This window comes from Peromyscus eremicus, chromosome 3, assembly GCF_949786415.1.
Source record: "Peromyscus eremicus chromosome 3, PerEre_H2_v1, whole genome shotgun sequence".
NCBI lineage: Eukaryota > Metazoa > Chordata > Mammalia > Rodentia > Cricetidae > Peromyscus > Peromyscus eremicus.
Window position 1 is genome coordinate 112,107,852 of NC_081418.1, and position 122,918 is coordinate 112,230,769.

At 46.8% G+C, this 122,918-nt stretch overlaps 1 protein-coding gene and 1 pseudogene across 1 annotated transcript; one reads left to right on the top strand and one right to left on the bottom strand.

The window, feature by feature from the left end:
• Positions 1-61,536: 61,536 nt before the first annotated feature.
• On the bottom strand, positions 61,537-114,771 carry Rybp (RING1 and YY1 binding protein). Its single transcript, XM_059258283.1, has 5 exons — positions 114,656-114,771; positions 113,889-114,014; positions 65,981-66,157; positions 65,777-65,875; positions 61,537-65,425 (listed from the first exon to the last, which is right to left on the bottom strand). Exons 1-5 carry the CDS (start codon positions 114,685-114,687, stop codon positions 65,173-65,175), a joined length of 687 nt encoding a protein of 228 aa, XP_059114266.1. The 5' UTR covers positions 114,688-114,771; the 3' UTR covers positions 61,537-65,172.
• LOC131905567 (splicing factor 45-like) lies at positions 77,528-78,350 on the top strand (annotated as a pseudogene).
• Positions 114,772-122,918: the final 8,147 nt, after the last annotated feature.

A 122,918-nucleotide genomic window follows, 5' to 3' on the forward strand; every position in this document is an offset into this window, starting at 1 on the left:
CCACCCAGCTCCCAAATAAGTCACTCACAGAGGCTTATTCTTAATTATAATTGTCCAGCCTTAGCTTGGCCTGTTTCTAGCCAGCTTTCCTTAGCTTAAATTATCCCGTCTACCTTTTGCCTCTGGGCTTTTCCCGTTCTCTTACTTGTGTAAATCTTACTCTTACTCTGTGGCTTGCTGTGTAGCTGGGTGGCTGGTCCCCTGGAGTCCTCCTCCTTCTCTGGCTACTTCTTTGCTCCCCAGATTCCTCCTTCTATTTATTCTCCCTGCCTCCCAGTCCCACCTGTCCTCTCTCCTGCCTTCCTGATGGCCATTCAGCTCTTTATTAGCCCATCAAGTGTTTTAGACAGGCACAGTCGCCCAGCTTCACAGAGTTAAACAGATGGAGTTCTGACTTCCACCACAGCACTGAGGTAGTCCCTTGCTCTCGGCCCCCATCCTCCACCCAAGGGTCCTTAGTCTGAACCCAAGGAGTCTTTGTGTAGACTCTGGGGCATAGTTCAGCAGGGAAAATATTGTCCTGTCATTTCCACTAACTTCTAATCCAAACCCAGCATGTTCGTAAGAACAAGCAGCACACCACAGGGGGCTTGGTAGCACCCTTGACCAGTCCGCCATGGAATTCACACATGTCCTTCTATGGGGACCAGGTGTGACAGACACACCTATCTTGTCTGCTCTTCACGCCTGCCAACACCTACAACTGTGAGACTCACGGCTAGATTTTAATATCCAAGGCCTTAGCAAAGTGCATGGAACTTCTTTTTAATATCTTAACAATTGTAGTTCAAAACTCTTCTGTTGTTGTTCGTTTTGTTTTGCTTTGTGTTTGAGCCAGGGTTTTATGTAGCCTGAGCTGGACTTGAACTTGCTCTACAGCCAAGGATGATTTTGAAATTTTGATCTTCCTGCCTCCATCTCCTGGGCACTATGCTTACAAACCTGCACGGTCACATCCAGTTACTGGGGCTCGAACCCAGGGCTTCTGCACACCACATGGGCAGTCTACTAACTGAGCTACACCCCCAACCCAAAATTCTTTCTTTTCATGACATAAAATAAAAACGATTTTCTCGGAAGAGTCTGGGGGCTTTCCCATGTGAACAGGGGTCTGGGACACATAGAAGATTTAGAGTGTTTTGCGTATTCCCTTCTCATTTGGGTATGATTGGGGCTACAGCCGGCCACTGTTCTGCATTGCACCATCACCCCTGTGATGAAGGCTGTTGATACATGGCTAACTGTTCCCTGGCTCTAAAGCTGAAGCTCTATCAGCTGAATACTGTCAGCAGTACTTCCTCCTCTCAGGTAGCCCAGCATCAGGACCACGAGTGGGGTCTACAGAGGGGAACCTTCACCATCGATGGACTGCAGTCCCACACCCAGAAGCATCAAAAGTGGGACCTTTTACAGCCACTGACTCAGAAGGCAGTATGTATAAGGCACTCTTCCATCTCCACCTTGGCCACTTGGAGGAATTATCTGGGGAGCTTTGAAAAATCCCAGATCCCTGACCTCTCCTGAGACAGGTTGACAGACTGGATTTGAACTAATGCCTGGACATCAAGGTGTTCAAAGCCCCTGTGGGTCCTGGAATGTACAGCCAGAATGTACAGCCTCTGCTGTACAGACAAGCCCCAGGCTAGCCCCAGGCCAGCCCTCGGGGCACTGAGGTTCAGGTGTGTCTTGGGTGGCAGAATCTTCCCTGGGTCAGTTTCCATTTTGACTAGCACCCACAGGCCAGGCACTCCGTAGGTGGACTCTCTTGACCCTCCTTAACAGTTTTGTGACATTACCAAGTGACCAATGAGACCTGTGCTGGGGCCCTGTGTGTCTGATGTAAACAACCTGTGCTCTCCGAAGCACCTCACGGTTGGTGCTGCCAACTCAGCTGCGGAGTCCCCAGGGTTTACACGCCTCTTCAACCCCCATTCTGATTCAGGCTTGGTAAACAGGGCGTAAGTGGATTCATCATCTCCCCCGAGCCACACTTAAGGTCTGATGCTATTCACCTTGGGTCTGCAAACATCGAAGGGACCTTCACGGCTGGCATCTGTCGAGTATCATACTCATGGCCAAGCCATCTTCTTCCAGCCCATTTCCCATTTTGATAATGTTTGCTCTATGTGACCTCTAATCTTTCTGCTCAGCCATAGACTTGGGAAGCTGAAGACCCTCCCAATTCTGGAAGGGCCCTGACAGGCCCAAGGTGCCTCATCTCATCCCTCTGCCATGTGCTGTCGCACAGGGTGGTTAGCCTTGATTGTCAACGTGAAGGGATTTAGAATCACCATGGAAACAAGCTGCAGGCATGGCGTAAGGGGGTTTCTGAAGTGGGTTAGCTGAGGTAGGAGGGCCCACCCTGACTACAGGAGAGACCAGAGCAGAGTTTCGAAAACCCAATGGTGTGAGGGATGTGTGAGGAAGAAGAAAGGCAGAGCAGAGAGAAACCAGGCCCTCGGAGACATCTCTGGCGTGGCTGTTTCAACCCTTGCCTGACACTCCCATCAGGGTACCAATGCACCATGGCCATTCAGTCTGATTGTTTAATGCCCCCATTAAACTAGGTCCTATGCCTTTTAGCATCAGTAGTTATAATATACTCTCTGGCTGTGTGACCTCATAGAAGCTGTTTGACCTCTCGGAGCCTCAGTTTTCTTTATCTATAAAATGAAACTATACCAGGATTTGTGCGAGTAGCAAAAGAAACCACAAATGTCAAAAAGCTTGGCACCTACATAGTCAAAAAAAAAAAAAAAAAAAAGGTTGCTCTTCTTATCAAAACCACTTAGTCCCATTCCAACAGGTCCTCCTTCTAAAACCTGTACATGCACACATGTCCACAGTTTGTTTCCAGCTTCGGAGGGAAACGGGGAGGGGGGCATGCAACCTAAGGTTTGCAGAGAAGAGGAGCCTCAAGGGCTATGAGTAACACTGAGAAGGAAGAAAAACAGAAGGCTGAACTCTGAGTAACAAGCAGAGATGAGAAAGCGTGTCTTGGCAAGGAATGCAAGGAAGCCCAGAGCCATAATTGACTCGGTCACAACACACTCAGACCCTGGCTCCAGCCAGCAGGGCGCATGGAAGCCACGTTCTGCCTCTCTGGACAGGCAATGTTCTGACTGCCTCAGCCTTCCTAATTGTGTTGTGTTCACAAATATATTTGTTTGGAACAGGCAAATGTATTGCAGGCAGGAAACAGATCGACTCCAAGAATTTATTTTGCTTTTTGGCGCTGATGCACGGAGCTTAGCATTCATTATGCGCCCGTGTAAAACAGTATCAGAGAGCGCTGGCCTGAGTTAGCTTTTTAATTATATTTATTTTTTCAGCTGCACGTCAGATCATGAACGGACTTGCTGGTATTCAATAGACCTCTTTGGGTGAAACCTACCTCCGCTGAAATCCCACTGTCAGGATTAAATGTTCTGGGACAGCCAACAAACCGGTGATGGGGCTGTGAGCCATTATCCCTAATGGATGAGAGATGGGGTTAAGTCGGTCAAATCCCTGCTCTGAGGCCAGAAAAGTCCACAGAAACCAAATGGATTCACTAGCATGAAACCAAAATCAGATTTAAGTGGAGAGATGGAGAGACGATTGGAAGGCATGTAGGACAAGATCACCGGGAGTCAACATGACCCACTTTGACATAAACATCTCACTGCGCTAGTGCCTGGCAGCCGTATTAGAGTGTGGGCCCTCTCTTTCGTTATATAGGCATAGCCACATGGTGCTAGAGGGGCCAATCAGAGTCCCTCTAGGTCATGTTATGGTTTGCATGTAAAATGTCTTCCATAGGCTCGTGTGTTTGAACACTTGGTCTCTAGTGGATGGTCCTGTTTGGGGAGGTTGTGGAACCTTTGAGATTGTGGTCTGGCTAGCTGAAATGGGCCTCTGCTGGTGGGTCTTAAAGTTGTCAGCCCAGGTCTAATTTGCCAAGAGCACTACCATGGCCCAAACTTCAGCTCCTTGGCTGTCATCCCTTCCCCTCCATCATGGACTTTGCCTCCTTTGGCTAGTCTGTTGCAGCAATAAGAAAGGCAATTGACACAGGCCGCTAGAGACTGAGGCAAACAGACCTGTAACATGGCAGGACCTGTGCCTAGAGACCAGAGAGTGTAGGCAACCGTGTTGGAAGCCATGTGAACAGAGAGAAAACAAAAACCCAAGGGACAGGATGGGGACTCAGCTCACTGGATAAGAGAGCCTGCCTAGCATGCTCAAAGCCCCGAGTTCCGTCCTCATGACTACATTAGTCAGGCATGGTGGCACATGCCTTAATCCCAGAGCTCCGGAGGTAGAGGCAGGAGAATCGGAAGATCAAGGTCACCCTTGGCTACATTTTGAGTTTGTGGATAGGACACCCTGTCACAAACAAACAACTTTTTAAAAATAAAACAAAAAAATGCAGCCCAAAGAAGAACACAGCTTTCATAGGCATATCTGAACATAGATTACAGGAAAGATCCTTCCAGAATGTTCTCAGCTTCCTGTATCCCTCATTATAGTCACCAAGGCACTCTGCCCCCTTAGGCTGAATCCCCCCTTCCTGTTCTACTGGCTCACATTGTTCTCTCACTTACATCCATACAAGGGAGAACTATGCAACCCAGAGAGCAGTGTTGTGGGAGACTATTTATCCACACAGAAAAATGCACACAAGAGCACTGTTTAGTCAAGGCCAGAGACCAGAGGGGCACTGGACTGTAGGGCAGATGCTGTGGTAAAGAGAAGGAACACCTGCTCAGGGGCTCCAGGCAACTGGAGGAGAGGGTCCCTGGCTTGAGGCTGCTGTGAGAGGCCTCCTGAGGGAGACCTCTAAAAGTCAGCTCTGTCCTCCGTTCAACAGGTATTTTCCCAATCCTACCTGCAGGAGGGTATCAACGCATTAGGGAGCAAGGTCACCACCCCTCCCTGTCAAGTTCTGTGGTCTGATTGCAAATGATTAGGTCAGCTCTTGCTCTGGTAGAGAGGGTCACGTGACCAGAGTGGACCAGGTCTCACAGTTGAGGTCAAGTGTGTGCACATCAAGTTCAACACCATTGCCACTTGGAGCTGCAGATCTGAAAGCCTGTGAGAGGTACTCAGCCCTGCTCTGGGTTTTCTAGGAGGGGACCCCAAATCTGTGTTTTAACAAGCCTTCCAAGTAATGCCAATGCAACCTCAAGTTCAAGAACCTTAGAAAAATATAATGTCTCAAGACACTCCACTTCCAGATTAGCAAGAACATCCAGGTTTCCCTGTTCTAACCATTGCACTTTCAAAGAACATCCAGACACACATGTAGACAAACCAATGATCCTAACAATGATCAGTTATATATCATACCACATTAATTTAATCTTCAATAACTCCTTGAGATAGGTGTGACTTGTCAAGTAAATCCTAAGCATCCTGCCACATCTCTGGGTCCAGACACACCTCCACATCTAAATGTTGTGGCTCCTGCATACTCATAAGCAAAGATAAAGAACAGGTGTTGGGGAGTGTCCAGCCCACCCCCCAGGAGCAACAGAACTCCAGAGGCGAACAGGAATGTCATTTAGACACAGTTGTGCTGAGCCCACCCCCAGCGGTTCTCCTGTGCCAGGCCTTCCTTCTACCATCCATCTCCCGCACTGTCAAAGGAGCGCGTGGTCCCTGCTGACAATCACCATGGAGCTGCTGAAAACTCAGCCCTTCCCGACTGAGTTGGTAAAAACTGCCGCCAGAACCCCACACAGGCCACTCCCTGGCCTAGCTGCACCTAGTACCCCCTTGGTCCTCGCTATCACAGAGTGGGACAGACACCTATGGCTAAAGCCTATACCTATGGAGCGGGACAGAATGTGGCTTTGATTGTCTTCTTGTTCTGTGCCTGGCTCTTTCCACTGTTCATGGGACACCTGCTTTTGTCCTGTGATGAGCATCTTGGTGTGGAGTGGCACCAGCAGGGCTCCTTCCTGGGGGCCTTTCTTGGCCCCGCTTCTACCTCATTGTTGTCACTGGACCCTACACCTCACAATGCAGCAAGTCAGGTCAGAGCTCCCAATCCCTGCCTCTCGGCACGGCCTTGGAGACCCAGCTGGGGTCTCAGCAGAAAAAGCCTAATGCTTCCCTGGCCCTGAGCCCTCCTGATCTGCCGTCATGACTAACCTTCTAATTCTGGGAGATTGAGAACTCACTGAGCCGGCTGGCTTCCTCCAGAGTGCAGCCTATTCATCTCCTGAAGTGACCAGTCCACTGGGAAGTGGGCCAGGAGGGACCTTTGAAGTCCTCAGCAACAAAAGGAAGAGAGAGAAGGGAAAGCACACTTGGAGCCTCTGGGGACCGGGAGGAAGAGAACCAAGGTTGGACTAAAGGACTTGAAGCACACGCGTGCGCGGCTCTCGCCTCTCTGGAGACCACAGCAGACATTGCCAATCAGTCACAGTCCTTGATCCTCACCAAGACCCAGCCTCGGTGCAAGCCCAAGCAAGCTTCCCACCAATTCCGACTGTGGCTGGAGGTGAATGTCCTTGGTCCTCCCTCAGTGGCTTAGAGAAGGTAATGATAGCCAGGGCCTCCTGGGTACAGTGGCTGAGAGAGTCCCTGGCTAGGAGGTGTGCACTGATTCCCCCTGAGTGACACTGGGAAACTCTCAGCAGGGTGTGCCCTTTCCTCCTGCCATAGCACAGAGCAGGGGGTTAGAAGTCATCCCCTCAGCACACTCTTGAGTCATAGGTCCCTTGCTTTAAATCAAAACTTACACAAAGGCCAAGCAAAACAAATCACAGCGGGACTACTGTGCTTGAAGAAAGAGGTGACAACCGCCTGTCACTGCACCCAGGCCGTGCTCTGAGAGGAGTCTCAGCACTTCACCGTCAGGAAAATGACATCCCAGAGGAGACTTGAAATCCACACCACAGACAAGTGCAAGAGACAAGGACTCTATCTCAGCATTGAATGACCCTTATGCCCTCAGATGATGTCTCTCCCTAAGCCACTGCCACTCGCCCCTCAATTCACAGGCAGTGAGTGCTCCAGGAGCTCCCATTTCTGGACCTGCAGCTTCAGCCTTTAAACTACCTTTAAACTACTTAGTGGGGTTCCACTAAGACCTCCGGATCTGCATCTAACCCAAACTCCTCATTTTTTTTTCTCCCAGTTCCCACCACCCTGTGCAGTGGCCACCACCACCTTGTGCAGTGGCTCCCATCACCCTGTGCAGTGGCTCCCACCACCCTGTGCAGTGGCCACCACCACCCTGTGCAGTGGCTCACACCACCCTATGCAGTGGATCATACCACCCTGTGCAGTGGCTCACACAACCCTATGCAGTGGCTCACACCACCCTGTGCAGTGGATCACACCACCCTGTGCAGTGGCTCACACCACCCTGTGCAGTGGTTCACACCACCCTGTGCAGTGGCCACCACCACCCTGTGCAGTGGTTCACACCACTTTGTGCAGTGGCTCACACCACCCTGTGCAGTGGTTCACACCACTTTGTGCAGTGGATCACACCACCCTGTGCAGTGGCTCACACCGTGGGGCTGAGGCTCTTCTTTTTCCCAGTCACTAGCCTCAATGGCCTTACTCTTGGCTTCCATCCGTTTCTCCATCTCCCTCGCCAGTCCCTCCTTGCAAGCCACAACCAGTTTGCCCTTGTCTTTGAACTGCGTATCATTTGCCTCACAGGCTTCACTTCCCCTTACTCCATTACTGAAGAGGAAGGCAACATGATCTTTCTAAAATAGAAACTGAAGCTCTTAACTCCGTGGCTTCTAACTGCTCAAAGGCTTCCCGAGGATCCTCCAGTAACACCCAGCCTCTTCGCATGGCTTCTCAGACCCTCATGATCTGACCTTTGTCTTCCCTCTCAGTTCTTTCGGATTCCCCAGACAGACTCGCACAAGAAAGAGCCAGTGTGTGGCCACAGTGTAGGCGAGTGTGCAGGGCTCGCAATTCCTCTGTCTCTGTGCCTCTGTACGGACAGCTGCCTCTCCCTGGACCATTTCCCCTGCCTTCTTCATCCAGATAGCATCTGCCAGTGGCTCCGGGCTCCATTAGCTCTCCCTTCCCTCCTGTGCCTTCCTAGCACCAACGGTCTCCCGGGCAAGACCCTCCTCGAGGCTCTCAGTACCTGCCCTTCCCTTCCTACTCTACCACAAAGAGCCTTTGCTTCAGTGAACAAGGTTTCCTTCCCTGCTCAGGAGCCTTGGGGGACCTACTAGATGCTCAGAAAACAGCTGAGGAAGAAGGGAGGGAGGGAGGCAGGGAGGGAGGCAGGAAGGGAGGGAGGGAGGGAGGGAGGGAGGGAGGGAGGGAGGGAGGGAGAAAAGGACAGAAGGACAAGGAAGGAAAGAAGGAAAGAAGGAAGGGAAGGAGGGAGGGAGGGAGGGAGGGAAGAAAGAAGGAAGGAAGGGAGGAAGGAGGGAGGAAGGGAGGGAGAGAGGGAAGAAGGGAGGAAGGGGAGGGGAAGGGAAGGGAAGAGGAAAGGGAAGGGGAGGGGAGGGAGGAAGGAGGACAGGCTGGAGGACCACCCTTGTTCATTCTTGACCCCATGCATCATTACTGCAGCAGGAAGTTGGTCTCCTGGTATGTGACTTGCCTATCGCTCTGACAAAATACCTAACAGAGTAACTTAAGGGAGGGAAGGCTTATTCTGACAAGGGTTTGAGCGTGTACAGTCCATGATGGAGGGACGGCATGGCACAGTTCATGGAAGCCTGAGCTGGGACTCCTCACAGCTCAGCAAACCAGGGTTCAGGGAGAGCTTGGGTCTGAAACAGCATGTAACATGCCTGGCTGGCCCTCTGACAAACTTCCACAACCAGGCTTCCTTCCCACAGGTTCCGCAACCTCCCAAACAGTGCTACCAGCTGAGGAGGACACATCCAAGCCCGTGGAGAACATGGCACTTGCAAACCGTAGCACCCGATCCACCCTTGAGGTCTGACTTTTCTCTATAGAACAGAGGAGGAACCAAGAAAAGAGACTCTCAGAGCAAGCCCTGCTGTAACGGAGTCAGAGCGAAAGCTGGATGAGGCTAGAACTGCATACTTCATCCACGGACCTGAGTCCCTGTGCATCCCAGAGGCGCAGACATCTGTCAGACATACTGTTTGTCTACAAACTGGGTCTCTAGTTGTTCCATATGTGGAGCACACCTAATTCCCCAAATTCAGTATTAATTACTGCTAGAGTTCATGCCTCCTCTCTGATCTTACACTACAGGTTTATTCATAGGTCCATCCAAACAGACCACAGTGGAAATGTAGCTTCAATAGACAGAGTGCTTGCCTAGCATGCGCAAAGCTCTGGGTTCAATCCCCAGCACCACATCAAGGGAGCATGGTGCCACACACCTATAATCCCAGCCCTGAAGTGGTGGAGGCTCAAAAGTCAAAAGTTCAAGGTTATATCCTTGGCTATAGAACAAGTTTGAGGCCAGTGTGGACTACATAAAATTGGCTCAAAAACTAACCAACCAACAGAAAAAGGACTGTAATATCTACTGGGGACTGGAGCATCTTCCAGCATGCCCAGAACTTGTCAAGGTTTAGCATCTTGCACACCCTTAACAAATACCAAGTGGGTGGATGGGTGGTAAGGAAGAAGAGAAGGAGATAGAGTGGGGGCCGGAGAGGGGTTCAGAGGGAAGGACAAGACATGGCCTCAACCGGAAAAGCACGCAGACAGAGGCAGAATCATGGCTCTAAGCTGAAGCTGGCTGCCCTGCTGGCCGCGGTCCCTGGCCCAGGTCCTGGGCCTCAGCTCAGTCACTGCTCCCAGCCCATGTGACACACTGGCCTGGCAAGCTTGGCTGTACCAGCAGCTGTGACCAGACTTGCCCACACTGCAGGGCAGATCTGAGCTGGGCCATGTGGCCCATTGTACCCTACTGCGGGCCTCCCTCCACCTCCAAAGCTGGAGCGGAGATAGTCCTGGACAAAGCTCCAGGAGACACTGGAGGGCAGGCCCTTCTCTACCACATCAACCCTGCCCCGTTTGCTCCACTTCCTCTTCCCAGCCCCCAGCCCCACAACTTCCAGTCCTGGCAGGAAGAAGGGGTGATGCAAGACTATGTATGACATCAGGCAGCCTGGGTTCAAATCCATCTGCTGCCAGGCTGAAGGACCTCAGGTATGATATTTAGGTTCTCTGTGAAGTCAGATTTCCCATGGGAGATGCCTGCCCCACCCATGAAGATATCTATCTAGTTATGAAAAGGTGTTGGCTGGTGTCAGGACTCCCAGTGATACCTGCCACATAGTCAGGGCTCCACAAGCATTAGTGTTTCCAACCCCTGAAATGGAGGTGCATAAAGAACACAGTGGGTCTGCACGGTGCACTCCCAAAACCTAGATCAACCCGCAGACAGCTGGAAGAACTTACTGCCTTTGCATGAAAGCGTTTCACAGCTGGGAAAGAAAAGGATCAGAGAGACCAAAAAACTTACCCAGGTCACACAACAAATTAGTGGCTGAGTTCCCACCTCGTCTAGTACTACACCTCCCACTTTTCTGGGGAGGCCAGCCGAGGACTAGCCGGAGGAACTCCAGGCCAAGGCCAGTGCTGCTTTGTCACCCACGGTACTGACTAGCTCCATGGGACCTCCCAAACCTTGATAAGTGGTGAGTGTAAATGATGAGCTGGGACACTCAGAATATTTCATCATAATTAATTTAAAATTAACCTGAAACACGGATGCCTGATGCCACTATGGAAAACTGTTCTGTCACTCTGGGATGACTTGGATGTTTCTAAAATTTTTTTTTTTTAAACTGTTCCAGCTTTATGAGAGCTAAACACGGATCCAATATTTCCAGGGGAAAAAAATGAGTATGCAAGCTGAGATTTGCTGTCAAATTAAACACATCAAATTTGGAAGTCAGTATGCAATGACGAACGTAAGGTTTATCTCGCTGAAAACTGCTGAGGAGAGGCTGCTCCATAGGGGCAGGTGCTGTGCGAGCACAAAGACACCTGAGTTCAAATCCCCAGCATCCACAGAAAAAGCTGGGTATAGCTGGGCATTCCCTTAACCCCAGAATTTGGGCAACTGAGATGGGCAGATCCCAGGAGCTCACTGGCCGTTGGAAAACTTCAGGTTCAGTGAGAGACCCTGTCTCAAAGAAAACAAAAAGCCGGGAATGATAAAGATACTTGATATCCTCCTCTGACCTCCATATGGTACACATACTCATGACACACACACACACACCTATGCATATTAATAATATATTGAAAAGATCATATTGAGATATACGGGGTTAAATAAAGGGTTATTAAAAGCTCACTCATTTGGGGGTTATGGGGGTGAGTTTGTGGCGTATGCTTGTCTTTTCGAATGCAGGCATGCATGTAAGGGTGAGTGCCTGTGCAGAGGCCAGTCTGAGGTCCTGTCTCCCTTAGTCACTCTGCCTTATTTTTCTGAGGGAGGGTCTCTCGCTGAACCTGGAGCTCATGCGTGGGGTTAGCCTGGCTGGCCTGTGAGCTTCAGGGATTCCCTTGTCTCTGGCTCCCCAGAGATGAGATAAGAGACTTGTGCCTGGTTGGTCCTTTGGGAGACAGGGATCTGAACTCAGGCCCTTGTGCCTGCAGGGCAAGCACTTTATGAACTCACCCATCACCCCAGCCCATTCTGATTTTTCCACTAGAAATTGTAATGATCCTGGTGCCCACTGCATTCTTCTTCAGACAAGTCTGGGGTCAGAGGGAGAAGGGGGCAGGAGGGTGGTGACTCCCTGGGCTTTGTCCCCAACTGCTGCAGGACATGAGGGCAAGGATTCTGTCTCCTTGGGAGGCAGTGGCCTGGCTCTGCCCTCTGACACTTCCGGAGCCAGGCAGGGAGGCAGCCCAGGATTAGCGCTAATTCTCTCCCCAGAGGCCTCAGAGAAGGTTAAGTGCCTGTGGAGCCTCCACAGCGCCCAATTAAGCCTGAGAAGAGGAGGAGGACAGAGGAGAAGGATACAGAAACAAGCTGGGGATTCTGGGGGACAGGAAGGAAGCAGGCTAGGCCCCTTATCTGAGGCCCCCTTGAGAGGCAGTTTCCTTGCTGGCCCAATGGGGTCGTCAGCCCCTCCCTGAGCCCACTGAGAGGCTGTGGTTGCTCTGGACCTCATCCTGTCCAGCTCTGTGCTCTGGCTCCTCACTTGCCAGCTCTGGGAAGACACAGGGCAACGCTGCCTGGTATTCAGCTGCCCGTGCTGAGGCTCGTGACCACCCAGGAAGGAGGAATAGTCTAACCATCCCACCACACAGACGGGAAGACAGAGGCAAAGAAAATACGGCTGGGCATGAAGGAGCTCACCAGCAGCTCCTAAGACAGTGCTGGCAGAGGAGGGGATGTTTTGATTCCAAACTAATACCTTCCTTCTGGCGGACGGACTACAGAAACTATGGGCTCCGAGGAATTGCAGCTTCCTCCGGAACCTCACGCTGGAAGAAGGAAAAGTCTGGGCCTGGTGCCAGCCACAGGGGGTGCCTGTTTCCCAGGAAAAGATTTCTGAGCTTGTGAGACCACCTTACAGAGGATACCAGAACCCAGACAAGGATGGATTGATGTGTGTTGGCGGGGAGGGGACCACCATCTCAACCAGGACTGCCTAGCTGTGTATACCTCTCACGCTCTACTTGAACCTCATGTCAGGACCCTGAAGACGGAACTGGGAAGTCACTGGACCTCTTTCTTTGTTCCTCTTCCCAGTGTGACCACAGTGGACACATCTACTCTCTCTACTTTCACTCTGGCTTATGTGTTTAATTGGCCTAGGAGAAAGGTGCCCAAGCCTAGCTAACGAGGGCTCCAGAGCTCAGGCTCAGACCCTAATCACTCCAGTCACATTTCCAGCCCAAGGATGTACTCACAGGAGCCATGGAGCTCTTGCTTCATGTCATGATGCCCTGTGAGGCTGTTGCTTGATCCCCACACATCTCTGGATGAGAATGAGGACAAAGCTGAGAAGCTACCTGTGTGGCGACTCTGGAAGAAGAACTCTGGGAGCAGTTAGAGGATCTTTGTCGTCACAGGTTCTCTGTTTCATTCATTCAATTTCTCATTGAGTATCTTCTGTACACAGTCACTGAAGGTCCAACTGAGAATGAGTGAGACCCAGGAGAGCCCTGTTCTCATGCAATATCCATTCACAAACCAGAGGGAAAACATGCATGCTCACACAAGTGCATAATAATCTCAATAATGACAAGGTCAATGAAGACACCTGAGGGGCTGGTGCCTGTAACCCAGCAGACGCAAGAGGACTTCGGCCAGTCCCGGGATGGTCTGAGCTATATAGTAAATTCCAGATTAGCCTAGGCTACTGCGTGAGGCCTAGCCCCTCCCCCTCCAAAAAAAAAAAAAAAGGCAGAACTAAAGCTGAGAAGAGTTGGGGTGCCCAGCAAGAGATGGTTAGGGAATAATACGGATGGGGGTGTGAAGCGGACCGTGGAGTGGTAAGCAGACAAGAAGCACTCTGCAAAGGCTTCTGTGAGAGAAGCATGCTCAGTGTTGTCAAGGAACCCCACAAAAAGGGCCCCCACAGGAAGCACTAACAGTACCAACACCATTATTCATAAGAATCCCCAAGTAGAATCAAAGCAAAAGACACTCACCCACGAATGGATAAACAAACCGGTATAGCCATACAACAAAACATTATCTGGCCATGAAAGAGGAATGGAGTGCTGGTTTATGACATAATATGGATAAATCTTGAAATATCAAGAAGCAGTCACACACAGAAGACCACAGTTTCAGATGTACTGATGCCCCAAACAGCAAGTCTATAGAAAAAGGAAGTAGCTCATCACTTGACTAGAGCGGGGGTGGGGGGGGTGGGGGTGGGGGGGGTGGGGGGGGGTGACTGCAAATGGGGACCAGGTCTCTTGAAGGATGATGAAGATCTCAGATGGGATGGTAATGATCATTGCACAACTCCACCCAGATGCCAAAGCTAGTCCACTGTAGGCTTCACACAGGAGGACTTAAGATAAATGAATTAGATCTCAATAAGGCTGGAAGAAACAGGAAAGAGAGCGGGGCTGTAGCAGAGCGGGCAAGGAGAAAAGGCACGTGGGAATCAGAGTGCTTTCATTTGAAGAGCTCCGGGTTTCTGTCTACAGGAGCCACCCATGGAGGCTCTGGGGCTGGGATTTGGGGCTCCTGCTAACATGTTTTAAAGCTCGCTCATGTGCAGGGCAGCGTAGTGGGTCAGAGTGTGGGTTCTGGCGCCCAGATCCGAATCCCTGCTAAGCTGGTGCTTCCAGCCAGGAGATGAAGACAAGTCTTATCTTCTTTGGGTCTCAGCTTATCAGCAAGCATCACCTCACAGGGAGGCTTGCCTGGAAATAGTCAGGGTTGAGCCAAGCAGGAAGGCGAAGGCCATACAAGTTGAGGATCTGTAAATAAGAAAGGGCTGGCTACATGGGAGCTCAGCCAGATAGATCCGGTTCTCAGCCTGGTGGAGCTCTCCCCCACCGCCCCGTCCTGGCTCAGCCCAGCCAGCCGCTGCTCCTCAGGCCTCCTAAATGGGGCATAAATCAGAAGCCAGGGGAGCGGGTGGGAAGTGTGCTCCCCCACCCCAATCAGAAGCAGATGCTGACCTGTGGGTCTCCGTGGGCCTGTGTACCTGGGCTGCTCACGTCATAGATGTGGAGGCCAGAATTTCCACAAGTTTTTAAATCAAAGATTGCCAAAGAAAGGACCTCCTAAAGTCTGCCAGATGTTTGGATGCTTTCAAGCCAGAGGTGGGAGGTGTCCAGCAGTAGGAGAGGAGTGGGAATCTCCATCACACTGAATTATCCCAAAGGACCAGGCAGGCAGTTGGGCTGTTATAGACCAAGAGGGTATGATGAATATAACAGCTGCTTAGGTTCCGCAGTCACATGTACCAAACTCCAAGTTCATGGACTCTGCCTTTCTTAGTCCAAGACCTAAAGTATATGCGAAGTCAACTCCCCCAAACCTTAGTCTTCTCACTACGAAATGGCTGAGACATTGCTTACCTCCGATATCCTCAGAGGACTGAAGTCCCTTTCCATGAGGCTCCCATACAATAGATCCACAAAGAGATAACTGACCAACCAGGGCTAGCAAGCCCTTGGACGTCCACAAGCCTTTACTGTTCCAGGGTTCTAGCGATCAGGAAATAAGTATATGACTTCCTTAAAGGACAGTCCTCCTTGCTTCCTAAGGCTCTGAGAAAGCCCAGAACATTCCTTAGCAACTGTCCATCTATGGGTCCTGGGTGGTTTAGTTTTAGGCATGGTAGACTCAGGATTCATATAGTTACTGGAATAGTTAGTCAGAGCCTGGGGCCTGGCAGCCCCAAAAAGCTAGGTTAAGCCTTTGTTCTCAATATGCCAATTAAGGGTTTGTGAGATGGCTCAGCAGGTAAAGGGGCTTGCCACCAAGCCTGATGATCTGAGTTCGATCCCTGGAAACCACATAGTGGAGGGAGAGAACTAACTCTGAAAAGTCATCCTCTGACCTCCAAATACATGCTGCAGCATGCATAATCATACACAAATACACCGGTGAATAATAAATAATTTGAAAAAAAAATCTCTCCGACATTGCCAAATGTCGGGGATGAAGCCAAGTCCTCCCTCTGTTGAGAACCACAGCAACAATGGAATCAAATCCATGTACATATTCTAGCAAACATGCTCGAGATGCTGCCTCAAGTTTATCTAATAAACTGAGTGGGTCCATTCATGCCAGAGCGTATCTATGTGGTCTCCACTAGCTGAGGTCTCTTTATGGTTGAGGCTCCCGTGCCTCCTCAGAGTCCATTGTAGCCCAAGCCATGTGGACACTCGGGGGAATTCTTAAAGCCACACACTGTACTCCACTATTCCTTTTCTATTATTTTGAGACATGATCTCACTGCACAGACCTGGCTGCCCTGGAACTCCCTATGTAGACCAGGCTGGCCTCTAACTCACAGAGATCCACCTGCCTCTTGATCAAGTTTTGTTTTGTTTTGTTTTGTTTTTTTGGTTTTTTTGAGACAGGGTTTCTCTGTGTAGCTTTGGTGCCTGGGTCTGTCTCTGGACAGCAGTATGTTCTTGGGCATAATGTCGAACCTCCCTGATGGGGTCTGCTCCATGTCCCTGCATCTTAGACAACCATGAGGGACCTTGAGTCTCATCCAGTTTTCTGAATTCATCTTCTACCCCAACCCCCAAGTAAGAGCTACAGGGGACAATTCATACCCTGCCCAGGCCTGCCCAGGCCACCCCAGGAGCTCACACAGCTGTGGCTTCAATGTTCTCAGGCCCATCCCCAGGAAGCCCTTAGTGATGGGCCTGACAACATGGCTCTGGGCTTCCAGACCCTTTGAAATCCTCAGTGTTTATTTGTGTTTGTCCCATCTGTTTCCTGGAGCAAGGAGCTCCCAAAATGACAAGGCCTGTGGATTGCAGGGTTGGGGGCAGAACAAGGCAGAGGCAGCCGGGAGACTCCACCCTATGGGCAGCTGGCTGGGAGAAAACTCTGGAGGGTTGTTTGGGGGGCTGAAGAAGCAGAGGGGAAGGAAGGAGGAGGCTTCTGACGTCTGCACGCATGGTGGGATGATGCATGGGTCGCCCAAGAGAGATGCCACAGATGAATTTGGAACTGGGTCTCCAGCTTCACAGGAACCCGAAGCCCCGTCTCTCCAAGCATGCTCTGGGAGCTGAGATAGAAGTGCTCCTGAGAGCTCGTGATCAGCAACGGCACCTCATGGAGCACCATGGCAGGTTCCAGCCAGGCCGGAGGCTCTGTCTTCTCCATCACTGCCACCCCAGGCAGGTGTCCAGGGAACTACCCAGTCTCTGCATTGTGCATGTCCTCAGCATCCTCAGACACTGCAAAGCGTATTTATAGGGGGCACTGCTGAAGGTTGCCCTTTGATGAGTGTGCTAACCACCCCCAAAAGCGGTCCCCATTAGCCGGCCACGGGGAGGACAAGCCATCCAGGTCCTAGGTCTTTCTTACTGGTGTGCAATGACCTCAGGAGTACTGTGGAGACTTCGGGTGTGGAGGAACTCCTTGGCTGGTGACCCCTGGCACCCTGGAGGAGGAGGAACTGGACGCTGAGCACTTATCAGGACATCCCTCAATCCGTCTCCATCCACAGAGTTCCTTCCCCTACCCGCACCCGCACCCTAAGCCCACCTCCTCAGCTTTCCTTGCCTATAATTTAAGCTGTCTATCCTACTAAGGATATCACCACCACTCCAAGCCCCAGGCCAGGCTTCTAAGCCTCCCAAACCAAGAACTGCCTGACACACCTTGCTCTCAGAGTCTCTGCTGAGTCATTCCCCTCCCCAGGCGCCAGCAGCCAAGCAGAAGGCACTGGGGACAGAAGGCAGGAGCCCAGTGTTTAAAAAAAAAAAAAAAAGAAAAAAAAGAAAAGACATCAGGAACACAAACACATCTGATCACACTTCAAAAGTCCCGTCCCGTCCCACCCCAGCCCCACCCCCAAAGTTATGTCAGCACTTGTGAGGATGACAGTATCACAGAAAATTGAAATACACCTGTGGGAACGCGTCATCACATGAAAATCATCTCTCCGGCAACAAGACGCTCGTGGAGAGATAGCCACAGGCAAAACAGTCTCAGCCTTGTGTGCCTCCCCCTCACCAGAGAGGGTAACCTCTTATCCACCCAAGGGTACCCAGTTATCTCCACGTCCAACACTACAGTTTCAATCTGGATAGAAAGAGATGCATCTGTGACTGTTCTTAATGCGGTGACAACATGTCTGTCTGCAGAGCAACTTGAAGAAAGAAGGGTTCGTCCTGGTCCCCCAGCTGAACTGCACAGTCCATCACGGTGGGGAAGGCATGGCTCCGGGGGCCTGTGGCAGCTCCCACATCCACAATCGCATCCACAGTCATGTAGCGGAGCGAGGCAAATGCTGCTACTTTGTCCTTTTTCTTCAGGCTGGGACCCCAGGCCACGGGTGGTGCCCCCCAGATTCTGGTCCCGCTCAGTTAAACCTCACAGACACGCCCAGGGGTGTGTCTCCTAGGTGACTACATTCCGTCAGGCTGACAATCAGGATTAAGCATCACATGCCCCCTGTCTTGAGTCCTGCCATAGTTTGGATATGAAACGTCCCCAGAGGCCCACGTCGTCGTGAAGGCTTGATCACCGTCTGGGTACCACGGGGAGGTGCTGGGGGAAGAAGCCTGAAGGGGATATTAGGAACTCAGATCCTCCCTTTTGTGCTCTCTTTCACTTCCTGGCTACCACAGGATGAGCAGTTTCCTTAGGTTAAGTGGTGGGCAAGACCAAAGCCCAGCATTAACTGGGGTGGTAACAGCTTGTTGGTGGTGGTGGTGGTATATGTGTGTGTACATACGTATATTCATGGCATTGTATACATGTGGAGGTCAGAGGGCAGTCTTAGGGGCTGGTTCTTATCTTCCAACCTGCTTGAGACAGTTTCTTTGTTGTCTGCCACTGTGTGCTTGAGGTTAGCTGGTCTACCACTTCCAGGGACTCCAGGTACCATCTCACCACAGGGACACTGGAATTATAGGTGTGTGCTACCACGCTAGCTTTATGTGTCTCCTGGGGATTTGAACTCAAGGCCACATGCTTGTGTAGCAAGAACCTTATCCACTGAGCCATCTCTGTAGCCCAGTATCAAGTGAGTCCTCCCATCCTTAAGGTTGTCCTTCTCCCCTCTGAGGGGAAACCTCTGCAGCTTTTCAAAACCTCTTTGTTGTCTAGGACACAGAGTGGCGGTCACCTTCGATGGAGTCAGGGCAGAAATGGCAGGAGCCCTGCACCTCATCAAGGCTTCCTCATGAGAAACTCAACAACTGGGCTTTGAGTCTGAGCTGCTTCGAATGGCAGCATTACGGAGCCAGCTTACCAATTCAGCCTAAGAATATTCCAGAAATAATCTTCCAAAGGTAGGAAGGCTCCCAGCCAGATTTTCCCCTTTATGGTGTGGTCCCCAGCCTCACTGGAGAGAGCAGTGGCAGCCAGCAATCCCCAGCAGCAGAAGGAAGGCTGGGAACTAGTCCTTGCCCCTGGGCCCAGCTAGGGAGACACTTCCAGTCTGTAGCTTTCAGAGTGATGGTACCTCCTTCGGCGACACTGGCCACCGTGCCCAGTTTCAGGGCCTGTTGGCCTCATTTCAGCCAGCCCTTCAGTGAGTCTTCCTCTCCAGCTAGCTCTCTCCTGAAGCCATGAGTTTTGGGCTTGGCAACTGAGCACATGAGAACTCCTGGCTGGGCTGAGGCCAGTAACTCTGAGTGAGCTGGGTGAGTTATGCTTGCACTCAGCTGTGCTGTGGTCTCCTCTTGCAGCCGGGCCTGCAGGCTGGCTCAGACTTTGCAACAACTTTTCCTTGTGAGAGAACTGCTCCGTTCAGTCGCAGACCTCAGCTCCTGTAAGAAGGGGTTGCCCTTGACCCTTCACAGGACGTCTCAAATGTGAGTGTGCCTTCCACTCTTGGCCAAGACATGCCCGGCAGCACATGAGTGGCCACAGAGCAGGCTGTCTGTCCTTGCTTTCAGCATTAATGGGAACTCCACAGGGATTTCTGTGCTATCTGCAGCCCCCGGGCTCTCAGTGAGGAAGCTTCAAAGAAATCAGAAGGCCCTGTCCTGTCTTGAGGGCAGCAGGGCCTTCAGTACAGCGTGTAGAGTCGGGGCCTGGGATCCAACTCCTTCCATCAACCTCCAGCAAGCCCCTGGGCCTTGCCCAAGGAAGGCCCATCATCTGGGGTACCTACAAGAGAAACGACTCACCTCAAAGCAAAAGAAGAAGTTTTATTCTAGAGCCAAGAACCAGTAGGCACAGCCCCAAAATGCAGGTCCAGGTTTTCCCCAAATGCCACATTCCAATGATGCAGCAGTTAATGAAGTTTTTATAAAAATAGAGAAAAAAAAGCCAGAAACCAAGACACCTTTCCAACACATTGGTGGATACGTCAGGAAGCCAGGTTATAGCAGAGCAGGGGACGCTGCTGTCAACTCAGATGTCAGCTGAGCCCTTTGCTTGGTGGAAACCAGAGGGCTGTTCAAACATTCCAAAGGATTTACCTTATGGTCATATTGATGTTAGGTCACCTACAGAGGAGGGTGATAAATAGCTATTGGGGGACCAAAGACGCCCCAAGATAATTTGGCTCAGGACTTGTAACATTCCAATGTCTCCACATCACTGAGGTTCTGGTCTGTCAATCACCCTTTGCAGTCCTTTCCAGGAACTCTCCCTTAGAGAGGGGATGGATGGGGGGGGCATGGAGCCTTGCAGGTGACATTTCCCAAAGATGCTCAGAGAAGACCTCCCACACACGGCATGTGGCCTCCCTGCCTGCCGTCAAAGGCAGACTGTTCGGTACCTGAGCCTGGCATACCCCTGACACCACCTTGATGAGGTCAATGCAAGGATCAGCTTCCCTCTGGTTCCGTCTTGAGATGCTTGCTCTCAGCTGTGAGGAAGCATAAGCCGTAGCAAGGGGCCGCACGCAGGCAAGCATGAGGGCGTACACTGTGCTCCCAGTGTTTGGGAGGCTGAGGAAGGAGAAGAACAGGGATTTCTGTCCTATCTGCAGCCCCCGGGCTCTCAGTGAGGAAGCTTCAAAGAAATCAGAAGGCCCTGTCCTGTCTTGAGGGCAGCAGGCCTTCAGTACAGCGTGTAGAGTCGGGGCCTGGGATCCAACTCCTTCCATCAACCTCCAGTCATGTGCTGCCGGGCATGTCTTGGCCAGGGCACACTGGCCTGGGCTACATCAGGAGACTCTGTCTAGAAGCAAGTGGGCAGGAAACAGGGGAAGGTGTTTGAGGGCCTTTGAGATGGTCCAGCAGGTAAAAATCACTTATCGTGCATGCCTGATGACCTGAGTTCCAGCCTCAGAACCCAAGGTGGAAGAAAGAACCAACTCCCCAAAGCTGCCTTTTGCACTCACACAAACACATACCATATGTACACAGTTACTGTGGATTGTGCTCCTTGTTCATAAAAAAGCTGTCAGACTGGTAGCTGGGCTGGAAGTTAAGCAAGAAAGCCAAACTGAGAATTCTGGGAAGGAGAGAGGTGGAGTCAGGAGTCGTCAGACAGATGCAGAGGAAGCAAGATGAGAATGCCATACTGAGAAAAGGTACCAAGCCATGAGGCTAAACATAGATAAGAATCATGGGTTAATTTAAGTGTAAGAGCTAGTTAGTAATAAGCCTGAGCTATGGGCCAAGCATTTATAATCAATATACACATCTGTGTGGTTATTCTAGAACTGGTGGATGGGAGAGAACTGTCCGATTACACACAGTAATAACAATAAAGTTAAATTAAAAAAAAAAAAAGATGGTTGGGAAGTCATACTGCAGGCGCTGTGGCTGCTAGCTCCCACCAGGTTTCAGCCATCACCAGATAACTGTAGATGTCAGGCTGCTACCAGAGGGCAGCATCTGCCTCAGGATGGAGGAGAACCTTCCCTGACCTGGCCAGCCCACAACACAGGATAGATGATGTGTTATTGGCGCTCAGCACTCTGGAGTTCAAGGCCAGCTTGGGCCATACAGCAAGACCCTACCCTAAAAGAGATGAGAAGGAAAATGGAAGGGGGTGAAGGGAAGGATAGGAGGAGAGGGGAGAGATGAGAAGAAGGGAAGGGGAGGGAAAGGAAGGGACCTCCACACCCCAAAGCTTCTGCAGTTCCTCCCACAACAGATAACAGCCAGTCAGGTTTCACCGTGGGCTCGTGGCCTTTGAAGCAGGGCATGCTGGGGTCCCCAGACCCAGCAGACTTTCCATCTCACAAATGGACACTAGCTGGAGGAAGCCAAGGGCCCTGCATATCTGGATGGCAGTGGGCACCCACCCAGGCCTGCACTTGGTGACCTGTGAGCTGCCATCTCTCTCTTCCTCGGGCTCAGGAGTCCCAGCAAAACTGTCACCACAGTGCAGTGCTTGACTTGGCTCCTGCTGTGTTGTTCTAGAAAAGCAATGCCTTGCCAACGTTTAAATTCTGGAAGACTTGCAATAAAAACCTGTAGGTATATAAAAGCATATAGTCCCTCCCCGATTACTGAAACAAACACGCTAAGGTTTTTCTCTCGAAAACCAGACAAGCTGGCCCCAAGGAGCTTACAACAGCTTGTGGCAAAGATGACCTTAGATGGAGTGGGAGACCCTGGCCAGCACATTCCAACCCCCACCACTCCCTACTGCCTTAAGCCTACCAAGCTCCCACATGAACCACCCGGGCCTCTGCTTTTAGAAAGGCTGCAGCCCATCTGCCACCCAGAGCAGCCTCTCCCAGGCTGCGCAACCTTGGACTGCTTCCTTCCTTCTTGCTGCCTCTGTTTCTAAACCACTCTGCCTTGGAGCCCTGTGGCGTGAACGTCCAGCACCTGACATAGGTGGGCACATTCTAAGTCATTGCAATCATCATCGTTAGGTTGTCTGTTTATTTGTTTTTTTCTATTTGAGGCTGTGGGGCTCACTCCCTGCCTATCATCTCAGGGGTCCCCATTCAGCTCTCACAAGCAATCTCCCCACAACCCCCGTTCTACAAATCCATCCCCTGGCACAGGAGAGCCACAGGGCCAGAGACGGGAAGTGGCCTTGAGCCACAGCCTTGCCTTTGAACGTAAATATTAGTGTTGGCCCAGCTCCGAGCACTGCGTGCAGGAGAGCCAAGGCTGGAGCCTCCAGAGGCCGGCTGCCAGGAGCCACAGGGCAGAGGGAGCCCCCTGGCCTGGCCCTCCTCTTCCCCTGGCTGCTCACAGGAGGATGCAGAGAGGAGAACACCACTGGTACTAGCCACTCCACCCCCACCCCAAGCATCCACTGAGGCCCCAGGCAGGGGCTTGTCATCACCGTAGAATGAGAGCTGAGACTGAGGCCCAAGCTCAGGCTACTGGCCTTGACAGTGAGCTTCCCAGAGGGAGGTCAGTAGAGGCAAGGCCTGGGCCAGAAGGAGGGAGGGAGGGAGAGAGGGAGGCAGCTTGCTGTTGCTGCCTCGGCTGAAGGACCCGCTGCAGCTATAATTATCTGCTCTGTCAGGCAGAAGCAGAGAACCAAAAGGCAAAGGCTTTGCAAGGAGCCACAGAGGGTCAGCTATCCCCACACTGTGGTTCCTTGGAGCTGCATGTGGACAGCGAGGGTTATCGTCAGATCTGGAACTCTAAGAGACTCGGGGAAAGAGAGTCAATTAAGGACTTTTTGTTTTGAGACAGGGTCTTGCTGTGTAGCCCAGGCTGGCCCCAAACACACAGTCCTTCTGCCTCAGCTTCTGAGGTGCTGGGATTACAGCCCTTTGATTCTTTTATCAACAGCTTGCCTCCAATATACTTCCTGAGGACTTTACAGGCCTCTCCACCTCTGCAATCCCCTAAGAGAGGCAGAGGTTACAAGGACAGAGCTGGGATTGGACAAGCCTGGGTCTACATTGAGCTATGCTATTTCCTAGCTGGGTGATATAGGGCAAGTTCCTTAACCTCTCCATCTTTAGCTTCCTCAGCTTCAAAATGGTGATAGAGCACATACCTACTGCTCCCTCCCCAGTGCGGCAGGACCAGGGCCTTCCGGTCCTGAGGAGAATGCTGTCACACCCATTGGGTAGAGTTTTACAAGCAACATCTCTCACAACCTACAAATGATCAGCCACACATTCCTGCTGATCAGTCCATGGCCAACCCCCGCAATACAAGCCATATGTGCAGTAGAGTACTAATGCAGGAGACGAAAAACAATTAAAGAATAGGCGAACCTTTACTGACATAGGTTCCCTTCCTATCAGAGGCTGAAGCGGACCAGCTCCTCAAAGGACCGTCAGGGGGGTTGGAGTCATTAACTGTGGCCAAGCATGATGGCCCACACAGCTCCAACCCCTACACGAGTCATCCCTGGCTCAACTCCAGCATCAGCATCCACCGGAAATGTCTGTGGACATGGTGAGTTCCTTCTTGGGGGAGAATCCTTCTCAGCTCAGTCCACTGCCAAACCCAGCAAGCTCTCGGACCCAGCAGCATCATGAGCTCCGAGCGAACGGTGACAGATGAGCTGAGAGGCGAGCCAGGACCCCCAGCAAGCAGATCTCTTTCCCAGCCCCACATTCCAGCTGGGCTTCTCCCCCAACAGAAGACACATTTCTCAGGCCTGGTACTGGAGTCAGTTTCATTCCCCCAAAACATCATGGGTGAGGCTGAGGAAAGAGGCAGGCGGCACACCCCTCCACTCAGCCTAGAGCATGTCCTCACCCCATCAATGCAGGAAGCAAAGCGGGAAGGCTGGCCGAGGTAGTGCTGAGTGGAGACCAGCCACCTTCCACGTGAAAGGAAATCCTTCCCTTCACCGGCTTCCGCCTGATGAGGTCTCATCTAGGGCCCAGGTACAGGTAGCATCCTGAGAATAGAAAGGCTTCTGAGGGACTGGCAGAGACAGAGAGAAGTCAATGGCTGGTGGCCAGAGAGAGGCCAGGGGGTGTCCTGTCCCACGTGGCTAAGGGGCTGTTTTGACCCCAGAGCTGTAGAGCCGAGAAGGGCTGGGGGGTGGGGGTGCCCCATTGACACAGGCTTCCCCTCCAGGCCACCATCCACACCCTGTATTAGTCCAGGTTCTGCTACTATCACAAGATACCTGGAGCTGGGAACTGTGGAAGAAAAGAGTTTGTTCACCTGGAGACTGAAAGGGCAGGCCGTGCTCTGGCGAGGCCTCTCCACTGGTTGCGTCAATTCTACCACAGTGAGGTGAGTCCCATCATGGAGCACACACAAGACGGAAGATGAAGGAGGGAAGCCAGGGCACAGGGAGGGAGGGCTGTCCTGGTAGGTATCAAACCTCACAAAGGCTGAGTAATCATTCTGGAAGCTCTGTATCTGACCTGCTCAGGGCTGAACCAAAAAAAACCTAATTACCTTTCACCAGGATCTTCCCCTTAAAAGAAAGATGTTCCAGGAAAGGCACAAAGCTACACAGAGAAACCCTGTCTCGAAAAAAACAAAAAAAAAACAAAAAAAAAAAAAGATTTATTTTATGTGTATGAGTGGTTGCCTACACGTATGTGCACCATATGCCTTTGGAGGCTCTGTCGATTAAGGGGGCCACACCACCTTGGGATGTACTCAAATCACATCAAGTCATGGCGTGTTCCCCACTAAAGCTGCTGAGGACTGGACCTCTGCACGGCTGGTCAGTGTCCCCTGAAAGGAGGACATTCCCCTCTCAAGAGCAGGGCTCTAAGAAAGGTCACTGTTCATAGCTTCTTGGTCCGGGGGCTTGAGCCAACTCCTGGAAGAAGGCAGGGTCAGAGCACACGGGACTGCATGCCCTGATGGCTTCCAGAGCTTACTAGGGTGTGTTCCCATGCCAGCCGTGCTCACCCTATAGTCCTTAGAGCCTCTGCTGAGAAAACTGCCGTGTTTCTTTCCTTGCTTGCTGGCAGTGTGACCAGGAATGGGCTGCTCCAGGCTGGACATGTCCAGACTCCAGACTGTGCCTCACGTTTCCTGGACTGGTAGCTACGAAGGGAATGTGATTCTCCTGGGATTGCAGAAGGACAGGGGGACACGTGGAGACTTTCAAGATCTCTTCCATCCTGTGCTCAGACTTGACCACCAATGGCCGTGTCCTCATACTCTCAGGCAAAGCAGGTTACGTGGCTAAGCCCTACGTCCGTGGGATTGGGGCTATACTCTTGCTATGAAATTTGCAGGAGAGGAGGAAGGAAGAATGGGTCACAGTCTGGTCCACACTCTGCGGCAATTTTGTTGCCCACGTGCAAAGAGGTCTATGTAAGAATATTTGAAGCATGTTTGTATATTGAAATCCCACAGGGAAAGAGCTAATCCCCATGCCCTGGGAAGGATGGGTAACCCATGCCATACAATGGAATAGTACACAGCAGTTTAAAAGGCATGAGTCCTCCATTAAGTGAGACAGCAAGACTCCCAACATGCTAAATGCTGGAAGGCACAGCAAGGCAGCTGCTAGCCCCAGGCAGCTATTTAAACTAAAGGGGATTGCAGGCCTATCTTCAGCAGCAGCGGCTGCATAACACACACACACACACACACACACACACACACACACACACACACACACACACCAGTGGCTCACTCTCTGTATTCTGGGCCACACAGGTGGAGACAAGGCTGTCCATGTGGGAAATCCCACCAGAAGGTGCTCCTTGTGCTCCCACTGTGCGGCCTAGGCCCTGGGGCTGAGGCTGTCAACCTGTCCCCTCCTGCTCCGGATGGCTGGCATTCCAGTTTAGAGCCTCAGTGGTTCATACCTTCCCAGATTCCTAGATATCACATTTCCAAGCCCCTCCCAGGGAACTGGGAGATTAGGAATTAGGGTCCAGTGAGCAGTTGCAGCCTCTGCTTTCTGGGGCAACCCTTCTCTGCCTCCCTCCATCGTCCCTTCTAAGCAAATGGGCATCTCGGTCTGGTAGGGTGCAATTACAATACACCAGGGCCTTGGCAGCATCTACATAACAGGAACTGGCTGGTGACAGCTCTAGTGGGGAGCCCAGCACCCAGGACCCTAAAGATCTGGAGTTTGGTGACAGCCGAAGTCCTGGTTCATAGAAAGTATCCCTCTGTGGTGCCTTCCCATGACAGGAGGGACGCGGAGGAGCCAGGCTTTTGTTTGTTTATTTTTGTTTGTTTTTAGCTGGGGGTGCAGCATCAACTGAACCAGGTGTGGTTCCTTTACTCCTGGGGTGGAGGCAGAAGGATCAGAACCCCAAGGTAATCTTTGGCTATAAAGAAAGATTGAGACTAGCCTGGGCTACATGAGATCCTATCTCGGATAAACAGACAGACACTAATCCATCCCAAAGCCTCCACCCAATCACACCCCAAACTCCACTTCCTAAACCAGCACTTTGGAGGTTAAGACTTCAATCCACAGCAGGTGGGACTTCTGGTACAGGCAAGATGGCCCCTAGCCTAGAGCAGCCTGACTGCTGCCCCTACTGTGACTGACAACTCTGCTAGAACCCGGAGGGACTCCTGAGAGCTGGTTCCTACTCTCAAAGTCACACCTTCCCCTGATACTCAGTCCTCTCCTCCCTCCCTCCCGGGAACTCCCTAGCAAGGCTCCTCCCCATAGCTCTCCACCTCCTCCCTCCCCTCTCTTCCTCCCACAGCCAATGTCCAAGGCTGAATTCAGAGCCTACACAAGGGTAGAGGAGACTGCCTCAGAAGGCCAGGATCTTCAACATAACCCAGCTCCCAGGCTGCCCTCGTCCATTCAGGAGCTCTGAGAGGCCACTTCTGCTCTTGCTGGTGACCCAGGTGCCTTGTTTGGTGGCAGGCCTCCTGTTCCCTATGTGAGCAGCCTGATGTGGGGAGGGGAAGACTGCCTTTCCCTCTCTCTGTTCTACTCCTTCAGGGCTCCGCCACTCTGGACCATGCCTGACCCCTGCAGCATCCCCTTCCATCTGGAGTCTGGTCCTGCTACACGCTCCCCAAATCACCTCCAGCCCCCTCTCCAGCATCCTTTTCCCCACCATATCCAGGCCACAGGCCAGGTTGCCTGCAAGCATCTTCATACCTCTCTTCACTGGGCACACAGCTCATACCTGCACAGCCTGCCCCACAGGGAGCCTGGCCACAGCATCCCAACAGCACATCCGTCATTCCAAAAGTTAGTTACGGAACACATTCCATGCATAGAGCGCTATCCCAGGGCAGCGAATCAACTGTGAACATCTCCATCCTTTTGCGTTCACATTCTGCTTGAGAAAGGCAGACTAGAACCAAGTGAGAGCTGAGTATGGTAGCACAGCTGGTCGTTCTAGCATTCAGGAGGCTGAGCCAGGTGGATCAAGAGCTCAAGGCTAGCCTGGACAGCATATCAAGACCTAGTCTCAAAAAAAAAAAAAAAAAAAAAATCACAAGGGGGCCAGCTAGATGGCTCAGGTAGGTGAAGGCCAAGCTGTCAAGGCTGATAACGTAAGTTTGATTCCTGGGACCTATATGGTAAAAGGGGAGAACTGATTGCCCCAGACTGCCCAAAGCTGTCCTCTGAGAAGCCTACAACCCAGTAAACACAAGACACAAATAATAGATAGCAGCCTTAGTGGGGTTTTTGTTGGTTGGTTGGTTGATCTTGTTGTGTTTTTTGGTTTTTTTGGGGTTTTGTTTTGTTTTGTTTTTTGAGACAGGGTTTCTCTGTGTAGCTTTGCAGCCTTTCCTGGAACTCACTCTGGGCCCAGGCTGGCCTAGAACTCACAGAGATCCGCCTGCCTCTGCCTCCCAAGTGCTGGATTAAAGGCTTGCGCCACCACTGCCCGGCTTGTTCAGTCTTGTTTTTGACGGACAAGGAGACTGTAGCATTGGACTGCACAGTATGTGCTATGAAGGAAAATGTAAAAGGGAGTCCATAGCACAGGGGGATGCAGGGAGCAGGTGCCATTTTAAATGGCTAGTGAGGACAGGACTCGATGAGAAGGTGCATATGAACTGGAGCCAGAAAAAAAGGCAAGGAGGTGAAATACAAGAGCCAGGTGTGCTGACTCATACCTGTAACCTCAGCATCCTGGGAGGCTGAGGCAAGATGATTAGCACAAGCTCTAGGCTGTCCGGTCTCAGAAGGAATGGGACAGAGAGCATGCAGATAACAGAAAACAAACAAACAAACAACAACAAAAACCAGAAGGAACAGCTGATGAAAAGCCCTAAGGTGGGACATGTCTGGTGTATTCCAGGAAGAGCCAGGAGTTTGGAGGCTGTAGCAGAGCAAATGGGACCATATTGCGGCTAGGGAACAAGGTGCCTGTACCAGAAGCAGGACACTGAGGGCCTTGCTGGCCATCTCGAAAAGGGGCTGTTTCTATGCTTAGTGAAACAGGCTGTCACTGGAAGATCAGAGGTTGGGGTAGAAATGGCCCCAGATCCGTTTAGTTGGGAAATCTTGGGGCCATTGTATTTAAAGGAGACAGGAGGGGCCAGACTGGGGCAGGGAAACCTCTTGAAACAGTGCTGCTTCCCCCACAGTGTGAGGAAGGACAGAGAAGGCAGAAAGCAGAGCCAGGAGGTCGCACCAACCTCTGGCTTTCTGCAGCTATGAGAAAGAGGCTGTGTTAGCCTTAGGGCGAGAGTGTGGAGCCCAGGTTTCCAGGTGAGCTGCAGGGATCAAGGTGCTAAGATGCTGTCTGGGTTCTGTGGCTGTGACAGAATGCCTGAGGTTGGGAAATTTATAAAGAACAGAAGCACACTTCTCAGCTGGAAAGTCCAGCATAGAAAAGTTTACCTTCAGCAAGGGACCCTGTGCTATGTCATTTCATGGTGGAAAGAATAGTCAGAAGAAGCCATGCAAGGGAGGGCCAAGCCCCCTTAACAATAAAGCTGCTCTGAAAGGAGGTCAAGAGGGATCCCCACGTGCTTCACGTCTCTACAGTGGTTCTCTAACCGTTTCCTTTGAGATTAAAACAGTCCATCCTGCAGGAAACTCCTTAAGCAGGAAGGTAAACAAGCCAAAATAGCTTCAGGAAGTCCCTGAAACTGACCAGATTCACTAGGCCCCTTCCTGCCAGAGTAAGATAATCAAAGCCCAGAATCCTGTGTGTTCTGCACCCTACCCCACCCCACCTGCACCCCTCCAGCCCCCATGCAGCAGAGCCTAGCTGCAAAGAAGACTCAGATCAGATCAGATCAGCTGCTTGGAGGAAGCAGAAACCAGCTGAATTGCCTGGAAGAGGTTTAGAAGAACTGAGGCACCTAGAAAGGACTCTCCAACCTGTTGAGCTACCTGCAAGCTGGTTCCAGGTTCCCAGATTTGTGGACTGTCACCTGCACTGGGTGGTAAGCCTTGAGTCATTCCTGTTCCTGTAAGTAACCCCAATAAAGGTTCACCAAGTTGGACTTTGGTGGTATCTGTACTTTATAGTCTGTCATGGGTTCTCTATTTGGGGCGAGTATGTATGTGTGTTTCGTCTCCCCGGAGAAAGTTTTGTCATACAACAGTGCAGACTGTGAATCAGATCTCCAGTCCCTGCACTGCATGGGTATGTGTAAACCAAAGAAGACGGTGACCTCACTATGTCCTGAGCCCTGAACAGGAGTGCTTGATGAATTGATAAATCAAAACCCAACAGGTGGAGTCTAATACAGTGCTGGCCCTCGAGTGGGAAGATTCAGTCAGCAACGTAGTGAGGGCAGGGCTCCCAGCCAGGCCCCTCCGTCCTCTCTCCGCTGAATCCAAGGCTACTGATTGCACCATTGTTCCAGACATAGATGCAAAACAAAGCCCCATTACTTAGCAGGAACCATTATCTATTATTGTCACTGGGGCTGGCCTCAGCTGGGTCATTCTCCCTCAAGAGTCATTCAAGCTGTCTCAGCAGGCAAGGGGCTGGGGACAGCAGCAGCTCACAGAGGCAAACTGCTGAGATTGTTCTGGCTCCCAGGGCACTTGCTCTCTCTCTCCCTGTGGCTTTCACACATGGTGACCTGGAGACAGCTTGACTCCTTCCTGCCAGGACTCTGAAAGACATACCACAAGACAGTCAGAGCCAGGTGGAAGCTTTGTCTCCATTCTAATCTGGTCTCAGGGGTCACATGTCACCACTTAATCACAGACATGGTTTACAATGTCTACAACAATTTCTGTCCCTCAGTGTCATCTGCCAAAAATAGCAGCAGTCTTGCCTCAGAAGGCCGTTGCAGGCCAGCGAGATGGCTCAGTGGTTAAAGGCAATTGCCAGCAAATCTGACAGCCCGAGTTCAATCCCTGGAATCCACAGTGGAAGGAGGGAAGGCTCAAAATGTGTCCTCTGATTGCCACACGCCTGCTGTGGTACATAGCCATACACACACTCTAATAATATATATCTATATGTGTGCTATACACACACATTTTTTTTTTTTTCCCAAGCCACATTTCTCTGTGTTGCCCTAGCTGTCCTGGAACTTGCTCTGTAGACCAGGCTGGCCTCGAACTCACAGAGACCCGCCTGCCTCTGCCTCCCGAGTGCTGGGATTAAAGGCGTGCGCCACCGTCGCCTGGCTATATCTTTTCATTTAAAGGCTGTTGAAAGCATGCTGTGAGAGAATGGAAGTCAAGCATTTCTAGAATGGGCTACACATAGTGAGAACTTTAAAAATGATTGATCATTTCTTGCAGATCAAACTCAAGAAACTCTTAAACCAACAGCCTGCTTGTCCCCATCTCCAGGCATCCTCCTGGGCTTGGCTTCCTTTTGTAGACTCTGCAGGTGTCCTGTAGGCCTGGCAGGGTCTCTGAACCAAGCAGCACCTGGCTGGGACTAGGAGCCCAACCCGCAGGTTTCCACGCACACCTCCCACACCTGGTGGGTCAGGGTTAATTTACTTCCGGCTCATTAGTGAATTCAATTGTGGAGCACCAGGCTTGGGCTTCCAGCCAAGTTCTCTGGCTCCCCCTCGAAAGGATCCGTGTCAGGAGAGGGAAAGTAATTAATCATTACAACCAGTGCTCCGGGAACATGACAACCATCAAGCCCCAGCCTTGCAGCTGGGTGACATCCTGACATTTAAAACAGTCCCATGGCCCTCCTGATGCTCGGGAGGCATCATCCATCTGGCTTCCAAAGTCGGAGCTGGTGGCCTAGAGAGCACTCAGCTACCTGGCCAGCTGTAGACACCGCCTGCCCCAGGGTCCCGAGGAAAACACACTCATCATCTATCTGGCAGGAATGACATCACTGTCCCAGGGTGGCAATGTCAAGGTCTACCTCCCATCTAACATGACCTCTGCAACTCCTCAGGCTCCATTCCGCTATATATTCACCCACAAAATCCACTCATCCAACCGTATGTTCATCCCCTACCTCTAATGCTCCATCCCTCCATCTGTTCACACACCTACTTACCAATCCAACTTCCATCCAACTGTCCCTCCACTTATCTACCTCTCCTTTTTCATCTCCCATCTGCATGCCCACCTGCCCACCCATCCATCCAACCATCTAAATCCATGGTTCTCAACCTGTGGGTCAAGGTGGCAAACCTCTATCTCCAAAAGATATTTACATTACAATTAATAACAGTAGAAAATTACAGTTATGAAGTAGCAATGAAAATAATGTTATGGTTGGGGGTCACCACAAAATGAGGAACTGTATTAAAGGGTCGCAGCATCAGGAAGGTTGAGAACCACTGGTCCCATTTCCACAGCCCCCATCTCTTAATCTATGAACCTACCCATCCGTCTCCCCACCTCCCTTGCCCCCCACCTATTCCTCCACCTGCCCATCCCCCACCTCAGCCGTACCTATACCTCCATCTACTGATGCATTTATCTACTCACCCTTCCCCCCACCTCCCTTGCCCCTAGCCTGCCCACTCTCTTCTCTATCTGTCTACCCAGTCAGGTAATCAACACTTAATGAGTACTTACTCAGGCCCTTCACAGATGTGTTAATTTATGCAGAAAACATGTACTAGTGGTAACTGTCAACTCATTGACTCAACCAGCCAGCATGTGCAGAGAAGTTAGGGTTGTATTTGTCCGCTTGTTGCTGAGCACGCGTGCGCGGCAATGTGGTCACTTGACAGTGACCTGGTAGTGGTCATTCATTTATTCTTTCAACAAGTATTTGCACAGCCACTGGTGGGCCAGTCAGACAGAAAGCTGATGTTTATTGAGCTCTTACTAACGGCAAACCCTGGTTCCAACACTTGGGGCGCTGTGATGAGCTGAGCAAAGCCTGTGCCTTTAAGCCACAGACAGCCTACCCAAAACAGCATGCCCGTTAACACACCGCCGTTCTGCAGGGAGCTGGGAAGCGCTGAGGTGTGTGGAACTTCAGAAAAAGCCCCCTGAGGTAGTCAACAAGGGGCCTTGAAATTCAAGCCACTATAAATCCAACCCATGACTTGGGGTGACTTTTCATCAAGTGTGAGTTTCCTTACCTATGGAATTGGGGCTGTGACAGCACTAAGCATAGAAAACTGAGGAGGGCAAGTACCTCTGACAGGGATTGGGAAAAGTAAGAGTAAGTCTAGTGGGGCACCGGAGGGACAACCGCTCAGGCAGCCACAGCCAGAGCAAGGCCAGGGGCCTGGAAGTCTGCAGGGGCCAGGATGGGAAGGAACTAAAAGTAAACCACAGTTGCTGTAAGGAAGGATGAAAGAGGAAAGGACGGAAAGAGGTCCAGAGAAAGATGGCAGACAGCATCTAGAGTCTCATTCCCCTCCCAGGAGGCCAGAACCATATGGTAGCAGCCTAGAGATGCAAATCCTCGAACCCAGCCCCACCCTCCTAGATGAGTCTGGGGCTGGGATGCAGCTTGGCTGTGAGAAGCAGCTCTGTAGAGTCACCTTTGGCTCTGGGAGGTGGGCGGAGGCGTGGTTGGGGGCGTGGTTGGGGCGTGTCTGTCAACATATTAAATTCATTCACGAGTCACAGAATCATAAAAACTTATTGCAAGGAGTCCAGGTGAGCACGGTCCTGCTTGCTCCTGGGAGAAGGGACAGGGTCAGAGCATTTACCGAGGACACAGCCTTCATCTTCCCGACCCCTCACTTCTGAAAGTGGCTTCTGGACCCCGGGGCACCAGACTGTGGATCTGCCAACTCTGAGGTGGTGGCCTACCCTCCCTCCCTCACTCCCTCCCTCCCTCACCCTGCGCCTGTCAGGGCAGGGCTGTCGCGGGAAACAATGTGCCTTCTGATCGGCCCTGGCTGCACGTTGGTTTCAGCAGCAGCCCAGGCATCGCAATGACTCTCATTTCCTAGGAAACAGGGCGTCGCACTTGTACCTTTGCTGGGAGCCTCCGCATTTGGAGCCGTCATGTGACTTGGGGAGCTATTTTTAGCCTCCCCCAGCTCTGTGTTGTAGGGAAGAATGATTTGATGAAAATACTAAACTCATTAAAAAGCCTGGGGGATGGGGAAGGGAGAAGGCATTGCAGGAGCCCGGAGGCTGCCGCCTTCCAGATGCTAGATCTAGCTCAGGCTGAGCAGCACAGGGGTGGCCACAGCTGGGACCTGGCATTTCTGAGGTCTGTGCCTTAGGAGGAGGGTTGGTAGGGAATAAGTACTCTGGTATCTGGTACTGCTGGCCTTGCAAGCCAGAGCCACGCTAGGTACTTTACCTACATCCACCTGCAAGCCTCCTAGAACATAAAAATATGTATTGCTCCATTTTGCAGGTGAGGAAACTGAGGCCCACAGGACTAAAGATAACCTTCTGCTGGGTGGAGTGGTGCACACCTGTAGTCCCAGGAAATCACGGTGATGAAGCAAGGGATCCCGTGTTCAAGACCCGCTGGGTTAGACAGTGAGTTAGAGGCCAGCCTGGGAAACAAAGCAAGACCTCTTCAGCTAAAATGCTGACAGGGCTGAGAATCCAGTTCAGCAGTCAAGTGCTTTCTTAGCATGCTCAAGGCTCCACCCTTGGCACCAAAAAGGGGAGAAGGGTTTTGAGATGACTGTTAGCAAGCTGGGGACTCAGGGCCCAGACCCAGACTATCTGCCTGGGATCTTGGCCCTTTTCCCTCCTGCTATGGAGAGCTTCCTCCTGTGCCACTAGTTGCTCCAAGCAGCAGATGAAGCAGATGGGGTGCCAGGGTGGGAAGGGGAGGGAGAGGGTTGTTGATATTTGGTTGGTTTTTGTTTTCTGTTTTTGACCTATTACTCACTATGTACCTGAGGATAACCTTGAACTCCTAATCTTCTACCCAGAGGCTGGCATTATAAGCATGTGATACTGTCTTACCCAGCTACAGAGGTACGGTAGGTAAAGATAGCTAGCATTGTGAATGTCCATCCCCAGGGCTAGTAACACTCAGGATCTTCTCTTCCCTGTCACTCATCCTTGAGTATGTTCCCAGACTCGGTCTCCTAGGGCTCACCACTCTGTTGCATGGGGCATGCATCAGCTACCTCCTTCCTCCCTAGTCCTTCCCATCACTGTTCACCACCTGGGATCTCTAGAGAGGCCCCTTCACTGAAACCCCAATGCCAAGATAGCATCTAAGCCAATGACATGCATGCCAGACTCTTTCAAGAACCACCTAGGAAAGCCCCCCCCCGAGTGCAGCTCAGCATGGAACTGCCATTGCTACAGAGAAACTCAGCAGTATGCCAGGGGTCTACTGAACCACAGTGGGAGGGGGAGAAGGAGAGAGGCATCACAGCTGATGGTCCTCAGAATCGTGGTCTACTTTGGAAGAATCCAGAATCAGGGAGCCCCAAAGTGAGTCCCTTGGCACCTCAGCTTCCTAGGCAAGTGCCTGGAACCTTCTACCTGAGCCTTTGTGGCAGCCACATGGAGACTAGGTAGTACCCTTCCGGAAGCAGCCTCTAGCCTTCACACCTGGGAGCTGGAGTTAAACAGTTAAATAACCACCAACACCAACAGAGAGGAGCTAAAGTCCAAACAGCTCTTCATTTCTCGTGTCTGAGTTGGGTTTCTATGACTGAGATGACACCCCAGTGTCTGAACAGCAAGTTGGGAAAGAAAGGGTTTATTTGACTTCCATGATCTCTGTTCATCGCTGAAGGAAGTCAGGACAGAAACTCGCCCAGGGCGGGAATCCTGAGACAGAATCTGATGCAGAGGCCCTGGAGGGGTGCTGCTTACTGCCTTGTTCATCATGGCTTGCTCAGCCTGCTTTCTTATAGAACCCAGGACCACCAGCCTAGGGATGGCATCACCCGCCATGGGCTTGGCCCTCCCGCATCAATCATTAACTGAGGCATTTTCTCAGTTGAGGTTCCCTCCTTTCAAGTGACTCTAGCCTGTGTCAAGTTGACATAAAACTAACTATCCCGCACACCTAGGATCTCCTGTGTCCTCAAGTCCCCAGGAGAAGAACCATAGCAAGGATCAGCAATGGGAGTCGAGAAGCACTCAAGATGGACAGTTAGGCTGACCACAAAGCCCATGTGATCTCTGCTGTCAGGACCTGAAGGAGCACCATGATGTTTTTTTGCGGCACTCTTGCCCCAAAGGAAAAGTCACGACACACGACAGAATCCACTAACAAGACTTTTATTAAGTCAAAGAGAAAGGGATAAATGTGATCAGGCCTGTGGAAGGACAAGAAAGAGGGAGGGAGGGAGGGAGGGAGGGAGGGAGGGAGGGAGGGAGGGGGAGGGAGAGGGAGGAAGGGAGGGAAGGAGAGAGGGGGAGAGAGAGAGAGAGAGGGAGGGAGGGAGGGAGGGAGGAGGGGGAGGGAGGGAGGAGGGGAAGGGAGGGAGGAGGGGGAGGGAGAGAGGGAGAGAGGGAGAGGGAGAGAGGGAGAGAGGGAGAGAGGGAGAGAGGGAGAGAGGGAGAGGGAGAGAGAGAGAGAGAGAGAGAGAGAGAGAGAGAGACCGGGGAATATGGGGCTGATCTTATAAAGGCCAGGGCGCACCTGTGCACACAGGCCCACGTGGCTATTCCACGCACGCGCATAGATCACGTGGTCACATCCATGTAACTACATGACCACATAACCATGGGGCATGGGTCACGCAGGACGTATGACCCGGAAATGACTAGGCAGAGATGACTGAGTGTCCCCCGGGCATGCGTGACCATGGGGACGTGGATGAAATTCCTATCACACCAGGGCTTGGTTCTTTTTGATTTGTTTGCTTTTGTTTTGTTTTTCTTTGTTTTTTGAGGCAGGGTTTCTCTGTGTAGCCCTGGCTGTCCTGGAACTCACTCTGTAGACCAGGCTGGCCTCGAACTCACAGAGATCTGCCTGCCTCTGGCTCCCAAGTACTGGGACTAAATGCGCCACCACCACCCTGGCAGCCTGTGTTCCTATCATCAGGATGATGTCATACCCAGCAGCTGCCTCTTTGGCCCTGTGTTGCCTCACAGTTTAGGGGCTGGACACCAAGCAGGAAGGGTTCTGCTGAGCAACTGGCCTCGTGATGTTGTGAGAGGGTCTGATGGCCTCAGTGGATCCCTGGTTGGGATATGGGGTTATTTCATACATTGTTTTATAAGAACACCAGACATATTGGGTGGGGTCTACCCTACAGACTTTATGTTGAACTGACTTCCTCTGGAAAGATGCTCACTCTAATAAGGTCCTGGTCTGGGGTACTGGGTTAAGACCCGAGCATATGTTTTGTGGAGGAACACAATCTGATCCATAGTACTCACTCTATGACCTTGTGGTGCTTAAAATCACAGAACCTTGTCTGTCAAATGAGGATTGTGAAAGGGAGAGGAATTGCCAAGAGTTTGATCTGACTTGGCTGCCCACCAGCTTTGTGACCGAGGGCAATCACTTAACCCCTTTGAGTCAGTTATAAGTAGACTCCTCATTCATCTCTAAAAGGAGGTTGTGGTGAGAGTTAGCACTCTGGAAAACTGGTTTCACAGCGAAAATATTCAGACCCCCCCATTCCACTGTTTTCTAGACACATCTGGAAACTTCTGGAAATGTCATTGGAAATTGCTGGTATTGACGATGTCATCCGGATGCTTAGGTGGTAACTGTGTCAGGTATATGCTGGGAGTCTGACAGATTGGGTCCAGGTCCTGACTCTGGGAGTCACTGGAAATCGGTTCATAGACTACAAGCACCAGCCCTCTCTATGACCCTGGTTCAGTGATGAAGAGCCTAAGGGTCAGGGAGGTGAACTACTGTTTTATCCCAGGTCCCAGAATGAGTATGAGACGGGCAGCTGACGTCTGCCATGGAGCCCTGCTTTTGCTAAGCTCTCCTTTCACTGGGCTGTGTGTGTGTCATAGAAGAAACAATGACAAGAGTCACTTGACTGACAGGGGCAGGTTACCTCTTAGCTCTGCACCCGCCGGCAAGGCCTGCTGTGTGGTTTGAAGGTAGGTCGAGAGACAGCAGGCTCTTCTTCATTCCTGGAGTCCTGGCTTGGGATTTGGGCTGTACAAAGACTAACTGTTGTGTCTTCAGGAAAAAAGACTTCACTTCCTTGAGGGGGCCATTCTCTGAGGATGTCTAATGAGACAATTCCACGGAGTTTATTTGATAATCAAAGGGGTTTTTTTTTGGGGGGGGGGAGGAAGGAGTTAACTCACAAGAAGCTTAAGGGAGTTGGTTGCGGGATCCAGGAGGGGTGAGGCGTGGTCCAACGCGGTTCTCTGGAGAGCTCTGCCTTGATCCGCAGCACCAGCATACAGCATCCAAGACCACGAGGTAGCCAAGAGAGCGAGCACGTATGCATCCCAGGTCTTAAGGGGTCTCCCCTTGGCCATGCCGTGGAGGGTGAGGGGGACAGGTACCTAGCAGTTACCTACTGCCTACTAGGGACCGTGCTTCAGGGGTGAAGCACAGACACCCACCCCTACAGATGTCAGTGATGCTGAGGTAGTGCCCATGAAGGCATTTGTATGGGGTAAGGTCAGTAGGAACCCTGCAGAGAACGATCAGGTTTTTTCATATCTACTGTCTTTTGACCCCTGAGACGAAGCTGGTGGCTGTAGCTGGGCCCACAGGCGTCCCCTGTCAGTGTCTGCTGACTGGAGGACTTCTGTTTACTAGAGAAGGAAGCTGAGGCCCAGGGGAACTGTTTTTGCTCATACAATGAGCATCTGCCCGTAGCAGGAAGGAATGGATCACAAAGAGGGAGCCCTCAGAGCACCCGAGGCAGACTTTGCTAACGGTTTATTCGGGAGGTGCTCAGGAAATCAGGAAACGGTGTGGGGAATAAGGTGGAGGGGGCAGCAGGCTGGATATTTAGCTTTTTTTTTTTTTAATGTTTGAATCACTTTAATTGTCAAGAGGAAGAATAAATTCAAATAAATGATGAAAACGTATTTGTAAAGTGGACAAGAAGATTTCTAGTATTCAAGTCATGAGGTCAGTGTCTAAACCTGTTGATCTTCAGTGACATCACAACAGGCAACACAATGCCCGTACGCTAAAAAGTCCCAAGATGCAGGCTGAGGAGGAAGGAGAGGCTTGCTGGTTCCAGGCTAGTGTGGACTATGATCTTGTCAAGAAGAAGAAGAAGAAGAAGGAGAAGGAGAAGGAGAAGAAGGAGAAAAGAAGAAGAAAGAAGGAGAAAAGAAGAAGAAAGAAGGAAGAAGAAGAAGAAGGAAGAAGAAGAAGAAAGGAAGAAGAAGGAAGAAGAAGAAGAAAAAGAAGAAGAAGAAGAAGAAGAAGAAGAAGAAGAAGAAGAAGAAGAAGAAGAAGAAGAAGGAGAAGAAGAAGAAGGAGAAGAAGAAGGAGAAGAAGAAGGAGAAGAAGAAGAAGAAGAAGAAGAAGAAGAAGAAGAAGAAGAAGAAGAAGAAGAAAAAGAAGAAGAAGAAGAAAAGAAAGAAAGAAAAGTCTCATAATGCCAACTGTGGAGAAAAAAAGGCAAGGGCCCATAAAGAGCCAAGGAAAAGCACCCAGCATCCAACGAAGGGACCGTAACAGCCATTCCCCTCTTGGACAGAAACCCACAGAAATGTTGCCCTGGGACACGATGTAGGAACATGCAATTGGTGTATCAGCTCTGCAAACGTCCAATTACAGCAGGTTGGGAGCTGTGTATACTTGAGGCAGAAATTACTAAGAGGGCTCCCCTGGGACCTGGCCCAGCCAGGTTGTGGTGAGATCTTCTGAATGTCTAGTTTATCCCCCCACCTACCACTCATCTCCCCGCCCCCACCCACCCCCACCACCAGGCATGGAGCAGGAGGCTCTGTCACCATATCCACCCTGAAGAGGAAGTGTGGGGCTGCAGGACTCTACTTAAACTGCCCTGGGGTTTTAAGGAAGAGACACAGGAAGAAGACACAGTGAGGTTCTCTGCCCCAGTCCAGCAGAAAGAAGGCAGCCTCCATCTCCCCTGGGCCTGCATTGTCCTAATCTGCAATGCAACCTTTAGCCTAGTACCCAGACGTTGCCATGGAGACTGAGAGTCTCTCTGGAAAGCTTCTAGAGCTGGGGGAAGTTGTACGGAGCCCCTGATGACACAGCATTGGGCAGCAGGTTCAGGACGTAAGGGTCCTGAAGCCAGGCTGAGGCTTCAGCAGGTTGGATGCCCTCCTGGTGACAGGCCCCAGGCCACAGAAGGAGAAGCTGAGCTCTTCTGAGGGCAAGAATTCACAGGGATGGGTAGAGGGAGCAGGACACATGCCTTCTCTGAGCTTAGGGCACCTGGTAGGCTCTAGGGTGGAGGGTGCCGCAGGTCAGGGACCATCAGCTCAGCTCCAGGAACCACTGCTCCAGTTGCTGAGGTGGCAGTTAGCATCTTCTACTTCTGTTATCTAAGAACCAAGCCGACACAGGCCTTTGGGCCTGAACCACCAGTGGGCCCAGGTGTTGCAAGTTCACCCCTAGTCAGCTGTCATTGATTCTAGGAGCCTCTACCCTGAGCTGTGTTGGTGGGCTCTTCCCCTTATCCCCCCACCTACCACTCACCTTCCCACCCCCACCCATCCCCACACCAGGCATGTCACCATATCCACCCTGAAGAGGAAGTGTGGGGCTGCAGGACTCTACTTAAACTGCCCTGGGGTTTTAAGGAAGAGACACAGGAAGAAGACACAGTGAGGTTCTCTGCCCCAGTCCAGCAGAAGGAAGGCAGCCTCCATCTCTGAGGGATGGACAGCTGTTCCCTGGCGCTTAGCAGTTCTGGCTTGCTCCTGCTCTTCTGACTGGCTGCTGGCCAGGGTTTGGAGAGCTAGAACTGAAGAGTACTGGCCCTAGGCTTCAGAAGGGAGTGAGAGGGCTCCTCCGAGCCTTCCCTGTCCTTGTGTGTTCTGAGGAGCTGGAGGGTGAGGAGAGCCTCCAGGAGAAGTCAAAGGCAGAGTGGCCGGCAAGGCCAACCCTCTCAGGTGGAAGTCCTGACTGAGGAGAGGAGGCTATGCAGTGGCCGCTCAGGCTGCTGGGAACCGGACTTTCTGCCATGAGGAGGCCAGCCAAGAAGTAAGGCATGTGTGCATGTCTGTGTGTGTAGTGTGCTTGTGTGCAGTGTGAGCATGTGTGTGTTGTAGGGATGCACACCTTTGATGCCACAGAGGCAGGCAGATCTGTTAGAGGCCAGGCTGATGTACAGAGAGAGTTCCAAGGATACAAAGAAACCCTATCTCAAAAACAAAAAAAAAAAAAACCCAAAACAACAACAACAACAACAAAACCCACAAGCAAAGCAACCCCACAGATGACAAGGCAAGTGAGATTCTAGCCCTTCTTAGCTGCGTTCCCCGCTGGCATCCTGGTGCATTCTGGGAAGGCTTCTTGGAGAAAGGCCATTTTGAGGGTATAAAGTACCAGCTGAAAGGTGGGGAGGGGGTACTTTCCATAGAGGGCCATCTTGAGGGCTTAGGAGACCTGCCCAGAAGACCCAGCAACTTAGGTGGGTGGAACGTCTCTGGGGGGCCATGGCCCGGCCCGGCGCTGGGGCTGGGCAGAGTTGAGGGTGGCCTCTTCATCCAGCTGGCAGGTCTTTGGACGTCATCCTGGGGGCAGTGGGAGGCCTGCTGCCTTTCTGCTCTGAGCCTTGTCACCTCAGCAGGAGACCTCTAAGAACATTTCACACACTGGCCAGGCCCTCCTCTTCAGGAGCAGGAAGTGCGGAAATGGTGGGTTTGTGCGCAGCAGGGGAGCAACTGTCTTTACAAAGCCCCCTCGGGCCTGTGAATTAAGGGCTTACGCTGTGACTCCCACCCTGCGGCCCTCAGCAAGTGCCTCTGCTGCCAAGTGCCAAGAGTGTTTTCAAGTAACAAGGGCAGGCTGGCACAGGGCTGCTAGCCGGGGCCAGGAGGCTGCAAGCAATTCCCACTGGCAGCCCGCGTCCCCTGGGTCCTCTGGCCCGTTTGGGAGGCTCAGGTGTGGCTTCCCCTCTGTCTCTGGATCTGGGGCCAGAGGCTAGGAAGAGTTGCTGTTGGCAGGGGAGATGGAGTCAAGAACACACAGCTGGGCCAGGCAGTGGTGGCGCACGCCTTTAATCCCAGCACTCGGGAGGCAGAGGCAGGCGGATCTCTGTGAGTTCGAGGCCAGCCTGGTCTACAGAGCGAGATCCAGGAAAGGCGCAAAGCTACACAGGAAAGCCCTTCCACCGCCACCTCTGCCCCATCCTCAGAAGAAAGACTGTCGATGTCTCCCCAAAGTCCGGTTTTGTTGAGGAAAAGTCTAGCCTGGGCTAGCTTTTAATTCTCTATGCAGCCCAAGCTATCTTTGAACTCATCTTGCCTTTGTCCCTTGAGTGCTGGAATTACAGACATAACCACCACGCCCGCCTGGAAAGTCTTTGCTACCTTCCTGTTCGGTTCAAAGTCTATAGCCACACCACACTTTTTTGAAGAGTCCCCGTCCACTCTCCCTTTCACACTAAGCCACCCCCACCATCACCCTCCTCGGGTGTGTCTCCCCTAAAACCCATTCAGCTATATAAACCAGCCCCAAACCAACAAAGGCCAACAACTCTCATACCAGAAGACCTGTAGGGGAGGAGCTGAGGAGAACACCCCCACCCTTTCTCTCCTTCCCTCTCTACTCCCCTGCTCCAAGGCCTGTCTAGCTCTTCATTGGGAGTTTAAGTTGTCTTTAGACCCTCAGACTCTGCACGCAGAGGCTGTGGTGAGTAGAGCCCAGGCAGGAAGCCTGGGTGGCCATCAGAACAGGAAGAGCCTTGCCTTGTTAGAGGAACTCCCCTCAGCCTAGAGTGCACCACACTGGGAGAGGCAGGCCAGGCCAGAAGCAGGTAGGAGTGCCCGGCAGACCACCATTCAGGAGAGAGAGAGAGAGAGAGAGAGAGAGAGAGAGAGAGAGAGAGAGAGAGAGAGAGAGAGAGAGAGAGAGAGAGAGAGAATGAGAATGAATGAATGAATTTCAAGGAATGGGTCTCTTTGAGGGTGTGTGGGGTGTGTGGGGTGGGGTGTGTGTGTGTGTGTGTGTGTGTGTGTGTGTGTGTGTGTGTTTCAGGCATTCAGGCAGCTGCAGGGGAAGAATGATCTGGGAAGCTGTTGGTGGCTGAGTGAGGTATGCCCCTGGGGGTAGCCAGGCCCTTAGGGTTCCTGTAGGAGTCTGAGACAGCCTGTCTAACAGATACCATGAAATCTAGACGAGGCTGGGCCTCTGGAGGAAAGAGGCAGATTCCAGAGATGAGCCAGGCCTGAAGATAAGCAGGGCTCCCTAGGAGATAACAGCTCCATGGCGTCCCCGAGGAGAGAAGGCCCCAGGCCCTGATATCACACACCTGGCTTAGAACAGAGCCCCCGGGGAGACTGAAAAGATGGGTGATGTCCTCTGAGGCAGCTCCAGTGAGGAGGTGTGCTTGAAGGGGCTGGAGTTCCTTCCACCTTGGAAGTGTGCACACTAGACGGCCGGAGACCCCGTGTCCCTCCAGGTCAGCAGGATAGGCTGCCCCTTACAGACCTGGTTCTAGGCCAGCACATTTATCAGAGGAGGAAGAAGGGAAGGAAGCCGAGGATAGGAAGCCAGGGCCAGGGAGGGCCAGACGGGCTGTAGGAGGGAGAGGGCTGAGGGCAGATGGGCCCACAGGGAGGGAACAGGAGAGGAAGAGGTGCAGCCTGTGGTACAGAGGAAAAGAAGGGGGCCGGTGGGGGGGGGGGGCAGGAAAGGACAGAGTGAGCGAAGTGGGTGAGAGGCCAGGGCGAGCGGGAAGGAGTCTGCTGAGGACACTGGTCGGTTCACAGAGAGCAGGCTCTGGGGTCTGAGGCAGGGGCTCCCACCAGGTTGCAGCTGACAGCTGTGGGTGGCCCTGCACCCCACAGGCTGCAGTACAGGGATTGGTCCTTGGGGGGAGGGCGGAAGATAGACACCCAAACCTCAGTCACTCACTCACTCCTGACAGAGCGCCCTAGTCAGGGCTGCACCCTCCTTTCTGGAATGCCATTTCCAGGGAACACAGATCTGCCACCAAACTGGCCCGGACCAGATGTGGACCGTAGAGAAGCCGCTGCTGTGGGGCGGCTTGGCAAACAGAGGAATGGCTCTGGTTTCACATCCCACCCCAGAGGGGAAGGAAGGGCAGCTCTGGCAAAGGAGGAGGAGGAGGAGGCTCTCTTACCGGCAGAGGCAGGTGGGGCGGGGTGTCCCATGCCTCCCGCTATGTGCAATTTCCATCTCTAAGGAAAGAAGAAACTGTGAGTGTGAAGCCCAGCCCGAGTCCCAAACAGCCGTGAAGTGAGCGAGGGGGGGAAGCAGGCAGAAAGGAAGCCACTGTGAGGGAGCCCAGGGAGGGCTGGGGTGCAGGGGCCAGAGGCACGTGGGCTTGGAGTACTATTATACATCACTCCAGGGCCAGGAGCCGTCGGTCTTGGCTCGGCCATCACTACTTCAACTCCCAGAGCTGTCCCTTTCTCTCTGCGGTGAGGAGAGGAGAGATGCTGACTCCGTGGGGCTGTTGGGAAGACACTCCGTGTGGCCTGGGAGATCAAACATGGAAGGATCTTAAGGGAAGGGCCTTTTGGTCTGAACCACAGTGGGCCCAGGTGTTGCAAGTTCACCCCTAGTCAGCTGTCATTGATTCTAGGAGCCTCTACCCTGGGCTGTGTTGGTGGGCTCTTCACCTTATCCCCGCCATCCCCCACTCACCTCCCCACCCCCACCCATCCCCTCACCAGGCATGTCACCATATCCACCCTGAAGAGGAAGTGTGGGGCTGCAGGACTCTACTTAAACTGCCCTGGGGTTTTAAGGAAGAGACACAGGAAGAAGACACAGTGAGGTTCTCTGCCCCAGTCCAGCAGAAGGAAGGCAGCCTCCATCTCTGAGGGATGGACAGCTGTTCCCTGGCACTTAGCAGTTCTGGCTTGCTCCTGCTCTTCTGACTGGCTGCTGGCCAGGGTTTGGAGAGCTAGAACTGAAGAGTACTGGCCCTAGGCTTCAGAAGGGAGTGAGAGGGCTCCTCCGAGCCTTCCCTGTCCTTGTGTGTTCTGAGGAGCCGGAGGGTGAGGAGGTCCTCCAGGAGAAGTCAAAGGCAGAGTGGCCAGCAAGGCCAACCCTCTCAGGTGGAAGTCCTGACTGAGGAGAGGAGGAGGCCGTGCAGTGGCCGCTCAGGCTGCTGGGAACCGGACTTTCTGCCATGAGGAGGCCAGCCAAGAAGTAAGGCATGTGTGCATGTCTGTGTGTGTAGTGTGCTCGTGTGCAGTGTGAGCATGTGTGTGTTGTATATGCACATAGCATGTGGGTGTGAGGTGAGCGTGTATTCGGTATGTGATGGTTGGGAGGTGTGGGGGTGTGAGTATGAAAGGGAGGGTGGCCTTGTGGGAAGGCAGGCATGCTCTGAGAAAGGAGGGACTGAGAGGGGGCAGCGGAGGCCCAGGAGGAGGGGAAAGAAACGGGAGAAAGGGAGGGGAAAGCGCCTGGCTACAAGGCCACAAGGAAATCCTCATAGAACATCCGGGTGGTCTGGTAGAAAACTGCCCAAGCATCCCCTGCCCCGCGCTGTGGACACCTGCCTGTGTGGCCCTCTGTAACAGGCTCCACTGGACTCCAGTGTGCATGTCTGGCCTCCCCTGCCCTGATGAGTCAGACACGGGGGCGGGGGGAGGGGCTGCATTGGGACCACTGGTTCTTGACATGTTGAAGGGGTTAGCCTTGTTTTTGGTTTCCTCTGTAAGGACTCAGTGTATCATCTCATTGTCACTAGGTGAGATGACAGATAGGCTGATGGTATATTGTGGTGGGTATATTGTGGTGACTAATTGGCTGTGAGTGGGACCAACCCGGCCACTGATCGGGGAGACTTGTTGAATGAAGCTTGAATGAACCCTCTGGCTTCACTTCTGTCTGATGCTTTTCTCACAGACGTTGGAGGTTGTGTAGCTGAACAGTGTGTTCCCATCAGCCTAACACCCTCCGACACAGGTCACAGGGTTACGCTAGGAGTTGCATAAGTTGCTTTTCAGGAACTTGGAGGCCGCTCAAGCTGGTTGAAACTGGGGAGCCTTCCCTTGGGCCTACGCCTGTGGCTGATGACCCTGTGACATCCAAGGGCGCAAAGTCCACTCTCGGGCATGCGAATGCCTCCATGGCTGAGCAGCACACATCCTGTGAAGAGGCCACAAAGCTCCTGAGTCCAGATGCCCATAGCTTCGCTTCCCTGTCTGTACCTTCCTTCCCCACACCTTCCCTGTCTGCACCTTCCTTCCCCACACCTCAGACCCCCCCACACACACACACACACACTGCTTCTGTGTTTCGCAAATCCGGGGAGACAGTCTGGGCCCTGTGCTCCTGTTTCCACACACTGCACAGCCTCGAGAGTAGATTATTGGAGGCTGGAAAGGTGGCTCAAAGGGTAAAGGTGTCTATACATGGGCAATACACAATTGGAAAATGAAACTCAAAAAGAAAAAAAAAAAGTCGCATTTTCACCAGCCACCACCCCCCCCCCCCGCCCCCCAAGAATAAAATGGACCAGCAAGATGGCTCAGCAGGTTAAGGGACTTGCTGCCAAGGCTGATCACCCAGGTTGTCCTCTGACCTCCACAGGCATGATGTGGCACTCATGTACACACACACACACACACACACACACACACACACACACAAATAAATAAATAAATAATGAAGTTTTCCAAGGATAAATTATTTCTCATTCCAGTAATTAGCACACTGTATAGCAAGCAGAACAGGCCCCTTCCGGTGCCAGTGTGACAATCATGGCCGCTGCAGCTAGACTAATGGAGGAAGCCTGACCAGCTAAAGGAAGAGTCAATCAGGAGGCTGACTCGGTGTCTACATGACTGACCGGACGGCTGGTTGATGACAGTGGGTTAATGGGTGGTCAGTTGGTTTTGTTGCCTAAAAATTCATACTGACTAAATAATAACCAGGCAATTGACCGACTGAGGGAGGGATGATTGACAGACCGAATTTGATCTCCTGAGTGTCCAGGGGAGAGCTTGATGGATGGCTGGATGGCTGCGACTGACAGGCTAGCTGGCTGGGAGGTGGCGGTCTTTCTCAGACTAATCGTATGACTGCATGTCTGCCGGTGACCCCTGAGTCTTGACTGCCTTGACGGCTTGTCTGCTCCTCCTCGGAGAATTACTGACTGGCTGTTGACCCACCAGGCCACAGATTGTGGCCGCCTCTGATGTGACTGACTGTTGAGCGGACAGAAAGTGACTGTGCCCAAATGACAGGCCTGGCCACTTGCCTTCGTTACTGGAGAGTGATCATGTGTGTCTGTCCTACCTCGTCTGCCTGGCTGGTACCTCATGGTGTGCGTTGGTTGTACCTGAGTGGATGGCCGTGACAGGGAAACTGAGTGTAGCTGTGAAATAATCCCCTAGGGACCAGGCTTGACTATCTATACGGCTGACTGATTCTTATTCGCTCTCTGGTGACTGATGCTGACTGGCTGGCAGCTGAATGTTGACTGACTGACGGGCTGGCTGGCTGGCTGACAGATTGAGACTGACCATGAGACCTGACTGTAGTACTGACTCATAGTATAAGTGAGTGTGGTGTGTCAGACTGTAATAGAATCCGGCCCTGAGACAGTGTCTGGCAGATTGATATTGGCTGGCCACCTGACTGACCCTAGACAAGAGCAGCCATGACTGAGTGTCCTTGACAAGGTGGCCAAGTCTGGCTGTCATGCAGCAGCCAAGTACTTGCCTGACTGGGTATGCTAACAGGGGTAGACTGGTTGACATTGGCCAGGCTACTGACTGGCTGGTTGTGACTCACGGTGCAAGCGACCATGCCTTGCTGTGTGGGCCTGGCTGTGTGTCAGAGTCTGACTGTGAGACAGACAATGGTGGGCAGGCTGACTGACTTTCCTGGCTGGCCTGGAAACACAGCCCCTACCATTCCCAGAACCATTAGAGAATGGAGCGGGAGCTGGCCCAGTCTGAGGGGACAGAGCAGCTTCTGTGGAAGGAAGGAGGAGGCAGGAGCTGCCAGAGGCAGGAACGAGCCCGGCCCTGGAAACTTCTCTGCTCTATAGCCCTTGCAGGGGCTGGGCCACTGGCACACATTTTCTTAGCGATGTTTCTGGCTCAGTCTTACAGGGCCTCTGTTTGCTGGCGATGTGGGGAGGGGATGCGGGGGAGCCTATAAAAACATGGAGCCAATAACTCACCGACAAGACTCCAATTATAGGGGATTGGGGTGTTGGGGCGGGAGTAGACACAAACCCGCCGACTGCCATTTATGGGGCTTGGATTAGGGCCAAACACTGCCCTAGAAAACCCAGGCCTTGTAACACAGGGCTAAGGGGAACCAGTCTCACCTCTGTTACTGACACCATATTATACCACCATTTAAGAGTTGAGGACACAGAGGTTCGTAGCCCTTGGAGGCCCAGGGTATTGTCTCAAACCCAGCTCAGCTGGGGCGGGGCTGACTCTCTAGATCCCTGACAAACGTCAGCTCCAGCCCCCTCTTCTCCTCTGCAAAGGTGCTGGCAGTGGACATCCAGGGCAGTCAACTGTCTCAAGCAAGTTGCCCCACTTCTCAACTTCAGTCTCATCATCTTTGAAAGGGTTCGTTTTTAGGGTGCTATTTGGCGGAACTCGGAGTGCATGCACAGGGGCCCCTCCCTTACCGAATGTGTGCCTCAGTGTCCTCTCCTAAGGGAACCTCAGTCATGCACCCCTTCCGTGAGCCTGCGGGGAGGGAAAAACACACCCCAGACGCGCTGCTTTTCTCTTTGCCGTGACAGAGTACCCAGGAACAATGTAAAGAGAGGAAGGGTTTATCTTGGCCCCTAGTTCAGAAGACAGAGTCCATCATGGTGGGGAAGGCATGGCCACAGGAGAGTAAAATGGCTCCTCACACGGTGTCCACAGTCAGGAAGCAGAGAGCGGTAAATGTTAGTGGGCAGTTGCTTCCTTCTTTCTCCGTTTTTATTCAGGCCACAACTCCAGTCCATAGCATGCGCCACCCACATCCAGGGTGGGTCTTTCCCCCTTGGTTAAACCTCCCTGGAAATGCCCAGTGGTATGTCTCCTAGGTGACTCCAATGTTGAGCCAATAACTCAATAAGAAAATGAGCTTAGCTTCAGCTCAGTGCCTGGCCCAGGAAACCATCAAGATGTTGTGAACTTGTCATGAATATTAAGGCTCATCCCAGTCGGGTGGTGCTGGTGCACACCTTTAATCCCAGCACTGGGGAGGCAGAGGTAGGTGGATCTCTGTGAATTTGAGGCCAGCCTGGTCTACAGAGTGAGTTCTGGGACAAGCTCCAAAGCTACACAGAGAAACCTTGTCAAAAAAAAGAAAGGAAGGGAAGGAAGGAAAGAAGGGAGAAAGAAAGAAAGAAAGAAAGAAAGAAAGAAAGAAAGAAAGAAAGAAAGAAAGAAAGAAAGAAAGAAAGAAAGAAAGAAAAAGAAAGAAAAAGAAAGAAAGAAAGAAAGAAAGAAAGAAAGAAAGAAAGAAAGAAAGAAAGAAAGAAAGAAAGAAAGAAAGAAAGAAAGACTCATCCCTCAGGAGATACATTAGGGTTAATTAGGACCTCCTATGCCAAGGTCTCTGGGAAGCCATCAAGTATCCCCTCAGCGTGACTGCTGTCCTCATAAAAGGGGACCTTCATAAACCAGTGTGGTACACACACACCTGTAATGTCAGAGCTCGAGAGGGAGGAAAAGGAGGATCAGAAGGTCAAAGTTCACAGCCAGTCTGGGATCCAAGAGACTGTCTGAAAAACAAGACATAAAACCAAACAGAGGCACAGGTGAGTGGACATTCAGACAGGGGAAGACAGTGTGAAATCACAGGGACAAGATGTCCATCTAGGCCACAGGAGACAGGCCTGGGACAGCTCCTTCCCTGTAGCCTCCTGGGACACAGCCCTGTCGGACTTCAGCCTCCGGAACCCGGGACAATTGATGACAGCTGTGTCTTTTAACCACCCAGGCTTCACGGTAGTCCTGGTGCTCAAATACAGCCAAATGTGGAGAGTCTTCAACCTCAGACAGGTCAAATGAGCCCGGCCTGAGGCCTTTTGGGGCCCCAGAGGACAGCTGGCTGCTCTTACTACCTCCTAGGTGCCGAGAGCTCTGTCCACCAGGTACTCTGTCCTGGGGAGGCTGAGGTCAAGCAGATCAAATGTGAATTCAGTTGTGGCTTGGAGGGGAGTCCGTGAGGTCATAGATGAAATGACCCCAGTGGGGAAAAGGCCAGGACTTTGCTGTGAGGCCTGTGCTGGGAAAGTGGTACAGTTGCCTCCACAGCCATGGAGCAGGACAAGGTCTGCCCTTGTCACCCAGAGGAGAAAAAGTAAAGAGATGGGCCTAGATAGGGTGGCTGATGCTTGTAACAATATAACACGAGGAATGCTGAGGCAGGAGCATGACACTAGTTGGAGGATAGCTGAGTCTACCCAGTGAGTTTGAAGCCGTCCTGAGCTACATAATGAGAAGCGGGACAGCATGGGTTATGCAGTGTTAGGCATGAGTTCCAGGCCAGCTCAGGCTATATGCATGCGGCTGTCCCCTCCTATCAGGCCACATGTGGCAACCACAGCTCTGTGAAGCATGTGGGAACTGAGGCGACCATGAATCTGTTCGCTATTAAAACTGGTCCAGTTTTCCCCTCCATTTAGCAGAGGAAGCTCATGTTACACACAGAAAGGTTAATTACCCCCAACTTCCAGAGGTTCTCTGTTGCAAGCTTCAGATTCATTTTCTGCAGGAGGATCCGTGAATTCCACGTTTAAGGGTGTAGGCTTAGTGAAATCGCTCTCTGGTCCTGACAGACCCCAGATGTAGCCACCTCCCAGATGGACCATGCAACTGAGACTACCCAGGCACCATTTCAAACCAACCCAAGCATCTACAATGTGAGCTTGATGTTTCCCAGCCTCAAAGTGTGTGTGTGTGTGTGTGTGTGTGTGTACGAGCATGCATACTGGACAGAGGACAACCTCCGCCCGCCGCCGCTGTTTTTCCGCTGTCCTTTTTTTTTTTTTTTGCTTTTTGACAATGTCTCATTGCCCTGCTGCTCTAGGCTGGCTGGCCAGCAACAGCCCTCACCCCTCAGGGAACCTCCCATCTCTGCCTCCCCAGCACTGGGATTACAAATGTGTGCCACCATGCCCAGCGTTCTCACGTGGGTTTGGGGCTCGAGCCCAGGTCCTTGTACTTGGCAAGCACTTTACCAATGGACCCGTCTCTCCAGTCCCTCTCCTCCTCAGAAAGAAGAGAGACCACCATCTTTTCATGATAACGTGGTTGCAAAAGTAAGAGGGTCTCAACCAGGTGTGGTGGCGCACACCTTTAATCCCAGCATTCGGGAGGCAGAGGCGGGTGGGTCTCTGAGTTTGAGGCCAGCCTGGTCTGCACGGTGAGCTCCAGGATTACGAGGTGAGACCCTGCTTCAAAAATAAAACAGAGAAGAGTCACAAGTTCCGAGATCACAGGGAGATTAATCTCAGGGCTACATCCACAAGGGCTCTTTCTTCCCAACTCTGGAGAGGCTAAACTGTCTATTGCTTCATAAGTAAGGCCTCAAGGAAGTCCGAGAGACCTCACATCTCCACTAATAACTGAAATGGCAGGGTGCAGAGCAGACCTCCAGCACCAAGGCTGACCCTTTCCCCCCTGGAGCTCTGACAGAGTCCTCCTGGCTTCGGCCCGCCTAGGACTCAGTTCTCACCAGCAGTGTATGAGGACTTCCTGAGAGAGGGTGACAGTGGGATTGATATTTGTCTGCCCAGCCGTTTCCTCCTGCCGCTGACCTCAACTCCATGGGTTCTCGGTGGACTGTTGCTGTAATACCCAGTCCTGGGACTTAGGAGCCTGGGACCATGCTGGGCCTGTCATAGTCTTAGCTTTGGTTCCAGGCATATGACCCAAATTCCTAGGACTTAGAGCAAGCAGATAAAGATAATCCATGTGTGGATCTTTTCTGAGCAATAGGGTTACAGACCAGAACTTGTAAGAGGCAGCTTTCTCTCCCGACACAGTACCCTGACTTCCGGATCACAACACAAACAATAACTGTGATTTTCTGGCCCGAGCGCTAGTCAAAGCACATTAAAACCTACTAGCTCCCCGAGATAAGCACCGCCTCCATCCTCATTTAATATAGGTGGAGAAACCAAAGTACCGAAGGGTTAAGTAGCTTGTACAGTGTATGTATAAAGGGGCTGAAGAGATGGTTGAGGGCACTGGCTGTTCTTCCAGAGGACCTGAGTTCAGTGCCTGGCACCCACATGGCAGCTCACAACTGTCTGTAACTCCCAGATCTGACACCCTCACAAAGACATACATGCAGGAAAACATCAATGCACATAAAATAAAAATAAATACATTATAAAAAAATCCCAATGTATGCATAACAGATAAGACTCAAATCCAGGGAGCTTAGTGCAGAGCAAGCAGGAGGGTGTGAAGTCAGTCAGAGCCCTGGCTTGAACCATGCCTGAAGCTGTCTCGAGATTTTTCAGCCACACAAGCCAATTCATTCCTTTGGTTGGTTTGCTTAAGCGGCTTTGTTAACTGTCTGGTACAAGTAAAGAAAGGAGTCCTGCTGAATCCATGGCAAAGTACATTCTTGGGTGGCACGCATAAATCGTCGTGTCGCTATGGTCCATTTAGTAGGATATTGTCTATGTGCCTAACATTGCCTTTTGTGGTGCTGTTATTAAACTTGTTCTACTAACTATGACATGGAAGCCCAAAGAGTTGAAGCCACTAGTCCAAGACCAGACAGCAAGCGGCAGATGAGTGAGAATCCACTGGGGCTGCGTGACTCTAGTGTCCATGACCCTGACCACTTCCACCTAGTCTCACAATATCATGAAGTTGACTTGTAACATGCAGCCTAATTACTTCAAAGTCAGCATCCAGGACTACAGCAGAAACACAAGAGCCAGAAGTTAGATTAAAACAAACAAACAAAAAAACAAAACACACAAAAGCCAGATTTGGGGCTGGGCATATAGCTCACTTGGTAAAGCGCATGCCTAGCATTCATGGAGACCTGAGTTGGATCCTCAGCATAAAACCAGGCATGATGGTGCAGACCTGTAATCCAGCACTGGAGGGGGGCAGGGCAGAAGCTGGAAGACCTTAAGAGCAAGGTCATCCACAGTTATGAGTGAGTTTTGAGGTTAGCCTAGGATACATGAGATCCTGTCTCAACAGCAAAGCAAACCCGATTTCGGCTGAGGGTAAAATGCAGAGTGAGAGCACTTACCTAGCTAACATGCTTGAGGTGTTGGGTTCCATTCCCAGCACAGAAAAGACAATTATTACATGGATTCGTCAAGCTATGTACTTCTTGCATTCAGGGTGGACAGTTTACTGGGGTTGGTGGCTCAAAGTGACTAGCCATCCCGAGCCAGTTTTAGAGCATCTCCCCAGCCCTAAACTCCTTCCTCTGTCCATCGGCCAAACAACAGTCCACAGCAGTTACGCTGCCACAGGAACTATGGGCTCCAGTCTGAATTCTTCCCATTTGGGATCTGTGTAAGCTTGCATCGAGTCTGTACTTTGCCCCATCTTATTGCTGACCTGGAAACTGTATGACAAACTGCATTTTCTTCATCCATTCCTCAGTTCTGGGATATCTGAGTTTCACCGATGGCAATTAGGAATGATTTCACCACAATTGTTTCCCCTCTTTTGGGAAACGGTCTCATGTAGCTCCGGTTAGCCTCAAACTTCTTCGAGTGCCGGGATGACAAGCGTGAGTCACCACAGCCAGCCTCCTGAGGAGACCTTTACTTTTATTTATTTGTTTGTTTGTTTATTGGTTTTTCAAGACAGGGTTTCTCTGTGTAGCCCTGGTTGTCCTGGAACTCTCTAGACCAGGTAGCCTCAAACTCAGAGATCTGCCTGCCTCTGCCTCCCGAGTGCTGTTTTCATTTCTTGGGTTCTATGGTTAGCCTTGTGAGGGTTCCAGTTTCTCCTTGCCAACACTTGTAATTATCCACGTTTATCTTAGCTGTCTTAACGGGTGTGGCATCCATCTCACCCAGGTTTGGATTTGCATTTCCCTTCTGGCTAATCATCCTGAGCACTTTTTTTCTCAGGCTTAGGGGCCATTTTTACGTTTTCCTATAATGTCTGTTCAGATCCTCTGGCCATTTGGATCATCTTTTCATTGTTGAATTGTAAAGGCTCCAGGCACATTCCGAACAAAAGCGTCTTCTCAGCTACACTCATCTGAAAAACGCCTCTCCCTCCCTCTCTGAGAGTTCTTCTCACCTTAGTGATGGTGCCCCTTGAAGCCTCGAAGTTTTTATTTGGGGGAAAGAAAAATCGAGAATGGCCTCTGGACCTATCAAAACCGCGGCACCATAGCTATGTTCCTCTTACTCCTACACCCCAAAGAAAGGCTGAAGGGGCTATTAAAGGAGATAAAGACAGGACGGTGGATGAATCAGAGAAGAACTACAAGGTTGTATGCTGAACCTGCTCCTCCATGGCCGGAGCTCGAGCCTAAAATGGAGAGAAGGTACCCAGAAGGAAAAAGGGCAGAACTAATGCTGTCAGGGATGGGGAAAATCCTGCAGAAAATGGAGATTCCAAAACAGACCAGGCAGAGAAAGCAGAGGACTTCAGAGATGGGTGGGCTGAGACCACAGGCAAGTGCTACCACGCCCAACTGGCATTTCTACAGTCTGCCTTCTTTCCAGTGATCCATGAACATGGGATGTCTTTCTACTCACCTAGCTCTTTGATTTCTTCCAATAGTTTCGCAGAACATAGGTTTTACATTCACTTGTTACAAATATTCCTGAATATTATTTATTTTACATTTTTTGTTACCTTTTAGTGTGTGTGTGTGTGTGTGTGTGTGTGTTTGTGTGTGTGTGTATGAAAGTGCACACACAGTACACATGTGGAGGTCAGACTTTCAGAAATCCATTCTCTCCTTCCACATTGTGGGTGGCAGGGATTGAACTCAAGGTGTCAGGCTTGAAAGCAAGTACTTTCATCCACTGAGCCGTATAGCTGGCCCATCTTTGCAGGCAGTCAAGCAAGCACTGAGTGGGTGTGTCAGGAGCAGACAAAGTCCTCAGTGAATGTGTATTGTCAATGGGCACAGCCACATCAAGGACCGATGCTTCAGACCCATGGAAGTGGCACAGCCTTCCCTATACAGGTTAGGCTTGGAGCTGAGAAAGCCTTCCTCTGGTCTGAGTGCAAATGATGGTGGTGTGTGCAAAAGCTAGCAACTGCTGATTCCTCCTCCCGAATGTTTACAGCCCGAGACCGCTGCCTGGGGACACTAGCCACCCCCTGCCACCATGTGGGGCATAGTGTGGCGCAGGGTAGGGAGTTGGTGTTCCATCAGAGTACACACATGGCCCACCTGAGCCCGGTTCTTCTGTACACGTATTTTTCCTCGTTTCCTCTCACTGCCCTTTGTCAGGTTTCCAGGACTAAGCTGTGCTGGGCGCAGCACATCTTATTTGTCCTGCGTTTCATTTCCAGTGTGTTCACTGCAAATGTATGGAAGTAACATTGATTTCTGTGCACTGATCTTCTAATGTGCCGTCTTCCTGAACCTCTTCCCAGGTTTGTTTGTATAACAGGGGTGGAGATTTCATTTTTTTTTTAAAGGATGCTTTGGACTTTGGATGTAAAAGATGATGTCATGCCTAAGGACAGATAATTTTACTTCTTCCTATCCAATCTGGATGCCCTTTGCTGCGTCTTCTTACCTAACTCCCGGCAAGAATCCCAGTGGAGATGGACAGAAATCCTGAGTCCTCACCCTGGGGTGAGAGACTCTTTATCAGGTTGTGGAAGTTCCTCACCATGTCTAGCTTATTGTACATTATCATCAGGGAGGTGGATTAGTTGAAAAAAAACAAAACAGAACAATGTAATGCTTTCAGGTAAAGATGGATTTTTTGTTTGTTTGTATTGTTTTTGTGTGGGGGTGTTTCATCTGCATGTATGTCTGTACACCACACACACGCCTGGTGCCCATGGAGGCCTGAAAAAGGTGTCAGGTCCCTTGGAACTGGAGTTTCAGACGATTGTGTGCCATGTGAGTGCTAGGAACCAAATCCTGGTCCTCTGGAAGAGCAGCCAGGGCTCTTAGCTGCCAAGTCCTCTCTCCAGACTGTTTGTTTTTAAAGCAAAAATAAAACAAGAAAATAAAACCACAGGCCTGGGTAGAAAGGATGGGAAACAGCGAGAAAATATTTGAAGCTGGAAAATAGATGGGTAGGTAGGCCACCGCCTTGAGAGAGCCAAATGCTAAGCCAGGTTGCAGGAATCAAGAGCCAACCAAATTCTCCAAAAGGCCAGTAATTTGTGAATCTGTGGATCGTGTAGGAGAAGGCTGGGGAGAACCAGTTAAAAGTTGTCAAACAGATCATTTTCAGATCTGATTCTTGGGCCTGTCCCTTCCCAGCAGCCTTCTGGTAAACCCAGAGTGGGGCTTGAAAGCTCACTGTTGGGACTTAGAAAACAGTGTACCAGAGTAAGGTGCACCTGTGTGCAGAGCTTGCTGGAGGAGAGCTCTGCAGGGTCTCTAGCACCTTCTGGTGCCTGAGCAGACTATTCAGCAGACCTTGTTGGTCCAAGAAAGTATCTCCCCGTTCAAGGAGCCTTATGTAAGCCTGGCTCGCTCACCTACTTTGTAGCTACTTTTCTAATTACTATGATAAAATACCAACAAAAGCAACTTGAGGAAGGAAAGACTCACTTTGGCTTATGGGAGAGGGAAGTCCATCATGGTGGTGGCAGGAGCCTGAGGCAGCTGCTCACATGCATCTGCAGCCAGGGAGCAGAGGCAGGGGGATGCCTTTCTCCTTTGTGTTCGCCCAAGACCCCAGACACAGGATGGTACCACCCACATCCAGAGTGGATCTCCCCACCTCATTTAAACAAATCAAGAAACTCCCTTACAGACAAGCCTAGTGTGCCGTTTCCATGGTGATTCTAAATGCTACCAGGTGGACAATCAAGATTAATTAACCATCACACCTGCGGACAGTCTCTAACAGACTTGGATTGTCAGAGGTCCCCACCCTGGGGATCACCAGGTCAGAGGAACTCATTGTACCACCAGGGAAAGTCTCAAGGTTGACATCACAGACTTGTCACAAGCAGCCACTCTTCCATGGGACTTGCTTTGTCTTGTAGACAAGGTTTCATATAGCCCAGACTGGCCTAGAATTCAATCTGTATGTAGTTGAGGCTGGCCTTGAACTCCTGGTCCTCCTGCTTCCCCCTCCCAAGTGCTGGGATGACAGGGACAGGCCACCACTCCTGGTTCTGAGGAACAGCCTTCTGTATGACTGGACTGAGTACCCTGCTGTTTCTCCCCTCATCTTCCCACAGCGGTCTTCAGTAACTCCCAGAAGCTCCAAGCCTGTTCCTTATAGCTCCATAAACGTCAGTCACCAGGAGGAAAATGTGAGTTTGCTGACACTCCCATTCGTAAGGATGAAGTTAAAATGGCTTTTCTCCTGTTAGTCTTGCTACCGAGTTTGTTCTGTGAACTCAATGATCAGGGGGGTGAGAGGAAGTTTTTCTCTCCCCTATATCTTGGTTAGCAAATATTTCTCCTTCTCCACCTAGACACTGTACTGCGGGCAAGTACAAAAGCAGCAACCATTCTCGAAGCTTCTAACACAAGCACTTGGGGAGACAGACTGAAAGGACCAAGAGTCCTTCTGAGGCCTTGGGTTTGGGTCCTGGCATCTATGTTGAATGTGCATGTTCCTGCTACTCCACCATCCTGCTAACATGACTACCTTCCCTTGGGGGTAAGGCAAGCCCCACAGAGCCACCAACTCTGACAGCATTCACGGTGGTGGGGCTCCCCAAGCCTAATGTCTCCCCCCTGAAGCCCTGCAGCAGTCTTCCTTAGGCAGGTCTCGGGTGGCAGGGGATTTTCACAGGCACTGAGGTGGATGGTCATGGCCAGCTGCCAGCATCTCACCTGCTGTGGGGAAGAAAGGCTCGTGGAGTGGGGAAGGACTCACTTAAGCTGCAGTGTGACTAAAATGATGTCTGGAGGGCCTTGTTGACAGCGAAGGCCAGCAGGAAAACCAGCACATTCTGAACATCTGCCAGGAGCCAGGAATTCTTCAGGTCATAAAGCCTCGCAAATACCTGATCACCCCACAAAGCGAGGATCACAGAGACGCAATGCTGGCCTCCAAGTAACAGAGCGGTTTGTATATGGTACTTGGGCTCAATAGTCCCTTGCTCTGTTCACTACAGCCTCCCCGTGTCATACTAGTTGATTGTTTTAAAAATACCAGGGTGACAAAAGGGAACAAATCTCTGTCTTTGGGACTTTTTAGAGCTTCTGATACTCACCTGTTCTAATGGGCTGGGATGTGGTTTGGTTGGTATCGTATTGTGCTTGCTTGGCATTCATGAAGCCTTGGGTTCAATCCTCAGCAACTCCTGTGGGTTAAACTTCACGGTTCCATGATGGCATGTTCTTAGACTGCTAATTCTCCTTCAGAATTATAAAGGAAGAAAAGGTAGCAGAATGGAGCTCTATGTAGTCCCAAGAAAAATGAAATTGTATCATCTGCAGGAAAATAGATGGAACTGGAGATCATGTTAAGCAATATAAACTGGACCCAGAAAGACATATTGCATGTTTTCTCACATATGGAGAGAAACATGTTAAGTCTGTAGGTTGCACACATATACACGACACAAGAATAGAAGAGGGTCTGTTTGGGAAGAGGGTTAGTGCAGGGAGAGACTGGACAGGGCAACAGAGGGTAACTACAGACAAAGCTCTCAACAGAAATACAACCTGCTGACATCACCCAGAGGCCAGGGGACAGAGAGGTCAAGGCAGAAAGAATGTGAGCAGAGGGTGGGAAGGAACACTACATGTCCTCTAGACATGATGCGGTCACAGCAATCCCCCAAACACAGTAGCTGTGATCACCTGCACAGGACAAGGGGGAGGTGGCGAAAAGGGCAGAAGGGGTCCTCAGGAATGGGAAGGAATAAGAGAAGATGGGGGGCTGATAGGTATCACAACAAACAGTCTATACAAGAAACTTCCAAAAACTGATTTTTTTTTTTGGGGGGGGAGGGGTTGAGACAGGGTTTCTCTGTATATCCTTGGTTGTCCTGGAACTTACTCTGTAGACCAGGCTGGGCTCGAACTTTCAGAGATCTGCCTCTCTAGTGCTGGGATTAAAGGCGTTTTAAAAGTGCCCCCAAAAAGTCATTACAAAACCCATTGCTTAGTTCAGCAAATATACTAGTAAAAAAAAAAAAAAAAATTAACCATGGAATAAAATTGACAACCAAACAAACTAACAGATAAAAATGAACATCACTGAAAACTCAGACTTTAACGGAAAGCCACACTGGGTACATCACTAGCCACAGAGCAGCTGTCAACACCACCCCGGGATTTCACTTATTTATCCGTGCCCTGTAATCAACTGGTGCTGCCTCTGGGCCAGGAAAAAATAGTACCAGCTAAGAAGCACAAAAAACCAACCGGAAAACAAACTCGTTATCAGTGAACAGAAGAACGCAAATTCAGGAAGAGAAATCTCCTCTTACTAGAGAGGGTTCAACAGCCACTTCTCAGGGCATCTGCTCCTCACCTGGCAAGAGACCAAGGCATGTCTGGAGTGCATGTTCCGCCTGTCTTAGCAAGGACTACACACCTGTGAGGCTGACTGGCCCAAGACACCCAGTTCCTGGAGGTGAGTCTCGCTCAGCTCCATCTCTCAAGTATATCCTGTCACTTCCAGGAGTAACATCCATTCGTTGATCTGGCTTGTGATTTATGGCTGAGACAGAACAGGGTGGGGGGGATGGAGCCTGGGTAGGTCCCGGTCTAGACTACACGGTGGCACTCAGGACTGCAAGGTCCTTGGATCAGGAGTTCAGGGTTGCTCTTCAGGCTGCAGGGCTCGCAGTACAAGGAACCTTCCAATCTGGCAATGTTCTGCAAGGAGCCAGATTCTTTGAAGAGTGAGGTTCTAGGTAGTCTCTTCCTCCCTGACACCTCCAAGCCTCTCAGCTGACCTCCTCCTTGGATGCCTAGCTTCCATTACTTAAATGTTGATTCAAATGTTTTGAGTGAGTTCTATTCTTGGCAGGAATAACAAATGGGCTCTATGTGAGGCGGGGGATGGGATATCAACGTTTGTGTTAGAAGTCTGGTTCTAGATTCAGCTTTAAAGAATAAAGGGCTAGTGACCAACTAGTGATGTCTGGTACGAGCCCATGGTATGAAGCTGCAGCAGCCTGTGTGCTTGCCCTGCAGGTCTAGGGCAAAGGCACCCCTACATCCAGGTCTGGTGGTGAAAGCCTGCAGTCCTAGCTACTCTGGAGGCCAGGGCAGGAGGACCAAAAGTTCAAGATTTGCCTGGAAAACTTGGGGAAGCCATCTCAAAAATAAAACTAAAAAAGGTCTAGGACACAGTAGTAGTAGAGCTCACCTGGCATGTGCAAGGCCCTGTTTATGTTCAACCCCCAAACACCAAACACAGGGCTATCTAGGAAAGCATCTGCACAGTAGGCCTTCCCCAAGTCTACTGTCCTCTCCACCTCACTGTTCACCCCTAGCAACCTGTGAATGCATGATCGAAAGTGAAGCCTGGCCGACCCCCACCCCACTTTGATTAATGCCTATCTTTCACTACACTGTCTGCCTAGGCCCCACAGTGGCTTGTATCCCCAGGTGTGGCCTATGGTTTTTCTAGAAACATCAGAGACTTTCCTGTAAAACTAATCGTCTCCTTCCACTGGGCAGGCAGAGCAGGCCTTGGCTTCCATCAACAACTAGCAAACAGGACTTGGCCGAAGTTACCAGCTTTCACTTCCGTGATTGAGTGCCAGGGTCCAGGCGAAGGTGCAGCAGGTTTCCTTTGCTCCAGGCAAGGGTTGGCTGTCCAGGCACAAACATCATTCTGGCCTTGCGCAATTCCTTCAGCAAGTGCCTCTAATCACACTGAGGTCACACCTGCAAGCAGTTCTCAGGTCTGGACAGTGAAGGCCTCTCAGACAATGCGGTTAATAATCTACTCTTTTGGATGTCCAGTGTTCACACATCACATGGGAGGTTCCATCCTCCCAAGTGCTCCCAGTACTACCACCAGTGGGATCCCCACGAAGGGCCTACAAGTACCACCAAAAGCATGGGGAGAACAGAGCACTTTTCTGCACCTAAGATGTCCCGGGACAAACACCAGCAACACCAACACCATTTACTCTGTGCCCTTGAAACCTTCCCAACAGCGATGAAATGCAGACAGGGACCATTGAGAAAGCATTTCTTCAACAACCAAGACTCCCACTTGCACTTTCTTTTAGTGCCAGCTCAAGCACAGAACCAGACAAGGTGTCCTCAGGATGAATCCTCAAAGGCAGGCCACAAGCAGCAGCAGGGAAGGAGCCAGCCTTGCTGCAGGGCTTGTGGGCCAGACAAGGTGTTTCACTCCATCTGCTCACAACAGGCTTAATGGGCTCTGGCAAGAGCAGGGGTTGTCTGTCGGAGGGCTTTCAACGGCTGGAGGACAGCTCCAGTTCCCTCCTTTGGATCACCACAGCCTAGCTGAAAGGAGCAGAGACACAATCATTTTCTTCCAAAGTTTGATGTTTTGGCTCAGTTCTCTCCTGTATTACGTTTGTGGTCTATACACTAAAACACTCAAAATAACACCAGCTTGTGGTAACTCAAGTACTGAAGGAACTACGCTTTCTATTCCCACTGGAAACATCCCACAAGCGTGGGGGGGGGGGCGGGCGGGGGGGGGGTTGAAACTAGGCTTTTCTAAGGGCTGAAGTCTATGGAACAACAAAAATAATCATCTCCAATGTAAATTTTACTATTTTATTTGTGAAAAAACTACAAGCAGAATTCATAAATAGACATTTCTATTTAAAGCAGGAAAATGATAAAGTGGCTTCTAATAACATAGTCGTGCACATGCCAATAACAGGAATATATTAACATCTTTTATTTGCTAGACAAAGAGCAGTGTCCAATATAAATTTCCCCCAAACATTTAAGACCTGTGAATTTCTGACCAGTTCACAAAACCACCGACACTTTAGCATGAAGAGAAAACAAACCTAACAGACTGTCAGCTCTAAGACGGACGGAGCAGAAACTTCCAAAGCATTATACAAGCCATCTTTCTGGGCAAATGGAAAATAGAGCTCGTATAAGACATTAACAAAAGTTCACAAGGGAAGATTATGTTCTGACATACTTAACAAGCATTCGCTATCTGTCTCCAACAAACAAAGCTAAGGAAATAATGTAACCATCTTTACACAGTAAATTAAGGTTACAAGTCATACACAAGAACAGAACTGCTTGCGCGTTAGAAACTGTTCAGCTCCATTGTCACACTCTAAAGGTTGGCTCTTAAACCATTTTCAGTAACATACAAGCAAAGGTTATTATATATTCAGCAATTAATAAATTCTCAATAATTTAAGATATGGTAGCTTAAAAATGCAGACTGAGAATGATCTTGATAAGGCAGGCGAGACATCTTAGTGGAGCTAAACTCACAGAAGCTTCCGCCAATGTTCTGAAGTATCCAGATCCAAACTGAAAAGTTTCGATTGAAATATTTTCGTGGGTATCAAGATATCTTTTTTTTTCTCCCAACTGCATGACTTGGGCAGAGCAAGTTCGGTCAGCTCTGTGCGTGTGCGCACGAGTGTGAAAATCATGTACTAAACATACGGGAAACTTGCAAGCCTTAACACTGTGCTTTTTGTTTTAATATGCTTCCTGTGCCACTGAATACCAAGTATTTCTGGTCCTCTTAATGTCTCTTTGTAAGCTACACTAGTGTTTTTTACCTACTGAGTACTATAGTAGGGCAAACTGTAGATGCAGGAAGCTACTAGGAATTCCATTTCCAGAATGCATGCCTGAGGATGTCATTGTGTAGCACCTCTCCTCCACCCCAAAAGAGCCTCAACAGAGCCTGTGACAGCAGCAACCGGGCGGCCGGGAACATCTGATTGCTTAGACTCTGCCACTGCCAGCTGCAGTTTCTCCCTCAAGGCAAGTTCACTCCACTTGTTCTGAAGCCTTTCCTCCCTTCCCCTCTCCTCATTAATTTATCACGGAGGCAAAACTGAAGAACCAAGACACGGGCCATGAATGAATTAGTAGCCTATGAGGAGCTGGTAAATCAGCCTTTCCCACTAATCTAGGGGGTCCAATCACTTTACATGAAACTCGTTTTGAAAAAGTACACAGTGTTTCTGAACAAAGTGCATACCAACACTTATTGGTTCAAAGAGCAGTGCAATCCACATGAATTTGGTGGCATTTCATTTTTTTTTTAAAAAGTTAATTAAAAAACTTAGCAATTCCTTACACCTCTGGAAAATAAATATGGCTGACTAATTAACCCTCCCTGAGACCCTTAATAAAAGGAATATTAAAACTTTAGAAGGAATGTCTTTGCAATACCCCACTAATATTAAAATGTGGATTTAAAATTCATAGTCAAATCACTATGTATTATATATTCTGATGCTTACAGAAAGCACCTGATTTCCTTTGGTTCATTAATAAATACTTTAAAAAGGTATTTAAAAAGGTAAGTACAGCTTGCATCCCAGACACAAGCACTGTTTTAAAAAGAGGGGAGCATTGTCCATGCTTCTGAGAACAGGAGCCCAGCGACAAATAGCACTGCCTTTGTGGACAGAACGTAGACCACGGCGCATCAAATGACTGGTTTTAATGTAAATGTGAATGGAACCGTTCCTGTTGGCTACTCAATTCAAGCTGTTAATATGTTCTTAACTTGTTGCCTCCACAGATAGAAATTAGCTCTATTATTAAGCAAACCCGGTTAACACCAAGAGGTGGTGTTTCCTTACACACTCTCCCATGAGTCCTTAGAGTGTGATCAAATAAAAGAGGTTACCACCGCCTTCTCATGCTTACAGTGACTGAAGTACTACAAACTCAGCGGATATGAAGGTAAAGTCAGGTAGGAGAGATACCCTGAATCTAAGAGCACAGCAGAACCACCCAAATTTGGGAGGAAATGGGGCGATAAATTGTTATTAGTGGTCTTCAATTATCCCCGCCCCCCAAAATGGTAAAAAGTGAAAAGAAACTTGAGTTCAGTCAAGCCATCTCTGTTGAGAAGACAGAGACTGCCCGTTCACTCTCCTGGGATGTGAGCTTTCCCTACAACTTGCCCGTGTACCCCTGCAGTCCTTTCCCCCACAAGGAGCTGAGAAATGACACCAGAAACTGGAAGGTCTGTGTCAGGTCTGGATGTGTGGTCGACAACCACTGTTTAGCAGGTTTTAAGAAGACAAACTAACAACTGCATTAGTAGGGTGAGGGCTTGAGGGTAGGGGTGGGGTGGAGTGGCAAACAGACCATGGTCACAAAATCCACCACTGCAGTGTCACAGGGGAAGTAGACACAGGGCTGCTTCCCTAGATGGCATGGATTAAAAATGCACTACTGCAACCCTACAACTAGAGACAGCTGCTGATGTGCCTCAGGCATGAGCAGAGGTCTGGAAAAAGGCCGGAATTCGAGATACAGAACACCATATTTTCATGAGTGCTTAATAAGAACAGTAATGTTAACATGTAACCGTAATTTACATGAATACTTGGCATTCTGGAGCTAGTTTTGTTACTTCCGAATGGTCAAAGCCCTCCAACTGAACCACTTGTGATTTGTCAATTATCCCATCGCAAATGCAGGCTATCTGGAGCAGTCTTTAAATTTGAGATCACGTTGTTTAAAAAATATATTTTTTATATCATCCAGTACTCTTAAAGACAGATGAGAGAGTCAAGTTCCCATGTAGGTTGGAACATACTTCATGTAAGACTGATTTGAATTACATTTCAGCACTTTCATAGAAGGGACTGTCCCATTTCTGTGTCAACTGTTCAATGTTGTATTCACTTCACAGTGTATCAAGCACCAGCGTTGCCATGGATTGGTTTCAAATAACCCTTTATATATAATTTTATATTTATATATATAGTTATATCAAAACTGATAGTACAGAGTATAGCTGGAAGAAAGAACTAAATTTAAGAGGATATGCTGACAGGATGGAGTCTGTGAACACAATAAATAAAAGTTCCCTCCCCCCCTCCCAACCCTCTTCAACAAAACAGAAACAGAAAACCAGTTGTAATGTACATGGAAAATTGTGCACAGCAGATTTTTTTTTATATAAAAAGTAGATTCAGGAGCACATCCAATTATAAATGATTGTTAGGAAAATCATATAAAACAATGGAATACATAAAAGTGTCAAGAGGAACTGTCAGGGTACGAAATTCCTTGGTGGCCAGATGCCCACAGCAAGCAGAACCTCTCCTGGTAGCATCACTACAAGGTCGTCCACAGAAGACTCTCCAGGGTGCAAGCAGCATGGGCAGGTGGAGGGTTTGAATCTCATACCCTGATTCATAGTTTCACAATTCCATGTGCAATTTCAGAAAGATTCATCATTTACTGCTGACATGTCGCCCTTTGGCGTGGAGGAGCGGGAGGAGCCTTTGTCTGTGCTCTCTGACCCCGAGCTGCTCTGGTTCTGCTGTTCTGACCCTGCACTGGAGGTCACTGTGGAGGAGGATGTAGAGGAGGATCGAGTCTTTTCTTTAAAGTCTGTGATAATGACGGTGACGTTGCCCACAGTTACGGCCAACTGCTGTGCGGTGCTCCTGTCCACATTCTTCAGCCGGGGCCTGAAACATGCCAAGGGAAGCGCTTAGGGAGTGACATCAACACAAGCCTTCCCACAAGCTTGTGCCCAGGGACCTATACACACCACGGACCACCACAGAAGCAATGCTGCCCATTAGCTGCAGGCATGCTGACCACTTTATCAATAAGAGAAATGACCATCAGCTAGCAGAACTTTTGATCATAGACGACGACCCTCTTCTGTTCTTTCTGTACTAGCCTTACTTCTAGCTCCTCGTTCCACCCCCCACCCCCAACCCCCAAATCTCTAAAATCTCTAAGTATGCCGTAACCTTAGGCTTTTGATTATGATTAAATCAACAACTTAGTAGTTCACTCCAGTTTCATAGTACCTTGAGGTGTGATTCGTTTCGCTGGTCTTTGTTGTAGCGTTAGCAGACTGTATACTGTTAGCTTCACTAGGAGGATCTTTCAGAATATCAGACTTTGGTCTAGGGGGTAAAGCAAAGACCCAGAGAAATAAAATTAAGTCATCATTGAAAAATCTCTGACCCCGGTGTAAATGAGTACATTGTATTTAGTACCCAGAAACTTACTTTGTTTTCTTGTTGGTGTTTTTCTTGGTGACACTGGGGCTGATGTCCTTGTCTTTATCAGGTTTCTCTTTGTCGGGCTTTTCTACCTTCTCCTTCTTCTCCTTCTTCGGGGGAGGTGGAGTGGCGTACTGCTGTGCCACCTGCTGTGCCACCAGCTGAGAATTGATGCGTGGTTTCCTACAACAGTCAACATGAGAGAGATAGAGCATCAGTGGCTGTGTTCGCACTTCTTACCGACATTACTCTACATTGTTTCAGACATTACTCCACATTGTTTCAACGTTGTGTGCATAGCCTTCAAAAGGAGACATCACATGCACTTGTGATACATATGCACACAGCCCTGTGCATCATCCAACACGTTATAAGAGTGCTACAAACACTTCTTTTGAGCTGTCACGAATATACTGACAGCTTTCAAATACTTCCGCTGCAGAGGGCTAATCTGGTTTTATTAAAGGGACACTGGTAATCCCCTGAAAAGAGAATGAAATTAGAAGTGTGACATTCACTCTTCAATCTAATTATTCCAACTGGGCCTGCTCCCCTGCAGCTGTGATTGGCATGGACAACACATACAGGGCAATAAAAGGTAACTGTGGTTCATAAAACTCCCAAGGGGATGAAATCACTGTGGAAAAAAAACCTCAGACAAGTGATACATTGACTGTGTCATAACAGTTATGCCTGCACCAATCTCCAGCTGACACAGGCTCTCTCATGGGCTCTCTCACCACTGTTGTGTATAACTTCTAAGTAGTGCCAACACTTTTACAATGCAGGACCATTCATAGACCCAAACTAGGGGGAAGGAATGCTAGCTAATGTTTCTATAGACAGCAAGCCCTCCTCTGCAGCCACATAACAGATCTCTTAAGTGAGGTAGGCCCCAAACTATTACAAGGCAAGTGGACCATCCAGCGAGGAATACTGGGCAAGGGGATGACCTGTCAGGTTAGCGATGGTTGGAGTGAAATGTTATTGACCATGGCTGACTACAACTGACCACTGAAGCTTGGATGAGACAAGATTCCTTTAATACTAATATAAAATTTCCCTAGCTAGACATTCAAGAAGAATCAATGCTCCAAACCTCAAATGGGAATATTCAAATGGGTTCTTAGCAAAGTGAAGCGACAGGCTGCTAGAACACAGCAGAGTTGACCAGAGCGCAAGTCCTAAGCAGAGGACCTGGAAGAGCATAACCTTCCCCTTCACAGCACTGCCTTGTCCCGTAGTTCCGCTATTCCTCACTGGGACTGTTAAGCAAACATGGTTAAAGGAGCACCCCTTGAAAAGACACGACATGGGGACAGATACTTATAGTTCCAGTAGAGGTACAACCTTAGAGAATGTCTATCAGCCTCCAGCAACAAAGGCCTTGATCAGGAAACCAGTTCCCTGAAAGTACAGTTCTCCAAGTGAGGTTAGATTAAGTCACAACATCTCTATTGGTGGTTCTCAACCTTCACAATGCTGTGACCCTTTAATGCAGTTCATGATGTGGTGACGCCCAACCATAAAATCATTTTCATTGCTACTTCATAACTGTAATTTTGCTACTGTTATGAATGAATTGTGATGTAAAAATGATATTCAAACCTTGTGAAAGGGCCACTCAACCCCAAAGGGGTCTCAACCTACAGGTTGAGAACCACTGCTCTAGATGTCTGCACTGAGTCTAAGCCTTTAGGTGAAAAGGTGCTGTCAGTTTTAACAATGAAGCAGCCCTACCTAACATGTTCCTCCAAAGAGGAATATAGCTGCAAATACAAAGACAATATGAAAGCATTTCATAGACACCAAAGGAACAAAACCCAGCTGTTTACAGGGATTATTATCAAACAGTATAAATCATATACTTTAACCTACACTCGGGTGTCAAAAGGAATTTCAGTGCTGGAGTGTAGTGTGTTTTCCCTGCATTTGATCCCTGCTGTTAAACCTAATAAATTTTGAGGCCAGCTGAGTTACAGGAGGCCTTGGTATGTACAGAAAGTACCATGATCTGAGGATCCTTTCAATTAAGCCAGACACAGAACCAAAAGCGCCGAGGGGCCACATGCTAGAACCCCAATAAAGTTTTGTGATGTCTTTTACTAGGCTACACTTTATATCTCAATGCCAGGTAAAAAGAGGAAATAAACAGCCAGGTGGTGGTGACACATGCCTTTAATCCCAGCACTCAGGAGGCAGAGGCAGGAGTAGGAACAGGAGCAGGAGGATCTGAGTTCAAGGCCAGCCAGGACTACACAAAGAAACTCTTGTCTTGGGGAGAAGGGGGGGGGGAGGAACAAATAAATAACCCCTGCAGGTAGAGGCAAAGGAGAATGAGGCATGGTGCAGTCTCCACTCTACTGACCTTCAGCTCAGCCACTCCCACAAATCAGGTCTGCAAAGATGAAAGGACTACAGGCTGTCAGCATTGCATTTCCCAGGCCGAGGTGGTAAGAGCTTGGGGGAGGGGAGGGTGTGGGCAGAGATGTATCATGGACATCAGAGACGCTGTCTGTTTGGGTACAAGGCATGTGTGCTAATATAGTCCTAGAGGGAGAAGCAGAGATGGACAGAAAGGGAGCTCCTGCATCTCAAACCACTTGTGAAGGCCTGGCTATGGGCAGAGCAGCTAAGAGCACAGCTTCCAGCTCCCTGCTGTAGTTCTCTGGCTTCTCCAGGATGCAGGACTCCTGACAAGGACAGCCTGCTGCACTACTCAAATGCTGCAGCCAACAGGTAAGATGTTTAAACACTTGTGCCAATGTCAGGCACTCACACGTCAGCAAATACACTGCAATTCTTTAGCACAGGCCAACAAGCTTCATTATGGACAGGACAAAAAATCTATATATACAGAGAATAAATGATGGCCCATTCATCCTAGCATAGGCACAACAGTGTGTGGGCAGACAGTGATGTGCTGTGTTATACAAGCCAAAAGGAATTAAGACTAATTAGCATAGTATTCAATTATTACCATGAAAATTGACCCAGCTTCTAAAAGCACTGTGTTATTTGAAAATAACTGCTGTGTTCTAAATGTTGTATGTATGGCTCAATGATGTCCTTAATTGACCTTATAAGCAACCCACCACTTGTTCTTCCCCACCCAAACCCTCCACAGTGACAATTTATTATTTTCTTTAGTTCAAATACTTGCTACAAACTAACCACCCCCCATCCCACCCAGTATTTCTAGTGTAAGGAGCAATTTCATGACCCAAGGAAAATGAAAGCCTAAAATGGTCTCTCATATTAAGGCATCCCTATGAGAAGCACTGATTTTTCCCCCTTGATTCCATAAACATGTATATGCCCAGCCTAGACATTTATGTGTAGCTATTCTTCCTACCTCTTGTAGATGAAAGTCTCACCAGAAGACAGGAATGGTAGTACTTTCAACATCAGGGCACTGGACAGACCAAATATGCTTTTGCAAATACAATTTTATAAATCAAAGTTATTTTTCTTTGCAAAAGTGCCTGGTTAAAGCCACACTGAGCTAAATAATTGATCTTTGTTTGAACTAGTCTCTATAAAATAACTTAAATTCTAATTGTAAACAGCTAAGACATAAACACGTCGGGATGATTCCTAAATCTACCTATAAGGCAATGTGCTAAGCTGTCCATGCCAGCAGCATCACCCACCACACATGAATGGCCCTAGCTTCTTAACCAGTACAACTTGTTTTCTGCTGATTTAATCCTGTTTCATGACCAAGGAACGTATATGACTTATGACAACTTTGTATTAAAACCAGCTACCTTCACACAAGGGAAATTTAAAACCTCCACCACATTTCAGTGTGGCCATACCTTATCAGGTATCATTGATTTCTCGGCTTTCCTCCTTAAGAAATCTTTTAGTACTAAATAGCAGTTCCTATTCCCACAAAACAATCCTTCAAATTTTTTGGCTTCCTGAATGAGCAACTAGGTAGCCTAAAGAAGTCGTAGTCCTATTCTAGATTATTCTTTCTCACCAGACTCAAGAAAGCCACCATGCTCTATAAAACCATCCTCCCGAGTCTAACACCAACTATTGAATTAAACACTTTTCTCCTGTTGTCTTACAAGGAACACGGAAAGCGTGGTGTAACACAGTACAGCTGGGCGTCACAGCACTAGGGAAACAGAGGCAAGATCTCTTTAAGTTCCAGGACATGCAGAGCTATATAGAGAGACTGTTTCAAAAACAAACAAAACAAAACAAAAAAGCACCAATATAAAAAATTCTGATATGAAAATTTCATAGTGATATAACCAAGACAACCAAAGCTCCTTGGGGGCTCTTACTATTTTTAAAGAGAATAAGGGCTGCTCTGGTCAAGCATTTCACTATGCAAGTATGCTGTGCCACAGGCAGTCCCACTGTTGAGAAGGCAACCTGCAGAAACATTCAGATGAACTCTTACCTTCAAACGTAGAGGCAGGCAGATCTGAGTGAGTTCCAGGACAGCCAGGGGGTACACAGAGAAACCCTGTCTTGAAAAACAAAACAGAACAAAAACAAAGAAAGAAAGTCCATGGATAAGACATATAAAAATAGAAGGTCTCATGTGGAAGAATGTTTCCTAAGTTGTTTAAAAAATACTTTTAAAAATTGTTTTTGTGGTTTGTGCCATGGCATGTATGTGGCGGTCAGAAGACAGCCTGAGGGAACTGGTTCTCCCTTCCCACCATGTGGGTCCTGGGAATTGACCTCAGTTTGCTAGGCTTGGTGGCAACTGTCCTTACCCAGAGCCGTCTTGCTGGCCACCTAGAACCTTTCTCTGAAGATCAATGGGTTTCTTTGGCATTTTCAGTCTTTGGTCAGGATCATATCCCCTGACCTGAGGCAGACCAAGACCCACTCTCTGATGGAGTGCACTGTGTGATTTTGGGTAAGACACGTCATCTGGACAAACTTCTGTTCCCTTGATGATGAAAACATTGAAGTGGAGTAAATGATCACTGAGTTTCCTTTAGCTCGGATACTTGCATTCAATATTTAATAAACACATCTAAACGAAGTGCTTGCTCTTGAGGCGCAGGCAGGTTTGCAGCTTACATTGTCAGCAACTCATTTAGCCTGTCTTTACAGTCAGCTATATCATGTTACAAACACTCTACCGTGAGTTGGATGTGACCAGAATCACCTTCTTCCAAAAGGCATGCAAAACCACCTTCTAAACCACAAGGACAACAACTCTCTAGGCAAATACAGTTTCAAATGCAAATAAACTTGATAAATCAAGTCTCCCTCCAAGAAAGAAAACATTAAAGCAATCCAATCTGCTGTGCAAATTACTTCATAGTTGTCAAAGACCCTATTTAAAATCTATGAAACCATTTTGAAATTATAGTTCATTTCATTAAAATACTTATAAAACACAAAGAATCTGTAATTCTTCAAACAAATGTAAAAAGCTATTTATCAATTCCAGGTCTAATACTCACCCAACTACCTTCTGCAGGTGATGGTTAAGAGAAGTGCTGAACTGAATTTATTGAGGTATCATTTTTCAACATTTCTCAAATCAAAGCCTTAAAATTACCCCCAAACTTAAGTACAAGGAAGCACTAGCTGCGAGAAGGTCATTTATGATCAAATGCTCATGCCATAATAGTTTCTAAATCACTGGTAATTAACGCTCTGCTTAAAACCTCAACTACAGGGGCTGGAGAGATGGCTCAGAGGTTAAGAGCACTGGCTGCTCTTCCAGAGGTCCTGAGTTCAATTCCCAGCAACCACATGGTGGCTCATGACCATCTATAGTGGGATCTGATGCCCTCTTCTGACATAAAAAGGCATATATACAGACAGAGAACTCATATACATAAAATAAATAAATCTTAAAATAAAAAACCATTTAAAACCTCAACTACAGTTGGAGCTTATAAAAGGGAATCTTAAAACTCCTGGACTTACACTCTCTGTGTCTGTGAAACTCTCCCCACACTGCCTTACCCAGACCGCTCATTCACACAGGTCCAACTACACTGGACTTTGTATTTTTTGGAAGGTACCTTCCACCACCTGTTTGCTTACCTTCGATCCCTTAGCTTTTTAGATACACCCAAGCTCAAGACCACTTGTTTCCTCATCTCTCTGGGCAAATAACCTGTAGCCAGGTCTTAGGACGCCACTTCAATCCACCCTGGCATATACCTGCTGCTTAACATTTCACATCGTAATTTACACTTTTGTTTCTCTACTAGAATAATTGTAAGGCAGTGTTGATTTCAATTTTGCATTCTACCCCCAAATCTGCTTTGAATTAATAGTTTCCAGACAGGAGCTCAGTGCTTACTTCTATAGGTGTTATGTCCTCTAAAAAGTGGTGCAGAAGCAGATGATACAACAGCATGGAGCATATCTCTGCATTACAATGTTATACTTAACTGTCTGTTTGGGTCTCAGAACAGAACTCTTTAAGGCCCTTTGTATATACAACTCATCTTCTATGTTGCTATTCCTTAGCAGAAAGCCTGCCTGGGACACTGTGGGCTCTCAATGAAAAGTGAGTTCTATGAGGAGGTCTGTGCACTGCTGAGCTTTCTATAAACCACGTCTCAGAGTTCTCAGTTTTCTGAAGTCACTAAAGGAACCAAACACCAAAAAATTATGTGGCCAGTTCGAGTAGACTCAAGTTCATGCTTTTCCACTAAACCATATTAGCTTAAGAAGGAAAATGAACACATCCAAGTGAAAGGTTAAGGAAGGCGGGCGGTGGTGGTGCACCCTTTTACTCCCAGCACTCAGAAGGCAGAGGCAGGTGGATCTACAAAGCCAGTTCCAGGACAACCAGGGCTACGAAGAGAAATCTTGTCTTGAAAAACTAAAACAAAACAAAAGACAAACAAACAAAAGCAAACAAACCCAAAAAGGTAAGGAAGCAAAGAATTGCAAACCATTTTTTAAAGGGAAGCAAAGAGTTTACAGTTTTGTACTAGGTGAGATACAAGCTCCAATCCTCCACCTTCCCAGTCTCAAATATGCCAACTGCTCAAGCACATTCCCACTTTTGCTCACATGACCAGAGAAGACTTGTGCAATCTGTTCTACAGCATTGTAGTTTTTAGTATCTGGGGCCAAGGGACAAAAACCTTAGGAAGCTCAAGACCTTCAGAAGTGTTAAATCTGTTTCTCTGGCAAAGTAAAAGGTGTGTGTGTGTGTGTGTGTGTGTGTGTGTGTGTGTGTGTATATATATATATATATATATATATATATATATATATATATATATATATATAGAGAGAGAGAGAGAGAGAGAGAGAGAGAGAGAGAGAAGAGACACCAAAGCATCGTACAATGAGTAAGTTAGTTTGCTTACTTTAATTAGAGAAACCACACCATCACAAGTTAAATACTCTGGCTTCAAGTGGGATTCTTACATCACCACAAGATCTCCAATTGCACAATGTTAGCTAAACCCTTCATGTATATAAAGGGGTATTTGGACAAACTGGGATGACCTTATATTGCACATATGGCTGTAATCATCTAGATAGAACATTTCAACTTAGTATTTACTTCTAATAAAGTACCTGCTTCTAACATTAAAGCAAATCCACTTTCATTCTTGATCTAATGGTGTCTAACAGGCTTTGGATTTTCAATACTCTACAAGTGACTCAAAGTCTGTACGAGAACTCTCCTTAATAACTACCAATGAATGTGGTAATACACTGTGTCCTCCAATATATTGTGTCCCCTAGTAAAATTATCTGGGGGTGAGAGAACAGAACAGTCACTAGGTTAGACAGAGAGGCCAGAAAATAGTGGCACACACGCCTTTAATCCTATCACTGGGAGGCAGAGATCCATCTGGATCTCTGTGAGTTCAAAGCAACACTAGGAATACAGCCAGGCGTGGTGACACACACCTTTAATCCCAGCACTTGAGATTTCATGTCTTTGTTTGGGAAGCACACAGGTCTTTAATCCCAGGAAGCGATGGCAAGAAGTAGAAAGGTATATAAGGCATGAGGACCAGGAACTAGAGGTTTTTAAGCTTTGAGGCTTTTAGCAGCAGTTCAGCTGAGATCCATTCGGGTGAGGACTCAGAAGCTTTCAGTCTGAGGATTGTGGAAATAGGATTGGATGAGTTGTTGTTGAGGTGAGGTTGGGTGTGGCTTGTTCTACTTCTCTCATCTTTCAGAATTCACCTCAACATCTGGCTCTAGGTTTGTTTTTAACAATAAGACCTTCAAGATTTGTCTTATAAATGACCTTTCTGCAAAAACTGCTAAAATATTAAACATCTCCATTCTCCTCTTTTTTCTGTTTGGGGGTCCAAATGAGGCCCTCATATCGCATTTTGCTTTCACTTCTTTCTCTCTGCCTGCCTGTGGTAGCTTCTTAGTATTTTAAGACCACGAAACTTGTAAAGAGTTGCTTTCTAGAAATATCATTAGGTCAGGGCTGGAAAGATGGCTCAGTGGTTAAGAGCACTTGCTGCATCTTTGGTGGAGAAATTCTGGACTTTACAAATATGCTGTTTCTTCTCAAACTTTCTGCAACTATCTAATGTGGATTCCCCTCAAATAGCTACACAGACCCAGTTGATTTGGGATTTGGAATCTTCCTTACAGGCCTACACCTCTAGACCTGGACCCTTCCACTTTTATCAACTGGAATTCTTTCCCATATATGCATTGTATTTTTTCTATGATTTCTATTAGTATGAATTTGTTTATCACATGGGGTATAAAGTTTTATTGTTTTTTAAAAATCTCATGTTACCATTACAGGTTCTAGCTTTTTTTGCCGTGTGTCCTTTCAACAAACCCCATCCTTCAGAACGTGTTCCAAAGTCTACAAGTTAATAAATATTAAATGGTCACTGGATCATCCAACATTTTAAAGCAATACATTCAAAGACCACCTACAGAAGAAGTAAAAAAGCCCTCACTAAGCTGGTATACAAGGTGATAAATGAGCCTTCCCCTCCAGGTAGATGAGCTCGAACAGAAAGAGGTTGAGGGTTTGTACATGTAAACAAGGAGCTTGAATTTGAATGTCTGTATCACAGGCACTGATCCACAGCACTGACCAAATGTTTTAATGCCTGAGAATCCTGTGTTCCAAGGGCACACTTGATCATCAAACAATATGTAGCTAAAGGCAGACATATCAAAGGAACTAAGGATAGATCTCAGTTTATCAGTTATATGAACTGCTCCCTAAAATATGCTTTCTAGAATCTTGGGTATAGAGAAAAAACAACAAACAAACAAACAAACAACAACAACAAAACCCCACAACTCTCAGAAAGTGGAGCTTTTTCCTCAGAAATAAGGACTCAAAAGCCAAGATTCAGTTCATGTGCCTAGAAAAGCATATAGCCTGTTATGAAAGGAAACGGTCTCTCTACAGCTAAGGGCTAAAGGATAGCAATAGCTCCAAGACTGTTCATTCCTAAACAGCTGCCACCCATTCAAAAGCAGCCAAAAGAGGGCAAAAGACAGTGGGTGGGTGCTGCAGTCTGCTTGACTTGGGCACCATTTTCAGGTTTTTTGTTTTGTTTTGTTTTAAATTAAGAGAGGCATTTTTGTTGTCATTGTTTTTCAAGACAGAGTTTCTCTGTGTAACAGCCCTGGCTGTCCTCGAACTCAGAGATCTGCCTGCCTCTGCCTCCCTTAAAAGGGGTGCACCTCCACAGCCTGGCTGAGAAAGGAATCTTTCTATGTTGTCCAGGCTGGCCATAAGCTCTTAGGCTCTTCCTCCTAGTACCTGAGAGACCAGGTGTGCTTCATCATGCCAACTAGCCTTTTATGTTTCCAATGTAGTCAGTCCAAGAAGTTGTACCACAGGCACACAGCGTGATTACCATCTCCCATCTTTTGTAGCTCTTTCCCAGACAGTTCTCTTCCCTGCTCCATGAGACTACATGTTTTCTGATATACGGATCAGATCCATCTTTCCTCCAGTTTGATGCACATGAATGACATAGCATATACTTCTCAAGTGCACATCTACTTGCACTGAGCTTGGCCTCTGAGCTTTGTCCATGCAGTGTGCTTGCTGTTTACCCTTTGATAGACATTTATGCCTTTTCCATGTTTTAGCTAAAATGAAGAAAGCTGAAATGAGCACCAACTATAAATCTTTGTGTGGACATATGTTTTCATTTCTCCTAGCTAGAGATCTATGGCAAGTCTATATCCAGTTTTTTGATAAGCTGCCAATTCTTTTTTCAAGAGGATTATACCATTTCACACACTCTCTCGGCACAGCACGAACACTATGGTGGTTCTCCATCCGCAACACTGGGTACTAGCAGTCTTTTTCATTTGAGCCATTCACATGGGTGTACCGCAGCGCTTCCAAATAGGGTTTTAGATTTTGAACACATGGTTTCATGTAGCCCAAACCAGCCCTGAACCCCTCATCCTCCTGTCTCCATAGGCAGCTTCATCTGCCTTTCACCTGCAATCTTCGATAGCTACTGTGTTTCTGAGTATTATAGCTCCACAAGAACATTGCAGCACTTGTGAGGATCAAAGACAACTGCCAATTTCTGCCAATTTCACACTTAAAGCTGGGTGAGGAGCAATTAAGTGCCATTTCTACCTTAAATTACACACACTCACCATCGTGTGCACATGTATGAGGCAGGTCATGGGCAGTGTCAAGTTCTACTGCTCTCCACCTTATTTTCTGACACAGGCAGGTTCTCTTACTGATTCTGCTACACTGGTTGACCAGCACTCCCCCTGGATCTTCCTGTCTGCCTCTTAGGACTGAGATTACAATCATGCACTACTACATCAGGCTTGTTGTAGGTTAAAAGTAAACCAGAAGCTTATATGCCTAGAGAATGCAACTGAAGTTCACATACTCAGAAAGCAGAGTAAAAGTTTCTGTTAAAAAACAAAACACTTGACTCATTTAGGCACAGGCTAACAAGGAAAGAAAAGATAACAAGAGATAGCACTTCAGATGACAGAATCAAAATCCAAAGGGGTTCAGTGACCTCAACAATGGATTCAACGCCTGACAATAAGATGTAAAAGGACAGCAATGTGCTTGATGTAGTTCTTTTGCTTTTTGGGGGGACTGCGTCTCACAATTCTATGTCTTCTGCTGGTATACTAGGATTACAGAAGGCCACCCAACAGCTTTGGCTGTAAATGTTCTAGTGGGGACAGTAATAGTTATCAGGAAAACCAAAGGACAGTCTTTTAGTCTATCAGCTTACAGATGAACTATAAGAAGAAACTACAGTCCCTGGGTCTCAGTTTCTCCAGCTGTTAAAACCGAAAACATACTTGTCTTACATTACTCTTCCAACAGAACTGAGAAATCAATGCTGAAACAAATGAAGTAAGCAAAGAACTTTCCCATACACACTTTTGTCTGTTCATAAAGCATTGTCAAATTTTAAAACTGGGTTAATGAAACCAACTATTTTCCTCCAAGTTTCAGACAAATGTCTTAGAGGGTTGATGCTATAGGAAAAATATCCCAATTATGCAAAAGACAAGCCTTAAACTATTACAATGTTTACCGCACACCTGTCATCCTATCACTGAGGAGGCTGAGGTAAGACAGCCACAGGCATGAGGCCAATCTGGTCTATACAGCTGATGAATGAGCCTATGTTTTCTAATGATTATGAGAAGGCAGTGTGACATCAGAGAAGATGAACAGAGGAAGTGGGAGGTGGAAAGACAGAAGGAAACAGAAGAGAAAAAAGTGTAAAAAGAGGCATGAAGTCAGTGTGTTTTCAAGGCAACCTAGACAGACCCAGATTCTGAAGATTATGAGGAGAGGGAAGAGGGAAGAGGAAGGAGAGGAAAACACGGAAGGAGCTGCCATCACCCCACCTACTTTCCTTGTAGAGAAAGATGAATTACCCTGGGATTTTCCTTATGAGGCGGACTCAAGGAACCTAGACCAAGATCTCCACTGGAACCCAGCAACTCCTTCCTTCTTAACATGGGTGGCAAGGTGGTATGTGAGACAAGGCTTCTGGGAAGGCCAGGGGCTGGGGAAATAAGAGCAAGGGCTAAATACTGCATTGTCAGTGGAGACGACCAGCAAGTGGAGCAGCAAGATGTTTGCAGGTGATGCAAAAGAGAAGGGTTAATCTCAGGATGCAAGGAAGCAGATTCAAATCCATTAACTGAAATACTTAGTGTCCTCCACTAAAGTAGTACTGACAAAGACTTGGAAATTGAAACCAAGACGAATGTGAAAAATAAGGCAATGGGAAATGTGTGACATCTGAGATTCTTCGTGCTCCTGATGAAAAATCAGGATAGATATTTATAGAATGTGAGAGCTGAATCAGCAATTGAAGCTGTTGTTGATCAGAATGGGAGGTATTTTGGTGGGCAGGTGATAAAAGCATGTTTCTACAAATTAGAAAATGGATCTTGATCAGTTGGAACAAATTTAATTTTAGAGCTACAGTCACCTCCATGATACTTACATGAGCTGCAGACTGAACAATGAAGCATGCATTAGCCTCAATGGCTGTTGGATAAACTTCTAAATTATATGTTGGACCCCTCCCTCTCCCCCCCCCTGGGTTTTTTGAGACAGGGTCTCTCTGTGTAGTTTTGGAGCCTATCCTGGAACTCACTCTGTAGCCCAGGCTGGCCTCGAACTCACAGAGATCCGTCTGCCTCTGCCTCCCGAGTGCTGGGATTAAAGGCGTGCGCCACCATCGCCTAGCAATGGACCTCTCTTATCTTATGGTTTTTAAATATAGTATTAAAAAAATGTTCCAAATGTCTTTAAGTTTGCATTAACTAAACAAGAGTAATGAATTTATACATCTTATATCACAGCTCCAGGGTAATAGCATATAGCATCATTAAGGAACCAATGGTAGGAAATTGCCTGTTAAAGTGGCTAGGGCATAGTGGATACTCTTTTTAGTGGTTTTAAAGTCACTGTCACTTCATGCTAAGAACCTCCTGAACCCCTTCACAGATGAACACACTTCTGTTTTACAGAAAACCAGGAGTTCTCAAGAATCTGAGTCTGAGCACTGATGTGCCTGCACTCTCTTAATGGGAAAGTACAGGACCAACTCCTAAAAACTTTTCCCAGTTCACCACAGAAGAGTTGAAGCACTCCACAATGTTCTAAGGCTAAACTGTCTGTCATACTTTCTTCATTGTACCAGGTATCGAAGGGTTATCTACACGACTCACACTTCTATTTCTAATTCTGACTGAGATGCTGATGATTTTAAAATGTAGCACAAGTTCATGAGCCAAACACAGGAAACAAACATATCTTAACAGGCAGGCTGAGTACGATTTGATTTACTTCTATCCTAAAATAATTCCCCCTGAAAATAAATCTGACTTTAAAATCTTATCCAGACCAGATGTGATGGTGCACAACTGCAATCAAAATGCTGGGGAGGCTAAGGCAGGAGAATCTCAAGTCCAAGTTCTGCTTCATAGTGAGAGAACTTGTCCCCAACACTCTGGGGAGGAAGATGAACTCTGAATTCTAAGTCAGCCAGGGATATACAAAGTGAGACCCTGTCTCACAAATAAAAGCAAGCAAGCAAACAAAAGGCCCATAATACTACGTAGTAGTCTCCCCTTAGCCAAAGTTTTGCTTTCTAACATTTAGTTAGTCATAATCCAAAAACACTACATAAGAAGTTCCAGAAATAACCAATTCACAAGTTTTAAGTAACTTTTACTATGATATACTGTTGTAATTTGTATTATTATTAATTTTACTGTGCCTAACTTAAACTTCATCCTAAGTATGTATACATAACTGAATGGATAAAAGAAAAACTGTGTGTGTGTGTGTGTGTGTGTGTGTGTGTGTGTGTGTGTGTGTGTGTGTGAGAGAGAGAGAGGGGGGGGGGGAGGGAGGGAGGGAGGGAGGGGGGGGGGAATATATGAAGTTTGGTACCACACGCTTTTTGGGGGGAAAGGGGAATTGGAACATGTCCCTTAAAGATAAGAGGCTATTGTATTAAGTTTTGAGGTGTACTTTGTTAGCCCCTAATTTAAAACAGGTTTACTGCTGAGCTGAAGGCTCCAGGAATGTTGCTGACATTACCTAGTCTATCAATATCATCTATCCTTTTCAAAAGTGCTGTTACTAAACAACTCAGTCATCTTGGAAAAATACCCTTCCAAATGCCATGCATTTGCTTCTGCTATGCTGGACCCACTCATGTAGAAATAGGAGGTAAACACATGAGTTAGTGGAGAAAAACAGGGGAATCTACAGTGTTTTTCCCAGAAAAAGATTAGACTCATGTCCTTCGAACACATCTACTCTTTGTGCTATGAGGTGACCAAACAGGAAGAAAAAAGGGAACACTTATCACAAATCAAATCCCCTCCTTTGCTGGTTCTTAACTTGGTTGAGTGAGGTCTCTCTCGGAAATCTCAACATATAGTATGACAACTATTAACTCAGACAAGAACTGCACAACAGAAGGTGTGATCTGTGGATCCCATCCATGTTGTTCAGGCTGGGCCTAGCAGTCATCCATTTTCATAAAACAAGTTAAGAATAGGGATGACTGATTAAGACTATGTGCAGGAATGTGGCAGCCACACCAAAGACCCTAACAAAGCCTTATAGACAGGCTCACATGGTGAGCAACTAAGACCTATATACCTGCCAACAGCTATTAAGTGCCCAAGGTCTTCAGTAACACCATACTTTCTCCAGTCCCTATTATCAAGCCTTCAGATGAGGAAGGAGGCTGACACTGTTAGAACTTCATCAAGCCACTCCCAGATCCCTTACAAAAGACACCACTTATCTTGCAATTACTGATTTGGGGTAATACATTAATCAATACAATACAGACACAATTAATACAGGAAACACACCTCCTATTATCTCCCAAATGTACAATAACTTTATCAAGTGACGGATGCCTTGGAGAGACAATATCTAAGTTATACATTACGATCAAATCTACTCTGGAGAGAATAATGGTGAATCAGAGAGTAAACCCAGAAATGAATCTTAATGATCATGTGTCTCTATGTTCAGAGAATGTGTTAGGCCATTCATTGTTGCATGAGCATCACAATGCATTTACACAAACCTAAATAATCTGTGAACCTCTGTTGTACAGTGGTGGTGACTTTATAGCCTTATCTCCACAGCCCCATAAGGAACAAAGTAACACAGCATTAAATTCAGTACAAAGAAACAATCAAAGTGTACTAAGCGGATGTGAGGCTGCTGCTGGCATAACAGCACACTGCTTTAGTGAACAAGTGTGAGTATACAATAAAAATTACAGTAAATATTTAAACCAAGTCAGATGTAGTGGCACACACCCATAATACCAACACTTCAGGGGAGAGGCAGGAGGACGGAGAAGGTTGAGGCCAGCCCAGGACCACCCTGTCAACACATCTCAGTTATTCATTCACTGTCAGGTCTTAAGCATTGTGTCCAGATGTGTGTGACGTACTTTTACGTCACCAGCAATGTAGTAGTAGGCTTGCTTACTTACTAGGTAACTAGGTTACCACACACAGTATTTATATTTCTAGTGTGGTGGCTAGGATGTTAACAGGTAAGAAGACTGCTTCAGTTCCTTGCTAACATTATGGGATCACCATTGCAATGCTGGCCTGTAACTAACCAAAATGTCATCATGTGGCACCTGACTTAGTAACCTAGCTAGCTATAAGTCCATGGTCTCTTCACATATTCCATCAAAACTTGTCTATCTTTAGATCAGGATCAGCAAGCTTTTTCTCTAACAAGCAAGGCAAAATCCTCAAATACAGCAATGAGACTAAATAAATAAATGAATGAATGAATGAATGAATGAATGAATGAATAAATCAAGAATACTTAAGTAGACCATTAAAAGCTCACTCCCTAAGGTAGCTGTCAAAGAGAGAGTCCTCATGAAGGAGGTGAGGTCTTCAACTTAGGACAATTCCAAGAAGCCAGGGAAATATTTTCTAAAGGAAACTCCAGTCTCCTTGTTTAATTTGCCTTAAGACAGTATTTTGTCTCTGTCTCTAAATTTATAGACCCATTAATCTCCTCGGTAGAATTCTTTCTCCCACTAAAAGCTCCCCATTAAACGTCTTTTCTCAAGTGAAAATATCACTGCAGGCACTTGAAATCAGTCTGGTGGGCCAATCAATGACCCTGAATACCCCCCACAGGAGAAATAACAGGATCAAGCTACATAAGCCACAAATGGGAGAGGTAGGTGCTCACTGTTAAATCAAATTGTCTTGCTTTCACTTGGCTACAAGGTCTCCTGCTTGGAGGCTACGGACATTTTAGGGAAGACCTGGTTTTCCTCTAGTGAATCACCTGCTGGAGGTAAGGCATCAAGCTAGATCCTTGTAACACCTCCAGTCTTCAGTATTTCAGATACACTATCAATCTGCATGTACACCAGAGTCCCTGCTGACACAAAGCTAAAACTAAATGAAGTCTATTTATGCTTTAAGGAAAGTCAGTACTATAATAAACTTTGTATTTTCACATAACTGTAATTATTACAACTCCTGATAAAACTTCCCTATATGGTACTTTAAAGCAGGGTGAAAAGGTGATAGAATAAAGACTAAAGATTTTAAATAGTCAAAGAAATGAAATTAGCGTTTAATGAGCTTATTTCATAATTCAACTCCATTTTCTTTTCTGCAAAGGGTAAAATGGCATGTGTGCAGGCAGACAGACAGACAGACAGAGACAGACACACACACACACACACACACACACACACACACACACACACACACACAGGGGTGAGAGTGGGGATTCAATATTAAAAAATAATTACCATGGTGGAGAAATGGTTCAGTAGGTAAAGGTATTTTGCCACTAAGCCTGATCTGAGTTTGAGCCCCAAGACCTACATGGTGTAAGGAAAAAAAACTGATTCTGCAAGTTCTCTACCTCCAAAGGTAAGCAATGGAGCAAAACCCATACATACAAAAGTAATAAAATGTAATAAAAGTCATTACCAAAAAGACAATGGGAAGGGGGATTGGCAGAGGGTAGATTTCAGCACAGCAACTGAGATTGGTAGGGGAAGAAAAGATTAATCTCTCCACATGCTTGAAACACTCTGGGTTACTCCACTTACTGCCTGAAGAACACAAGCCACCTTGGTGCCTATCTTTGAAGGAGCCATTTTGGGTCAATTTGAGGAAGCCGTTGAACAGAAGAGGGGGCATTTTCTGAAGGCCTAGAGAACAGAAACCAGGTATGGTGGTAGATGTTCAAGTAGGGCCAACTATATCATAACCCCACAAAGAGTGAAGAGCAGAGAGCTGCAGGGAAAGCTTCCACTCTTATGACCTGGACAGCCACCATAGCACACATAACTAAACCGTGTCTTCAAAATTCTCAGTCACAGGTCACTTGATATCTGCATGGCAAGATTAGGCAATGCCACTACACAGATCCCAGCTTAGACAATGCTTTCCGGAGCTTACCATCCAAACAGGCTTAGGCTTCCTGCAAGGCACTCATTAGCAAAGAACACTGACTATCCCTGTGCATTTAATTCCCACAACAATTAAAAACATGGACAATTAATGGGCAAAAGATCAACTATGACTATCTTCTCTCCTGTTTATTAGGACCTGTTTTTCAAAGCTGTGAGATTAACCACGTTTTGGTTTTCCCTTTCTGCTTAAAAAAAATATTCAGTTCACTCTATATTATGTGGAAAAAAAAAAAAAGAACTCCAAAACAGTCTTGCTTTTGGGGAAAAGGGGGTATGTGCAAAATCTTGCTCCAGGTTGGCCTCAAATTCACAACCTACATGCCTCAACCTCCAAAACACTGGCTTTACGGTGCACTACCATGCCCAGATAGGGGTGATGGGAGAGAGACCACTCACTTTAGTTTCTAAGTCCTTAATTAAGTTTTTAATCTTTAGATACAGTGGTCTTGCTCTAATTCTTCCTTTCGTGTTCACTTGATTTTCTTAGAAGTAGTTCTCATAGGTAAGTGAAAACATACTGCAAAGTCTAGAGATGAATCCTGAAACTCATCTGCTATTAATAAACAAGCATCAGACAATAAACAAGTGATCTGCCAACCAATTTAGAATTTTAAAGGTTTAGATATCTCCATCTTTTAAAAATAACTAAAAATCTTAGCTATCTTACTCATGCCAATAAAATTGCTGCAGTGAGCATTAGTGATCATTTGGTAGCAATTGCTACCAACTCTTGTAGAAACAACTCTTCCTAACACTGGTTATTTCTCCTCTAACAGTTTCCCACAAGACTCCCTACCACTTAGCTAGTAGGATCTTCCAACCAGGCCTAAATGCCACAACACCATACTCACCTAATGCCTGTCTTCTTCAAGCATGAAAGACACATAGGGGTGGAGGTGGGGGGCTGGGAAAGGTTGTTTTGTGAGTAGCTCTCACTCAGAAGATTCTGACAGGAAGCCTGGAACTTCTGTAGCAATGACTGGTAAGGAACTGATTCTCAGGAAAGCCTACAGTTCCTCACACCCTTGCTGAAACACTAAATACACATTTTCACATTCCTCACTGCTGAGAGACCACAGCTTCAAACTCAGAGATCCACCTGCCTCTGCCTCCCAAGTGCTGGATTAAAGGTATGTGCCACCATCACTTGGCTATCCATGTAAATTTTAAAGTAATATTTTTATTGATGCTTTGAGAATTTCATACACATTCTATCAACGCCTCCCAGTTCCCCATACCCCACACTTCATGTTCTCTCCCCTGCCTCCTTTTTTTCTTTTTGGTTTTTGGAGACAGGGTTTCTCTGTGTAGTTTTGGTGCCTGTCCTAGATCTTGGTCTGTAGACCAGGTTGGTCTCGAACTCACAGAGATCCACCTGCCTCTGCCTCCCGAGTGCTGGGATTAAAGGCGTGCGCCACTACCGCCTGGCTTTTTTCTTTCTCTTAAATAAAAATTAAAAAAAAAAAAAAAAAAAAAAACCACGAGAGAAAAGAACTCAGTCTGCACTGGTTGGCTTTTCCTGGGTATGGACTGAAAACATAATTTTTTAATAATAATTTTAAAAAGTTAAATAAACTATCTTCTATCTAAGGCTTCTGCTAGAAGTCATTTTCCAAATTCATTTTTTATGAGGTTTATTTATGTTTACGTGCATATGCCTGTGTGAGTTTACATGCACCACTTGAGTGGAACTGCTCTGCATCTGACCCCCTAGGACTGCAGTTACAAGCAGTTGTAACTACACCCCACTGAACCCTGGTTCTCTGCAAGAGCAGTAAGCCCTCTCTTCGGCCCATTTTAAAAACTGCCACTTCTGTAAGTAAAAAATATGTATATAAATCAGGAAAAGTACATTTGTTCATGTCCAATTTAACAATCCCCACCGAACGGGTTGTCCTTTTGATGGAACAAACGGGTTGGCAAGGGTGGAAAGAAAGTATGACCTAGGTCAGCTTTTTACCTTCTGCAGTGAGCACACAGCAACAAGGATGGATGCAAAAACAAACAGTATTCACTAAATATCAAGTGCAAGCAACTATAGTTCAGCCTCCAGAACTCAGAAAATGAGCCTCTTCCAAATTCCCTAGTCTTGGGGTATTTCACAACATAAGCTACGGTGATTCCAACAGTCCAGACAATCATGTTCCAGCCAAGTGACCTGAGGCCCCTACAGCAGCTCTGATGTTCATGATCAAAATCACAACTATGGTATGATCCAGACACTTGCACACAGTGCTCAAACATTAGGACACTTCTGCAAAGGTGAGAGTCACAGAAGACTAGGGATGTATCTAAGTGGTAAAGATTTAAAATCTGAGTGACCTTAACTTGCATCCATTCAATAGTGTTACTTAGAGGTTGACTTTCCATTATAAATCATCACTGGGCTGGGAAAATGGCTCAGCAAGGAAAGGTACTAGCCACCTAAACCTAATGACCAGAATTTCACCCCCATAATTCACAAAAAAAAGCCTGGTGTGGTAGTCCCCGTGTATAACCCAGCAGTCTTATGGTAATAAAGAAAATAGAGACAAAAGAATCACCCTGAGAGGCTACATAGCAGGGGGGACCCTAAGATGACTGTGGCTTATAATAAGTTTTGGTTTTACTCAATCACTGGGCAAGCCTCAGTGAAACATTTCACTATTAGGATAAGAATTTGTACTGTTATCAAGCTGATAATAGAAAATAAAGAAATAAGTAAATAAAAAAAATCACCTTGGAAGTTCAAGGGCCAAGGACCCTCAAGTACGCAGTGCAGAGAATGAACGCACATGCACACACCCGCACAAGCACACGAAATTAATCATCACTGTGCCGCCTGCTGCAAATGCACAGAATAAAAGGGTGTAAGAACTCCAACTCTAGTACTGTAACTAATTTTTCTATTTAATTGACTTTTGGTCTCCTTTTTAACAGTATCATTCAAAACCTATTTTTCACTTTGGTAATTGTTATAATTTGAATATGAAGTGTTCCCCCTTGACTTATGGTAGACTTGATCCCCAGATGATGATGCTGTTGACAAGTGATTGCATCGTAGGATTCTAGCCTCAAAGTAATGAGTTAACTCATGATGAGTTCATAACAGAGAATGAGCTGTTCTCCAAGTTGTTTTCTGACATCCATACACTATCCTGTGACACACAAATGCCTCCCCCACAAATAAATTGTTTTTTAAAAACAAGCATAGATAGGTAGTGTTGGCGCATACCTTTAATACTGGCACTCAAAAAGCAGAGGCAGGTAGATTTCTGTGAGTTTGAGAGTAAGTTCTAGGACAGCCAGGGCTAAGCAAAAAAAAAGCACAACCATGTATTAATTAAGTATGTGTGTATGCTTCTCCTTGAGGGGGAAAACTAATGAGTAGGACTCAGTCCATTTACCCTACCATGACAAAATACCTCAGACTGAGTATCTTATAAAAAGTTCTGGAGGCTCAAGCCCCTACATCAAGGAATTAGTGGATGTAGTGTCTGATGAAAGCCCATTTCTCAAAGACAGTGCTTTCTGTGTGTCCTCATAGGGGGAAAGAAGGAAGAAAAAAATGAGAAAGAGAGAGATCTTTTAGGACATAGGACATGGATTCTCATCATAAGAGTAGGCCCTCGCCGGGCAGTGGTGGCGCACGCCTTTAATCCCAGCACTCGGGAGGCAGAGGCAGGCGGATCTCTATGAGTTCAAGGCCAGCCTGGGCTACCAAGTGAGTTCCAGGAAAGGCGCAAAGCTGCACAGAGAAACCCTGTCTCGAAAAACAAAAAAACAAAAAAACAAAAAAGAGTAGGCCCTCATGACTTTATAACCTTCCAAATTCCCATTCTTGACAGCAACACACTCAAGATTAGACAGCAACACCTGGATTTTGAGAGGTATAAACAGTCACATCAGAGCAGAGGCTAACAACAGTAATGACATCTGTTCTTCAAAAAACACCAAGAGGCTGAAAAGGCCTAAGTAGCAAGACATATATCCAAAATACAGAAAGAATGCTTTACAATGCAATGAAAATAATCCTAATTCTTAACTGAGCTTAAAAAAAAAAATCAAATAGAAACTTGACCAAAGGCTACAAAGAGGCAGCAAGCAAGATGCTAATCACTAGTCATTCAAGAAATAAAAATTCAAACCACAGGTTTCACAATATACCCACTCAAAAGACTGCAATATAAAAGACAATACACCAAGCCCTGATGAAGGAAACCATAATTCTCATGTGTTGATAGCATTAATTTAAAAATAGCACAACTACTTCAGAAAACATTTTGTAAGTAGTTAAGAAGCGTCTTATAAAGTTAATTTTACATTCTGCTACCTACTCACAGGTATCTACTAGTAAGGAAATGAAAAACACATATCCAAGGTCCTATCTAAATATTTACAAGATTATTCATAAAAAGCATAAAATTAGAAACAATACCAAATCCATCTACTTATGAATGCAGAAAATGTGGTTTATCCAGGTAACAAATTACACAGCAGCAAAGAAATGAAGTATTGATAGAACACAACAAAACAAACAACCCTCATCAATATGCTGAGCAAAAGACTGTATGTTTGATTCCACTGGGTATTTATTTCTGTGGAGAGTCAGAAGTCAGCAGTTGCCCTGGGGCAAGACAACTGACTGCTAACAGGCAACAAGGGAACTTTCGGGGTGATGTTTTAGAACAAAACAGGACTAAGGTGAGGACTGCACAGCTATATAAAATCATTAAAAATGGAGCTGTTTAACACACAATTCACATGTACTGTAAATTGTTCTATTTTAAAAATCTGTTAAATTGTAGCAACCCAATCTTCTAGAAGATTTTAACAAAGAAGCCAATTTAATTTCCAAATATTCTTGCATCTCATTCTATATTTATTTGTATACAACAGGTTACACTTTCAGATATAAATTACAGACAGGATTAAAGGGAATTTCAGAGACAGCTTTTTCTTGAATAAAGCATGAAGTTTAGAACACTGTCACATAGCATGCATATTTCAGTCTTTTAGTAATGTCCAAGAAAATGTTATTTAAAAACCATGGACTGGTGACCAGCAAGATGTCTCAGCGGGTAAGAGCACTTGTTGCAAAAGCCTGATGGCCTGCCTGAGTTTGATTCCTAGAACCCACACTGGTGTAAAGAGACAAATGACTCCACAGAGTTGTCTGTGGCTGCCACAGGAGAGCCAAAGCATGCACATATGCCTCCTCTAATGATAGTTTTTTTTTAAATAAATAAATATATATTCTGGGTTCATCCAATACCACCTGCCTCCATGCATGCTGCTCAAGTTCAACCCCAAGGAGATCATGTACACCCAAGGTACACTGGAGGTGAGGTCAGTGCCACCATCACTAAGGCACCCAGTGACTGGGCAAGGTCTGAGGATTATAGTGAAACTGACCATTCAGAACTGAGGTAGTACCCTCTGCCTCTGCCTCATCATCAAAACCCTAGTGGAGTCACCAAGAGACAAAAGAAGCAGAAGAACATTAAACAGTGCAAATACCACTTTTGATGAGACTGTCAACACTGCACAGCCAGAGAACTTTCTGGAACTATTAAGGAGATCCTGGGTACTGCACAGCCAGTCTTATGGGCTACAATGTAGACAGCCACCACAGTCATGACATCAACAGTGATGCAGTGGAATGAATACCCAGCTAGTTAGGCAACAGGAGAAAATTCTTCTCAATAGAAGGCAATCTAAGAAGACAAAAAAACCAAAATATACTATCTAGTAAGTTGCTACTAAAAGAAGTCTTGTGACCTGACTTTGTAGCAAGACAAACCACACTGTAACACACAGAAATATGCACACCATGTGAAGATTTTACACAAATCCAGGGGAAACAGAAATCATGCCAGTAATATAAGACAGAATAACAGTATGAGACTTTTCTGCAGTGTAGAATTACAATAAAGACTTTTTCTTCCGTTATGAAGACAGATCATTCACTGCACAGCACCTATATCTCTATGGAACACCAACATGTGATATAGTCCGAGGCTGAATTAGGTATAAGTGCTGCAACAAATTAATCTATGAACAGTTTTTCCTGAACAGAAGTAGACCAAAGAAATGTGCTGAAAACCAACCACTAATTACTGGATATTAAACATGGGGTGGGAGGGGTAGTGGTAGTACATTCAGCACCAACAATTCTCACAGGACAAAAACCATCTCACCAATCAGGAACTTACTGTTCAGATGGAGCCTTTCTTCAAGACAGATATACACCCTTCCCTCTGAACTCTAGATTTACAAAGTTCTGGTGACTGACTGGACTTCTTGAAACTTTGACTGGCATCTACCAAAGGGGTTATGACAGAATAATCTGAGCATCTACTTATAGTTGTTTGTTGGGAGCTCAATTTCATCTTGTTCAGTTTTATTCTCATCCAGTGGCTTGTCTAAAGTTCAGTTTCCTTGAGCCTGGTGACTTAATAATGATCGAACCAAGCTACCAGGAAAAGGAAAACCAAGGGTGGGGAACCCCCTTCCTCAAAGAAAGGACTAGTTAGCTATAAAGGAAGGAGCAATACAATCGACAAAGCACAGTATAGGTATTTTGCTCTCAAGTACAGGGTTGAACAGTTAAAAGCACAGGGCTAGGAGTCCAAGGAGACTATGGAAGGAAGACTTTAAAAAGCAAGACCAAAAAGCCAGAGAGGCATACTCTTCAAGACTAAAAATCCTTTCAAGGCTCAAGTTTCCAATAACGTAGTTAACAACTTTGAGATGGTCTCAAGTCAAACAACAATGAAGTACTTCTTTGTCCATTAGCTCTCCCACCTCAGCACATAACTCTGACAGCCTCAAATGTCATTAGGAAAAGGGAAAATCTGTTGTCAGCCACTTTTAAAATAATTTTGGCAACTCTTAATAGTGAAGATGCTATCATTTAAACTATGGCCCCTAAAGCAACCTGCCTATCTAGCCAAGTATGGTGGTACACATCTAAATTCCTAGTATTTGAGAGGCTGAGACAGAAAGAAGGTCACAAGTTCAAGGCCAACCTGGGCTATATTAAGTGGTCTCTGTTCTCCCACAAACAGGCAAACATATTACTGCTATCCAGCCTCTCAGCATGCCTGAGAAAATCAAGAACTTACAGGGTATTAGTATGATCCTAAAATTAAAAAAGTTTACTTCAAGGAAATTGATGACATAAGTACATAAAAATTTGTCATCATTTGTCAGAAGATAAAACTATAATGAATATGGTACAGTCACTATTAATTTTTCTCATAAATAAAATCAAATAAAGTACTGAAGGGAGATGTATAGACACATTGTTGGTGGGAAAAAAAATGGGATTTGAGAAGATGGAAATACTTTTTCTCATTAAGATTTAAATAACCAAAATTTAGACCCAACACCAAAAAGGTCTTATTATATAGGAATACATCAATCTCATTTTTTTAATATTTAAAAATTTTTTATATGTAAAATTTTAACAGCTGTTTCTATTAAAAAAAAAAAAAAACACAAAAACCTCCTTTCAGGACAGCGAGATGGTTCAATGGGTAAAGGCACTTGCCACCAAGCTTTGCTGACCCGAGTTTAAGTCCTAGGACCCACATGGTGGCACGGGAGAACTAACTCCATCAACTTGTACTCTGACCTTCATATGCACAGTGGCAAGCATATGCATACATGCATGCACACACGCACACAAATAAATGTAAAAAACCTTAACAATTAAATGAATTCCTCTCCCCTGTGCTTCTAGATGGCCTTCTAAGAGCCTTGAGTAAACAAACCAGCTATATCAAACCTGCAGTCTTCAAGGAATGGAGGTTCCCATATTGTTAGGCAATCTGTTTTCTGATACATGAAAATATACAACCAAGATAGGCTTCAAATGGGATGAAGACATGTAGAGCATTTCTATTCTGCCAAAATGCTCCAGGTGGCCCACAATTATCTAAAGAAAGTCATCAAGTAACATGACCAATATGAAAATAGACTACAAAGAAATGCTTACTAAGGAAAAGGAATCACTACGATTGTACTACAGATGGTAATTTAAAAAAAAAAGTCATCCATCCCAATGGAGGAAATTAGAAGGACGGAGAAGTGAACCTATGTCAAGAACCAGCTCACACCATGAAGTCCCTCCCTCATACCTCATATCAAATAAGGCTTATCTGTCAAGCTAAGTGCTGTTCAAGAGCAAGCAAACCAAATCACAGGCCTGCTGAAATAGCATGTGAGGCATAGAAACTGAGAGTTACCATTGTTTATATACTGTAATTGGAAATATCTCACAAAACTGATCACCTGGAGAACCATGAAGACAGTCTTTATTCGTTCTGAAATACATGCTTTCCATGGTTGCAGTTCTAAGACAGGGAAAACAGAAAATGGGGAGAAGAGAAATAAGGCACATTACTCCCTTTCTGCCTGTTCGTGAAGCACAGAAAACATAGACAGCATGGAAGCAGCCACACTTCAGAGTTAAGGTCATGTTCCTAATGCCTGCTTTGCCACACAGCGTCACTTCATGGGGAGGCAGACTATTCAGTTCCTCTGTCACCTTAAGTGAGACGGTGAGTCCTTAATCTCACTGCATTTGAGTTTCCTTTTATTAAATTGCTGGGAATCAACCTCTAGGGCTTGTTTTCCAAGAGATTTTTCAAGAAGAAAGAATATAACCACAGGTAACTTAGTCAGTCTTAGTTATTGTTCTGTTGCAGCTTATTTAAAAAAGCATTTAATTGGAGGCTTGCTTAAGGTACAAAGGGTTACTTACAGATAGTCTGTGACCATCATAGGGAGGAAAATGGCAGCTGGAGTGGTAACTAAGAGCTTAATCCTGATCTCCAAGTTGGGGGTGGGGGTGGAGTGCCTGACCCTTTGAAAGCTCAAAAAGCCCATATGACACACCTCCAAAGTCATACCTTCTAATCCTTCCAAGACAGTCCACCAATTTGTGAACAAACATTCAAATATATGAGCCTACTGGAGGCCATTCTCATTAAAACCACCACAACTAAAGCAATTCTGGCTTTTCTTTGCTAGATAAGGTAATTCTTACTACAGCTTGAGGACTTGACTCACGCTCAATCACTAAATGACTCCACATGTATTTTCCAGTAAGGCAAAAGCTACGTTTAAAAAAAAAAGCTAAATAAACATCGAGAACAAGAAAACTGTACCAAAGCCCATTATAATCAGTAATAAAGAAATCTTAAAAGACGCAAGCCAGAGCTGGGCTTAGTGTCACGAGCCTTTAATTCCAGCACTCAGGAGGCAGAGACAGGTGGATTTCTGTGCTTATCAAGGTCAGCCTGGTCTACATAGTGAGGTCCAGGACAGCCAGAGCTACATAGTGAGGCCCTGAATGCGCCTCCCCCTCAAAGGCAGCCAAGGCAAACAAAAGACCTTTATCATAGATGAATAAACTGTCAAGGCCAACTTCCATTAACAACACATTCTCCAAAACAGGAGAGAAAAAACAGACAGGAAATTAGAAGCTTCATACGCTATTATGAAAGACAGTAGAGAAACTTTAGAAGAGATGAGGTGGAGTAGTTTCTTCAGATTTTAAACAAAGACACTCTGACCTAGCAATCTCATTTCTAGCAGAGAGACATCAAAGTGTATCTCCACACAAAACTATATACAAATGTTTACTGAAGCATCATTCCCAAGTCAAAAGTTACAATGCACACATGAGTATTACCTAAAACAGGCTTATTAAACTTATCATTTATCCAGAACAGGAATGAAGTGCAAAAGAGACATGGCATGTGAACACTATCTTAATAATGCTATTGCCAGAGAAGTTTTAAAAAAAGGAAATAAGCCTAGAAGACAATGGCTCAGCCAGCAGTTAAGAACACTTACTGCTCTTGTACAGACTAGAGAGAGTTCAGTTCCCAGTACCAACCTGGCAGTTCACAACAGCTTCCACCTCCAGTTCCAGGGGACGTGGTGGCCTTAGAAGGCTCTTGCATACATGTGGTACATATAAACTCATGCAAAGATGCACAAATATAAATAAAACTTTAAAAATAAAAATAATCACCAACAGCCCTATCTGGTAAGGAATAACAGGAAACCCCTCAGGTAGAACAAAGACATCACCAGATAGATCTGAACACAAGAGTGGAGATAACTGGGCACAATAAATGCAGGAAAAGTGACTTATTTTGTTATATATTGACATATTTTCTAAAATAAGTTACTTAAGCAAAAAAGTTTAAAAGCTTGCTCTTGGTGATTAAACATGCATCCAAGCAAATGCATGGTACAATAGCACAAGGCCAGAAAGGAGTATTACGAAGTCTTCACTTGAAGTAGACTGTGATAAAACACATACTAATCAATCAACAATTTAAATGAGCCACAGCTAGGAAGTTAACAAGAGGAAGGGGAAGGTGGAGGGGATAACTGGGTGTAGTGGAATGTGCCTGTAATCCCAACTTGGGAGGCAAAGTTGGAAGGATCAAGATCAAGGGCAACCTAAATAAATGAAAAGATAAACTGTTCATGGATCAGAACAGTGAAATGCCTGTTTTCTTCCATTTTGTGCATATATATTATACTCAATGAATTGTAAAACAAGGCCCAGTATGTTCTTTAGATAGGATTTGGCAGGCTGATTCTAAAATTTATTATGGAATTACGAAGAGTGAAACATAGTAAACTGAGAACAAATCAAATTAACTGAAAATAAACCAAGGTGGAAAGGTCACACTTCTTGATTTCAAGATGTTATAAAGCTACACAAATTAAAGCTAACAAATTAATAAAAAGACAGAACAATCAACATTAAAAAAAATTCAAAAGGAATTAATGATATGAACAGATACCTGAACATGCAAACAGCAAAAGTATGAAACACACTCAATATCCTAGCTGTTCTGGAGACAAAGGTTAAAACCACATCAACAGCTAAAATACCATGAGAAGTCTATAGCTAAAAGAGAGATTTTTACCAAGGCCAAAGAGGATGTTAAAACAGCTTCGAACTATCATATGTGCTGTTGGGAATTTAAAATTATAGTCACTTTGGGAAATAATTAGCAGGTAGTTTTTTTTGTTGTTGCTGATGATGCTTTAAGTTAAAGTTAGCCTAAGGGTTCCATTTCTAATATTCACATTCAAGAGAAATGAAAAGCATAAGGCTATAGAAAGACTTGTCTGAGTTATACACAACAGGTTTTTACTGTTGAGGGCCAGAAACTGAAAACAATTAAACTGACCATATATAGTGAATTGATTTGCAGATTAATCCCAGCATTTAGGAGGCAGAGGCAGGTGGATCTCTGTGAGTTCAAAGCCAGCCTTGTCTAGGAAGCGAGTTCCAGGACAGCCAAGAATACACAGAGAAATCCTATTGGGGAGACGGGGGAGGGCGACAACAAAAAGCAGTTTAAAATAATTATGCATCTTCAAATAAGCATACTGACTCAAAGAGGCTAGGACCAACGGGTGGAAGATACATTCATTCACATAAAGTTAAAGAAAATACAAATGAATTTACAAAAATAGCTAATATAATCACTAGATCTGGGACTGAAAAGAACAGGAATGGGGGAAAATATATGATGATTACCTTCAATGTGGTAGTTTCTCAGACTGCATTTTAGGTGTGAACCTCCTTATATTAAACAAAGATGGCAAAGGTCCTGTGTTTTGTCTGATTATAGTAAGCTTGGTTTTGTTACAGGACTAATACTGAAATCACACATTAGACCACAAAACTTCCCATAGACAAGTTTTATTATTAATCATCTCTTAAAATCTGAAGCTTAAGTTAGGCATGATGACTCACATTGTGATCCCAGCACTCAGGAGGCCATATTGGGCTACACAGTGAGTTGTACATCAGCCTGGGCTATCATGTGAAGACACTAGTAAAAGAAATTAAGGAATGAACAAAATATAATAAAATCATAAAACTGAAGTCTACTTGTTTAACATAATTTGAAGATGCATACTAAAAACACTGTAAGTGAATCATATTTTTGTATAGCAAAGTATTTTCTCACTAGCTTGCTAAGTATTTTTAAAATGTATTTTCATTCTTAATTTTTATTGGCAACAGATTCTAACATTTTTAAGCTGTCAATTTAGTGTCAAAACCACCATTACACACACACACACACACACACACACACACACACACACACGCCACAGAATGTAGCACCACCCATCTTTTCAGAAGTGATCTACACTACAAAGCTTTCATGGAGGCATAAACTCAGTGATGATTGGAAGAGATCATTCCAGTCTGGCAACACTGAAGCTTCGTGCATTTGGGGGGTCACTATGCAACTTTCCATATTCAACAGTACGGAAATTAATCTTCCCACTCTTCTTCACACCAGTATCTGGTCCAAATGGTTTTCTAGGCACAAGAAAATGAAAAGCAAACAAACACAGCCAGCCTGAGTTTATTCAAACGTCAACTGTTGGGCTTGGCATGGAGGTATATGCCTGCAATCCCAGCACTAGGGAAGAGTCTGAGCAGGGAGACAGAGTTGGAGACCAGCCGGGCATACATAGTTAAGACCCTGCGTCTCAAAACAAAACCCTCAAAGTTTCTTGTTGCCTGTCATCTGAGTTTCCTCGGACTGAGCACAGGGAAGAGAGGCATGTGAGAACTTTCACTTCTGTTCAATCTTGAAATGCCAGGTGTAAGGAAAGAAAAAAGTCAACTTTCTTTGCCAAAAGCCTTTGCACAATTCCAAGCTGTTTTCTTTTAAAGAGGATTTTGAGAGAAGGAGGGGACTAAAGACTAAACCTGATGGTTAAAATAAATCTGAGGAAATTCCAGATCATGCAAGTGGAAACTGGCTGCTGTTCTGTGCTCATCACTCTTCTATCTATGAATGGAAATAGAACTCAGAATAAGGATTAAAGCTGTGCTCATTTACACAATGAACACAACCAACCGAGCTTGCCATCTGAAGGAAAACACATGTCTATACATTACAGATGCTCACTTTAGCCCACCCACCCAAAGATCTATCTATTATTTAAGAAAAATGCCAATGCCACAGCAACACTACACAATATTTTAGTTTCTTAAAAGAAAAAGTTATAATCCAGACAGGTTTGCACAACTTGCAATCCAGGTAAGTGGGAGTTTAAATAAACTCTAGTAATTCTGTCTCTGATTACCGAAGTCTCAAGCCAGTGGTGTCAGCTCACTCTTGAGACCTCAGCACTTGGAGAGTTGAGTTAAGCTGCTCTGAGTTCCAGCTAAGCCAGCCTGGGCTAGAGTGAGTCCCTGCCTTCATAAACAACTCAAAACATTACACAAAATTCTATCTAATGAGAGATCAACTCTGCGGTTTAGCATAAATGTCTACTTCTAGTATTTGGAAAGTTAGTTTGCAAATTGATAACTGGTGCATAAATTTAAAATCCAACAAATCATTTTACCAAAACACTAGAAAGCAATGGGGAAAATGCCTGTTCCACTTATGGAACTCATATTAGGTCAAAGAATTCTGAAAGCATTAATAAACAACTTAGAGACTTCATTTATAAAACAGTGTCAAAGAGCTGAAAGAAGACCTAGAATTTCCCCTGCTGGCAGAAAATGATAGTACCTAAATCACCACACTTAGTTCAAGAGCTCTAGTCCATCTTCTGAAAAATCCCTTCATAAAAGAACTACAGCCATTCTGAGTGCTACTCAACTGCAAAATCTCTGAAGAAAAGCAGCAGATTTCAAGATCTTGTTGAATTTAATCTATCTTTACTGCCAACCTAAGCCATTTTCAGGATCCAGACCACCCAGACCCTTCTTGTGCAGTTGGTATCCAGCAGCAAGCTGAGTAAAGAACTTCTGAGGAGCCCACCTGGGAGAAGCTTGCCTTCTTAAAGCAACTGGCTTCATCAGAAGCCTTTTCTGCAATCAACTGTTAGGTCAGCTGTGAGCAGAAAAGCAGGCATGAACGTGAAAGGGAAGTGTGATCACAGGAACCATCCTAAAATTAATACAGTGCATGCGAAAAGTAAAACCAGAAACCGAAGTCAGGAATAAAACAATGGCAGCCGGGCGTGATGATCAGACCTTAAATTCCAGCACAGCAAAGGCAGGAGGATCTCTGAGTTTGAGGATAGCCTGGTCTACAGAGGGAGTTCCAGGACAGCCATGGCTACACAGTGAAAACCTGTCTCTAGAAACCAAAACAAAACCCCAGTATGGCATTATTTCCAAGCCATTCACCTAGTTTCTTGTTTGTGCTGCAGGATGAGTATGTACTTGCTAGAGATTAAACTTAGACCTTGCACAAGAAATTCAGGCAACTGCTGGGCTGCATTCTCAGCCCTTCGTTTTTTTCACACCAGCTCTCAGTGTCAGCTAGCTTTGAATTTGCTACTTAGGTAGCCCAGGCTGGCTGCCAGTTCTTCATCTTCTGTTTCAACTTCCTCAGTGCTGGAACCACAGAAGTGTGCCACCACATCTAACTCACAAGTTTCTTAAATGAATTTACATAGATATTTAACCAACATGACACATCATCCTTAAGGGAGAGAAAAGCATTTAAATAAGAGATGAAAATAATGGATTATGCTCTGAAACGTACAGTGAATAATACAAAAGCTACAGCAGGTAGCCTGCATTGGAAGATTTAACAACTGTCTGCCCTGAAGGCTTCAAACCCAAAACAGAGAAACAAATGCGAAGAGAAAAATCCAGTACAAAATAATTTCATGTTCTGCTGGAGACCTAATACAAAGCTGCTTCAATGATCACAAGAGAATCAAAAATGGTTTCTCTCAAGGGTTATCATTAGCTGGACCTTGCACCAGAAGCTGGAGTTTACCAGGTAGGGATAAGAGTAAAGTTTTCAGACAATTTTATCTAAGTATAAGTGGGACAGGGATGTCCCTCTGTGATGGAGTCTACCCTGAGCCACAAACTGTATGTGGCAAGGCAGGCAACGTAATGGCATAAAAAAACATGTTCAGTAAACACTGATCAATGTGACCAGGAAATGCATACTAATGTTAAGAGAGCCTTGAATAGACCTATTACATGCTCTCTGTATTTTCTGAAGTTATCTCCAAGAAACTAGACTTGGCAAAAACAGTTTCGAGGTCACTGAATTGATACAGGTACAGATTCTTGCAAAATACACTGAAAAATAAAAAATGCAATGAACATTAAGGCAGAATATCAGAGGACTAAAATGAGAATTCAGTATATTGACTGTCATGGTGAATAGCTATCTAATGTTTCTAAACTGTGGTTACACAGATGGTAGAGAGACTAAATAAATAGGCTATTTCTATGAAGCAAGAAAGATCAAGAGCAATTCTACTAAAAAACTTGGATTAGTAATGTTAAACTAAGCCTCACTTCCTTACCTGTTAAGGGGCCATATACCTCTATGTACACCCTTGCCTTGTAAGGATTAAATGAGAAAACGCGTGGAATGAACTTGGTGAACTCCTATGGTAAGTTAAACCCTTGTTAAAAAATGTTAGCCCTTATCAGCATTGAGTGGATTACAAGGTCACTAGTAAAGCTTGAACAACAACAAAAACAAAGTCACACCACACTATTCAGGCCTGGGCTAGCACCACTATGTCATGTCATGCTGTAGAGCCTTGGACAAGCTATGCCTCCATACACAGCACCTAGTACAGTCAATAAACATCTGATGTTCCATATATGCTAGTCAGAGAGACCCCAATGTAGATGGGGTCTGTCAGAACCAAGCTTTGCTACAGGGTGTTTCCTTAATTAAATAATAAAGGTGTAAGGATGCACCACCCTAGGGCTGCAATACAACAAATAGTACTTACAAATACACTTGTCTTCTGCACCAGGTGTTCTGTAGTGATTCCAAAATTTCAGACATTCTTTCTTTGGGGTTTTTTGTTTTATTGTTGTCTGTTTGAAACAGGTTCTCTATGTAGCCACAGACATTCTATAACTATGTAGACCTACCTGGCTGGCCCCAAACTTACATAAGTCCACCAGCCTCTACCTCCCAAGTACTGGGATTAAAGGTGTGTACCACAATGCCTAGCTTCAAGAAATTCAGACGTCTGAATACCTTTGTCTTCATCCTCATTTTCCATCAGTCTACACTGAGCTTAGGAAAAAATATATAAACTGAACACTCCAACATTTATAACTGATAAAACTCCTTCAAGCAGAGACTCCAAAATATGTGACACCAAAATATGTAAGGGAACACACAAAGAATAAACCATTTTCCCTACATTTTTTTTTTTTTTTTTTGGTTTTTCGAGACAGGGTTTCTCTGTGAAGCTTTGCGCCTTTCCTGGAACTCACTTGGTAGCCCAGGCTGGCCTCGAACTCGCAGAGATCCGCCTGGCTCTGCCTCCCGAGTGCTGGGATTAAAGGCGTGCGCCACCACCGCCCGGCTTCCCTACATATTTTTAAACAAATAATTTGGCATCATAGTATTTAAGAGAAATGTTTAAGACCTGTCTCAGAAAACAGTAAATCAGAAAACAGTCACACAAGAGTGCATGTGTGAGGTCTCAGGATCGTCCTTCAAAAAGCGAAACTCTAAAACATAAATTATACTACATCAAATTTTACCCCCTAAAGTCAATTAGGAAGATCATGTTCCGAAGTCTTCAAATGCGTGTGGGGGACAGAGGGAGCAAAACAATGGCACAATTTCACAATCAGGAAGAACAGCAGCACTAAGTTCTTTGTAGAAGATGTGATTGGCGCCATGTTTAAGGAAGGTTCACTAAGACAAGGAGACATGAAAGGAAGCATTTGCCAACACATGAGCTGACTGTTTGATGACATACATTATGTCCTCGAATAGCCAAGGACAAGCTGCATATTCCCTTGACTTCCTCAGTGACTTAACTGAAGGAACTGGACACAGAGCCAGAGTACACAGTGAAAGCAGAACTTTCACTTATACAAAGGGCACAGAGCTTGTCCACCTACTCTGCCCAGGCAACAAGTGCCTTCCATTGCACCACTTTCCTGCAGAGTAAATCATTCACAAACTCAATGCTTCTTTCTGGTGATTGTAATGATAATATGAAAAGTACTTTCAAATAACTGTGTGATTTTCTAAGTCAAGAGAACAACTCTTTTGATTTCAAGGCAGAAAATGCTGTACACTCTCAGCCTGTTTTTAAAGATACTATTTCTCCAAAAGTCAGGATGAGAAGGATAAGAAACACCGATAAGAAAAAGAAACATAAGAATTAGTAAAAATAAATCTTAGTATATATATATATACACAGTGTTAACTGCACATTATAGGCTCTGTGATTAGGCCTTTTTCCAGAATTCTGAACAAGCATTATTCTACTGCTCTCTCCTAATTGAAACCCTCCTAGAAAAGGATGGAATGTTGTGAAGATGCTGGGTAAAGAAGTTTTTTTTTTTTTTTTTGGTTTTTCGAGACAGGGTTTCTCTGTGTAGCTTTGCGCCTTTCCTGGAACTCACTTGATAGCCCAGGCTGGCCTTGAACTCACAGAGATCCGCCTGGCTCTGCCTCCCGAGTGCTGGGATTAAAGGCATGCGCCATCACTGCCCGGCTGGGTAAAGAAGTTTTACAAACACTTTGTACATGATAACTGATCCATTTAGCTTAATCACCTTTCCTCTGTCTTACTGAACATGAAATCAAGTTACTTTTCTGTGCAACAGCTTCTATAACTGCAAGGCTGTAGTAACTACCACCTCTCAGAACTGCTTTGAGTGTTAACATTAAGGGAAACAAGACATAAAACTGATGTGCAAAACATAAAGCACAGCCGGGCAGTGGTGGCACATGCCTTTAATCCCAGCACTCGGAGGCAGAGCCAGGCGGATCTCTGTGACTTCAAGGCCAGCCTGGTTTACAGAGCGAGATCCAGGACAGGTACCAAAGCTACACAGAAAAACCCCGTCTTGAAAAAAAACAAAACATAAAGCACTATGAAAACATATAATGTTTCAGAATATCCAATGACTATGCTCAGGGGCCCATTAACAATAGTTGTATAGTAACAATTTACATGTTTTTCTTTTTAATTTACTTTATATGTTTCAACTTGCATATTACTATGCACCACATTCATCCCTGGTATCCACAGAATTCAGAAGCGTTTCCAACCTCCTGAAACTGGAGTTACTGATGGTTTTGAGATGCCATGTGGGTGCGGGGAACTGAATCTGGGTCCTCTGGAAAAGCAGGCTGCTCTTAACCACTGAGCTATTTCTCCTGCCCCTTACATATCCTTTACTAAGCTTTTTTGGACTTATTTACAAACTCATAGGAAATTGCAAAATAGTCTATCATGGTACCACGTAATCGCCTTTTAGCCTCTGTGTAATACTCACCTTCTTAATTATAATGCAGTGTCAGAACCAATAAAATACCATCAGCATAATGCATACTTAGGGAGAGCAATGCCGATTTTTGTGATTTATAATTTTCAAAATGATTTAAATTTCTTAAGATTATTTTTGACTTAGTCATGAGTCATAGTGATATATTATACATGTATATAATGTGTAAATGAACAAATCATTCTAATTATCATTTCCAATTCTTCAAATACCAGTTCTTTGTGCTGAGAACCAAATCCCTCTCTTTTATCTTTTGAAGTAATTAACAAACTAGTTACCCAACTGTGCCACAGCACACTCCTCTCCTAGTTTTATTTGGGGGACACTATCATGCTTCTCAATCCCCCTTTAACCATGTCATTTAACACAGGTTCACATTCACATAATACAACACAAGACACCAAAGATCTTCCACAGTATGAGCTCTTAAAGCCATGTTCTATTCTTTTTCGTGCAAAGTATTCTACTCTGTAGAAATATTTCTCCTCTAATGAAACATAGTTGGGTTTTTTGTTTTTACTAATTTGGAGGTTTGGCAAAGCTGTGAATAGCTTTTGTGTGAGTGCAAGTTTTCATTTCTTTGGGCTTAAAGATCAAGGGGTAATAATTGCTAGGTCATATGGTATGTGTATGTGTAGGAAAAAAATCTGACAGACTATTTTCCAGAGTGGAATACACAGTATACATTCTCACCAACAATGGGATTGGTCTCAAGCCACTTTTAGTAACTAAAATATTCCAAAGCTGTAACATACTTTAAATAATACATAACATTTAAAGATAATTTTATTAAAATATATTAATTTCTTTAATGTGTATGTATGCACATACTCATGAGCATGTTATAGCATACTTGGGCAAATCAATGGATAACCCACAGGACTCAGTTCTCTCCTAGTATCATATGAGTTCCATATACCGAACTCAGATTTGTCAGGCTTAGTGGAAAGCATCCTGGCTCACAGAGCCATCTTGCTGGCCCCTGAATCTTCACTCTAACACAATCAATGTCTATAGAGAAATTTTTATGGGCCAGTCATACAAATTCCTCCAAGTCATACCATTGGATCACAAAATACATGTATTCTAAAAGCATAATTTAAATAAATTTATGTTATCAACCAAAGGTCTATGAGAATCTTCATTTCCCAACCTAAATTTTTTTTCAATCTTTAACATTTCATTTGCTCCTATTTAACAATGAGGGAAAGTTAAGTTTTCCTTTGATTACCAACTTGATTTGTAGTTTTGTTTTTTGAGACAGAGTCTCACTATGCCACCCCATCTCACATAGAACTCATACACACAGACCAGGCTGGCCTCCACTCTCAAGAGATCTACCTGCCTCTGCGTACCCTAAAGCTTGTGCCACCTTGCCTTCACAAGCAGGTATCAATCACATCAGTGTATCTTTCAACTGTACTGTGTCTCATGTTTGATTTAAAAGCTGGATTCCGCCAGGCGGCGGTGGTGCACGCCTTTAATCCCAGCACTCGGGGAGGCAGAACCAGGCGGATCTCTGCGAGTTCAAGGCCAGCCTGGTCTACAGAGCGAGATCCAGGATAGACACCAAAACTACAGAGAAACCCTGTCTCGAAAGCCAAAAAACAAACAAACAAACAAATAAAGCTGGATTCCTCAACAGTTAAGAGTACATACTGCTATTGCAGAGGACCGGAGTTTGGCTCCCAGCGGCCACATCGGGCAGCACATAAGCTACTCCAGCTCCAGGAGATCCAATCTCTTCCAGTTCTTCTGTGGGTGCCTTCACTCCTCACATGCACACACAGGCAAATATACATCATTTTTAAAATTTTTTAAGAAAATGTTAAATCTTTTAAAAACTGAGTTGTGGTTTTAAAAAAAGAAAAGCTGGGTGTAGTGGTGTATGTCTTTAGTACCAGCACTCAGGAGGCAAAAGCAGGTGGATCAGAGTTTGAGGCCAGCCTGGTCTACAGAGCGAGTTCCAGGACAGGGAAATCCTGGTGTGAGGGGAGTAAAATTTTGGCTTTGGATTAAGAAAGACTGACAATTCCTGAAATGACCCTAAACATCCTTCTGCCGTTTTGTACTATGCATGTGTGTGAGGTAACATTCTCAAAATTGTGATTATAAAAATCAAAGTATTACCTCTGAAAAACACAAAAAATGCTTTATGTTCCACATATCCAACATTAAGCTAAGATTTAACTATCTGTATAAAACTAGGTATATCTATCTGGTTAGTATGCAAATTAGCTTTTGTCTCAAATGGTAAAATCACATGCACAGCAACAAGATTTAACACCAAGTATTTGATTTGTATGCCTAGTTTTCATGCCTCTATGCTCTGAGGTCCAAAGTAGAAAAGTTAAAGAAACCCCAATCTGAACCAGCAATTCCAAGATGCACTACCCAGACCAGCAGCATGACACTGCCTGAGAACCTATGAGAAACGCACATAGTATCTTGGTCCTTCTAGAAAACAAACAATCTACAACAAAGCAGAATTTTCGCCTGTCTACAAATAAGGAATTCAAAAATATAAAATGTTCACAAAACATCTTCCTTAAAAGCACCCAAAAGCTTTGAAGTCTCTCATTCATACAGCTTACCTTCCCCATTCCCACGTGGTGCTACCACCTATCCCATTTTGTCAACAAAACCTCCTATTACAATACAGCACCAAGGAAAGTGGACTCAATGAATAAACTCAAAAACAATTTCTACTGGTGACAATGAGAATGTTTCTATTTTTGTTTGGTCTCTAAATATCCTGTAACATTTTCTTCCTATCAAGGGCACCAGTGGGTTCTAGAGTTTATCAATCTTTACTGTTATTCTTTACTCACACAGTAAAAATTTACTAATAATGGGCTGTAGCGATGGCTCAGCTGTTAAGAACACTGGATGCTCTTCCAGAGTACCTAAGTTTGATTCCCCACACAGTGGCTCACTCACGACCATCTCTAACTCCAGTTCTGGGGACCCAGCACCCTCTTCTGGCTTCCACAGGTACCAGGCAGGCATGTGGTGCACACATATATGCAGTCAAAATACTCACATATTATACATAAATGAATGAATAAACAATCTAACAAACAACTGCTCTTCCAGAGGACCTGATTTTGGTTCCCAGAATCCACAGCCCTGTAACTCCATCTCCAGGTGACTCTCACACATCCAACCTCTGCAGGCACTTGCACTCATGTGCATATATCCATACAGCCACAAAATTAAAAAAATAAAGACAAGTTACTAACAATTGACAAGGTGCTGAAGTAACACTGCAGAGAGTGCAAAGCGCCATGTTTAAGGAGTTCAGCATTAGAACTGAGCATGAGTAGTGACCCAGCTCAACTATTCTTTAGTTTTTACTATCCCCCTTCTACTTAGTAACAGATTCACTAAGCTTGGCCAATCATATGACCACACATTAGACAACAACCCAGGAATTGGTCAAGAAATCTGAATCTTACAGTCAGTCAATCAGTTTTAATGACACTTCTTACAGGTGACATGGACCACTAAATGGTTTTGGGTTTGGGGGCTTAAAGCAGCTTGAATCAAGAGTCTGACGTCTTTTCTAAGAGAAGGGTTAGCAAACCTCACAGCCTACATGACATCTGAGCTGTTCTTAGAAAGCAGTTACCAAGTGTGTTTTCTCTCTATGACTAACCACCACGTTGTAAGATTCATCATGCTGAGGAAACTGGCATTCTTTTAATCTCTTGTCCTTCCAAAGGCCACCAAAGTTTCTTATCTGTATTTTCTGTGCTCTTTAATGGTACAGAAAAATACATTGTCTTAACTCAAAGGCTTTTTTACATACCCCTAAATCCTTCCCATTGTTTTTTGGTTGGTTTGGTTTTTTGTTTTGTTTTGTTTTGTTTTCCAACCACAAGATAAAACAGATATTCTAAATTGGCTAAAAGGAAAAAAGAAAGTATCTAACTCTGCTTCAAAATTGTACCTGTTTACCTCATGATCCCAACCCTCAATTTCTGAGTAATACTAGAGCTCATTTTTGCCACCATAGGGTCAATCACTGCACAGAAATGAAAATATAGCTAAATAAATGAAGTGAATGAGTCAAGACTTCAACAAAATACAAGCAATTACTCCAAATTACTCAACAAAATAGAACAAAGGGTACAAAGGTGAAACTGCCATAAGTAGGAGGTGTAATGTCAAGTTATAGGTGTGTTAAAACAGCAGAATGGACAGAGGGCTTCCAACACTGGTCAGAACTCTTTGGCCATCTGTAAGCTGCACTGGGTGCCCGTTTACAAAGAAGCAATCTGCCTCTTCAAAATTGGTTTATCCCATACAATCAACCCCTTGCTTCATTTCCAGACTTTCCAATGACTTCTGGCTGCTAAAATTACCACCTGGGCTACTAAGATAATACTTATGACAATTGATATTCAAGTGTGCCACAAAACACCATAGCTCAAAACCACTCCAGAAACTACTTGAAATGCACTGCTTCTTGCCAAGGCTTTCTGGTCTTACATTTAAGCCACAGTGCCTGTTTAGGAAACAAAACCAGAAAAACAAGAATATTATAGGAGCACACTTCAGGGAGACAATGTTCACCTAACTCAGTAACATTAAACACACAGGAGGAAAGCCTTCATACATGAAAGAACATTTGCTAGAACTCAAAACTGAGGCTGGGTGGGAGTGTTGCTCCAGCACACATTAGGCAATGGTTTTTGATCTCCAGAACTACAAACAACCAAAAGAACTGTAACTATTTCTTCAAGTCTTTATTTGCTCTACAGAGCAGACATCAGTGAACCCCTAGGAGCTGCCAGGAAAAAAAAAATGATAAAAACCAACACCCTGTCCTCCAACAAGGTGACAACAGAGGAAGACTGGCAAATCAAATATATACAAATATATACAAATACACACACACACACACACACACACACACACACACACACACACACACGATAGGATGAGTGCAACAGAAATAGAAAATAGAAAAAGCCCTTAAAGGAAAATAGAGGAAAACCCATGGATGTATGAAGTAAGACATGGTCCACACTCAGAAAACACTAAACCATTTTGTATGGAACAAACATGTTCTGTATAGAAGGCAGATGGGGTAGAAGCAAGCTGCTTCCAGAACTCCTGAAGACAGACACAGAAAAAGACCAAACCATAATATCTTTTGAGATACTCAGGATTTAAATTTCCTCCTAAAAGAATGTGAACCAGGGGCTGGAGAGTTGGCTCAATGGTTAAGAGCACTGGCTGACCTTCCAGAGGAACTGAATTCAATTCCCAGCAACCACATGGTGGCTCACAACCATCTGTAATGAGATCTGGCACCCTCTTCTGGCCTCCAAGCAGAACACTGTATACAAAAAAAAATAATTGTTAAAAAAAAAAAAAAAAAAAAAGCGGTGGTGGCACACACCTTTAATCCCAGCACTCTCCCAGCACTCGGAAACAGAGGCAGGCGGATCTCTGTGAGTTCAAGGCCAGCCTGGTCTCCAAAGCCAGTTCCAGGAAAAGCGCAAAGCTACACAGAGAAACCCTGTCTGGAAAAACAAAAACAAGCAAACAAAAAAGAATGTGAGCCAGGAGATAATTTGAAGTAGGATTTGTGAGTGTGATCTGTGTGGCACCTTCGGGAAACACTTTCAGAACTCAGCTTTTCAACCTATGGATTGAATTGCCTTTAAACTGCTCAAATGGAGAAGCAGTCCAGGAAGCAGATATATCGTACTCAAGCATGGGGGTGATGATGAGAGATTAATAATGATGGTGAGTAGAGACTAATAATTAACAGTCTCTGGGAATGCAAACATTTGGAAGAGAAAGTCAAAGAATGTAATGATGGACTGAGATGCTGTTCAATTGCAGAGCACTTGTCTACACACATGCGGCCCTGGAGTCTATCACTAAGCACCTAAAGAGTTAAAAAGAGGTTAGGAGAAACAGGGTATACAGTCCAGGTGTGATCCATTAATCCAGGCAAGGAGGCTGAGGATCCTGAGTTCAAGCCCAGCATCAGCCAGTCTATACAACCAATCTTACATTCAAAAACAATGAGGCCTTCTTCAAGGAAGAGACTGTTTCCACTTTAAACAATCACTGACTCGTACATGTTCAGTCACACCATGTCCATCATCACAGTTACTACTTGGTTCTCATTGGCTGTTGTTTCTTGGAAGAAGTTCCCCATTTACTTATTAATCAGTATTTTGAAATAGCAGTGACTGACAAGCTCCGACGGGTGTAATGAGTGGCATGTACCAGAGACTGAAACTGAGGCAAAAGAACTTATGGTTCAAGGCCAGCCTAAGCTACATACTGAGTGCCAGGTCAGCCTGGGATAGCTGAAATTCTGCCTCAAAAAAAAAGACTGCTAAACAATACAGCCAATGAGAGGTGAGAATCAATTTCCTTTTATGACCTCTACAAGTTTCACACCTTTCAGTCCACTCATACAAAAGGATAAAACTCTGGTCTGTTGTGGTGGCCCACACCTTTATGCAAAGACAAGAGAATCTCTGAGATCTTGATCTACATAACAGAGACTCTGCCTAAAATAAATAAATAAATAAATATGGGGGGTGGGTGACAGACTGAAGATACAAAAGGGATAATCTGAGGGCAGCTGCTCAGAGAGGGAAACTCAGATGGCCTGAGAATAAAACATCACTGATAAATAAAATAAACAAGAACTGCTCACAGCATCATAGTTGATCTACTCAGCCTAACAGTGAGTTAAAACATAAGGAAAACTAATCACCCCAATGATAAAACATGAGACAGTACACAAGGGGTTTCTGGGAACATTCTCCAAACAATTTGAAGACTCCGGAACACCAAGTTACAAGCATGTACTTACTCTGTAGAAACTCATGAAGCATTTAAACGTGAACACTACCCACAGGTAAAGCAAGGACTACTGTAGGGAGCAAAGACAATACCACAAGGAAGGAAAGAACTGACCAAGGGACAAGAGAGAAAACAGGCCAGAGAGAAACAGAATGTTAGCTGCTCAAGTCCAGAATCCTACTCTGAGCACTTAGTCAAAAAGCTGGTCTGGTAGTTCTTTTGGTAAGCTACAGAAATACAGCAGTGTATGTATAATCTCCTATCCTAGTGATTAAAAAAACATTGAAGGATGCTAACTGGCCTACATTTAACATACAACATACAACTAAGTCGAGTACCCTAGGACTCACAATGTAAACATCATCCGAACTAAGAGTTGAACAGCACACATAAATCTGTAGAACTCACTCTCCTCTGGCTCCAAAGGCAGGCAGCATCAGCACACCTAAACAGGCAAATACAGACAGCAGCACTGTCCATCTGTCCGTAGAGCAGCCTCCACCTGCCCTCACACTCCTCTATGCTCATTACCACATTCTTCAGGGCATCCATCAAAAGTTGAAATGATCTTAGTTTGCTGTTTATGTATTTTCTCTTCCCTCTCCATAGTATTCAATTCTATGAGAACAGGAACTTTGCCTGTCTTTGGACCACTGTGCATATACAGTCTGATGGCTCTGTACATAATAAAAACTTGTCAAGTGATCAGGTAAATTATCAACCCAGGTAATTTACTTTAAGGTCACCATGTATAACCTAAGATCAAGTCAGTACCAATGAATTGGTCAGTTCAATACAATAACACAAAATAAATTATTACTCAACTTCTGGTAAGAGTAATCTCGAAAACTTCCAGCTTTGAAAGGAGCATTCAGCTCAAAGGTTTGGTAAGGTGTAATGATTTGGAAAACAGAGGGAATTTTTGAAATGTATTTTACAGAGTATTTCTATGATAGACAAACATTACAATGAAGCCAATGTGGCTCAAGGTGCAAAACCACAGTTGTGGATTCTCAGGAAATATGGGTAAGAGGCCTGGAAGTCTTACTATCTGAAATATACTGACAGATGCACTTTGGTTCCAGCAAAGATCATAACTTTATTGTGGTTTTTCCACAAAACTTTTCTAATGCTTAGTGACTTCTCAACAGACTGAGTTGTCTTTTCACATTCATTGATACATAGGAACAGGATCATGTGACTCTCCCACCCACCTGCCATCTTATACATACAAAAATGCTCCTTATCTCCCCATCTGGCAAAGCTGGGTGTACCACCGCGGTGCAGAGGCAACCTTCCAACAGTCCACAACTACTTTAGGCTCCACTGTTAACTTTGCTGTGTATCAACGAATGTGATGAGAGGAAATCAACTGACATGGTAATGTTCTAAAAACTTGGAATGTGGTGATAGCAGCACTCTTTCAAATGACTTAAGAAAAAAAATCACTTAATTGCACTCATGATGAGTGAATGTTATGATATGTAATGTATGCCCCCAATAAAGCTCGCTTTAAAAAAATTCACAGACTGGAGGGATTGTTCAATGGTTAAGAGCACTTGAGGTATTCAAAGGACCAGAGTTCAAGTCTCAGAATCTGTATCAAGGCAGCTAACAACCACCTGTAACTCTACCTGGTCCAGGGAATCTGATACCTTTGCTCACCTGCACATACATCATACATATCTGCAGAACTAATAATAAAAATAAAAGATAACTTCTTTAAAAAATCAGTTAAAGACTAGAGAATAAGAATGGTTAAGAAATTATAGACTAGAAAAGGCCAGATTTAATAACACACACCTGTAATACCCAAACTAGAGAGATTAGCAAGGGCCCAGGAGTTCAAAGCCAGCCCAGGCTATGTAGTCAGTTGCAAGCTATTCTGGACCCTACCTCAAAAGCATACAGACGCATGAGCCTGGAGAGATGGCTCAGTGGTTAAAAGCACTGACCTGCTCTTCCAGAGGACCTGGGTTCAATTCCCAGCACCCACATGTAGCTCACAACTGTCTGTAACTCCAGATTTAGGGGATCTGACACCCTCACACAGCCATACATGCAGGCAAAACACCAATGCACATAAAATAAAAAATCAATTATCTTTGAAATAATTTTAAAAAAGAAAAAAATTACAGACCCAACATGCACTTCATAATTATCTCTAAAATACAGACCTTAGCCCAGCAGAATCATTCACAAGTAATAAATGAACAAATATAAAGAGGTATGCCTGCCCCCAGACCATCCCACTACTAGATCCCACTCCTTTTCCCTTGGGGCTTTTCTAACTGTCCCTTTCACTCTGCTCTATGCCACTCCACAAAGTCCCCATTCTAAATTAATTAACTAGCTACCTGCAGAGTTAAAAAGACTACTGTACATTGCAATAGAAGTAAAAAGCTGGTAGCTGTTTTTGCAGAAATCAGTTTTCCTTTTCTAAAATAAATGGAGGGAATCCTGCTAGTTGATTCCCAAGCCAGGCTGTTCCTATCCCATTTTTACACATCTCTGGCGGTCTTTACAGCTTTGATTAGTTTACCTGGGTACATGTTCCACATCCTTTTAACACACGCACCCCTTCCCTTCAGCTGCTTCTTTCACATCCTAGGAACTTCATAAATGCTCTTTAGATGATGTGTAGTATTTTCATACTTAAATGAGGGATATCAACCCTGTCCCCAAAGGGCAAACAGCTCGGTGTCCTATTGGTCTAGCACTAATTTAAAGCTGTTTTTCCTGGGTTGACTGGTTGATGCCAGCAGCAATAAAAACAATAGTAATCAACAACTCCACAATAACTACCGGCCAGCTAACCAGATAAGGCTGTTTAAACACTAGCTCAGAGCAACAAAACCATGTGTGTCAGCAAACACTATTTCTAAATTGCCAATTTTCATCTATTACTCACCATCCAACCCCCAACCACCAGGCTGGGTTGAAGTTCCTATAGACATAACTTTAATGCCCAGTACTGCAAAAACAAACCGGAAAAACAAATTAAGTTTTCTACTGCCACCTGATTAATACTATGAAAGAGAGAAAATGGCAAGATCCTATGAAATCTTGGAAGTACAAAACTATTTGCAAGAAAAAGGCTCAAGAGAAAATACTGTAATAGCCAATATTCCAAAGAAATCAAGGGATACATAACGGCTAGGAGAGCAGAACACTAGTCATATTTGCTCCTTATTCATGAAACCCATGAATAACACAGAAAACCAAAAATGTTACTTGCATTCCACTTAATGACTTCTGAACAGATCTAAAACACTGAAGTATTGGTAACAACCAAAACCAAACAACCTCTATCCAAAAAGAGTTATCATGACTGGTATTTTAAAGATCTGTGCAATCTGTATTCTGAACCTACTGAATGACTCAACTGCATGAAAGTCCTGAAAGACATCACTTTATCCATTTTTCTGAATTGACAGACTCTCAAATATCCTAAAATTTCACTGTCATCTGTGGCTCTGAAAACTTTAGACAAAATATTAAGGTCAACACCTTTCACGTGTTTCCAAAAAGTTGGTGAGTCAGGTTTTTCAATAAAAGTAGAAACTGAAAAGCATTTCAAGATGAGATAATTATTCCCAGCAATACATCAGATGTAAACTTTTAAAACCGGCTGAAATGTTCTCTTCACCAGCATGGTTCTCAAGTTCTTACTAGTTTCCTGGTCATTTACTTGAACATCATCTACAGTAACACTCAAAGCAAAACCACAATAAAGAGCTTTGGCCTCAGAGGGATTCTACATGTAAAAAACATTACTCATAAATAATATACAGTTACTATTGATTTAAGTAACAAATACATTTCTAAACTTTCATGCTGCCTGATGGAATCCCCAATTTTAGATAGCAGAACAAAACCCACAGAAATGGGTTTTCCATTTAACTAAATTTATTATAATACAAAAATCTGACATGAATTTACTTTAAAAAAAAAAAAAAGCAAAAACAACCTACTAGCTTAGCTGGGTGTGGTGACAACAGTCTACAATCCCAGCACTTAGGAGGCTGAGGCAACAGGATTTCAGTTCCAGATTAGCTCCAAACATCGTAAGATGCTATCTTAGTAGAGGAAAAACTACTTATGGGGAAATACATTACGGTTCTTGAGTTTTGATTCAAAAGTCCCTTTTCTTAAGAGCTAGTGAAATTCAAAAACAGTCTACCAGTAACTTAACTAGGGCAATTCATTCTAGTTACAGACGTGCAGCTGAGCCTCTTTAATCCCAAGTGAAAGCAGAGCAACGAGACCCTGACAGGACACCTCACTCAGAACATCCAGGTGGAGCTGCAGTCATGCTGGGATGCTGCCACCAACCCAAAATCAAGCACCTGCCTAAATGAAACTTTTGGCCGTCAACCTCAAATCCTGAAAGGTCCTAACCTCACTCTCACTTTCTATGTGCTCTGAAGACAAGTCTCTTTATAGGAGAGGGAGAACCTAACTCTTATCAACAGAAATCCAAATAAAAGTTACAACAACTAGAAGACTATAAAATGAGTTTTTACATTTTACCTAAGTCCATTTTAATGTCACCTCTAGAAGCAGTACCAACTCATTTGCTGTCTATCACACGCAGTTAACCAACCACTCTCATCTCAATAGAAAAGAAATCCTTCCAATGTTTTAATACAAAACCATCACACACAAACTTCAAAAATCAATTCATCTCAACATTACACGCATCTCTTCACCATTCTGCATAAGCTAGTAACCAAGAAAAAAAAAAAGAAAAGAAAAAACACCACACACATCAGCAACCCCCTTGCACTTTTCCAACCCTCCAATATGTATCTTCAAGTGCAAAAAAGAAGAGACACTTGCAACTCAAGACAGAAAAAGGCACAACCCAGTCTTACTGTACTACCATACCACCATTAAAAACTCAGGAAAAAACTAATTCCGGACAAATTAAAACCACTCTGCACACGGCAAAAACAAAAAGGTCCTAATGTCCTACAATCCATAGCAATATCCCCACTTCCTCTCTCCCTTCGGGGAGCCAATACCAACAAGCCAAAGGAACCAAGTGTCAAATAAATCCAGTGTCTGTCTGAAACAAGACAAAAACCTGGGAAAATTCCCTCCCATAAACCCTTTATTCCAGCACGAGGCACTGCACCCAACTTTAAATGGCAAACAACCCAAACCACATCCCCCACCCCCAAATGCAAAACAAGGGTCGTAATCAACAAGTTGGCAAGAGGGCGATCAATAATAATAAAAGTACGACTCCCCTTCTCCTCCGCACAGCAAAGAGATAAATAAAGCCACAACAAGTCTTTCAACAAAAGCTAGCACACACGTCTTTCAGTACCTGGTGGAGGTGCCTTTCCGCACATCGCAGATGCTGCATTTAAAGGCTTCGGCGCTGTTCCTGAAGGTGCAGACGCTACAATCCCAAAAGCCTTCGTCTGCGGCAGGTTTCGCTTGTCTTTTTGGCCTTCCGAGGAGTCGGGAACCGATGGGAGGATGGAGAGAGAGGAGAGAAACAGGCGCTGGTGAGCCGTCGTCATTTCACAGGAATCCGACGCTGGAAACTTCTCGCGGCGACCACCCATCTACCCCACTGGCGGGCACCGGGGCCGGAGGCCGCCGGGCAGCGCGGAGCCGTGCGCCCCCTCCGGCCCCGGGAACCGAGCGCCTGGCGGCGACGGCTCACGCGGGGCCGCGCCGGGCGCAGGAAGCGGGCCGACTCGTGGACGCGAGCGCGGGGCGGCGGGGGCGCGGCGCGGGCCGCGGGCCGGATCCCGAAGGCGGCGGGCAGCCGGGACGGCCGGGCGGCGGCGCGGAGGAGGCCGGCGCCGCGCGCTGCCCGCCCCTGCTCGCGCCCTCCCGCCCGCCCCACCTGGTTAAATCTCCCTTTGTCTGGGCGGAGCGGCGACGGCGGAGGGCGGCTGAGGAGGAGCCGCCATGGCTGCGGCGCGCACGGCCGCCGGCCCGAGCGGAGCGACACCGCCTCCCTCCGCCCCCGGGTCTCCATCTTAGCGCGCCTCCCCCGCGCGGCCGCTCCGGCCTAGTCGCCGGCGTCCCCGCCCGCCGCGGCCGCCCTCCCCTTCCGCCCCCTCGGCGCCCGGCAGGTACCTGGTCGGGCTCTTCTTGTCGCCCATGGTCATGGACGGGCTGGCCCCCGGCGCCCCACAGCTGCGCGCGCCGCCGCTCAGAGGAGAAGCGCGGTCCGCAGCGTCGCGGAGCGGCCCCCGCCCTCCCGCGCCGCCCGCCCGCCCGCCCTCCGCCGCTGGGCTCAAGCTCCGGCCGCCGCCGCCGCCGCCGCCGCTGCCGCCGCCAGTCTCCGGACGAGACTAGTCCCCGCCAGCGCCGCCTCCGCCGAGTGACTGACGAGGGGCGGGGCCGGGCGCCGCGCGTCATGCGCCGGCCAGCCAATAGGAGGGCGACGACCGGCGCCGCGGGGGCGTGGCGTGGCGCGCGGGAGGGCGGGGCGCGGCGGGGGGGGCGGGGCGGCCGGCGTGCGTGCCCGGGAGTGTGTGCGCGCGGGGGGCGCGCGTGCCTGCCGGTGGCCCCCGCGGCCCCGGCGCGTCTGAGCGTGCGAGCCCGGCGGGGAGCACGTGGCCGTGCCCGCGGGCCCCCGCGGCTCTCTGGCGGCCCCTACTCGCCTCGGAGCCCTGTGCGGCCGCTGCTGGGACTCTCGCCCCGCAGCCGCTCCGCCGAAGTAGTTCCGCGCAGTTTGCGCGCGCCGCGGGGGGCTGCGCCTCGAGGCCCGCGTCTCCCGCACTGCCGCTCCTGCCACGCGGGGCTTTGTGGCCGCCTCCCCCGAGTGGCCCTCCCCGGCGACAGCCAGCCCCGCACCCTTCTGGGCCCGGGCGCCGGAGGGAACTCTGGAGAGGGTGTGGCGGAGCCGCGGGCCCCCGCAGCCGAAATAGGGCGTTTCCCCGGGGAAGTTGCTGTTCAGATCCAGGCGACCACATGCCTGCTTTCCAACCTCGAGCCGCACGGCCCCTGCCTCAGAGAAATGAGGCTCCTAAGGCTCCTCCCAGGGAGGGCACCGTGGATGGAAAGCACGCTGACCTGTACCCCGCACTTAGGAAGTGTCTGGGCCCGACTCCATTCCCTCCGGCGCCAGAGGTTGGAAGGTGGGAAAGATCGGTAACCCTCACTTTTCTGCCTTGCTCCAAGAGTGCTCTTGCCACCGGTTGTATCTCGGGGCCCTCCACCCCCAGGAACTGGCAAGGAACCTTGGGGGGATGTCTGAAGAGTAAAGGAAGCCCCAGGTCGGGAAGGAACAGGACCAGTGGGTGATGCTAAAAGGTGGGGGCAGGGATGGGATGTGGAGGACAGATAAGAGCAAGCCCAGGCTCTGGTTGACGTGCAAACTCAAAAGTAGGTTCTTATCAGGACTGGCTCTTGGGAGAAGAGCAGAGCTGGAGACCCGCTGAAGCTACCGTAGAGCGGGAAGCAGGAAGTCTTGGGATCTGAAGGGAGAGAATAAAAGAGGGAGGCAATGTGACCAAGATAAGCTTGATCAGCACTAGATGTCCTCCAAGCAGGCACACCCAGAAGGGCCAAGCTATACTGGTCAGCAAGGGTCAGCAACCTCCCAGGCCTGGGCCACTTACTGCTTCTTAGGAATGAAGGAGGAAGGATGGAGTCCCTGGGGCAGAGGGGCCAGAGATAGCCAAGGAATGTGTATGTTAAGGCATGGCCCACGGCCAGCAGCTTTGGCCTCTAGGGTCGGCCTGGCGTGCTTCCAGCACTCTGCCCCTGGTGCATTTAAAAAAAAAAAAAAAAGTCCCTTTGGAGGGGGAGGCAGGGAACCACTAAAGGGTTGCAGCTCAGTTCCTGCCTAGCAAAAAGGTCCTGGGTTACATCCCCAGGCACTGGGTAAATACACAAAGAATAAGCAATCTCCCTGCAAACCCCATCCACAGAGGGCAGGGAGATTTATGCAGAAGTAGAAAGAGACCGTTCTTGCACCGCAGTGCATATAGTCATGGCCTTGTATGCACCATGGAGGTGAAGGTGGGCTAAGGTTTTTCACCATCCTGGTGCAACCCAGCTCCAACCCCAGGTAATCACTCTACTTCAACTTAACTCAGCCAAGGTTAGCTTGGTCTCTTCATGAACTATCCTTGGGGTTATGTGGTGTGCCTCAGGTAGAACTTTTTCCTCCCCGTAGTGGAGAAGAACCCCATGGCTTTCTTGGTAAGCAAGCACGGCCACTGAGTGGTAGTTTAACCTGAGCCCTGGCACTTCTTCCTCGGCAGAGTATCTTTGGTAATTCTTCCATTCTGTTGCCTACATCCGAGTCCACACTCTTCTCTTTGCTTAATCTTGTAGACTCCCGTTGCAGTCACACCAACATTTATCCATAGGACATTGACTTTTTTCAGGATGTCTTTTTGTGTGTGCATTTGTCCAGTGGTACCTTTGGGGGTTAAGCGGGGGAGAGATTGTTTCTTGAAAGGAGAGTTTCCAGAATAAAGAGCTCATTTCTAGGAACTTACTAGGAGACAGCAGATTCAGGAATTCTGGTTTTAGTCAGTAGTGGGAAATGAGACTACCAGAAGTGTCTTCTAGTTCCAGGAGTACATGGGACACCCTACCCCTAGATTTTGGAGTCCATGCGCCATGGCAGGATGGCTCCAGGCAGAAGGCACTGAAGTCCCAGAGTGGGGAACTTCAACTTGAGCTGGATGGCAGGCAGACCTTCCTCCAAACGTTGCAAGTGAGAGGTGCCCACCCTCCTTGGTCCTCTGGTTCCTGTCTTGAACTTTTGTCAAGAAAGAAGGGGCCAGGCAGTGGTGGCACACGCCTTTAATCGCAGCACTCGGGGAGGCAAAGCCAGGCGGATCTCTGAGTTCCAGGCCAGCTTGGTCTACAAAGCAAGCTCCAGGACAAGACAGGCACCAAAACCACACAGAGAAACCCTGTCTCGAAAAAAAGAAAAGAAAGAAGGGAAGGCAAGAGTGGTGCCGCTCAGCTTTAAATCCCAGGCAGCATCCAGCAGCAGAGGCATGTGAATGTCTGCATTAGAAGCTAGCCTGGTACAGAGACAACGAAGCCAAACTAGTGGGAACTCATGAACTTTAGACCAACAGCTGTGGCGCCTCCATGGGACTGGACTAGGCCCTCTGCGTAAGCCAGACAGTTGTGTAGTTTGATCTGCTTAAGGGGCCCCCTGGCAGTAGGATCAGGATCCATCCCTGGTGCATGAGCTGGCTTTTTTGGAGCCCACTACCTATGGTGGGACACCTGGAACAGCCTTGATGCAGGGGGAGGGGCTTGGGTCTGCCTCTACTGAATGTACCAGGCTCTGCTGACTCCCCACGGGAGGCCTTACCTTGTTGGAGGAGGGAATGGGGGGTGGGTTGTGGGGGGATAGGCTGGAAGGGCGGGAGGAGGGAAGAGAGGGGGATCTGTGGTTGGTATGTAAAATGAATAGAAAATTTCTTAATTAAAAAAAAATATTTAAGACAGGTTAAAAAAAAAAGAGAGAGAAGCTAGCCTGGACTTATAGTGAGTTCCAAGCCAGCCAGGGCTACATAGACCCTGTCTCAAAAAGAAAGGAAAGAAGGAAGGAAGAGAAGTGGGAGGGAGGGAGAGCTCTAGTCTATACAAAGAAAGGGTCTGGAAAGCTGTCAGTGCAGTCCTGGTTTTCAATTTGCTACTGCTCTCAAAGAGCGGTGTGGCCCACGCCTTTAATCCCAGCACTCGGGAGGCAGAGGCCAGCAGATCTCTGTGGGTTCAAGGACAGCCTGATCTACAGAGTGCGTGCCAGGACAGGACACAGAGAAAGCCTGTCTCCAAAAACAACAACAAAAAAATTGCTGCTGCTGATTTAGCCTGAATGCTCTCGGAGGCTGGAACTTTGAGCCTGAGAAATACCTAAAAAAGACATGATAAACAAGTGGGAGAGATAAGCTTGTCTCCGAGTACCTCCAGGCTTGCCCCAGGCCTTCCCATATCACCCTGGTGGTCTGGGACTCCGGCCACAGTCTAGGCTGAAGTTTGCACTGCTCTACAGTGAACTGAGGACAATGAAGGCTAAATGTGAGACCGCTTTGCTCTACCCAAGGAAACAACCACCCATAGAGGGTTCTTAGGAAGAACTTTTTTATTCAAGATTATCGTCTCAGTGTTTTTCTTTTCTTAGATGGATAGCTCATGTCAGTATGCCTTCTTTGTTGTGTTGTCTTTGTTGGGGGATGGGTGTTGGTTTGTTTTTCAGATGGGGTCTCATGTAGCCTGAGTTGGCCCAGAACTCATGAGCCTCCTAACACTGTCTCCCAACTGCTGGGATCATGATAGATGTGTGCCGTACTCTGGCTTATCCTGGCTTTAACAGACTAATGGCAATAGTACATGGGAGTAGGTTTTCTTAAAATGCACTCAGGTGCCTCCAGTTCTAATGGTAGGTTACTTTCCTAAATTCCAGTGATGTCATCCTGGAAGACTTTAGTGCGCTGAGGTCTCAATGACTTTACTGAACCTTTCAGGGCCAGTGGGATTGAAGGGAAGAGGAGGGGGAAAACAGTATCAACGGGTGACTGGAAAAGCCAGCCGAGAAGGTCAGAGACTTAGGAAGGTTAAGATTTCAATTGTAATGGCTAACAATCAATGCCCTACTTTGCAGAGAATGTTCATTTAGGGGTTTAGAGGAAATTACTTCTTGGAGGGACCAACCACTTGGAATTGTCTCCGGAACAGAGCAGAATAGAACTAGATTCCCTTTAGGACCCAGGGCGTGTCCTGATATCACTGGGCACATTCAGAGCATCACACAGGAGCCAGGGTGAGCTTCGAAAGTGGAAGCCCAAGCTGGAGGCTGGTGGAGTGCCCTGGCCATCAGTGCTGAAGCTTACCCCGATTGTGTGTGAGGTTTAGGACCTTTCATTGACCTTCGCCTTGCACAGCAGGAAATGCCACAAGTCACAACTGTGCTGGTGCTGTCACACACACACATACACACACAAATCAATACCGACAAACAAACTGCTGGGCAACATAGCACACAGTTGACTAAAATTAAACTAAATCAGGCCAGGTATGATAGCATATGACTTTAATCCCAGCACTCAGGACACAGAGGCAGGTGGGTCTCTGTGAGTTTGAGGCCAGCCTGGTCCACAGAGTAAGTTCCAGGAAATCCAGGGCTATGTAGAGAGACTGTCCCAAAACAAACCAAACAAACAAACAAACAAATGAGTAAAAGTCTAAAATATCAGGAAGAAAATATAAATAGGCAAGTCTCCTAATAGTATATAAAGATTCTTTACACAATTCGTGAAGAACAAAGGTTCAGGGCTGGGGTTGTAACTGGATGGGTAGAGTAGAGTGGTCTATGCAGGAAGCCCTGGGCTCCATCCCTCACAGCATGCAGGAAGCCCTGGGCTCCATCTTCACAGCATGCAGGAAGTCCTGGGCTTCATCCCCACAGCATGCAGGAAGCCCTGGGCTCCATCCCCACAGCATGCAGGAAGCCCTGGGCTCCATCCCCACAGCATGCAGGAAGCCCTGGGCTCCATCCCCACACTGCATAAATCAGACACAACCATACACCTGGAATCCCAACACTCAAGAGGTGGAGGAGAGTGGTTAGAAGCTCGAGGTCATCCCCAGCTATACAATGAGTTCTAGGCCAGCCTGTGCTACATAAGACCCTGTCTCTAAGCAAATAAATTGTCTTCTCTTTGAAAAGCGCTGTTGAGAAAATGAAAAGAAGGCCCGGACCGGACCGTAGCTCAGTTGGTAATGTGCTTGCCTAGCACATCAGAGGCCCTGGACTCAATCTCCTGTACTACCTAGATCTGACATGCTGGCTCAGGCCTATAAGCCCAGCAGTGGGGAGGTGAGGCAGGGGGATCAGAAATTGAAAGTCCTCTTCAACTATGTTCAAAGTCAGGCTGAGCTGTATGAGACACTATGTCCAAAAAGAGGAGGAGGAGAAAGTGTGCACACACACACAAATGAAAGAAACAGACCTGAAAAAAATGAGGCAAAGACTGGGGGCCAATATTTACAAAATACATAGCTGATAAAGGACTTGCATCCAAAAATATGGCTTACTTTTCCTTATGCAGCCTAATGAAACATGAGCAGAAGATGCAGACAGACATTTCACCAGGAGGTACAGAGATGGCACCACAAACATGTCCAACATCAGGATTCAGGAGGGAACCCACACACAAAGCTGCAGCAATATACCCCCGAGCCTCAGAGTGGCTTAAGTCAGAAAACCCGGCAATGCCAAGTGCAGGGGAGGATGTGGCACTACCCTCCTCCATTACCAGTGGGAGTGCAATATGGTACATTTCCTCTGGAAAAAACAGATTGGCAGTTTCTTACCAAGTTAAACATACACTTGCCGTGTGAGCCAGCAATCCCACTCCTAGGGATTTACCAAGAGACGGGGAGGCATATGTTCACACAAAACATTATAGTTAGATACTTAAAGCTGCTTTTTCATTGGCACCGAAATCTGGCAGCAATCCAAATGCCCTGAGCTGGTCAGTCATTAACACATTGTGGTACATCTACAGCATGGAATACTACTCAGCAGTTAAAAGGGCAAACTACTGGGCAGGCAACAGGATAAATAACAAATGCTTTATTCTAAGTAAGAGAAGCCCATCTCCAAAGATGATTTACTGTGTGATTCCACTCAATAAGATTTTTCTGGAAAAGGTAAAACTAGACAATTTCTTAAGATTCAGTGATCGGATTAAGGCCAATTGATCTGCTGTATGAGGCGCCTTCTCTTTGAGTACTGATGGTCACTGAAAAGAAGTTCTGGAGGACCTTGAAGTGGCATGGGTGACCAGTACTCACAGTTTAATGGCCAGAGTCCCATAGCCACAATCATCAGTGGGAAAGACAATCCCCATGTGCCTCAGAGATGAACAGCAGAAAACATTGGACTGTTCACTTTCTGGCTGTGGGAGTGGGCCTGCTTAAACAGCAGTCAGGAGATCCTTATTTCTGCCTGTGACCGGCACTGCCTTGCTCAGAATGCTCTTAGGACTTCTCATGACACTTAGATTAAGACCCAGAATCTTGCCTGTGGTGTTCCTGGCTCCTTATCTTCGTGCTCATACAGCTTTTTCGGCCCCCAGCTTGACTCTGGGCACGCAGGTGCCTTGCTTTTTTCTGCCAAGCACAGGCCCCCTAAGGCCTCTCTGCCTGTTCACCCATGGATCTCTCCATAGCTCCTAGCTACCTGGTGTCCTGGTGCCTGCTAAACATCCCTCTTCAAAAACCCTTCAGTATCTTACATAGCACGAGCTCAAGTCACCAACACTCTTCAGACTGCTATATTTTCCCTGGGATGATTAAGACTGAGCCTTCACACAGCAGCTTCCCCAGAATTCATGCCTGCCTGCCTGTCTGCCCGCCTGCCTTCTAAGGATGGACTAGAACTTAATTTCTAGGGGAACAACAGCTTTCCTTTCTTCAGTCTATGTCTGTAGTGTCTAGACTAGAATAGAAAATGTCCCCATAGCCAGTACATAGTCATAATTGAAGGCAAGACAAAAACATGTTTACATCATTCCTCCCCCCCCCCCCCCCAGACAGGGTTTCTCTGTGTAGCTTTGCACCTTTCCTAGAACTCACTCTGTAGCCCAGGCTGGCCTCGAACTCACAGAGATCCACCTGCCTCTGCCTCCCGAGTGCTGGGATCAAAGGCGTGTGCCACCACTGCCCAGCTATCATTCCCCTCTTAAAGCCTCAAATGACCCAGTGAGAGAATCACCATTACTGAGCCATAGAGGTGGTTCAGCAGGCAAAAACACTTGCCTGGCAAGTCTGTGGATCTGAGGTAGCTCCCCAGAACCCACATAAAAGGTATACATGGTGGTGGCCCCCATCAGTAACTCCAACATATGGAGATTTAGGAGGTGGAGATAAAAGAATCAGCTGGAGCCGGGCGGCAGTGGCACACGCCTTTAATCCCAGCACTCGGAGGCAGAGGCAGGCGGATCTCTGTGATTTCGAGGCCAGCCTGGTCTACAAAGCGAGTTCCAGGAAAGACGCAAAGCTACACAGAGAAACCCTGTCTCGGGGGAAGAAAAAAAAAAAAAAAAAAAAAGAATCAGCTGGAAGTTCTCTCATATGTTATCTCAGAAATAGCTAGAGAGACCCTGCCTCAAAAACACTGTAGAAGGAGATAATGGATTCCCAAAAAAGGATCCTCTGACTTCCACTTGTTTGTAGTGTCCCTGTACTCTCCTGCTACTGTGCTTGTTCTCTTTCTCCTCTCTCTTTGTCTATCTGTGTGTGTGTCTCTCTCCCCCTTTCTCTGTGTCTCTGTGTATATGTCTGTTTCTCTTTCTCTCTCCCCTGCTCTCTCTCTCTCTCCCTCTCCCTCTCCTTCCCTTCTCATACCCGATAA

Coding starts and splice junctions, on each gene's coding strand:
- Rybp (XM_059258283.1), bottom strand. CDS start 114,687: ATGACCATGGGCGACAAGAAGAGCCCGACCAG. Junction 65,876..65,980: donor AACACCAACAAGAAAACAAA/GTAAGTTTCTGG, acceptor TTTACCCCCTAG/ACCAAAGTCTGATATTCTGA. Junction 65,426..65,776: donor GAAACGAATCACACCTCAAG/GTACTATGAAAC, acceptor GGCATGTTTCAG/GCCCCGGCTGAAGAATGTGG.